The sequence below is a fragment of the Euleptes europaea genome, chromosome 16 (genome assembly GCF_029931775.1).
Source record: "Euleptes europaea isolate rEulEur1 chromosome 16, rEulEur1.hap1, whole genome shotgun sequence".
NCBI classification, from domain to species: Eukaryota; Metazoa; Chordata; class Lepidosauria; order Squamata; family Sphaerodactylidae; genus Euleptes; species Euleptes europaea.
The window spans coordinates 28989495-29099869 of record NC_079327.1 but is presented as its reverse complement, the minus strand read 5'-3'; the positions used below and the strand labels follow the sequence as shown (position 1 = coordinate 29099869).

At 42.1% G+C, this 110375-nt stretch overlaps 1 protein-coding gene across 1 annotated transcript; it reads right to left on the bottom strand.

The window, feature by feature from the left end:
• Positions 1 to 22120: 22120 nt before the first annotated feature.
• Positions 22121 to 110026, bottom strand: EDAR (ectodysplasin A receptor). The gene is made up of 12 exons (XM_056862010.1): positions 109946 to 110026; positions 42322 to 42390; positions 41784 to 41906; positions 39946 to 40127; positions 34389 to 34474; positions 28885 to 28971; positions 26971 to 27099; positions 26050 to 26124; positions 25672 to 25744; positions 24484 to 24643; positions 23234 to 23294; positions 22121 to 22493 (listed from the first exon to the last, which is right to left on the bottom strand). The coding sequence occupies exons 2-12, from the start codon at positions 42370 to 42372 to the stop codon at positions 22174 to 22176; spliced, it is 1347 nt and encodes a 448-aa protein (XP_056717988.1). The 5' UTR covers positions 42373 to 42390; positions 109946 to 110026; the 3' UTR covers positions 22121 to 22173.
• Between the last annotated feature and the right edge of the window lie 349 nt (positions 110027 to 110375).

The window sequence follows — 110375 nt, the reverse complement described above, 5'->3', positions numbered from 1 at the left end:
CATTCTCCTGTTCTTCCCTTGCAAAGCTGATCAGGGCTTCCAAATCTGACTGGGATCCTTTTCTGCAGCCCTGAGTTCAGTAGTGGGTCATCCCCTTTTATATAAGGGGATTTCTGATACGGTATGGCAAGTATGGTGAGGTTTTTGAGCCCCCTTGGCATGATTGCATCTCTCACCACACAGTTATACATTTGTGCACATGCCTACATGCATGAGTTCCTCCACCCCGCCCTGCAGAATACCCATGCCTATCCTTGCTGCAGAACCCAGAGATGTAGTCAGTTATTCAGAAGCACCCTCTAATGTAGAACTCTACGGAGCTCCAGACAACCAGGAGGACAGCCTAATGGTGCTTCTGCATGCTGTCTAGTTGGCATGGCTCTTTAGCTTCTGCTTGTCTTATCAAATCTGCAATGGGAAGGCATTCCAGAGTTTTATGCAGTGGCCCTCCATTGCATGGATGGGTGGGCTTATTGGGAAGCTAGAGGGAAACCAGAAGAGATGCTACAAAGGCAGCGTTGCTTTCCTGATACTTTTCCAGATGGGGGAAGGGGCACAAAAAACCTGGGGGGGGGGGGAGGTGTTTCGAGTTGGCTAGTGCAGTAGTAGAGAGAGCATACTTGGAAGCCTGGTTTCTGCCATTTACACTACAAGGGCTTAAACCACCTGTTTGGGAATAATATCCTCAAAGTTATATAAATAATTTTTTTTTACTGATGTAAACATTTTTACAGACACTTTTTAGTGTTTATTATGTCTTTAAGAAATAATTGCAATTATTGAAGCCAAATGAGAAAAAATTGTGCTGATTTGCTGATTTGTTCACTACAGCGTCCACCTCCGGTTCCCCCAAGCATTTTAATGTAAAATTAAAACAAAAATTAAAACCTTTTAATTATATGGTGAATATAATTCTTTGTCAGTTTTTCCCCAGTAGTTATTCTGTGTTAAGCAAATCTTTTAAAAGCCATTATTGTTGGATTCACAACCTTTTGTGTCCGTGGCTCTTTCACGTAAGCAATTGGCACGTTCAGTCGTGGTAATCCAGTGACTCACATTTAATACATCTATATTTGTTACTTATTGTACGCTGTTATTACCAGATTATACGTTTAAAAATGCAATAAGCCACATGACTAAGCTTAGCCCAGTCCTACTTGAATGCTGATTGGCAAGTGAACCTCAAAAGATCTGGGGGTGACTCCCTCCCCCCATAATGATATACGAGAACTGCGAAAGTGTAGAAATTTCTGCTACCAACTGTTTTGTATGGTGGGTGTTGGAGAACTGGCAGGATCTGTGTTTGAAACCGGTCCTGTTCCCTCATAGAAAGTTGTATATATGACTGCCAGTGGTTGGGAAGTCAGACGCCATCTGTACGAGTTAGCGTGGTTGCATACCTTTTTGAACCTCAGAGTGTGCTCTCCCCTCCTCCTTTGGGAACTCAAGAAAAATGTGGAGGCAGGCCCTAATTTGTTCCTATAATTTTATAAAGAGGCTTTTGCAGAAAGGCTACACCTGTTCACCTTGTTCCTGGAATAATTGTGCTCCTTAGAAAAATATTTTAAAATTTTAAACCCCACAGTTAATTAATGCAGTGAAGGTAGAAAATGGCACTTCTGGGGCATGATGCAAAATCCTTTTGTTTTATGACAACGAGTAGCCTGCCAACTGCCCTGCACGCACATACACACTTACACAGTGATTTTATCTTGTTGTAACTGGAACATGCTAACAAAGGGGTGTGGAGGTGTAGTAATTGTCTGACTTTCTGTTTGGCAGCAGAAGGTGCAGCTAGAGAGCCAATAAAGAAGAAGAGTTGGTTTTTTATACGCCAACTTTCTCTGCCACTTAAGGGAGAATCAAACCGGCTTACAATCACCTTCCCTTCCCCTCAACAGATACCCTGTGAGGTAGGTGGGGCTGAAAGAGCTCTAAGAGAGCTGTGACTCGCTCAAGGTCACCCAGCTGGCTTCATGTGGAGGAGTGGGGAAACAAATCCAGTTCACCAGATTAGCCTCCGCCGCTCATGTGGAGGAGTGGGGAATCCAACCCTGTTCTCCAGATCAGACTCCACTGCTCCAAACCACCACTCTTAACCACTACACCATGCTGTGGTAGAGTGTTGGACTAGGATCTGGGAAACCCAGGTCTGAATCCCCACTCTGCCATGGGCAACCTCTGGCCAGTTAGCCTAACCTACCTCAGAGGGTTGTTGTGAGGATGAAATGAAAGAGTGGGGAGAAAGATGGGGCTGTACACGGAGTAAATAAGGGGGCTGCCTACCATCATATAGTTTGGGAGTTGGTTTTCACCTTTGGGGACAGTCCTGCAGGGCTTTCCTGGCTGGCTTTCAGGATCATTAGTTTCCTCCAGAGCCTTTTACCAAAAGGAAAGCATGACATCCTAAGCTTTTCATCAGTGTGTCACTGTGGCAAGGCTGGATCACTGCCATATTTCCATTGAGAAGTAATAGCCATTCTCCACAAACGCAACTAATCACTCTACCACACAGAGGCCCTGAATTCACATCCTTAAATGAAACCTGCTTGAGGCTGGGAGCTTGCATTGTAATAATATTACAGTGGAAAACTGTGGGTGGAAAACTGTGGGTGCATACTTCAGTGTTTCATTTTTTCCATTTTATGAGCTTGCGGGTAAATCCTTTGTAACATAATTTTTTTTTCTGTGCACACACATCTACATTTTTCCATAGCCATAAATGTTATGAGACTGATCGACTTAATTACAAACACAAGTTAATCATGCCACCCACCCTGTGAAACAGAGGTGCTCTTCTATATTGTAAACATGCTATTTGGGACAAAGAACAGTAGCGCACTTAATACAATGAACAGGCTATGCATATACTTGAAACACCATGTTTAATTCCAAAAGCTCAGTTTAGCAGGTTTGTCTATCATTTTTGTATATTGGATATGGAACTGAGGACTCATGAGGAGTCTCAGGGTCGAGAGGAGATTAAGAAGCTTCTCCCACATACTGTTCTGTGATAAATAACTTCCTGTTCATGAAGAAAGTTTCTCTCGAGCGCTGACTGCTGAGATTCAGAGCTAGGTAAGTAGGGAAACACTACTGCTCTAAGCTCAAGCCTGAGCAATACAGTGATCACATGACCACATGAAACTACCTTACACTGAATCAGACCATTGGTCCATCACGGCCAGTATTGTCTACTCAGTATGACAGCAGTTCTCCAGGTTTTCCAAATAGATATATTTCATATCACTTACTGCATGATCCTTTTAACTGGAGATGCTGGGGATTGAACTGGGGACCTTCTGCATGCCATGCCAAGCAGGCACTCTACCACTGAGCCATGCCCAAACACTTCTGGCTCTGGAAGAGAACACCCTGTGCTTATTTTTGCCCTACCCATTCCCAATATACTTTAAGGTGAACAAGGGCTTTGTTGTTTTTGCAAATGAAAGAACTCTCGGCAGGATGCATTTTCCTCAGGTCCTAATGAAATTTTAACCACCAGCAGCAGCCCTTTTAACTTCAAAGCCACCAGAGTTCTTAAAAGTTGGAGCTTTGGCCAGGGAGGTTAGAGTTGGCATCCCCAATTGTGTTTCCTTCTTCTGGGGTACTGTAACCCCTTGGAGATTTGAGCAAGCCAATCACCCCGTCTGCTTCATTTTCTTCTTCCCTTCCCAAATGATGTTTGACTGCCCTCAACATTCTGTGCCTTCTAGAAGTTAGTATCTCAGTTCTCATCAGGGTGAGCTGGAGGATTATAGTTACAATATTTTCTGTACAGTTGGGGAGTTGGCTGAATATGCAGTAATTTTTTCCTGGCTGTGGTTAAGTCTATTTCACTGCTCTACCAATAAGCCTAAGGCTTCCAAACTCACTATTAGATCCAGTAAATTATTATCTGCTTGTTCATAGTTTCATGGAAGAGATCCCAATGTTAATGGCAGGAATACAAGGCTGTGTCAGTTTGCCAAGTCGGGTAAGTGTTCTTTTGGTAGGAGATACGTTCTTTTGCCCCTTCCACTCTCCATCTTGCTCCAGTCCTTTTCTTCCCTCATTAATTCCCTTGCTCCTACTCTACCAACTGTGTTCCCTGCTCAGATAGGAAATGGAGCTACCAAATGTGGGTTATACCTTACGTTGCGGGTCAGACGTTCCAGTCACCGGTAGCACTTCCCTCATGTCAGGATTAATTAAGTTTCAGTTTATTAGCCTACGTCCACTCCAAAATTGCCTCCAGGCACCAGTCCAGGGTTTCTACAGCCTCCCTGGGATAGGCTGGAAGTGCAAGAGAAGAGCTGATTGCCATCCGCATATTAATGACAACCCAGCCCAAGTTTCTGGATGATCTCACCCAGCGGTTTCACGTAGACATTGAAAAGCATAGGGGACGAGATGGAGCCTGGTGGGACCCCAAAGGCAAAGGGGCTGAGCAGCAGTCGCCCAGCACCACCTTCTGAAACCCATCCTCGAAGGACAACTGGAACCACCTCAAAACAATGTCTCTGAGACCAGATCAATGGTACTGAAAACTGCTGAGAGGCCCAGGAGATTCAACAGAGTCACGCTCCCCCTGTCCATCTCCCGGTGCAGGTCATCCACCAGGACAACCAAGGCTGTTTTCAGTCAATAACAAGGCCTGAAACTTAAACTTACTTAAATGACACTACTCATTGGACCTAATGGCCTTGAGCAGAATCATGCTAATAAAAACAATCCTAACAGCCCGAGTCCAGACTCAGACTCATTTATTTATTCATATAGAACCATAGAGTTGGAAGGGCCCAGCAGGGTCATCTAGTACAACCCCCTGCACAATGCAGGAAACTCACAACTACCTCCCACGCACACACCCAGTGCCCAGAAGATGGCCAAGATGCCCCTCCTCTCATGAACTGCCTAAGTTCATAGAATCAGCATTGCTGACAAATGGCCATCTAGCCTCTGCTTAAAAACCTCCAGGGAAGGAGCACTTACCACCTCCCGAGGAAGCCTGTTCCACTGAGGAACCGCTCTAACGGTTAGAAAATTCTTCCTAATGTCTAGATGGAAATTAAATCAAAAAATTTCTACCCGTTGGTTCTGGTCCAACCTGGGGCAACAGAAAACAACTCAGCACCATCCTCTGCATGACAGCCCTTCAAGTACTTGATGGCTATCATATCCCCTCTCAGTCTTCTCCTTTTCAGGCTAAACATACCCAGCTCCTTCAACCTTTCTTCATAGGACTTGATCTCCAGACCCCTCACCATCTTTGTTGCCCTCCTCTGGACACGTTCCAGCTTATCTACATCTTTCTTAAATTGTGGTGCCCAAAACTGAATTATTATATCTTGCTATAATTTGGAGGGGAAAACTTTGCAACACCCAAAGTGTCTTTGTGTTCAATGTCTGCAAGAGCACTCTGTTTCTTTCCAATGGGTATATTTGCCCTCCCTTAAAGAAGCAACAAAATCCATAATTCTCTTGTATTGGAATGAAACACACATTTTAAAAGTCAACGCTCCAATGTATCAATTCCCCCCGATTGACACAAACATAATCTATTCAAGCAAGAAAGCTTCTTAGAGCGACCATCCATTACCTGATAAGATATTGTGTTTAATCTGGCTAACATAAATGCTCTTCTATATCATGGAACAGTTAAATTTATTTTAAATATTCAGGAGAGACCCTTGGATATGACAAACCTACATGAAGGGGCTGGGGAGCAAACTCTACATGCTCTATCATAAGAGTTCAGGGAATCCAGTTCATACAAACAGTTCAAAATCAACAGTCAAGCAGCTTCCATCCCCAATGACCTCAGGCCGCCGATCTGAATTCCCAAAAAGGGGAGCTTAGATCCAATCACTTGTATCCAAAGACTTACATAACAGTCCTCCCAAGGTCTGAAACCATATTGGAAAGGATCCAAACAATACACTTCTTCCAGGAATGCTTGAAGTTGTCTAGCTAACAGCTGTTCAATCACTTGCTCAAGAATGGATCTGAGTCTGGTCATAGCTATTGAAATCTCCTGTGTCCAGAGTAGGCTTGAATTCCACTTGGCTATAAGATGGGGTGGTAGATCTATTCATTCCATTCTCCACATTTGGTGGTAGTGAACTGCGCAAGTTATTGTTTGTGAAGAAATCTACCTTTGATGGCCATGAATTCATGTAATGGGATTTTAAGAGATAAAAGTCTGAATTCTTTTCCCGTTCATATTTTCTGCATTACCAGCGTGGTGTAGTGGTTAAGAATGGTGGTTTGGAGCTGTGGAGTCTGATCTGGAGAACCTGGTTTGATTCCCCACTCCTTCACATGAGCAGCGGACTCTAATCTGGTGAACTGGGTTGGTTTCCCCACTCCTACGCACAAAGCCAGCTTAGTGACCTTGGGCAAGTTACAGTTCTGTTAGAGCTCTCTCAGCCCCACCCACCTCACAGGGTGTCTGTTGTGGGGAGGGGAAGGGAAGGTGATTGTGAGCCGGTTTGAGTCTCCCTTAAGTGGCAGAGAAAGTCGACATATAAAAACCAACTCTTCTTCTTCTTCTTCTTCTTCTTCTTCTTCATAATGTCCCCATCTTTTTATGCTTTTCTTTTACTGACAAGCGTTACATTTTTTATCATTTTTTATCATTTCTTCTTAGGGAAAATAGCCCATCCATTCATCCATTTTCGTTGGACTTTTCTACACCACCCTGGCCATCTTTTTGTTACCCTAACACAGAGAATAATCATGTGCTAGTTTAGGTTCTAAGTCACATTGACAATCCTATATTAGCATCCATAGGAATTACAAACCATATAACCAAAACCTTCTTTTGCAGTTTTTCCCAGTACATGCTTTCCTTTCTAGTACATTTTTAAAAAAGGCTTATCTCTAATATATGGCTAAGTGCTGCTTTAAGCATTTAGTGAAGTTTAATTTTGCTCATATTGGAGCTGTAGCAGAAATATAATTTAGGTCAATACATTTCTTCTTGGGACTGAAAGAGTTTATTCAAGAGCACAGTTCCTTTTGGAACCTGTATAGTAACAATATTCACCAGCTATTCAATGACATCCTTTCATAATTTATAGTTGCTTAGCTATTCCACTTTTAGGTATGATTTAGTTTCACTTTTTAAAAATGTTATAGAATGCATTTAACAATAAATTAATGGGAAAAGTTTTAGCAGATACATTTAACTGAAAGTTAAGAAATATGCCATAGGCAATGTTTTTTCCTCCCCGCCTTTGAGAACTTTCATTCACAGTGTGTGTCAGTGTTTCTGTATGGTTAAATTTATCAGATCAAATTAAAGAAGAGCTGTGAGCAAAACTTGTAATTTATATCTGTCACAGTGTAGCCTTTATAAGCTGAGTGGGTTTTTTCACCCTTAGGATTTGATTTGTTCAGGAAACTGGCAGTCTGATGCTGAGCCTTTCATCTTCAGCCTTCGACTGAAGAGTCTGCCTGGGCAGGTTGTTTCCAGCATTTTGATGAGTTTTTGGACCCTCCTGATGATTTCACCTCAATCTGTGGCCCAGAAGAAAATGTATATTTGGCATTCTCGTCTGATGATGGTGGTATGAAATCACTAAGGGTGGTCCTGCAGCTTGCACATATCCAAACATTTAAGAAATCTTGTAGCTACTACATTTTCCTCACTTTTATTTTTTATTTATTAAAATAGTTATACCCCACCTTTCCACTTGTCTAAAGGCGGCTTACAAATAATAATTAAAACATTATGCATGGAAACCAAATAAACCCCTCAATACCTCCCTGCCCTCCTTAGAAAATACCTGCACATACCCCCTCAAAAGCCCTGGCAAACAAGCAAGACTTGCTGGACTAAATATCTCCAACAAAGGGGCTCCCCCTAGCATCTCCCGGGAGACCATTCCACAGTGTGGGAGCCACAATGGAGAAGGCCCAGGCTCTGGTCAATGGCGCGAGGGTCACCTTGAGTGGAGGAATAGCCAGCAAATTGCAACCTGATGACCATAGTTGGCACATAGGAAATATATGGGCAGAGAAGGTCCTTCAGATATATGAGTCCTATACCTTGAAGGGCTTTAAAGTTCACAATAGGCACTCTGAGTTGAACTTGGGAGACAAACTGACACTCAATGTAGCTGTTTCAAAATGAGCAAGATATGTTCCCGTGTCCCTTGCTGACAACAAGATATGTTGTCAGCAAGAAAGCCCTGACAACAGTCGAGCAGCCATATTCTGGACCAGCTTCCAGGTTGTCTTCAAGGGCAGCCCAACATAGAGTGTGTGACAGTAGTCCAACCATGAAGTTACAAAAGCATGGATCAGTGTGGCCAGATCAGTTGAGTCTAAGAAATTAGAGAGTTGGAGAACCAGATGCAGGCGATATAAGCAACTGATCAGGGCTTGGGGCTTACCCCAAGCTGATTCTTGGCTGCAGGCCGGAGTCTGCTTGCAGTCTCTGTGAAATGAAAGCAACTGGAAGAAAAGGAAGAGCAAACAGAGTCTGTTGAGAGTTGGTTGAAGCACCTGGGTGGGGTTGCAGGATCACTCTTTCCAGGGATCTGATAGGAAGTAGTGGATCTGCTGCCCTGCAGAAGCGCTTTTGTGTCTCCATCTGTATTCTAATTGTATATTTGTAAATATACAAATACTGCAGAAACACCATAAGCCTCAGCATCACTCTCTCATCCAAAGGGATCCAACCAGGGTAAGCATCAGCCCCTGGAACTTCTCACCACTTGGAGGGTTGGGCCACTATAGACCAATGTATACTGAAGTATGTGCACCTCAGATTACCTAAACATGTTCAGTACTGACCGAAAACTTCCATAATAGATAAGAGCTTTCATTATATGTAGGAACCAACATTACTTGGCAATGCTCTGAGTATGATGAATTGCTAGGGGGAAATGGAGTTCTTCAGAAGTCAATTATCATTGATGCCTCCACATGCACTTCTTGTTAAAACTTGTTGCATGGGTTGTATAAGGAACTCTTGGTTGAGCTGATAGGTCATGTTGGAACATCAAGAAAAAGGCAGTCTCCACTGTATATGGGAATGGGATCATAAGCCAAAGAATGCCACAGGCTAATGCAAACATCAATACATCCAATTCTCAACATGGCCAAATATGTGGATACTTAAATCCGGAGAATGGAGCCAGACAAGACATCTTTTTACAAATCTGAAAAATGCCCAAGGTTTTTTTTGGGGGGGCGGGGAAATCTGAAAACTAAAAAAAAAGTACATCGGTTAAATTCCCCCAAAATGATACAAGCAGGGAAGGAGGGAAGCAGGAAAAGGGGAGAAGCTATGGGGGCTTCCAAGGAAGAGAAAGAGGAAATAGTGGAGGAGGGGACATGAGATTTCTTGTGGGTCTGCCTCTTTGTTTACATGTTTCACTAAGTATTGTCCTTTTATTTTTCTCTGTAAATGCAGGACTTTGACTTTGAGCCCCACTGGAAGTCACTGTCCAAATTCCCCAAGTTTTGGGAACATCTTGTCAGGAGCTGCAAGGGATCTACATTTGAAACCGCAGACACAGAGTTAAGTACTGTGTGAAATTAGTTATGAATTCAGCTTGTTTTGGAGTTCAGTTTGAGTCAAAGCAAAGCTGTGGTTTAATGGAAAGATGTCGCTCGGCTGCTCCCTGCAGTCCAGTGGCTGGGTCAGTGAGATTAAACGACTTTTGGAAATTTAACCGTTGTCCTTCCTGGTTAGCTCTCTGGTCAACAATTTTACAAAACTGTCCCTTGTTATTTAGTGGTTTGTTTAAGCCTTTCTTTTATTCTGTGCCTGCCAGAAATACCCCATAACAACACGACAAGAACGACAAATCTATTTTAAAATCCATTAACTTTCCTCTGTTAGACTTTCCTCCTTGGCTAATCATAGAATCATAGACTTGGAAGGGACCACCAGGGTAATCTAGTCCAACCCCCTGCACAATGTAGGAAATTCACAACTACCCCCCCACATCCCCAGTGATCCATACTCCATGCCCAGAAGATGGCCAAGATTCCCACCCTCTCATGATCTGCCTAAAATCATAGAATCAGCATTGCTGACAGATGGCCATCTAGCCTCTGCCCTCCTCTGGACACGTTCCAGCTTATCTACATCCTTCTTAAATTGCGGTGGCCAAAACTGAACACAGTACTCTAGGTGAGGTCTAACCAGAGCAAAGTAAAGCAATACCATCACTTCGCGTGATCTGGACACTATACTTCTGTTGATACAGCCCAAGATCCCATTTGCCTTTTTAGCTACCACATCACACTGCTGACTCATGTTCCCAAAATCTCTTGAGTCTGTCTTGACTATCCGATGGGTTCCCTTTGTGGGAAGTAAATAAATAATTCCAAGCCTAGGTTAGCAGCCCCCTCTTACGTCCAGGCTTCAAGTACAAAGGTTTGATCCTACAGATGCTTGTGGGAAGCAGATTGTCACTGCCTTCCCCTTTCCATAGCACCTCTTGTGATACTTGAAAAGCCAGTGCTGGGGTGGGGCGCCACAGACAAAAAGGGCGTGATGCTTGGAAGGGCTGCAGTGAAGAAGATAAACTGGGCAACACTAGCCTACCTTCTGCAGGAGGTTCAAGCTTCACTGATAGGGTTGCCAGCTCTGGGTTTGGAAATGCCTGGAGATTTTTGGGGCGAAGCCTGAGGTGGGTGGGGTTAGCGGAGGGGAGGGACTTCAATGCCATAGAGTCCAATGGCCTAAGTGGACATTTTCTCCAGGTGAACTGATCTCTATCGGCTGGAGAGCACTTGTAACAGCGGGAGATCTCCAGGTACTACCTGGAGGTTGGCAACCCTATTCACTGATCAAGGTTTATACTTGCACATGAGCTATAGTGAGGATTTTGCTCCATTCTCCATTGCAACTTCCTGCGTTGCATGCCTTTTTGTCCCCTAATATTGGTTATTGGGCTGCTGTAGCAAGAGGAAGATATATTTCCACAATTGCCTTTACCTGTAGCTTGTAGAATTGAACCTGTAATATAACACCACATGCCATTTCTTACAACAGAAGAAATTGCTTATAAGAGCCACGTATAATGTCACCATGTCATGCCTTGTTTAGCCCTTGGACAACAAAACTCAAGTATCCCCGGTAGTGAATAAAAGTTACTGGTCAAACTAAGCAGCGTGCTACTGCTTCTTAAACAACATTTAAAAGCATGACCTTCACAGGTACATACTTCATCTTCAAGGAAGACATGTCAGACAGCTAATTAGTTAAAATGGGGCAGGAGAGGGGGAGATTGATTACGGATCTCGTCTAGTTTGACTCTAATGTTCAGAAAATAGCTAGTTCTGGAAATGCATCTGATTTTGTGAGAACAATGCAAAATACTTATACTACTCTAAAGGTCAATGCTTTTACTTAGAAATAGTGTTTTAATCTAAAATAGCTTTGCAATATAATATTTTGCATTTTAAAATAGGTACTTATTTTACTTAAATAAACTGCTTCGGCATGATTCAAGAGTAATCTTGTTTATTCCATCTTCACCTCTACAGTGTTTTGTCTCAAACAACTGAGGATTAATTATGCAAAGGAAAGGGGACAGTAAAATTGGAGAGACCCTTTTTAAACATAAGGCAGGGTGCTCAGAATCTGACTAAATGCTCCTCCAGACAGAAATATTTGTATATAAAAGAGTAGCGTGGTAGAGAGAAATCAAGGTTAGAAACCTTCTTGATATTTAATTTTTGATGCACTTTTGTTTTGTTTTTTTTGCATGGAGGAGGAATCATCCATATGGGCACAAATTACCTGCAGCCTGAAGTGCAGGAACAAGGTTGCCTTTTGATTTGCTGTTTGTGAGAAAACAGGCCATAGTGAAAATAATTACTGCACTAGGATAGTCTTAGCTCTGCGATGGGAACACTCACAAATCTACTCCATGTATAAAATGCATCCAGTCCTATAGTCAGAAATATTACGATGAGGAAGCATGAACACACTGAGGGAGTAAGGACTGGAAGGTCCCCATCATCCCAATCCCTGATGCTGATTGGGCTGAGCCTGGTGATGTCATGGGTGAGGTCCAGTGATAGGGTTGCCAGGCCTGGCTTGGCAACCAGCTGGGAGTCCAGTGTGACAGGGACTTGAAGGGGTGCCGCCAGTGACAGCGCGATGTCACTTCCGGAAATAGCTGGAACTGATGATATGCCTCTCTAGGAATCACCAGAAACTTTATGGTAAACTATAGAGTTTCGGTTGATTCCTAGAGAGGCATATCACTTCTGGGTTTTCCCTGGAAGAGATATAAGCCTGACAGTGATTCGTAAATAGTCTAGTGGGATTCGTAAACGGCTAATTGAAAACCTTTCCCCATAGAAGATCTTTCCTCCTCTTTTTCAAATCATCCTTCCCAGAATCATGAACTTTTATTATTTTAACCTAACTTTGATTTTTATTCAGAGCTGATATTGTATTGAAATAAAACTTGATTGATTGATACCACTGTTTTCACTTTTCAGTGTGGTCCTAAGAGAGAAGAGAAATAAACCAGAAAGGTAAAGGGCCCAAGGAGAAAAGGTTATGGAAGAGAGCAGAGGAGAATGAATTTGATTAGAAAAGGTTAACTGACCACCTTGCGGCTTCCCCTCCCCATTCCTTTATAGATAAAACAACATGTATTTTCCCCCTTATCTCCACAATGAAAAGGGCTGGAGACTTCCTCTCTTTTTTTTTAAAAAAAGCTGGGAATTCAGACAAGAGACACACTCTATTACTGAGGGGGGCATGCCCCATATTCACTCCTGCAGCTGGGAGGCCTGAGAATAGGGTTGCCAACCTCCAGGTGGTGGCTGGAGATCTTCCACTATTACAACTGATCTCCAGGCAACAGAAATCAGTTCCCCTGGAGAAAATGGCCGCTTAGGCAATTGGACTCTATGGCATTGAACCCCCTCCCCTCTCCAAATCCCACCCTCCTCAGACTCCACCCCCAAAATCTCCAGGTATTTCCCAACCCGGAGCTGGCAACCCTACCTGAATATGTTGCATAACCCTATGGTTTCATAGTTCACAACCGACATGTTTTATTGTACCTGGAAGATAAAAAGGAAATCAGTGGCATTATGTGCTTGGTATTTCTGCGTTCTAGGAGGTGAGCTGCTATATTCAGCACCAGTTAGGGTCACCAAGAGCCACCTCATGGAGACAGCATTTGTTGTTTGTATCCTCTCTTGTTCAAGACTTTCTATTCCTTGGCTCCACCAGCAACCAAAAGGGAGACTGCAGCCAAGAAATCAGAAGGAGATTGAGACTAGGAAGGGCAGCCATGAAGGAGCTAGAAAAGATTTTGAAGTGTAAGGATGTGTCACTGGCCACCAAGACTAGATTAATTCATGCCATCGTATTTCCTATTACTATGTACGGGTGTGAAAGCTGGACATTGAAGAAAGCGGATAGGAAAAAGTAGATTCCTTTGAAATGTGGTGTTGGAGGAGAGTGTTACAGATACCGTAGACTGCCAAAAAAACAAATCAGTGGGTTATAGATCAAATCACAGCCTGAACAGACCCTAGAAGTGAAAATGACTAAACTGAGGCTATTGTATTTTGGTCACATCATGAGACCACAAGAGTCACTGGAAAAGACAGTCATGCTAGGAAAAGTTGAGGGCAGCAGGAAAAGAGGAAGGCCCAACAAGAGATGGACTGACTCAATAAAGGAAGCCACAGCCCTCAATTTGCAAGATCTGAGCAAGGCTGTCAAAGATAGGACATTTTGGAGGACTTTCATTCATAGGGTTGCCATGAGTCGGAAGCGACTTGACGGCACTTAACACACACACTCTCTCTCTCTCTCTCTGCAAGCTGCCATAATTACTTTTTTGTAGAAAAGAGAGGTATACCTTTTCAAAGCAAATAAGTGAAAGAGAAATTATAGTAGCCTAGCCATAAGGCTTCAGAGGTATGTCAAGTCATTTTAGAAGTATCGTCTTTTCAAAGGCTCAGGTGTTTCTGGCTAACACATGATTTGGATCACATGAGAGCAGATTTATCTTGTGAGAAAACATTAACTTGTAAGTTTAAAGGTGTGTGAGTGTGTGTTTGAAGGTATATATTTCTTTAAGTAAGGCCGGTAAATGTTTCAGTGGGGAAGCGAAAACCACTATGAGAGACATGAAGCTTATGAATAATGTTCAACATCGCCTTTGGTTAAAGTTTAATCTAGTAAGAGCAGATGTGCCTGCACTGAGGATGTTATGTCTACAAATATAGTGTATTCCCACACTGTGTGTGGGCTAAGATTTTGGAGGAGGGGGGGAACCCAGTCTGATGCATGGGAAATAAAAGCCATTTTGCTGTATGGAATCCATTCAAAGAAAACTGTTTGCTTCAAGCCAATGAAAGCTAATTATGGTTTCTCCTTGTTTCACAGCAGTTTTATGATTAGAGATAAGTACTTAATGGGACATACCACTGCTCAGGTAGAGGCAGCCACAGAGGAAGTGGGCTCAGCTCCCACTAGTTATTTCCTCAATAAGATAACAAGTTCTCTTTAATGATGTGAGCATGGCAACTTATTGACTGGCAAAAGAGCAGTTGATTTAATTGGAACTCTTTCTTTTTTTAATTCACCCCCTAGGAACAGCACAATGGCAATGAATTACATTAAACTGTTGAAAACCTATGGTGCCTGACGGGATGCTTATCCATTTCTCCTTATATCAAGAAACCACATACTTCCCGTGTGGCAGCGCAAATAAGTGAGTGTTTCTACTCCTGAGACAACAGGAGTCTGTCAGGGGACGTTACAGGAACGATGGAGGCAAAACATCTACGTAGCTGAAGTTTCAATTAACAAATGGGGATAATTTGCTAAACTCAAAAAAACAACTTCCTTGACATAATAGTGTGGGAATGCACAGAAAAGAAAGGAGAGATCTGCAACTGGTGTGTGCATTCTTTCTATTATGTGACAGCTCACATGCAGTGTTTTTTAAAGCAGAGTTTCTCCCCTAGAAATCAATCTTTTGTCCTAAATAAATATATATATAAAATGTGTAGACATTGTCTGACCCCTCGAACTTTTATCTGTCACTCTGTGCAGGAAGGACTCAGGACAGAAGTATGCCTCGGATGCCAGTAGTGTTTTTAAGGGGTACAAATCAAAGGATATAGTAAGAAAAAAATATTTAAATAACATAGAAAGGGCTGTCACCATCCGTCACTGTACCATGCCCTATGTAGCTGTCCAATTTGTAGCGCTGGGGAAGTGAAAAGGAAGAGTCAGATCCCTGCTCTGGTTTTTGGCCAATTCAAGACACACAGAGAAATTAGCATGGCATGCCTTTCTAAAGCCAGTGTGGTGTAGTGGTTAAGAGCGATGGCCTCTAATCTGGAGAACCGGGTTCAATTCCCCACTCCTCAGCATGAGGGGCGGACTCTAATCTAGAGAATCGGGTTGGTTTCCCCACTCCTCCACATGAAGCCTGCTAGGTGACTTTGGGCTAGTCACAGTTCTCTCCGAACTCTTTCAGCCTCACCTACCTCACAAGGTGTCTGTTGTGGGGAGAGGAAGGGAAGCTGCTTTGAGACTCCTTAAAGGTACCTGGAGGTTGGCAACTCTAGTTGCCACTACATCCAAAGATTGTTCAGAATTGGTTCTTGTAGGTTATCCGGGCTGTGTGACCGTGGTCTTGGTATTTTCTTTCCTGACGTTTTGCCAGCAGCTGTGGCAGGCATCTTCAGAGGAGTAAGACTGTCCTTCAGTGTTACTCCTCTGAAGATGCCTGCCACAGCTGCTGGCAAAACGTCAGGAAAGAAAATACCAAGACCACGGTCACACAGCCCGGATAACTTACAAGAACCGATGAACTCTGACTGTGAAAGCCTTTGACAATATTGCTCAGAATGTTCCCTAAGTGCTCGTGACAAGCAAGAGAGTGGCACAATTTATACTTTTTGTCTTTTCATTTTGGTTTCCCTTCATTGGCCTTCTCTTTCCAGTGCAGTGCATATTGGTTGCCGGTCACCTAGTCTTTAATGTGCTTCTGCAACAAGAGGCAGGATTCTTGGGAAGGTGTTAACATACAATCCAGCATATTCTGACAGTGATATATATCATTTCTCCCGCGTACTTGATGTTGATAATTATTCCTAGTGCCACAGCGTTGGTTGGCTGTGTTTTATAATACCATATACACATACTGTTTTAAAATGGCACAAGTAAACAGACATAAGAGCATAAGAAAGGCCATGCTGGATCAGACCAAGGCCCTTCTCAAGCTTTTCTGCACCTTCTCAAGCTTCTCAAGACATAGTGGTTGATACTAATGTGGTTGCTTATATGTAGGGGCTTTTTTTTTTTTACATTGCACATGCATGTGTGTGTACACATGAGTATCGCAAGATAATGTGACATCTGGAAAAGTATCACAAATGGCCAGTAGGAGCCACAGAAAAAGTACAGTGGCCGCTTGAAAACACATTTTGGAAGCTTTGTTAGGTTTTCGTGTAGAAAAAAGAAAACCAGTGGTTCATATTCCTACTTTAGTATGAAATTGTCTGCATGGACAATCTGGTCAAATTCCCTGTTTATCCCTGAGTAACATTTTTCTTTTAAAGAGTTTCAGCATTAGGCTGTGAGCTCCCCCAGCAATTTACATCTACTTCTAGTCCTCTGCTCGGCATGTCGTCATTGTGGGAGGCCAGGACAAATTTAGCAAGTATCATAGAAACATAGAGTTGGAAGGGCCTGCCAGGGTCATCTAGTCCAAACCCTTGCACAATACCTCCCCACATGTCCAGATCATGAGGAGGAGGGCAGGATGAGTTGTGTCAGTGCATGGCTCTCGTGGCCCTTTCTTACATGGCCATGGTAATGCTGATTGACACTTTGGGGCCAGGAGGCAAATTTTCCTCCAGGCCAGATTGGCCAGGGATCCTAGACGGGTTTTTGTTTTGCCATATTGTGGGCATGCAGCAGGGGTCACTTGGGGCGGGGGGAGAAGTAGTGACTGTTGCCGATTGGGTAGTCTACACTTTAGAAAGGAATTAACACCACACACATTGTATTTTATTTTATTATCTTATTTATTCATAATGTACAATAATAAGTTATATATACAGAAATACACAAGATTGTTACAATAGAAGCATTTTAACAAGAGGTGCAGAACTAGTCTGTTTTCCTACTCCTTGTGGGTGCTGCTTATGTTTGTTTGACATGATGAAAGCATAATTAGATGCTAAATGAAATAGAATTTATAGTCCTGTGTTCATAATGGCAGCACTGATTTCAAGGTCCTGACTCCTGACATTTTTCCAGGGCTCAATAAACATTTTTTCCCCAGTAAAGTTGATGATATGTTAATACTATTTTTTTTAAAAATGTAGGAGAGCATTCTTTTAATGGCAAAATAAAACTGTAAATACAAACTAGAGAAAGGATTTTTATTCAGGATGCAAAATGGGAAACCAAAATTACTACATGTTTACCACAATCCAGCAAGGCTGTTCTGCTAGCAGAAATTGATTTGTGATTGTGATTTTTTTTTCCCAGTTGGGAGCAAAGAACAGGGGAAAGGACACAGCCCAGTGCGCAGGAATGTGTATTGAGTGTTACTGCACTGTGTCTCCATCTATGCTCAGCTGTTTTCTTCCTCTGAATAATTATAAAATTAGGTTTAAAGGAAAGATCCATGAGCTATAGGAATGCAAGGATTCCTCTACAGTCAGATATCTCTGGAGAGGGGGACCGTGTCTTCAATCCAAAACTCTAAGCTGGATCAAAAATAAGGAGAGGCTGACTCCATTCACCCCAGTGCTGAGGACCACCCTATGCATACAACAGGAGATGGGCCTGTTAGATAATAGCGTTTGGGGACTGGACCATTGAACCGAAGAAACATTCACAGAATGGATCTTTGTTGAAACTTCTACAATCTCACCCATGTTCCTGTGGGTTGGGTTACTCTCATAAATAGTGTACAATAAGGTGCAATGGAACAGGATAATTGACAGAAATCACTTGCTCCCTGTCAGGGGCCAGGCAGGGTCAAGAGCAATCCAAAGTCAAAGCCAGGTTACCTGCGGAGTTTGGTCTCAAGCAGTAAACGTAGTCCAAGACAATAGTCAGTGTCCAATCCAGGGTCATAGGCACACAGAGTTCAGAAACAGGTAGCAAAACATGATCCAAGAGAATAGACAGAGTCCAGGATCATAGGCATATAGAGCTTGGAAACAGGTATAGTTGCTGTTAGCACAGGATGGTAGCACAAGTAGTTCCCACACTGGCCTGAATGCAAGTGCTTGCTGAAATAGGCCTAGGTGAACCAGCTGTTGCTTGTTCCTCTGACTCAGCATTCCCTGCTGGCTGCAGCTCATTAGCCTCATTATTGTTAACAGGGAGTGTCCTCTGGGCCTGTAGTCTAGCACTCCTTCTATGCTCGTGTAAGAATGCTCTGACCCTTTGGTGCCTCTGCTGCAGTGGCTTTGGGCTCTCTGGTAACTCTGACTGTGGCTGGCCCTCTGACCCAGGTGAGTCCCCTGACTAGGCGGTTGTAGGCATGGAGGGAGCGCATCTGTCTGTGACTGCTCAGCCTACTGCTGTTCCTCCTTTCCACTGCCTGCTGTTTCAAGGTCCTCCTCATCTGAGGAAGCCTCAGCAGGCTGCCCTATGACACTCCCTTTATGGGAGTGGAAGCTTCTTTTTGATTGTGCAGAGCAGGCTAGGATCCAGCCCAGTGACCTGCTATGGAATCTTCCTACAAAATACAGTAGGCAAAAATAGTTTTTAAAAAGTGAAATGTAATCAAATGTAGGTTTTTGCTAATTAATTATGTGAAGTACCTCATAATTGTTTAGAGCAAAGAGGACATTTCAGAGATATTAAGAGCTACTTAACTCATTGGCTATGCAAACTGCGTGCCAAAAGCAGAGATGCTAAATGACAATATTAAATATTCATCACATTGACCTTATTAGAGTAGAATCTGTTTTCTATTGTCTTTGTTTTTATTCGGGGCCAAGGAGGTGGGGGGTAGGTCTGGTTATCATTTCAAAGAACATGAGTTACAGTTTTATATCAATTTTGCTCAGTTATGCAACTTGTAATTTAAAAAAATTGCTTTTGAAGTTACGGCATTTTAAATTTTTTTAATAATAACTTACTGAAATCTGTCATCACAGTGTTTTTTGATGTACTGAACTGTAAATTAACTAACTTGCTCATTAAAACGACTACTGACTCCTGGTCTCTGCAATTAAGAGCTTACAAGAACTTCTTGCCAATAAAATGGAATAAAGATTTATTTTTTAAACCAAGGGCACGAGACATCCTACCACAGGCACAATGCAGGCGCTTGCCATAAGGATCAGCAGAGCCTGTTCTCCCTTTTCTCCTTAGTACGTCACCAAAGTAAGTCACCAGGCCTTTAGGAGCCTTTGCGTACATCCTGTTTGCGCCGTTTCAACCAGGACACATTGCAAGCTCTGTTGGGGAGGGCACTACGTCAGTTCACCTGCTGTCAGGCTAACAGTAGTTGGGTGGTCCTAAAATGAAGCTTTGATCTTTTGGCTTTTAGAAGTGGCTGCTTTGTGTTGGATACAAATAATTGAAATTGCTCTAGTCTACTTATTTTAAATACAGAAATACAATCAATATCTTCCTTATTTTTAGTAGGCCAGCTTGCTAGGATTTAAACCAGTGAGATAACATTTATGAAAGCAGTCATTGAATCATGGTCTCTTATAAAGCAACTTTCTGTGCTGGGGAACCGTTAGGGTTGCCAAGCCAGCACCCAGTGGAACACTGGCAGGGGGGCAGGAGGTAGCTGTTAGCAACACCATGCCTCTCTAGGAACTGCTGGAAACTATGGTAAAGCCATCGCATTTTTGGTGATTCCTAGAGAAGACTGACATTATTTCCGGGGGAATCCATAGGCCTGACGGCCATTTTTGTTTAATTTTTCTCCCATTGCCACTCAGAGTGGTAGTGGGAAACAAGAGCTGGGGGCAGGGGGTTCTGAGCCCCTACTTGGGGAATGGCAACACTAGCAACACTTGCCACAGTAATGCATTCGGCTGCCTGTTGTGGCTAGCTGGCTGGAGGCTCTGCTCCAAAAGGGAGCTCTTCAGGGCAAGTGTTTCTGCTCCAGCCCCTGGCCATGTGGCCTGGCACTGTAGCCCACCCCCCCTCCTCTTCAGCAGCCTATGGCTGGGCTGGGGCGGGTGGAATAACTTGACGGGCATTGGGGGTTGATGACGCAGGTGTTCCCTGCATTGCCTGCCTCCTTCACCTATTTAAGCAGGCGCAGTCTGGCCACCCGGCCTTTGCTGGCTGTGGGGAATCCCTCCCTCTGTTTTATGGTTTGTTCTCATTTCTTTTTTGTCACAGCTTAGGAGGTTTTTGGCATTAGGACGGATCCCATTTGGGGAAGATGTGCCTGAGTGCCTGCCTTCCCTGGTTTGAGGACCCCAATAAGGGGTCTTGGGATGGAGTACATGGTTAATGCCCAGTTCGGGGGCTGTTCATAGCTCCACTCCCAGGAGGCGTAGGTTTCAATCAGAGATTTATGACCTAGTGGAGCCACCTATATGTAGGGTTGCCAGGTCTTTCTTTGCCACTGGCGGGAGGATTTTGGGGTGGAGCCTGAGGAGGGCGGGGTTTGGGGAGGGGGGGCTTCAATGCCATAGAGTCCAATGGCCAAAGCGGCCATTTTCTCCAGGTGAACTGATCTCTATCGGCTGGAGATCAGTTGTAATAGCAGGAGATCTCCAGCTAGTACCTTGAGGTTGGCAACCCTACCTATACGCCACTCCGATTGTTACCCCAACAGTCAAGTTGGGGTCGTTCTAGCAATCTATTGGATGACAGGGTGGTCATTCGATGCTTGGATCCGTTTCTTCCTGTGCCTCGACAATGCTCCATCTGTTGTAATCAATAAAGCTGTGGCCTTTGTTTTCCCAATAAATCATCGTGAGTGTATTTATTTCCTTCCCTTTCCTGGCGGGGCCACTTTGCCTATGGGGCCGCAATGTCTTCTGAGCATTATTTTATGTTACTGTAATGATTGTGCGTTTTTGGACACACGTTCAGTTCAGATGAAGCATTTTCCAACTTCTGCGTCTTATTCTTTCTGCATGTAAAATGTGAATGCATTCAAGAACATTCTCAAAATTCACCTATGCTTTTATATTTTAGAGAAGAATTGTAATGGTGGTCAAACTGTTTTTCAATCATTTGTCAGCAATTATTTATCTTCTCAGTGACTACTGCCTGAATAATTTCTATCACAGTTATCTATGGAAAAAACTATTTTGGCTAAAATAGATCAGAAATGCAAGGAACAAAATGGATATGTGCCTTTGTCTTCTGTTTGAGACCATATCTTTAGGTAGCTGGAATGTTGAAATACTGTCTATAAAAAGAGCTTGGATATTAAAAAATTAAAAATGTAATAAACTTAACTGTACAAATTTATGAACAGCACTGAATCTCCTTCCTCTGCATTGACCTAAGTCCCTCACATTCCCACCTTTAGGACTGATTTATTCCTTTCTGAAGCATTAAAGACGACCACATAATTTTACTTAGTGAAGCACCATATTCATAAATAATGTCTGCTGACTTTATAATTAGCATATATTTTCATTAGTAAATGTGAATTATGTGCAGACCACACATGCCCAAGCTATATTGTATGTTGAAATGGGAAGACTTAGACTCAAATGTGGTAAAAACTGTAATTCAACTAATCTAAGTCAATATAACTTAATTCTCACGCTTGCTGACTTTTAAAAAGCAAATGCTAGGTAGGTGTAGCAAAACGGGCACGCTTCTTATCTGTCTCCTGCAGTACTATATCTGATGTTGGTAGCGACTGTTGCAGATTGAAGCAAATCAAGTCACAGCAATTAAATTGGATTTCTTCAAAGCCAACCCTGACATTGGCAGCTGATCAGTATCTGTGCTCGTGAGCCGAGCTAGAAATTAATCTCTCTTTTTCAGGCCAAGTGATTCCAATTCAGGAAGTCTTCAAGCTGAGGTCCTTCGATTTGGTTGGTGGCAACCAGTAACAAGAATTGGCTCACTTTCTTCTCAGAGCAACAGAAATGCTACTGAAACCTGAAAGCCATCCTCTGCTTTCAAGAGTCTGTCCCATTCTAGGACCCGCGGCTCCAGGGTACTGTATTTCCCACAAATCCTTTTGGAAATGAAGATCGCCAAGATGCCCGTCATGAGGCTATAACTGGATCAGGCTTAGGCATCACTTGCGCCCACTCCAAGATATCTGCACAGAGAGACTCCACAGCATCTAACCGTTCAATCTGCACTAGTTTCGTCAGCAGTTCTGGAATACTGTAGCCGGCGGTACTAATACGGTCAAAGAGCTGCATGCCGTCCGTCATGCCTCCGATTTCATCACGCTTCAGTCCAAAGCTCTCGGCAAGGTGACGCCATGTCTTCACAATGGCCTTCTCTGTGTTATAAGTAGAGCTGAGCATCCTGCTGGTCTTCTCTAGGCAGTCAAACGGAAGCTCTGTGGGACTGAGACCTGGAAAGAGAATTTATTATCAGATTCAGTACCCGCTCTTCCGAGTTGAACATTATATACAGGTGAGTTCAGTTGTGTCCTTACTGTATTGTAGTTACCAGCCTGCATAGGCCAGACTTGTCAGAGCTTGGAAGCTAAGTAGAGTTGGCCGTGGTTAGTACTTGGATGTCAGACCGCCAAGGAAAACCAGGGGTGCTATGCAGAGGAAGGCAATGGCAAACCACCTCTGTTCATCTCTTGACTTGAAAACCCTATGGGGTTGCCATAAATTGGTTGCAACTGGATGGCACTTTATCGTTATTAGTGTTACTGTTATCGCTGCAATAACCCCTTAATTTTTAGCATCTGCATTTTCCCAGTAGTGGTTATTTTTCTGATATAGTTTAAGAATCACTTGTTCCTGACGTTATATTTTTTTCAATTTCACCTTGCAATGGTACACTCTATTTAAGGCCAGTAAACAATTTTGATACAGTTACGGAACTGGGCATGATTTCAGAAAGATATTTGTCTAAAGCTCTAGGCCAGCTTTGGTACCAGAGTATATATTATTTCCTCAGTAGTTCAACCAAAGTTCTCCCAAAATTAACTTTTTAAAAAAAATCCCCTCAGAGTTGAATATATCTAAATCTATTAGTTGTGATATATTAACTGTTTTGAAGCTACAGCCTAAGAATGAAAAATGATAGTGTTATAAATTAATGTTTTTTTGCTTTATGTATTCTCTTTCCTTCACCTACCTTCTGCAACACTGCATACGTTAGTATACAAATCCAGAATCTTTTTCCTCCGGCTTTGAATCTAAGGAAAATAAAACACACACAAAAATGTTTAATTTAAAAGAGGACTTAGTTGCTTCCTTAGAGATGTGTGAAGAGATAAGCAGAGACATGTCAAGTCAGTTAAATGTATCCTTCAATTACAGAAAAGGGGTAGAGATTTAATGTTAGAAGCAGAATGCAGCTTCCTGTTAGTCTCAGGGATTTCTTTTTTTAAAGAAGTTGTCTATAATGTTTGTGACATCTGAGGAGTGGCTCCACATAATTTCTAGTGGCAAGAGAGCACAGAAGAGCTTCAGTGACCTGAGGTGTTCTGTGTGTCTTCAAATTACTAATAGAACCAGAACAACTTATACAAGATAACTGCAAGGCCATTGTTCAGAAGGTTGCAGGAATATAGTAGCCTTGAGAATAGTTTACTTACTCTTTTTTTGAATACAGTCCTGGACTAATTAGAAAGGAAAGCTCAAGAGAGGCCAAAGTTAATTGAGGGAAGAGCAGCAATAGGCCAAATAAATGTAATTGTGTTTAATCATATTTGTGGAGCTTTCGTAGGAAGCTAGTTATATCAAAAGAATAAGAATTTCTGTTCTAGAAGCCTGCCTCCATGTTGTACACTTTTGAGGCCCCGGAAAAGTCAAAATGGCAGCAATGAGAACACTGGACTTTCTAAGAAGAGTTCACATTTCTTTCGCACAAGATTATCTTCTTTGGATCAGTGGCATTGTGTAAAAAAAAATCAAGTGCACACTGTACACGGATTGTGCATGGGTTCACTGTAACTTGTGAACAGGGCTCCAGAGTGTGCTTAAAGGATAGAAGAAGCAGGGAATTAAGGTAACAAGATCCAGTGAGAAAAGAGGGTTGGGTAGATGTTTGCTGGTGGAGATGAGGGATATTGAAAGGCAAGGGAGTTGTGGGCCCAGGCCAAGTGGGGGATCCAGAGGACCGGCCCCTCCCATAGGGGTAGCCCACCCACCCCCAGCCCATTGGCCCAACATGAAAATGGTAGGGTTTCGCTCTAATAATTTTTTTAATAGTTTCATCCATTAGTCTTCAAGTGCCTCTGAGCTGAGCTTACATTCTCAAAATCTAATGTGTTGACTGATAAAACTGAGCTTTACGTTTGTCATACAGAGTCAAAAGTTCCAAAAATGGCTTGTATTGTTGGGTGTGAAAACACTTGTATTGAAAATTCAGAGGAGACTTACGCCGGTTGATTTATTGCTTGTGTAAGATTTATCCCTAGCCAAATGTACTAGAGATAACAAGCACAGCTCTGGAGTGCCTTGCTTGTCAATCGCAGCTTCTTCATCGCTGTCCATGCTACGACTTAAAAGCCGCTCATTTTCTGAAGATCCATCGTTTTCACTGAGAAGGAAAACATAAGGAAGAATTGCTTTTCTAAATGACAGCATATAGATCTCCAGCTATGCCTTTTCCTTAAAGTTTATTCTGTTATTGTGATTATTTAAGTATATGCACAATGTATACAAGAGCTATATTGAGCCCTTAGTAAAAACATCATAGTGCAATAACAGCATAGTGCAATAACAGCATCACAACAGTGCTTTTTGCATGACAAATAACTGGGCAGTAATTGGAAAAGAAGGTAGCAGAAACCTTCCACTTCAACAATTGCATCTTGTATCATGTCTTACTTTCGAAATTAAAGATGAACAAGATTTTTTTTCTAGTTATATGCCCTTATGCTGCAATCGGTTTCAGGTATAGTAATGTGGATGTGCCAAGAAAGTTTCTCCTACTTGAGTGCTGTACCCATTAATTTACTTTCAATCAAGTTTCCATTCCTTGGCAGATATAGATTGTCTCCTTCCATTTAAATTGATAGGGCTCAACCCATATGCAAACGATTCTTGTCTGTATCTAGTCATACACAAATCTGACCCAAAAACTTGTTTTAAAGCATTCAAACAATGCAATTTAACTTCTTTTAAAGAATGCTATGATGCCCACTGGAGATCCAGTGTTGTGTAGTGGTTAAGGTGACAGACCTGCGAAACCCAGGTTCGAATCCCCACTCTGCCATGGAAACTTGCTGGGTGACCTTCAGCCAGTCATACACTCTCAGCCTTGACCCTAGTGAGTATTTGGATGGGAGACCTCCAAGGAATACCAGGGTCGTACTGCAGAAGTAGGCAATGGCAAACCACCTCTGAACGTCTCTTGCCTTGAAAACCCTATGGGGGTTGCCATAAGTTAACTTTGATGGCAAAAAATAATAATAATGATGCCCACTTCTAGATTCTGCTTAGATAGATCAAGCTTATTTCTCTTGTTGTGCCATCCACTTAAATCAAGAAAATGTTTCTTTCTGATCTCTGAGGACAATTATGTTTCTTTCCTATTTTCAGCACATTTGCTTGAATATCACATACCTTTTGACAACCTTAGCTGGTGTTGCTGTCAGCTTTCCAAACTCATCTTTCTCTGAGAAAATCACAACATTTTCTGCAAATGTAAAAAAAAAAGTTATAACTGTCAAAAACATTGCATTTGTGAATACAATGGTTTCCGTTGCTTCTTGGTAAGGGCATTTCAGTACAAATCCATCAAAATGTTGGGCTGAGTTTTAATTATTCTGAAGGAATTGAGTTAAATTCTGGCCTGCACAGATGCTTTCCCACTTATTCTTCTACTAAATGGAATTTGTGTTCAAGCAATTAAAATAATAGATTTGTGCAGGACATTGCATTAGAGCAATTTAAGCCCCGTGGGATCTGGTGTGTAAAAAGGAATTATGAAACAGCTCAAACCTTGCACTTCTTTTTTTTCTTCCTGCATATTGGCCTGGGCTTCCACAGTCTTCACTGAATGGCTGGTGCAGCAAGCTGGAATATAAAGACATGTCACTGTTTAATGCTCCTTCTCAGCAGTGTTATAACAGTACAACTCTAAAACAGAGTTACCCCCTTTCTAAACCCAATGAAGTTAGGATTGTGCAGTAAATATAGCATCTCAAAACTGGAATTCTTTTATTGACTGGGCAGTAAGGGTGTGCAAAAAAACCCCAGTATATTTTGGGTTTATTGGGTGCGATTTTTTTTCGGTACACAGGAAATAAGCCAATTACCCATTCTGGTAAATGGGTATTTCGGCTTTATTTCTGGGTTTCCAAAAATTGGGTCTATTATAGTCTATGGGGATTTTTTCAAAGCTCCTGTGGGGGCATTTTTGGAGTTAGAGTCACCACATTTGCAGTATAGCTGCAAGGGTCTCTCCTTAGATGGTCACTGAAGTTTGGTGAAGGTTGGGAAAAGGGGTCCAATTTTATGTGCCTGCAAAGGGCTCACCCCATCCAGGCGAAAACCTGTTCTCTATCTGAAGGTTGCCCTGAGTAGTGGCTGTGTTTCCCCACACTGTGACCATTACTTGAAATCAGATTTTTGATGACTGTATTAAACGACAGTTCACAGGGAGACATTTGCCACCAAAAGAAATGTTTCTATCCCTTATTTTTCTTGCATTTAAGCGGTTTTCCTCAGTTTGGAAGCTAATTTGCATGGACATTATGCAAAATAGTGATTCCCAAAAGCTGAACAGATATTCGGCTTTTGGGTAGATTCCCAGGTTTTGTTATTCGGCTGAAACGAAACTCGAACATTACTGAAATGGCTAATTTTGGGTTTATTTTCAGTTTGGGTTTATTGATATGCACAGCCCTACCGGGTAGTTACCTTGAGCTGAAGTTCTGGTTTTCACAATGTAAAACATGATGATCAGGACAATAGCAATAGCCATGATGAAAATTGTAGACATAGCAATGATAAGAGCAGTAGCAAGATGTCCTTGTCCAGAAAGATCTCCTGGAGTCACAAAAGAGAGGAATTATTAATACATACACCCCTTTATGAGAAAACTGGAAAAGATTAAATAAAATGAAACCAGCACTAAACTAAGTGTCCGGATACATTCACATTTAACTGGAAGAATAAACTCTGCTGAATTCAATGTAGCTTACTTCCAAGTAAATGGGTGCAGGACTGTAATTTAAGACTTTAATCCATTGGGCAGCATAACTCCCGACTAGATATGTGTAGAATTGAGTTGGTAAGTTTACAGTTCTCTCTCTCTCACACACACACACATATTCCTTCCTCAGACCACACTCCTGCAGATAAACTGCTCATTTTAAAAAAATCATATCCTGACCATTGGTTCCCATTGAGAAATAACATCCCCAGGGCCATTTTGGGTTGGGAAAACAGCATGTAGGCAAAGGCTGAAGCTGCTCTTCCTCCTGTGCTTGGAAACTTAATTCACAGCAGCTGGCATCTGACTGAGATTATGAAAGCCAAGTTGGGGAAAACCTGACTTGTGGAAAAAGTCACATCTAGTTTGACCCTTTAAGCATCTGTCAAGGTTTGGAAGAGGTAGCTCTTCCCTCAGTTGAAGGGAAGACACAGATATAACACAGAAACAGCTGCTGAGGGGCAGACAGATAGTGTTATGAGTTGGCTGATGCATTTTGAGGTACAAATTTTACAAAAATGCCATACGCCTCCAGTGCTCTCTCCACCAAAGGAAAATAACCCAGGTAGATGCTTTCCCTGGAACTTCTCATCGCTCAGAGAACTGGAGAGCAGGTAATGATGTCTTTCTCTTTGTAGTGTTGGATTTGCTTTGTGTGTGTGCTATGCTGATTCCAAAATATTTGGCATTAGAAATTGGACCTAGAAATTGGTTTTAATTGGTCTGAGGTTATCTTAATTCAAAGGGCAGAACTGTCCCTAGCTTTGCACGTGAACAACAAAAGCCATGTTCAGCAGGAATTTGTCATGCACTTGCAGATTTAGACAGGGGCCAGGGACTCTTGCTACCACTGCGGGGTGGTGATATGTTTTTTATGTATTTGTACTCATAATAATATGTTTTAGCATAAAAAAGATAGCTCCCATGGCTGCAATGCATTTCCACATTCCAAATAAGCCTCATCGGATGCTAGAGATAAAGGAAGCTAAATTAACTTCTAGATTGAAGATATGCATCGCATTTGCAAAGTTCATCACAAATTCATCCCTGCTAAAGCACCAGTGCTCTTGGCTAAAGAAATCATTTTAATCCTCATCTAAATGCTGGCATCCAATTCCAGGGCCTGCTAGTGGCAGACCCGTAGATAAAAGAAGCTCAGACATCTAAGAAGAAGAAGAGTTGGTTTTTATATGCCGACTTTCTCTGCCACTTAAGGGAGAATCAAACCGGCTTACAATCACCTTCCCTTCCCCTCCCCACAACAGACACCCTTTCAGGTAGGTGAGGCTGAGAGAGCTGTAACAGAGCTGTAACTTGCCCAAGGTCACCCAACTGGCTTTTTGTGTAGGAGTGGGGAAACCAATCCAGTTCACCAGATTAGCGTCCGCCGCTCATGTGGAGGAGTGGGGAATCAAACCCGGTTCTCCAGATCAGACTCCACCGCTCCAAACCACCACTCTTAACCACTGCACCACACAGCTTTGAACTGTGCTCCTCCGTAGATAAGAAACCTCACAGATCTCCTAGTCAGTGCCCACTCCACCTGTGTGCCAAACATTCCACAAGCTTAGAGATGGAGATTTGCTGAAGGTAAAAGGGAAACAGACAGATTTTCTTACCTTTGTGCACATGCTGGAAAGGCGAACGAGTGCTTGTTCCAGAAGTACTTGGGAAATTGACTGACACCCCAGAAGTAACACCTGTACCTGCAATAACAAACACACACATTTTCTGGTTAACTTTGTAAAATCTGAGCTGTATATTGCCATGTTGATAAAATGACAAGAGCTTCCTTGAATAGCCTCATTCATTTTAAAGCTAACCTTACAACTGAAATCTCAACAGCTTCTGTGCAGATTTATGGTGCTTTGTTGCAAAACAAACATTTGGCATACATTTTCCTCTGATGCTTGCCAACTGAACGCTAGACTGGGAGAATTACAGTGCCTTTCTGGGCATGTTTACTCATTGATTTCAATGGGACAGTTCTGGTAAGGGTACATTGGATTCTAGTAAGTGTGCATAGGCCTTAGATGCAATAAAAAAAGAACAAAACCTGTGAATTTAGCTGTTTGTTAGGCTGAAGCTTTAGTTGGAATACATAACAAAACAAGTCTCTTTAGGGTATCCAACAAATAATCGCACTGCATCTTTTTAATGATGCAGTTCTTCACATGGCTAATATATCTTCTTTCTGTATACTTTTTATGGTTCTGTTTAGTAGAGTTAACAATTAGAGAAAAAAAACAAGGCTGACTTCCTAGCATAGATGACTTTAGAAAGGAATGAGACACACTCATGGATGGATAAGTCCATCTGTGGCTACTAGCCATGATAACTAAAGGCACCTTCCACATCCAGAGGCAGTAAACCTCTGAATATCGATGCAAGGAGGAAGCGTCAGGGGAAGGCCTTGGCCTTTATGCCCAATTTGTTGGCCCCAAAGGGCAATGGGTTGACCACTGTGTGTTCTTACATCTGAAAAAATGGCTTGTTTTTAGAGCCACTTCACTTAGCTTTTGTGTTTATTGCAGCTGCCAGTCGTTGCTATATAAAATGCATAAAGTGTGAAAGGGAGATGTACATTTCCAAACACTTGGAAATATAGAGTGCTAGTGCCCCAAGGAACTGTTGGCTGGCAAGATCTCAGTGGAGTATGTTCATTATTATGTTTTTTTGTGGGGGGAGAAGCACATCACCTTTCACACTCAAGCACTGGTATGTTACATATGAAGTGGAACATTGTCTTCAGTGCCTGTGGCAAAAGAGACGGTAGTACATACAAACTGTCACACAAACAGCCCAGTCTAGAAGAGAACATGGAGCCATTTGCTGAATGCACAACAATGATTTATCTTGATTTTCCCAACTCTGACACCTACACTTGCATTTGACTTGTTAGGTTCCCCTGAGCATAAAACGCTATATGGAATATTGAGGGGGGGGGGAATCTGAAAGGGAAGAGTCCTGCAGTATGCAAAGCAAGCCTAAGTAAAATGAGTCGAATCTTATGACTCCCTCCTCTAAGTCTTCCTTCAACAGAGAAAGACTTCCTCTAATGGAGAATTACTTCTTCTGATGGAGAAAACTCTGTCTTCGTTGAAGGAAAACTTGGTGGAGGGAAGTCATAGGATCCAACCCAATACATTTTTTGCATTGGGATCTAAAATATTGAGTTGTATGTAGCTGAATGGGTGCCTTTTCTGGATTCCATTATCCTGAATGGGTACCTTTTCTTGATTCCGTTATCCTGACAGTACTGTTCTAAGACTGGGAAATATACATATTGGTAGCACAGCTAAGTGAAAAAGAAAGCAACAGATTGTTCACTATGGAACAGAATAGCTAAATTATTAATTACTTCTAGCACCACTTCAGAGTTTGAATCCCCAGTAAAGATAGAACAATAGTTAGAAGTCTGTGGGACTGAATCATTTATTCGGATAAATTTGTGCCACATTTAAAAAAAATAAAAGCTGTTGTTTTGCAGCTCTGGAAAGTATAGAATTTTGGCCCAGCTCCACCTGACAAATTTGACAGGAAATTAAGTTCTCTAGTAGTGCATGAAAAATGCCTCATGAGTTATGAAGCAAAGAAATGTGCTTGCTCTAAATGAAATGTACCTTTTCTAATAAAATGAAAAATTATTACACAATATAAAACACCCCAGACAATGATAAAAACAAATACACTTTTTTAAACCTGGCCAACAAAGTACACAGTTCATTGATTTTGAATGAATTTTTCCTATAACTTTGGCAAAAGTACCTTCCAAGCCCTGCTAGTTCTTTGGTATAGTAAAAAGTATATGTTCTTTTATTACATACACTTTTCATTTAAAACCCAAATTGTTCCCATTTTAATGAAATGTTTTAGAGTGTTTTATTTAGCTAGCCCTTTTCAATATATACATATCATGACTGACTTCGTGCTTCAAGTTATATAAATTTGGAAGAAGGGCATGCCTGATATCTCCAGGCATTTAATACTTATATATTAAGATGATCAAATGAATCAAAGAATTGGTTCCTGCAATCCTTCTTCACCCTTTTTCTGGGAAAGCTCTTATAAATTCAACCTCTTTTTATTAGGGTTACCAGCTCTGGGCTGGGAAACACCTGGAGATGTTGGAAGTGGGGCCTATGGAGGTGGGTTTTGGGGAAGGGAGGGACTTCAATGGGGGTATAATCCCATAGAGTCCACCTTCCAAAGTGGCCATTTTCTCCAGGTGAACTGATCTCTGTTGCCTGGAGATCAGTTGCAATAGCAGGAGATCCCCAGCCACCACCTGGACGTTGGCAACCCTATGTTTTCTTCTTCCATCTGTTTAAGCAGCAGTTTAAGCAGAGGATCTCAGGGTGTGTACACTATGTTACATAATATAATCATGCAGACCACAGCCCTACCAAAGCAGGGCTGCCCCCACCACTTGGAAATGGCTTATACTCTTCTTCATATTGATATTTATGTACACAATGTATACATCCCCCCGTGTTATTAAATTCTCTGTAGATGTATTTATGTGAGAGGGAGAAAGACACAGGGAGAGAGGTAGATGTACACAGAAGTGGGCTTCTGCATTCTGATCTCTGTGAATTGGGATCCACATACACAAAAGTGTCCAGCATAAGTTAAAGACCCCATATCCTACAAACGGCTTTTCACAAGGATCCAGCTGGGGTGTGCATGGTCTTAGCAGATGTTTGGCACATTCATCTTTGGCAGTCATCCCCTTCTCCTTATATGAGGGCATGGAATCCAGGTCCCATCTCTTCCCCAGCTCCAACAGGTGCTTGGCACTGTCTAAGCTGAATGTATCAACTGTCTACTGGATGCCCATGTAGATCAAGTCCTGCCGAACCACTGTGCGTTTTAGCCCTTTGCTATACACAGCAAATACGGATTATGGGTAGGGTTGCCAGGTCCCTCTTCACCACTGGCGGGAGGTTTTTGGGGCGGAGCCTGAGGAGGGTGGCGTTTGGGGGAGGGGAGAGACTTCAATGCCTTAGATTCCAATGGCCAAAGCAGCCATTTTATCCAGGTGAACTGATCTCTATCGGCTGGAGATCAGTTGTAATAGCAGGAGATCTCCAGCTAGTACCTGGAGGTTGGCAACCCGAATTATGGCTTAAAGGGTTTAGTTTTGGGGGTTTTTACACTCGATGGTACCAGCTTCAGTTCATTACAGAAAGTAGTCATAAAATGTCTATACTTTGTAGTTTGGTATCAGCTAGGTTGATGCAAATGATATGCAAATGACAACATGCACCTAAAATGTGGACTTTAGAGAAATGGTCATCTTGTATTTTTGACAGGAGAAGTTACACATTGGTGCAATATTCCTTGCTGCAAAATAGTATCTTGTATCCTGTATCTCTTAATGCTACATTTTTCGCCTCTTACTTTCATCCAACTACCCCAAATTAATTCCTGGTTTTTGCCATTGGGTCATTCCTTGTGTCGTATTTAGTTCCAGGAGAAATGGGTAATGCTCTTAAATTATTAGTGTATAATGTAAATATAATAAAGTTACCCTGTCTTTTGAACCAGAGAGCAAGGCCAAAATGTTTATCAAATCCTCTGCTATTGAACCTGTCTTGAGCATTTTACCCACTGAGGTTTTGATCTTCATTGTTCAAAAGCATGGGAATGTTCATAATTTGGGAGTGCTTTATCCTATTAATCAGGCTTTAGCAACATCTATTTGACAGGGCACCAGGTCTGTGAAATTCCTTACAGTGCACTAGCAATGTGACTTAAGATAGCGGAGGCATCACACAGTTGTTACAAGTTGTAACAGGTCAACAACAGTCCCTGTCCTCCCTGTTCCATTGCATTTCAGTTAGCACAGGCAAAACATATGCTACATTGTGTGCTTCTAGATTATCCAACAGGCTACGGCTTGTATAATTTTCACGCAAGCTACACTATAATTTTTTTGCTATATCCATCAGTTCAAGCCTATATTAATGAAATCACCTGCTTTCTTCAATTAACTTTTTTTTTCATATATTCGAATAGGTGTACATTTTGTGTGCTAGAAAGTAACAGGGGAGTTGCTGAGACCCTATTTAGAAGACATACTTACCCTGACTTTTTCATAATGTATGTTCAAAATAAATTTGAATCAGTGCAACAAATGCATATAAAGGTGAGAGTCTGCATGTGGATAAAAAAATCTTGCATTTGAAGCTGCCTTATACTGAATCAGACCCTCGGTCCATCAAAGTCAGTATTGCCTACTCAGACCGGTAGCAGCTCTCCAGAGTCTCAGGCAGAGGTCTTTCATATCACCTACTTGCCTGGTCCCTTTAACTGGAGATGCCAGGGATTGAACCTGGGACATTCTGCATGCCAAGCAGATGCTCTACCACTGAGCCCCAGCCCCTCCATGTGTGTATAGTGGATCCACCCCACCCCCACCCCCCAAGTAGAATACTAACATGCAGTGACCACATGAAGGACTTAAACAAATACACAGTTGTTCATAATTGACAACCATATGAAAACAGGGTAATGCATATGGTTTGTCTCTGTTAAGCGCAGACACCTCCCACACTTCCCACATGATAGGGGAAGGAATAGAAGAGGATGGATGAGACTGGTGCTGCTTCTATGAAGTTGTGTGTGTACAAGCTTATATAGGAAGCTTGTGTACACGAATACTGTGCATCCATTTGTAGGAAAGTGAGTATATAGCCTTGTGTCATGGCTGCTATCTTCTGAACTGCTGATGCTAAAAATGCCAAAGCTAAATGAAAAACTGCATACAAGAGAGAAACCCTGTACAAGAGTGTATGTGCGTGTGTGTGTTAAGTGCCGTCAAGTCGCTTCCGACTCATGGCGACCCTGTGAATCAATGTCCTCCAAAGTGTCCTATCCTTAACAGCATTGCTCAGATACAGTATCACCAAAAAATCCTTCACTTTCCCCCCCTCACACAAGAAAAAAAAAAAACCTCCTCAGTGTTCTGGTTCAGAAGGGGTTGAATTGTATCACACCGATAGTGCAAAAACCTTCCATTTTTAGCTGGTGTATTGCTCATGGAAGCTTTGGGCGGTGCTTTAGAAGTTTCTCACTAAAATGTGTTAAAATAGGGGAGGGAAAAGTCAAGAGCACTTACATTCTTTTGTGTTGGGAGGCGCCAGTGAGCATGAGTAGCAAACCATGCCATAGATGTTCCTTGGCCTGTTTTCCAGCATGTAATAACTATAAAGAAAGGACAAGACAAGACAAAGCAATATAAATGGGTTCCTGGCTTTTAGGTATGGTTGAGAAATAATCAATTACTCTGCCAGATGGAATCACTACTTTAAATTTTGTATACTTCATTTAATGGCATTATCCACTTTTCTCTTGCTTGGCTAGAAAACAGCCTCTTTTCTATCCTTCGCCGCCATCATAAATGAGCTTAATCAAGCATTAAAGATGCATGACATGAGGCGATATCACCGCCTGAAACAACATACATTTGTCCACTGAACTGGCAATACAGCTCCTTGAATGCCCTTGATATTAACCTTTTTGCTCAAGGATAAAGCTGTATCCCACCTAACATTTCCACTGATGGAAGGGGGGTGATTTTCACCAGTTCTCCTCAGTGCAACCCTCTGAATTGCTTTAAATAACTTTAATACAAACAGCCTGGTGATCTTAGGTTATGTCCTCAAATTACTAGTTCCCTAACATATTTTAAGATCCCCTTGGCACAGAGTGGTAAGCTGCAGTACTGCAGTCCAAGCTCTGCTCACGACCTGAGTTCGATCTCGACAGGAGTCAGTTTCAGGTATCCAGCTCGAGGTTGACTCAGCCTCCCATTCTTCCAAGGTCGCTCAAATGAGTACCCAGCTTGCTGGGAAGATGACTGGGGAAGGCACTGGCAAACCACCCCATAAAACAAAAGTATGCCTAGTAAACGTTGGGATGTGACATCACCCCATGGGTCAGGAATGACCCTGTGCTTGCACAGGGGACCTTTACCTTTATAACATATATAAGGGAATGTGTCTAAATTATAAATTATTTCACTACAGCTGTGTCAGCACCTTACTGTGATAACTCACATGCTTCTGCTAATGCAAAAGGAAGAACCTCTTTGTATTTTGCTTTTACTTTTGTCATGCAACGCATTGGCCTGCACTGCATCCCTTCTGTATGCAAATGGCTTCTTCTCCAGGCAAAAGAATGCCTCAGTTAGTTTGAACAGTGCATACTGTTTTTAAGCATTTGTTTCAAAAGAGTGGCAGCAACCAGGCTAAAAATTAGGAATAAATATAAAATAAACTCCAAAGTCACTATATTTTTCACAAGACAAGCTTGGTCACATCCAAGTCAAAAGTCAATAGGTTAGCATGTATCCATCACAGTTTTCTGGTTCTCTGACCCAAGATAATGCACAAAAGACTGTTGAATTAGCTCATATTTCATGGGATGTGCCTTGATTCCTGGCAGTGTTGGGTTTTCAGCTGCTGGTCAGCCATATGAAGGCCAGATGGGATTCCATACAACATCCCCTCTTCTTATATTCATTCAGTCACACCTTCCTATCTTCCATATTGGCCCTAGAACCTGAGGCTTTGTGCAAGTGATCAAGATTCTGCCACTGAAAAGTGGCTGGTAAAACTAGATCCCAAGGTTTCTTGTTACTAGGAAGAGCTAATTAGAAGAAGAAGAGTTGGTTTTTATATGCCGACTTTCTCTACCACTTAAAGGAAGAATCAAACTAGCTTACATTCACCTTCCCCTCGCCTCCCCACAACAGACACCCTGTGGGGTAGGTGGGGCTGAGAGAGTGTGACTAGCCCAAGGTCACCCAGCTGGCTTCATGTGGATGAGTGGGGAATCAAACCCAGTTCTTCAGATCCAAAGGTAGGGTGCTGTGAAATAACAGCTGATTATTAGCTTGGGTTTGTGCGTGTGTGTGTTTACTACTTGACAGGGACAGGAGAGTTTCTTGGAATATCATGCAATGGGTATTTCATAATTATGTTTACAAATGGCCACCAAAAATTTACCATGTAGCAACATGAATAAGTGAGTTCTCACCAATCCTAGTTGGCCAACAATATATATATATATATCTCGAGAGAGAGTTTTCTTATGAAAATATGGGTAGTTTGGAGCCACAGTGTAGAGGCTTTTAATCTAATCAGACAGCCACACCAAGCAGAAGAAATACTTGATTTGTCATCATAACACTGTGTGACAAATAATTCTTTTGTTCGTGCAAGAGATTCAGGACAGTGCTAGAAGCTATGCCACTGCACTTTGGCTTTTCAAGAGACCTCTTCAATACACATTTAATTCAAGTGAACTTTAAAACCTGGCTTTCTGCGTGTTACCTGAGGCTGCACCTGGCATGTAAAAAATTCAGGGAGATGGTTTAGAAAATCAAAGTCTGAGTTTAAGAAAAAAATGGTGAAAGAAAAGTTGGGTGAGCGTGTCATTTTTGTAAGGCACTCTCTCAAATCTCTTTCTTTTCTTTGATATAAAGAGGGTAGCATGATGCCCTTAACATTTACATGAATTGTCTTGCAAAATAGTCTTGTGAAAGGGCCTTTGCATGGTAATGCCTTAGGCCAGGGTATTATCAAGGACAATATTAGACAGTGATTAGAGCAGATTCTCAGACTTTGGTATCTTATGGTCTACCAGTTACTCTGTCAAAGAACCTTAGCCTCAATTATAGGAACAACAACCAAAAAACACTTTTTCAGAGCTGGATATTTTACAGGCATTCTGTGACTATATATATCATTGCAGGTGAACATGGGGGTTGAGGATGAACGAGTTCTTAGTAATTATGAAAATCCTGTGTCCCATTGGCAGTACACATACCTCTGGTTGAGAACCACTGTTTTAGAGGATGTAGATTGAGACTATTATGTGATGATGGTCTTACAAGACCGTTTTACAACTTTAAATACTGTGAGCAGTCACCCTGAAATGACTTGTCCACTCTGTGGACTGGTCTTAAGAAGTTGAGGTACAAAGTGATGGAACAGGACTCATATTTCTAATGATGGAGTGATATGTTATGAAACAAATGTGTGTGTGTGGGGGAGTTCAACACAATGTTTGTTTTGTAATGTTCCTGTAAGTGGCAACTGCAGGAAGAATCAGTGGATGGTAGACATATATGCTTATACCCTTTCCTGAGCTAACTTATCTTTCCCAGCAGTAGCACCCCTGCTTTAAAACACAGAGACACTTTTTTCATGACTAGACTGTAAAGCTAGAAAAAGACTTGATGCAGAGAAAGCAGACTGCAAGTTCATTTGCAAAGGGGAAAAAAATTAAGGACGCAGTTAGGGTTAAAGAACCTCTTTTCCCCACCCACCCATTTCCCTTGCAATGCAACCCCATTCATGGTGAATAGGAGACATGTGTTTGAGCAAGTTTGTCATTAGTCCCCCTAAGGCCCAACTGCGCTTTCTACAGAAATAAATCAGTGATTCCTGACAGGGGCCATATGCCCTGAAGGTGATCTACAAATACTGGAAGGGTATTCAGAACTCTGGGAGCAAACACGGAGCATTCGGAATTTCAGCCTGCTTCTTGCAGTGGGTTTCCACAGCCAGAGGTGGTGAGTTTTATCCCGCCCTGAGGATAAAATCCTAGAACTTAAATGTCTACCCCTCCCCTAGGCACAAAGCAATTAGGAAACAACTAGAAACTGGCTAATGGCCTCCTAGTACGAGAGTCTTATTCCTACACCTGAGATATGAGTATCAAATGCACATACATGCCTGTGTTTGTGTGTATAAAGTGCCAGTAATACCTATACTCATATAATGTTTATATCTTTCCCTATGGCTGATCTGTGTCATCTGGTTATCTTTGTCCTTTAGACAACAAAGTTGATAGTGATTATCAGCAGGGTAGGAAAAGAGGGCCCACCACAAAACCAGGTAGGGGTCTTTATGTTCAGGAGACTCTTCAGGTAAGCGTTTAAGGCCTTTGTCACCTTTGAAGCTAAAGGAGCATGACTTGGGACCTGTTACCACAGTGCTCTAGCTGCAGTCCAGTAGTACTAGTACTTCCTTTTGCACAAGGCTAAATGAAAACTATCAATCTCGCGCAAATTGAAGTACCAGTGGCTGAGGAAGTGGTTCAGTCGGAGCACAGTGCATGCAGTACATGGTCAATAGGATCCAAGCCTATGGGCAAGACAGGTAGTCCATGAAGCACATCTCCCCTGATTCCAGTTTTCCCCTTCCCAAACTCTTCTATGCTGCACAGGGAGGGAGAGATAAACACACCTCGTGCTGCATGCTCAAGTTTGGTGTAGATGACCAGCTTTCTGATCTAGGCCTGAATTTCAGTATTCAGTGCTGTAGGGCAGTTAGTTAGGTGAACTGGAAGATAGCCCTAAAATTCAACAGTCCTGTGCTTATGGGCAGTCAACAGTAGTACTTATGGCTGTTCTTTATTCTGCTTTATGGAATGCCAAACTGTAGAATAATAACAGTGTATATGTGTATGAGTTTTCCATATACTGTAGGCATAGGGTTGCCAGATCCCTCTTCGCCACTAGGTTTTTGGGGCGGAGCCAGAGAAGGGCAGGGTTTGGGGAGGGGAGGGACTTCAATGCCATAGAGTCCAATTGCCAAAGCGGCCATCTTCTCCATGTGAACTGATCTCTCTCGGCTGGAGATCAGCTGTAAATAGTGGGAGATCTCCAGCTAGTACCTGGAGGTTGGCAACCCTATGTAGGCAAGATGATGTCTGGCTTTCTTCCAGGACTACAATCCTGTGATGCTATTTTGAATGAAAAAGTATAAGAAATAAAAAAAGCTACATAGAACAGTGACCCAAACCATTTTTTCTGTTCTCCCTTTCTCGGCCGTTGTTCTCTATCACTAGAGAGAGAAAACTGCTACTAATGTCAAACAAAACCTCCCCTCCACCTTAAATAACCTTCTCAAAGAGTAGTTTTTGTTATCCAGTGGAAGATCCCTAGAATTGCTATTCATAAATAGTGCTATTAAAATCTGTTTCTTGTACAGAATAGTCATGGTCCTTTGGAACTCTAGAATTCTCCAGTACATGAACAGCCAACCTTGTAAAACAAAATGTAGACATGTTTTGTCTCTACTTGGTAATATTTATTTATTTGAAACATTTCTATCCTGTCATATCTCCTCAGATTCCATGCAGTAAACAGCAATACTTTGAAATGATGTAGTGCATTTTTAAAATGTCCCAGGCATGTGTAATGCCGCTATTGAAAGAGATCTGGTAATACAGTACAGTTTAGTGCAAAAGCAAAACAGCAACCATACTGTGGCCATGTTAATTTTCTGTCAGTTACTTAAATCTGCTTCTGGTAGCCAAGAAACAATATTGATTAGATTTGGTGATTTTTATTAACAATACATAGTATTTCCACGGTGTGTTCTAAAACTCTGCACAGCTATGCTTTCTATTTGAGGGCCAAGGTTTCAACCCCTCCGTTTCCTTCCACAAGATGCTGATTTTATATTCCATTTGCTTTAATAGCATCTGTTATTTTCTTTAATTTAAAACATTGTTTGTAAGGAGTTTTTATTAGGTACACAGAGTTAATTATCATATACTTAATCAGATGCAGAAGGTAGCATGGCTAAGAGCATGAACAAACAAATATGCTTACTACTGAGAGTGAGCGAGCAAGCAACGGCATGTAACTGGTTCCTTACCCAGGAAGACAAGGCCCACATTCTGCATCATTCTCTTGATCTCCAGGGGTCATAACAGTTGCCCTGAAGAACCCCTCACAGTCCTTGTGCCGCCTACATATCTGGTACCCGCCTTTGGAAAATTTTTCAGATGGGCAAGGGACGCAGCCATAATCTTCGTCTCTGGTGCCATATCCACATGACTGTGGGAATAAGAAAGTCACTGCATTAAAACAGATGCATTTTATTAACTTTTAAGGAAAAGAAGTTACTACCCGGCTCCCCCCCCTCCACACACACACACAACTGTAGTTTCTTCATCTGATAGCGAATTTTGTGATCCATTCTCTGTTTTAATGTCAAGATTAAAGGGGAATTTTTGGGGGGATGCCTTGAATTTTTAAGGCCCCCCTCAGGTCTTTCTAGAATATATATTTTTTCAAACTTGGTAGTGAACAAAATGTCAAGCGTGTTCTCAGTCATCTGAATCGAGGCTCTGTCAAAAATTTCCCCCTTAAGCACCTCAGCTGCTGGTTCTCATACGCAAGCCAAGACAATGACAAACAGGAGTGAGCAGCTGAGATGTGAAAGCCAAAAACACTAGCAGGGTCTGTGTGGTCAATAAGGCCAGGAGGAAAGTGCTAAGGAGGCCTTTGCCTCCATCTTGGCTCTCATAGGTATGGGTGGAGCCGAACTGTTAGCCTTCAGCTTTGCTCAGTACAAAACCTGGCCCCTCTTAAAATGTAATGGTAGCTCAAGGCTACAGAGTATAGGCCAAACGATGTTTCTGATGCAATATGATTATCTGAAAGTGCCTCAGAGGGAATCACGGCTTGCCTAGATGCCTGTGCCAGCCTGCTTTAAAATTCTACTTGGAACACGATGGTGTTTTCTTATCTTGTGACTGGAATACAGCGGCCATTTTCCTAACGATGGAAAGATTTAGAATAATGATATCGTGTGCAAGCCTGAGAAATTAAATAATTTTCTTCACTGATATTGTAGAACAGGAATGTGTGTGTGTGTGTGCGCGCATGCGTGGGAGGGATCCACGAATGTACTTCAGCATGCATTCCCTTTCTTGTTGAAGCAACTGTGATTCACATTTATGTTGCATAGTAGCCAAATTTGCTTCACTCAAATCTGGCATATGGAAAAGGGGAAGTGGAAGAGTAATTTTTAAACTGAATTTCAATAAGCAGATGTAATATTGTGTGGAATCTAGTTAATAATGTCTTATGATGCATGGATTTTTAGATTGTATGTGTGTGTGTTAAGTGCCATCAAGTTGCTTCCGACTCGTGGCAACCCTATGAATCAATGTCCTCCAAAATGTCCTATCTTTGACAGCCTTGCTCAGGTCTTGCAAATTGAGGGCTGTGACTTCCTTTATTGAGTCAATCCATCTCTTGTTGGGTCTTGCTCTTTTCCTGCTGCCCTCTACTTTTCCTAGCATGACTGTCTTCTCTAGTGACTCTTGCCTTCTCATAATGTGACCAAAATACGATAGCCTCAGTTTAGTCATTTTAGCTTCTAGGGTCAGTTCAGGCTTGATTTGATCTATAACCCACTGATTTGTTTTTTTGGCAGTCCACATTATCCGTAACACTTTCCTCCAACACCACATTTCAAAGGAGTCTACTTTCTTCCTGTCAGCTTTCTTCATTGTCCAGCTTTCACATCCATACATAGTAATAGGGAATACGATGGCATGAATTAACCTAATCTTGGTGGCCAATGACACATCCTTACACTTCAGAATCTTTTCTAGCTCCTTCATGGCTGCCCTTCCCAGATTACAGGGCTGCCCTTTTAGATTACATCCCTTGAATAAAGTGTCTAAGAAAATTTCACTTTACCATATAGGGTTCTTCTCCCGGCTCACACTGTGGACATTCATGGCATGTTCCAGTTGTCTGGTTGTAGTATTCATTTTCACCACAGTTAGAATATTCAGCATTAGCAGAGTACACAAGTGATACCTGCCACCAAAGGTAAATATTGGTTATTTTCATTACCCAGTTATGTCACTGTGGATATAGAATATTTGCCAAATAAAGATACCCCAGAAAGCAGAATCACTGGTGTTTAGTAGACAAGTATTAATGGGAAGACTGCATGTACATTTTAATTCTACAAGAATGCAGAAGGAAAATATGTTATTGGACTTACAAACTGACTTCAAAGGATTGGAAAGAATAACAGGCAAATTACTTTCCAGAGAATCTCAACTTCTTCCAAATGATTAAGTGGATGGATGGAAATATTTTTATAAAAGTGTATGAATCTCAATCAGATTTACTCTGAAACAACTGGGTAGAGAATTTAAGACCAGGTTAAATGAATTTGATTTTAAAAATAACAGCCCTCTTTAATTTAGGTACTTTAAATACCTACCATGAGAAAAGGGAACATGTGAGTCCATTTACATTCTCCCAAGTGTACCATAGTATCCTGGTGATTTATCTGAAACAGAAAGATGAGTTAGTACAAGAAAAATACCACATTAATCCACAACACTATACTCTGATACTTTGATTCCTGTTCTGTCTGCAGATTCAAATTTTACAGGCATGCAGAAAAAAACCCCACACTACCCTAGCTTGTATCCCTGTTCAATAATTTCCTCTCGCATTCCTGAATCCATGTGTTTTACTATGGGATAAATAAAGATCTTTAAGGCTAAATCCCTTGCCCAAATTACATACGGCGCACCATTGAGCATAACTGGCAACATAACCATCCTGGAAAGGGTACAGTCTAAGTTTCATAAGAAAATCTTTCAGGCGCCAAATTCTATCTCAAATGCAGCTCTGAGAATTGAATCGGGGATGCTCACTCCAGGTAGTAGCTGGAGATCTCCCGCAATTACAACTGATCTCCAGCTGATAGAGATTAGTTCACCTGAAGAAAATGGCTGCTTTGGCAATTGTACTCTATGGAGTTGAAGTCCCTCCCCAAACCCCGCCCTCCTCAGGCTCTGCCCCCAAAATCTCCAGGCATTTCCCAGCCCAGAGCTGGCAACCCTAACCTCCAGGTATGGCCTAGCAATCTCCCAGAATTATACCTGACCTCCAGAGATCAGGTCTCCTGGAGGAAATGGCTGCTTTGGAGGGTGACTCTATGTCATTGTATCCCACTGAATTCCCTGTCCTCCCCAGGCTCCATCCCCATATCTCCAGGAGTTTCTCAACCCGGAGCTGACAACCCTACCCCCCTCCACTTTCCACCTGTGGCCAAGGGTGACCTGGCAACCCTAGTCCTCTAGAAATCAGTTGTAATTCCACGAGATCTCCACCCCCCACCTGGAGGTTGGCAATCCTACAACCCAGATGGCAACCCTAGGCAGTTAATAGGGTGTCAGCCCTATACTGAGACTACAACCGTATCCTCATTTATTTAGTTGTCTAGCCTGGCCATTTATTTAGTCAAGTTTATATTAAAATATATAAGGTGCTCTTAATTTCAAAGAGAGAAGAATCATGAAACACAGTCTGGCATATTTTGTTTCATTTCCACTAGAAATTAAAGACTACGCTTTAGAGTCTGTGGGGGTTACCGCACTTGTATTCCCAGCGATGTATTAAGAGTTTGAAAACGTTAAAAAAAATACTGTTCGCACTTTGTTTGGCCCCTTTAGCTGTGAAGATGTTTTCTAACCATTTATAAGCCGTAGTATCCAAAAATCCTTTTAAAGCGATGTTTTTTATAACATTTTCAAACTCTTAATACATTGCTGGGAATACAAAGTGCGGTAACTCCCAACGGCTCCAGCTTTAACAGCAAGATTCCTTGCTTATAAGAGATACAAACTGATTTCCCAAAACACAATTTTCACATCAGAAAGTAGTTGTTTAAAATCATACCATGCTTTTAGCTGTTTCATGTTTGGTTTACATGTCTAGAAAGTGGCATTATTTTTATATGGTACCTTTCTCTCCTCCCTTTCTCCTAATACAATTTTTGCCTTCTTCGTATTTATGGAGACATTCTTAACCCTCCCAGGTGGGAAAAAATGTTGGCATAAAAATCTCTACTTTCACATAAGGTATGACTGAAAACTGATTAAATTTATTAATTGGCTTTTTTAAAAGGCTGTTTGAAGAAAGAGTTAAAAATCTTGCCCTCTAGCATAACGGAAAAAATGGTGTTGCTGCTGCAACATAGAACATGCTGTAGGGATTTAGCAAATTAAATATCTCAGATGATTGAGGTGTGGCTGTAACCCATGTGGTCCTTGCAGAACACATTAGCTGCCTTTCTAAAAAATCCTTTTTCAAGTCCATGTCACTGTAAGAGCTTTTCCTGACCCTCCAGTTAAGGTACCATTGTTGTGTGTGTGATACAATGCCCAATCAAATAAAATCTCTCGCATCTCTCCCTCCCCCATTTTTAAGTTTTAAATAGTTTAAGCAATGATTATAATGCTTTATCATCAAGCAGTGAACTCATATGTTCCTTCGAGCCAGAAGGCTAGCTCAGACAAGTTGCTGTATGGAAAGTGGAAAGGCGAGAAAGCGATACAGTTTCTTTAGAACACAATTCAACCAATGTTAAGCATTTTGAGTTCCGTTCATTTCAGGGGGAGGAAATCTAGGGGATTTGTGGTGCTTAATTTGGCTGGATTGGGCCTTGGAAAACTGTGCCTCCAAAAACTGGTCTTGCAGAAATAAAAATGGGGAGTAAATTGCCCAAACACTAAGGTTATCAACCTCCAGGTGGGGCCTGGAGATCTCCCAGAATTACAACTATTATCTAGACGACCGTGATCAGTAGGGTTGCCAGCTGTGGGTTGGGAAATACCTGGATATTTGGGGGGGGTGGAGCCTGAGGAGGGTGGGGTTTGGAGAGGGGAGGAACTTCAATGTCATAGAGTCCAATTGCCAAAGCAGCCATTTTCTCCAGGGGAACTGATCACTGTCACCTGGAGATCAGTTGTAATAGCTGGAGGTTGGCAACCCTAGTGATCAGTTCTCCTGGAGGAAATGACTGCTTTGGAAGATAGACTTTATGCATTATACCTGGGGTTGCCAGCTCCAGGTTGGGAAATAACTGGAGATTTTGGGAGTGCAGTCTGAGGAGGGTGGGGTTTGGGGAGGGGAGGGAGTTCAATGGGCTATAATGCCATAGAGCCCACCTTCCAAAGCGACCATTTTCTCCAGGTGAACTGATCTGTTGCCTGGAGATCAGATGTAATAGCAGATCTCCAGCCACAACCTGGAGGTTGGCAACCCTAATTATACCAAGCTGAGCTCCCTCCCCTCCTCGAACCCTGCCCTCCACCCCAAAAATCTCCAGGACTTTCCCAACCCTGGCAACCCTACCAAACAAAGATAAGAGCAATATGAGTCATTTCTGCACCAAGAACATTCCACGATTACCAGAAAGCAGAGATGTGGTTCTACACAGCATTTAATATAATACCATATTCCCGTTAGTCAGCAATCCCTGTCTCTGCTTCATCAATTCTAAGCAAAAGTATTTGAGTTTTGATGGTCATTTTTGCGATTTCTTTAAAAAAAAAAATTACTTTGTGTACTTATACGTTTGCTTAAAAAAATGAAATGAAAATAAAGCTCCCTTTCTTTCCCTTCGGGCAAGCAGATCTGCGGCAGCTGTGTCACTTCTTGGGTGTCTCCCCCCCCCCCACTGGCATTCCTGAGCTTCTACCCATGCGGCAGATCATCGACAGCCAGGCTCTCTCCCTCCTTGGCAGTGCCAGACATACTTTGCCACAGCTGTGCTCCAAGCCTTTTCCTCCAGGGCTCCTGCCTGCTTTTCGGCTGCTCAGGGCTGATGACACTGGTGTTTATTTTTCTGCCTTAGAGTAGGGTTGCCAACTGCCAGGTAGTAGTAGGAGATCTCCTGCTAATTCAACTGATCTCCAGCCGATAGAGATCAGATCACCTGGAGAAAAATGGCCGCTTTGGCCATTGGACTCTATGGCATTGAAGTCCCTCCCCTCCCCAAACCCTGCCCTCCTCAGGCTCCGCCCCAAAAATCTCCCGCAGGTGGCGAAGAGGGACCTGGTGCAACCCTAGCCTAGAGGCAGGGGAGGGAGACACCAGGAAAAGAATGCAGCGGCATGGCTGGAAGGTGGGAAACTGATAGGGTTGCCAGCTCCAGGTTGGAAAATTCCTGGAGATTTTGGGGGTGGAGCCTGAGGAGGGCGGGGTTTGGGGAAGGGAGGGACTTCAATGGGGTATAATTCCATAGGGTTAGTGTTGCCAGCCTCCAGGTACTAGCCGGAGATCTCCTGCTATTACAACTGATCTCCAGCCGATAGAGATCCGTTCCCCTGGAGAAAATGGCCGCTTTGGCAATCAGACTCTATGGCACTGAAGTCCCTCCCCTCTCCATAAGCCACTTTGAGACTCTTTAAGGTAGAGAAAAAGTGGGGTATAAAAACCTATTCTTTCTGCTACTGCTAGCTGATCTTGCCTTAGCTAAGGATTGGCAGCAGTTAGTAGATCCATCTATGTTTTCTGCTTCTTTGGCTTTAATTGGCTACTAAATAGGGTTGCCTAGCAGCTGGAGGGAGCTTGGGGGCGGGGACATGGGGGTGCATGGCATTGTGTGTGTCATGGCATCACTTCTAAGGGAACCCAGTGCATGGAACTGACATCATGTCTCTTGAGGAATCGAAGGTGGAAGAGTGGGGAATCAAACCCGATTCTTTAGAGTCTGTTGCTCTTAACCATTACACCACACTGGTACACTGGAAACTACCCATACTTAACAATCAAAACTATGACTTCCCTCACATTGGCAAGAATACCAAATGGCCTAGTTTCGTTTGGATAAGTTAGGCAGAACACACTGTCTGTACATTTCACCTTCTGTGGGCAGTCGTAAGCCTAGATAAAGGTAAAGGTCCCCTGTGCAAGCACCGGGTCATTCCTGGCTCATGGGTGACGTCACATCCCGATGTTTCCAAGGAAGACTTTGTTTACGGGGTGGTTTGCCAGGGCCTTCCCCAGTCATCTTCCCTTTACCCCCAGCAAGCTGGGTCCTCATTTCACCGACCTCGGAAGGATGGAAGGCTGAGTCAACCTTGAGCCGGCTACCTGAAACCAACTTCTGTCAGGATCGAACTCAGGTCATGAGCAGAGCTTGGACTGCAGTACTGCAGCTTACCACCCTGTGCCACAGGGCTCCTTAAGGCCTAGATACGTCCTTTAAAAAAAAAAAAAGGAAGCTGGGAATGCAGACAAGCTAATGGGCTAAATGGGTATGGGGTGTCCTGTGAAAATTCAGGTTAAAGCTCGGCAATCCTATGTGTAAAGCACATTTCTAGCAGAGGCCTGGCATATTTATCTGGGAAAGATAGTACTTTATGCTAATGAAAGCTCTGATACTGATAGATCTACTTCAAAGGTAAATTCTTCTTGGGCGGACGGAGTCATTAGTTAATTGAAAATATCAAGTGCTTTGAAGGTTTTTTTCTTGTTTTAAATTTAGATTATGGTTGTATGCTTAATGCATTCTCTCTGATTTACTTAGCAATACTTTCATGCTTTTGTTGGTTCAATATGTATAACTTCCTTTGTGAGAAACTGTCTTAATTGTTAAGATTTTAGTATTTTAAAAATACTGTTGGTGTTGCCATTATAGGCCTTTCGCTAGGGTTGCCAGTAGGGTTGCCAGGACCCTCTTCTCTACCGGAGGTTTTGGGGGCGGAGCCTGAGGAGGGCAGGGTTTGGGGTAGGGAGGGACTCCAATGCCATAGAGTCCAATTGCCAGAGCGGCCAATTTCTCCAGGTGAACTGATCTCTATCGGCTGGAGATCTGTTGTAATAGCAGGAGATCTCCAGCTAATACCTGGAGGCTGGCAACCCTAGTTGCCAGGTCCCTCTTTGCTACTGGTGGGAGGTTTTGGGGGCGCAGCCTGAGGAGGGCAGGGTTTAGTTAGGGGAGGGACTTCAATGCCATAGCGTCCAATTGCCAAAGTGGCCAATTTCTCCAGGTGAACTGATCTCTATCGGCTGGAGATCAGTTGTAATAGAAGGAGATCTCCAGCTAGTACCTGGAGGTTGGCAACCCTAACTTTTGCACCCAAATTAGAAAAAGGTAATCATGGTGTCTACTCTTCATCCATATAGCCAATAGAAAAAATTAGTTGTGAATAGCAAAAGTCAGCGGTTTAAATGAAATTTCAGAAAGAAGTTCAAAAAGCCTATCGCAAGTTACCAGACAGAACACAAGAGCCAATAAGATCAAAAGTTTAAATGAAAATTACGCATGGCTATAGTCATCTGGATAAGTGTTGATTTTTATTTTAGACATACAGTTCTTTGAGCATGAGGCAGGTCTCTGATTGGAGCTGTAAGAGATTTCTAGGATAAACAAGAATAACTCCCTATATCTCAAGCCTCCCAGTTAGCATTTGATGGGTTGTTGGTTAGTTCTCTTAATGCGGCAGGCAGTTAAAGCACAAATTCCTTTCCTCTTAATGTTCATTTTCTTTTCTGTTATGATTTGATTCCATTGATTCCACCCTTTCTTTAGCTCTTATCTTTCCACTGCTTTTCTCTCTCCTTTTTCTCTGTGTTGTAAGAGAATCAGTATGAAGGGAAAAGACATTCTTGCTTTTATTATTTTATCATTTATGTAGTGCTTTTATTGTACAAAAGATTTATGACCTTTCTCTTTTTTTGCCCTCACTAAACCTCTGTTTAATAACGTTAGGTCTGTTTTTCATTCGAGGATATCTGGTAGGTATTTTAAAGCCCTGTGCAAATGGGATATGTTTGGTGCCTGAAAGTAATCTAGTTGCCACCTTTGTCAAGATTTTAATGAGTAATTTTTTTACAGGTTTCAGATTGCTAATCCTCTAGTAAGGGTTTATTCTCTCTGCAAGCCTTATACACATTTCTAACAGAGCTCATAGGCAGTGCATTTCTGAACAAATTGATAAACCTATATTTACAAGGCAAACTATATACCGCTAATTGTAGTTTCAGAAATTACTGAAATTATTCTTGGAAGTTTCTAACCATGGAATAGCATCAGACGAAGCTACCTAGAAGCAATGCCGCATGAGTCCGCTAATTTCCCCAGAGGAAGACATGCTGTGTATTCCGAAGCCTCCTCTCCCGCACACACAGACATACTTATCCCATTTGTTTCTGTTGTATGGTTTTGTATTGCAAGCTACTTTGGATCCCACATTGGGGAGAAAAATAGGATACTCATAATCAATCAATAAATAAAACCTGTAAACTTACCCTTTTTATATAGAGAAGGCTGCTTCATATGTATGAATGTCAAATGCTGAATGTCGGGGGAAATGTACTGTGTTTTGTGAAGTTGCTACAAGTGCTTATTTTGCACATATCAGCTTCCCAGATAGTGGAGACTCTTATCTCAGTTCAAGAAGTTCACTGCTCTGGCAAACGGGAAGTAAACCTTACAAAATCTTTTCTGAGTCTGCAAAAGCCTCCTTCCTACTGAACTCATGCCCCAGCTAGTGTGCTCAATGCTTGCCCTTTCTGGCTACTGGGAGGAAGTGGGTCTTGCCATAGGGATTGCTGGAGTTGTGACTACTGCTCAGAGAGATGACACGTAGGGTTGCCAGGTCCCTCTTCTTCACCGGCGGGAGGTTTTTGGGGTGGAGCCTAAGAAGGGCCGAGTTTGGAGAGGGGAGGGACTTCAATGCCATAGAGTCTAATTGCCAAAGCGGCCATTTTCTCCAGGGGAACTGATCTCTATTGGCTGGAGATCAGTTGTAATAGCAGGAGATCTCCTGCCACTACCTGGAGGTTGGCAACCCTAATGTCATGGTTCCCTTCAAGAGGCTTAATAGGGCAGTGCTAAACTGAATTCGAGTGTACAAACTGCAGCCTAATCTGGAAAAGATGGAAGATACTGTTGGTTAGAGGTTCAGCTAGGGTTGCCAGGTCCCTCTTCGCCACCGGCAGGATATTTTGGGGGTGGAGCCTGAGGAGGGCGGGGTTTGGGGAGGGGAGGGACTTCAATGCCATAGAGTTCAATTGCCAAACCAGCCATTTTTCTCCAGGTGATCTGATCTCTATAGGCTGGAGATCAGTTGAATTAGCAGATCTCCTGCTACTACCTGGCAGTTGGCAACCCTTGGTTCAGCTGACGTGGTTTGTGGTGTTCTGTCTTGAAGAGATTTGTATTCCTTGGAAGAATTAGGTTCACAATTTGGGGTCCTCCTGGTTATGGCCCTGATCCTGGATGGAGAAATGGCTGCTGAGACTAGGAGAGCCTTTTATCAGTTTAGAATGATATATGGGGTTGCCAGGTCCCTCTTTGCCACCGGTGGGAGGTTTTGGGGGCGGAGCCTGAGAAGGGCGGGATTTGGGGAGGGGAGGGACTTCAATGCCATAGAATCCAATGGCCAAAGCGGCCATTTTCTCCAGGGGAACTGATATATATCGGCTGGAGATCAGTTGTAATAGCAGATCTCCAGCCACTACCTGGAGGTTGGCAACCCTAATGATATACCAATTGTAAACTTTCTTGGAGGTCTGGTCTGGCCATTGTTACACATGCTGTTGTGATGTTCAGACCAGTCTAATGGAATGTGCCACACATGAGGCTGCCTTGAAATGTTCTTGGAAACTCCATCTGGTTCAAAATTCTGCTCCACAGTTGTTGTTTGGGGTGAGACACTTCTCCCATATTACACCTCTCCTGGTTGAGCTTCATTGGCTCCCTGTTTGTTTCTGGGCATAACTCAAAAGTGGTATTTTTGACCTTTTAAATACCTGAAGTACAACCTTCTTGACCCAATCCTACTCGTACACTCAAGTCATCTCTTAAGACTATGATCTGCATGCCACAGGGTTTGCCATACAAGACATTTTTGATGATGGCATAGAAATGATGAAACTTCTATCTTCTGTCCCTTCTGGCCTCCTAGGAAGTGGGGATTATGAAATAATTAGGTTGGTTTTTAATTCTTTTATTGGAATGATGTTTTTTTTTTTATCCTGTATCTTTTTATCCTGGCCCTTACCTGGATGGCCCAGGCTAGCCTGATCTTGTGAGATCTCAGAAGCTAAGCAGGGTCGGCCCTGGTGTTAGTACTTGGATGGGAGACCACCAAGGAATACCAGGGTTGTTATGCAGAGAAAGACAATGGCAAACCACATCTGTTAGTCTCTTGCCTTGAAACCCTACTGGTTCGCCATAAGTAAGCTGTAACTTGACAGTTTACACAAACACACAGCTTTTGTCATGTATTTGATGTTTCATTATCCTATTCCATTTTATTCTTGTGTTGTCCTCTGATCACTCAGTTGCATTGTTCGTGTTTTTAATTGTTCTAATATGCATTTTTTGGGGCGTAGATTTTGTTCTTATTGTAAGATGCTAGGGGGCCCCATTATTGTCTTTTCCCTCTAGCCCTACAATGCTATGCTGTTCTCTAGGTGGAAGCTATATTCTTATCCTTTCTAGAGATAAATCTGAGTATGGACAATGCAACCATGTGCTGGATGTGCCTACAAATTAATCCACACAATAATAGAAAAATAAGGCAAATTAACTAAAAGGCTGCAAATGAATGCCAAGTGTTTCTAAGCTGAGTCATTATCAGATTCCAGAAATGCAAGGTATTCTCATTATATGGGCGATTATGATTCACATACCTCCAACTACAACACTTTTTTCTGTAACTATTGCAAAAAAAATTCATTTTTGGCAGGAACATTTTGAATGAAGGCAACCCTGACATTGCCAAGATTCGCTCCATGCTGTAGTGTTTTATTCAGAAGTTAAGTACCAATGAGGGATTTTTATGTACAGGTGTAGCATGAAAAGCATTGGAGCACGCTATACCCAGTGGACTAGTTTTCCATGTTTCATTCCTTGGTATGAAACATTCTGTATCATTTCTGAATCATATGAACTGGTCTATCTAATCCAGTTGGATGGAATCCTGCTTCCAATGAAAATCAGGTGATTTTCATTCTGGAGAGAACCTTCATGAGAAGCAGATGTGGAGAAAACGATTTCTCACTAAATCATAAATAATATGGAATATTTTGACTACAAAGTACAGTCTCTTAAAATTAACTGACAAATCTTACAGTTACCAAAGCTTTTCAAATCTTACCATGTTCCTACTCTCATTAGCAACTTTGGGTGTTGAAAAGGAGAATATTTGTCTTTTGATAATACAGAATATGCAGGCTTTCATTTTCATCACTTAATTCCTTGGGGTGACCTAACACCTTGTTACTGATGTGTACATCAGTATACCTCTTATTTCTTTCTCTGTATTCTTAATCTGTCCTGCTATCCATTTTCAGACTAAACTGGAAGCCTTTTACATGTTCTTCCAGGCCTATGTGACTGAGAGTACCTTGGAGCGACTCACGGGAATGGGCAGCAGTGACTGGGTTGGGTTATTTAACTGTTGTCCCATCTGCACAGGAGCCACTCAATACAGTTGCCAATCTCCAGGTACTAGTCAAAAGCAGGCTATTAGTGCTACTGGAAAGTTTTGGCAATTCAAAATAAAAGCACCAGCAAAATTACACACATGGGTAACAATAATGACCCCAGTACAGAAACGCAAGGCGTTAAGAAATAAATAAATTAATTAATGGCAGGCAAATTGCTCAGTACTTGAGAGTTCATACACATAAAGTGCAAATGCAATAAATTAGGCAGCGGAGACCGGACGTGTAGCAATGGAGATCCGGTAAAATTCCATTTCATGCGATACTTTTTCAAGCTTTATAAGTCCTTCAACGCATTCACGCTGGGAAGGAGTATGCCTTCCTTGTATGCATGGACGGCAAAGTAAGACGACATCTTACTTTGCCGTCCATGCATACAAGGAAGGCATACTCCTTCCCAGCGTGAATGCGTTGAAGGACTTATAAAGCTTGAAAAAGTATCGCATGAAATGGAATTTTACCGGATCTCCATTGCTACACGTCCGGTCTCCGCTGCCTAATTTATTGCATTTGCACTTTATGTGTATGAACTCTCAAGTACTGAGCAATTTGCCTGCCATTAATTAATTTATTTATTTCTTAACGCCTTGCGTTTCTGTACTGGGGTCATTATTGTTACCCATGTGTGTAATTTTGCTGGTGCTTTTATTTTGAATTGCCAAAATCTCCAGGTACTAGCTGGAGATCTCTTGCTATTACAACTGATCTCCTGCTGATAGAAATCAGTTCACCTGGAGAAAATGGCCGCTTTGGCAACTGGACTCTATGCAATTGAAGTCCCTCCCTTCCCCAAACCCTGGTCTCCTCAGGCTCCGCCCCAAAAATCTCTAGGTATTTTCCAGCCAGGAGTTGGCAACCCTATTCCAGCCAGAGTCTCTCTGATCCTGGTCCAGAACACTAACCACTGCACCAAACTTAAAACTAGTGCATAAAACTAGAATTTGGCAAGTGGGACATGCTCGTTCACGTCATGGATAGTGGATAGTGCACCTAAGATATCACCTTTTTTTTTTTACTGCAGTTGCAAAAGATGGAATTAAAAAAAAGAGATAGTAGAGGTGTGCAGTAGTAGAGAAAGAAGCAACCTTGGAAGGGCTGCAGCCCTTAATCCCATTCCTGTGCCAACTCACAGGCCCCAGCAGGATCTCGAGGAATCCAAAGCCACACAGGCTGCAGGCAGAATCCGCATACGAGCTCTGAAAGCAACTGGCTGTGCTAAGAAGAATCACGTGCCCCCCTAATTGCACAAGTCAGGCAATACCCTCTCCGGCGATGCAAGCTGCTGTCGAACAGGTAGTAAATCACTGCTGGCAAAGGCTGGAGACACAGACCAGGAGGGAAAAGTCAAGCCTCACTGGCGAACAAGAATTTAGAAATCAGGCACGCCTGACCGCTCAACAGTCTTTTATTTTAAGCCAACAACTAATGCAAGGATCCTGAATGCTATTTTTATGTATAGATATTAGTGCTGCCAACCTCCAGGTACTAGCTGGAGATCTCCTGCTATTACAACTGATCGCCAGTCAATAGAGATCAGTTCCCCTGGAGAAAATGGCTGCTTTGGCAATTGGCATCGAAGTCCCTCCCCTCCCCAAACCCCACCCTTCTCAGGCTCTGCCCCAAAAACCTCCTGCTGGTGGTGAAGAGGGACCTGGCAACCCTAGTAGATATATAACCTTTAAACACTAACTCCAGGGCAGCTTAATAAATATTTTCCAGATACTCAGAGCCTAATTATTCCCGGGTATGGCAAAACTAGAGCCAATTTCACTACTAGGTGTATCTAGGCAACCTCATAGCGCAGCAGGTAATAGTGGGGGATCTCCTAGGGTTGCCAACCTCCAGGTAGCGGATGGAGATCTCCTGCTATTACAACTGATCTCCAGGCATCAGTGATTAGTTCACCTGGAGAAAATGGCTGCTTTGGAAGATGGACTCTATGGCATTATACCCCATTGAAGTCCCTCCCCTCCCCAAACCCCACCTTCCCCAGGTGCCGCCTCCAAAATCTCCAGGTATTTCCCAACCCAGAGCTGGCAACCCTAGGGTCTCCAGATGGAGGAACTATATAGGAGAGAGGCCATTACATTCGAGTCATGTTTGCGTTTATACCTCTCCAGAGCAAATGATGGTTTTGGATCCATGGGTGGGGGGTATTATCTCAGAGATTAAAATAGTCTCAGCTCCCTTCAAGGCCCAGGAAATATATTAGTGTCATATACAATCTCCTGCATTGAACAACCACAAACACTCCAAATGAAGTTTGTAGGTGCAATTGTGATAACTAGTTTTGCTAGCCAAGCGAGAGATGTTAATTTGACAGTGAAAACATCCCCCCTAAGTAGAGCTGATATATTGGCACATGGATCAATAGATTCTAAATTAGCTACAAAGCTGCAGGGAGTAATGAAGCAGGGAGGGTTTCCCCCCCTTCCTTAATATTAAATTTGTTGAGGGTCCCCCCCCAATAAGCCCTGCAGGAACTGTGAGAAGGTTTGATGTTCATCTGGAGAGTTGTCAAGATTGCTATAGCAATTTAATAGGCTGCCAACATGGGTGGTTGTTGCTCGGAGGCATTCCGATGTGGCGAGGTATCTTCCCCCCCTTTTTTTTGTCTGCAAACCAAAGATGTCTGTCAATCAAATTTTGTGTAGAACTAAATAAAAAGTGGGAAATACATACACCAAATGTTTAGAAAATCCAATACATGCTCCTTTTGCTAAATATTAAAACACATGTTCTGACTGGTGAATATATTTACTGTAATGTGAATTGTAAAGACGGGAATTATTAGTGAGAAGGGTGTGTCTCAAAACTGTGCATTAAAGTGTAGAAGAAGGACCATCCTTGTGTGTGAGGGGCTCATCCTGGTTTTGCTGGGCCTTAGAGCTCAACTAAATGTGGAGGTGGTAGGAGGATCAATGCTCTAGGCCAACAGTTCCCAAACTGTGCTGCACAGAGCACATGGTGCTCCGCGAAACATCTCCTAGTGCTCTGTGAAGAGACTGGAAAGAAAAATACTACTGTCATTTGGTTAAGTATATAGGTGCTAGGTGAAAATTAGTGCTCCCTGATGAATTTCTCTCCTGAAAAGTGCTCCATGAACCAAAACGTTTGGGAACCTCTGCTCTAGGCTGATCCTGCATTAAGTAGGGGGTTGGACTAGATGGCCTGTGTGGCCCCTTCCAACCCTATGATTCTATGAATCCAGATTACGATGATCTCCTATAAACACCACAATCCTTAGCAGAGTTACGCCCTTCTAGGTTGGTTGGCTGTAATGGACTTAGAAGGACATAACTCTTAGCATTGTGCTGAAAGTGTGGAATGCAGAGGTAAGAGAAGGTGCTAAACTCTCACCTGTACATTTATACCCAAAGATTCTTTTTTAAAAGAGTTTTTTCTCCCAGCAAAGTAGGGTTGCCAGCTGGCAACTGGCAGGAGTCGGGGGGACGGACGGCTGAGGACATTGGGGAGGGATATCAGTCAACAACACTGCGTCACTTTCAGGGAAAACCCAGAAGAGATGTCAATCCACTCTAGGAATCACCAGAAAACCTATGGTTTTACCATACTGTTTCTAATAATTCCTGGAGCAGACTGACGTCACTTCCAGATTTTTCCTGGAAACAAGATAATGCCATTGGCCAATGACAATTCTTTAAACTTTTTACCCTGCTGCCACAGCAGTGAGAACCAGGAGCTGAGGACAGGGCATCCACCCCCAGCTGGAAACTGGCAGCCCTGCAGCAATGATTACTTTTGGTCTCAGAGCCCCACTATGAGAAAAACAAAGTTTTAAAAGTGCGGGTATTTTACACCAATAAACACAGATCCTGGGGTGGCCCTGGACCCCTGTAAGGTCCTCAGTTGCTTTTTCTACACCTAGTAATTCTTTCAGTGATTAGCAGTGTTGTAAAATATTTTCCTGTAAGTATGGCCCATTGAATAGACCTGTGTACGATTCTGAATATACCTGCTTAGGATTGCTCTCTAAAATCAAAGTCATTTGCAGCCTAGTGTACTTATGGGCTACCACTCATGAAAATTTGCTTAGGGTATAGGAGAGTGCAAACTTTTATACGTTGGAACAAACCAGTTCCCAGATTTTATCACAATTTAAAAAAACTGAATGATAAACTTTAATCAATAATGAGGACAAGCCAGGCTCATATATAACAGATATTTATTATCTGGAATATATACAATTAACAGATATTTATTATCATTTTATGGGTGTAGAAAACATTTTGTGACCAAATAACACTATTGGAGAGTCAACATGCAAATTATTTCTTTTGCGGTGTATGGTATAAGCATGCTCAATATTTTTCCCATTACTTGTTTTTAACGTTGCCAAATGTATTTCAGTGGAGTAAAAAACTCTGAACCACACGTCAAGCTCTTTTTAACTGGTGAAACTGTGCAGGAGTGGAAGAGAAACCTCCTCTTCCCCCCATGCAGCCAACATAAGAACTGAGGCTTCCAATTATATCTTTAAAACATTGGAAAGATCCTATCACAGCTCTGCCAGTGAATCTGCTAGTTAGACCTTAAGGCCTGCTGAGTTTGTGCTCTTGGGAGGGCCATTGGCTGTGGCCTAGAACAGATGATGCATTGGCTAGTTTTGGGTATGCTGTGATTATTTACCATGAATGGAAGAAAAAAAGGATGGGAATAAAACCCAACCTAAAAACAAAAGTTGGGTACCCAAGGTTGGGTGAAAAGAAAATATAAGTCTATGTATAAATACTGAAAGTATAATTTATTAGAAGCGCTTTATAAAAGTTAAAATTATTTAAAAGCATTAAAATAGCACAATGGCATTTCCTGAGGTTGATAACTATAACCACATACCAAACGCGTTTTGGCCTATGGGGCCTTCATCAGTGGTTAATTAAAACCCTTTGTAAACCTGCACACATTTACACTGCTTTACTAGGTTGATACCTGCACACATAGTATTTGCGAGACTTATACTAACCAGTATTACAACAAGAACCTATTATACCAGATGTTTGAGTAATTGAGAATAGAATTTACAACATATACCCATGCCTGGTTGGGTTTGAACTGTTTGTATTTGTATTCATTAATGTATTTCTGTAAATGTGTGCAGGTTTACAAAGGGTTTTAATTAACCACTGATGAAGGCCCCATAGGCCGAAATGCGTTTGGTATGCGGTTATAGTTATCAACCTCAGGAAATGCCATTGTGCTATTTTAATGCTTTTAAATAATTTTAACTTTTATATAGCGCTTCTAATAAATTATACTTTCAGTATTATTAACCATGAACCAGCCATTTTCTTTGTGATGATTCACGCATGTATGTATGTTCACTGTAGTACAGCTGCAGCTCGGAGAGATGACTGACATGTATCAATGTGCCAATGAGACACTGCTGTCAACATTCCTCTCTAACCTCAGGTTGGTTTACCTTGGCAGGTGGCCCCACAGGAGTGCCATGGGAGTGTGAAGCGCCTCTGAAGGGTTCACGAGCAGCCATACTCACCTGACATTTGGTTTGAACCAATGCCATCGTGAGAACTGCACATGCCGCTGCTGTGATTTGAGTTGCAATGGCAGCTGCATACACAGTTTTGGCTCACACACGTAATAGTTATACATCAGCATAATGTGATTGTGTCTGCACAATCCCAAGGCACTTGCGCGGATGCTGCTGGCAAGTGTTAAGAGGTCTCCAGACTTTTCGAACGTTGACCCATTTGAAAGTGAGATTTGTTTTTCTGACTGTGGTATCTCCTTTCTTTATTTCTAGTTAGGGTCTTAACTCTGAACCCAAGAGTTTGTGCAGGATTTCTATTAAAACTCTGGTGTCAAGTGGCTTGATAAACATAATCTCATTTCTGGTTGTCGGGGGGTTTTTTTGGTTGTTTTTTTTTGCTAATTACCCTAGAAATGGAAGGCCTTTTTGGAAATCAGGATGTGCAATACCAGAAATTTGCAAGACCTTAGGGCCTAACTAGAAGAATCACTGGGAGTGCTACAATAGGATCTTTCCAGTGTCCTTAGTCAAGCTTGTGGCTCTGTAGTATTTTTAAACTTCTAAAGTGGAAGGGATCTGCTGAACTAATTCATAAATGAATTCTGTAGCTGCCTTTTCCCATCACTGGGATTAGCAAAGCTTCTATTTCTACATGCCTGGACACCAAACTCACCTAATTGTGGATGCTATTCAACTGTGTAGGTGACTGGGATGTTCAGAAGTTATAAATAACCATGTCCCCTCTTGAAGAAGCCATTTTGAAAAATTCAAGTATAAGCTTAAATCAAGCAAGACATAAATTGGGGTCTTTCCTGTCAAACACGATGCCTTGATCCACTGGTTTGGTTAAAAAGGTGTAGTGTTGTCACTGTTCTCTCTTCCCAAAAGTCCTGAGAAGAAGAAAATTATTTGTGTTTTTTGCATATAAGAAATTCTTTGTGGGCACTGGAGACATCTTTTTGCCACTTTGACAGAATCTGGCGAAACATGCACTTACAGAAGAATAGAGATTGGGGAAACATTTGGGAATTACTGGGATTCAAAGTTAATCCTTTTATTAGTGTCTTCATTTCAACAGTAAGGATTACTGCCATTGAAGCACAAGATAAAAATGTGTTGTGAATTTTTTTAAGCCATCAGGCTTTCTTGTTCTGTAAAGAGACAGAACAGCATGAATTGATTCAAAGTTCTTTGATAATACCATTTTAGGGATTTTTGGAAGATGCTGCCAAGATCTGTAATTTAGTATGAAAACCTGTAAGTAATATTCCTAAGTGCTGTTTTGTCTCTCGCTTGTGTTAATACTGAATATCTTTTGTATTGTTTCTGTTACATTCCTGGCAAGGCAGGCCCTAAATAGGTGCTGCATGCCCTGGATGGAAAAGTCTTTTCATAAACATCTCTTTTGCAGACTCAATATCACTTTTTCCTGCTTACTGTCCACTTTGAGCAGAAGTTGGGCATAAATTCTGTGGATGGGTAGAAACTTGCGTCAATTTGGGAACGCCATCTCTTCAGGATTCAGCTTTTATTGTATAACATTTAATATTTGACCTAGCGTATTTGCAGCTGTGTTTTCGATCTTACAGGGTATGATAGTCAGTGGTATATCACATTTGATTCTCAGATTATAAATATTTTAAATAAATAAATTGTGTTTGATAACCTACATATAACATTCAAAAACTTGATATTCACTATTTTATAACTGATATTCAATATCTGATATTCATTGTTTGTGTTAGTTAATGCGGCATGTGGTTTGAAACCATATAAATATTAGTTCATATTGAAAATTCATCTCTACAGTGAAAAATGCTGGGGCTCAAATATGCCTAGAAGTTTCACCTTGTATAGTTTTGCCTCTTTAGCTTTTATAGTTTCACTAAGACACTCTGGCTGTCTTCCTGAAAGTGGCAGCCGAAGCCCCTTAGGAGCCAGCGTGACCCTTCATCGGCATAGGTGCCACCATATCACAGAATAAAGTAGCACCTACGCCAGTGAGGGGGCAAATACGCTGGCGTCGGGGAGCCACAGAGCTGCACCGACCCCCTCCGCCAGTGCAGCCATGCCGGCAGGGATTTCCCAGAAGGCAAAGCCCACACAGCAATGAGGGTCATTTCCAGGATGTTCCTGGAGGCGGAGCTGCCTTTAGGCAGCTTCCTAACCCCTTTCACCCTGGGAACGCCCCCTCTCACAGCAGCGTTGCTGCACCACCTCGTTTGGTGGCGCAGCCCCATTGACTGCAACGGGGGCGTTTTCGTTTTATTTTCATTTATACTGTTTGACATTTATTTTCAGCAGCTGGGAAACCTATGAGGAGCAGTGTGGCTGCGCCACTCCCGGCTGCCGCAGATCTACCCCTCCCCTTCAGAAATGGGCTATCTCCTTCCTGCCCTCCCCCACCCCCAATCTCTGGGCACACCAGTAGGTCTCTGTAGCAGCATGCAACTAACTTCAGTGATGAAAGAGCTGTGGAAATTATGGGAGGAAAGCTGTGAAATGATGAGTAAACCACATGGCAAAGAACATGTGTAGCTCTTCTACTAGAGTAGAGTAGCTCTTCTACTCAGCAGGTAGCCTGCTTTCTAGTCAGTTTTGAATTTCTGCTATTTATAAACATGTGACCTACATAATACTCAGAGATAAATGAAAGGGGGGAAGGGAGATGTGCAGTTATGCCTGTTGATCTGGCCCAATGCCCAAGACAAATACTTTTGGGTTCCACATGACTTGATACTTTTGGCCTGATTGCAACAGTTTTGAGTAATGATCATCTGGGTCCATTTATGAACTCTAACCAACTGTGGCTTGTTTTGCTCCAGTGTTAAAAAAACCAGATTTTCAAAGCAATGTTCCAGAAATACAGAACATAACAAAAATTAATATCCCTTGCAGGTTTACTTAGAAGTAAGGCTCACCAATTTCAATAGCTCTGGGTTGAATCCAACCAGCTTTTCCACTGGTGGAAATGGTAGGAGAGGTCCATTATGAACAACAAAATGGCTACACTGGGAATCATAGGACCATCAAAGGCATCTGTGACAGAGGCTAAGAGTAAGGAGTAGCATTAGGTGAGATTGAATGAAAAACCTGGCTGGATCCAACCCGCTGTCAAGAAATCCTTAATATTCTGACTGCTTTGATCCTCTAAAGTGAAATTTATTCTTGGTTGTTTTACTGGAAATTTACTGGTTGCAGGCATTTCCTGGGTCCAATTTAAAGCACTGGTTTTAACGTTTAAAGCCCTTCATGGTCTAGGAGACACATATCTGAAGGATGGCCTTTTCCTGTGTGGACCTGTGTACCAGCTCCACTCAACCTGCCAACTTCTCCTTACGGTTCTGGTTTATAAGGAGGAAAAAAGAGCGGAGTCCCATTTTTTGAACCATGGCTGAGTGGTAGAGCACCTATTTTGCATGAAGAAGATAACAGGTTAAGACCCTGGCATCTCTAAATAAAAGAACCAGGCAGTAGATGATGTGAAAGACCTCCACCTGAAACCCCGGAGAACTGCTACCCTGGAGAACTTGGAGTAGAAAAACATTGATCTGACTCAGTATAAGGCACTTTCATGGGGCTTTCTTTGTATTAGGGCTGAAACTCTGGATGTTCTCCCAATACAACTGTGAACTGTTGCTTCTCTGTTTCCGTAGGCTGAGTAAAGTTTTCTACTTAAGTGATAAATAGGTAAATAAATGCTCCAGTTTTATTTCATGTATGCCAGAAGTGCAGAAAGCAGTATAACAAAATGCAGTACAGGGGAGAGCTGGCAGCAGTACAACCCCTGCTTGCCGTACATGTTTCACCCAAGCTGATGCCATGATTCCACACATTGGCATTGCTCAGTGGGCAGTAGAACCAGCTTGAAACAATCACCACTAGGCATACAGAAATATGATGTATATTAGCTACCCCCATAAATGTCCCATGCAGGTTTATCTTAAAACTGAAACAGATATTGAATTCAAGATGCCCAAATTTTGCCAAACTATACCAAAATAACCATGGAAATTGCAGCCTTTATTATAAAATGTCTAGCAGTGAGCCAAAGTACACTATTAGCAAACCTTGCTCTGCTGTAGTGTTTTTTGCACAAGTCCGTCTGAAGCTTTACAGGAAGGTAAAGGAAGGCTGTCATAGCCCATTAAAAAGTCACTTCTTTTTAACAGGGCTATGATATTTCTCTCTGTACAATTCACTGAACAGCAACTAGCATTAGCCCAAAGCAGCACATAGCATTAAAGGACTTCCAAAGGAATGAGAGGAGAAGAATTTGACAGATGCTGACACTGAACCATAAGTGGCAGTATTAGAATGTCCTAGGCATCCAGAGAACTACTGAATCCTGCTTCTTCACCTGGAAGAGAACCACAGAAGCTCTAGAACAAATCAATAATTGTATAAAAATATAATATTTTCATCCATTCAATGGTAAGTCATCATGTTATTGGGTCCTATTTAGATTACTATACCTGACTTTAAACCTCTGAGTTCAGGCACTTATCTCCTTTGTCAGTATTTACCTTTTTGTTCTCTTTGTTCTGGGGTGTTATTTCTATTTCACTGGGGTGTTACTTCTATTTCACATCTCCATCCTTTCTCTCTTTGTGCCCCTTTTGTATGGAACTCACTGCCTCCTCTGGGCATCCACACCTAACTTCTTCAAAACCCTTGCAACAGCATCTGAACATGGGCCTCTTCTCCTGAGCTTCTTGACCACCAATCTCTGTCTCTTCTCGCTTCTTCCTCCTCATGTGTTCTTTCCCCTTACCTCCAGGCCTTTAATTTTTTCTAAGCCTGTAGGCAAGGTTTGTTTGTTTGAACCCAGTCATTATACAGAACCTAACTTGTGAGGTGATTTATATAAATACCAAACATCACTATTTTTAGTTTTTAAAATGAAAATAATCTTTTTTATGGAGATGAAGTAGTATTTATGCATGTGTGAACCAGCCCTTCACATTTCCAGCTCAACAAAACCAGATGGTGCCCAAAGGCCCATGAGCATTACGTAAACCTGTCAAAGAGTGTTCCCCAAACTTTTGAATGCCTAGTATTTTATTGTGCAAATTAAAATTGGACCAATATCCTTCTCTCTTGATGGCTCTAACTTTTACAACAAAATAATCATAGATACATTTCCTAGAACAGTTTCCAGGAAATTGGCAATGGTGAACAGGATAGCGCAGTTAACATTAACTTCCAATAATCCTGCCCTCTTTTTGGCCTAGCAACTGCAGGCTAAGGGAAGACAAAATATTTTCTGGCAGTTATGATGTTTCTAGGATTCCCTCATACTTGTCACCTGTTGAACAGGCTGCCTTAGAGACGTCATGAGAAGCATGCCAAAGGGCACAAAGCTGATGATGAACGTAGTGGCTGAATCTTTCTAGCTCTTCTCATGGCACATCAGCATGCTCAGTACACAATTTGGAAATTAATGTTGTGGAATAACAGCCACAGCAACTCCTGGCCTTGAAGTAAACATTTCCATCTATTTGTGTGTTTTTATATCAAACCACAGCAAGCATGTGAATCTATATTACACTTTCCCTTTTTAAGGTTTTAAACTAGCAAAATTGGAATTAGAGGATTTAAGTTTTTAGAGGCACAGCAAACCACATGGATAGCTGTTTATTAACTATGTAATGAAGTTGGTACTTGCATGATTTTATATATATAAATGATTTATATATATATATAATTTAATTAAGAATGCAATAATCAAGTTAGTACTTGCATTATATATATATATATATATATATATATATATATATATATATATATATATATATATAGTACCAACTTGATTTTATATATATATATATATATATATATATATATATATATATATATATATATATATATATATATATATATATATATATATAACACAAGTATACAAATGCTCCCATTGCAACAACTTCTGAGATAAAGATTTAGATCCAATGGGATGGTTTGGTGGGTGGAAGGGTTTCCATCCACAAGGCATGACTTTCTTACCTCCCCCTTCCTGTTGCAGCCCAAAACATCCCCTGAAATTCTGCCCTTGGGGTTTTGAGCCGGAGGAGAGAAGAGAGAAAGTTGTTGTTCACGGGTAGAAATCTTTCTGCTGATGGACACTCTCCGCTTGATCCAATCCAAGAGTAAAGTGTATACTTGGCACTGAGATCTGCTTCAACAGCATCAACATTTAAAATTTAGTCTCATTGAGAAAAAATAAATTTAATCTGTGTCTCACATTACAGTATAATAGGGTTGCCAACCGTCAGGTATTAGCGGGAGATCTCCTGCTATTGCAACAGATCTCCAGCTGATATAGATCAGATCACCTGGAGAAAATGGCCACTTTGGCAATTGGACTCTATGGCATTGAAGACCCTCCCCTTCTCATACTCCACCCCAAAAACCTCCCACTGGTGGCAAAGAGGGACCTGGCAACCCTACAATATAAGCAAATTGTTGATATGTTTTATACCACTAATCTCTGGTCAGTGAAATCAATTGTATGATTCTTTAAGGTTGTAAAAGTGGGGTATGTTTATCACCCTAAATCAGTATATATTTAAATAAAAGGCAGTGGCCTGTATCCTACCACTCCACTCAACCAAATATGGAGCTTTCCTCCAACAGAAGGGCCACTTAAGTTAGAAGTCTCATTAGACTGGGCTGTGTCTGACGAAGGGAGCTTTGACTCTCGAAAACTTTTACCCTGAAATTCTTGTTGGCCTCTAAGGTGCTACTGAACTCAAATCTAATTGTTCTTCTTGAACCAGAGTAACCTCCAGCCTAGGGTTGCCAGTTTTGTAGATGAAAAGCAGGGCTATGTAGATAAAACCAGGCTTAATTCTCATGAGCTGAGATCACCTAAGGAAGGGATTAGCTTCCGTCCCACTATGCCACAAGTGCCATTTTATCCCACATAACTGAAATGTTGCCATTCACTCCCATGGTGGGAAATACATTGCTGTTCTGGAGGACAATTGTGCCCCTAACTGTAGTGGTCCTGCCCTCCTTGACTTGGACCCTGTAGATGGGTGTGATCTCTTTCTGTGCACTGTTTACAAACATGCACACCACCCAAGGATCTCTGCAAGCCTTCCCTCCACAACCTGCTTGCCATCATAATGAGAGACATTTTCTCTGATCAGATGGCATCCCCAGTAAACCCTAAGACAAGCAACTGCCGAGATGAATGCAGTTCTCTCAGTTTCACACTCAAAGGAGTATAAAGGCAACTTATGATGCAATCCTAAAGAGAGTTACTCTACTCTAAGCCCATTCATTCCAGGGATTTGTTGTGGGGCAGGGGCGGTTTGTTTCATACAAACTGTAATCTTGAGCCCAGGTATGCATACTTAGTCCCACTGCATCTTGGACTGAGTGCCAGCGGGTGTTTTGCATTTCCTTTTACTATAAAGAGAAATATGATGTGCTCCAGATGAGTATCTGGCCCCTTGAAAACAGGACTCTTACCATGTCCCCAGTCCATTAAAAGATTTATATACAGTACAAACTGGAGGCAGTACAAAAGCTGAGGATGATTGAGCAGAGGCTCTGGATGAGAAATTTATTTTAGTATAGATTTTTTTTTTGCCAACTTATGTTTATTGAGTGTTGTAGCCTTTGGGAACAATATCATAGAAACAACACACTAGAGCCATGATAAATGTGAGCAAAGGTACTCTTAAAGTCTACAAGACCTGTAATTAACTTAGCATTATGGCATCTTGGAAAAATTCTGAACAATTTTTTGTTTCTCCCTGGAGCACAGACAGACTATACATTCATGCAATGAGTAAATGGTATGTGTAGGGGGAATACTTTCTATTGGATTTAAACATCTTTTAGAGATGAAAACTGCATTCAGACATCACAGCAAACACTTATTAGCTGGAGGTTTGTCGGCATCATCCCAAATGAATGCTTCAGTCTTCTCACCTCCCTTCTCTTATTCAGAACTTCATTGAAACAAGTTGTGATCGTGTCAAATGCTGACAAAACGTCTATTTAAATAGACATTTTTGTGACGTCAAAATGCACCTTAAGGCTTCAGGCCTGCATAATTAAATTGCTTAATTGCTATGGACTTCATTGGTATATAAGCAGCCTGCATATGTGTAAACTAAAACTTTCTCAGCACTCTGTGTGTGTGTGTGTGTGAGAGAGAGAGAGAGAGAGGTGGTGGTGGTCTGCCTTCAGATATTCTTAGGTTTAGACTTTGTATTCGTGAAGAACTGAAAGTCATTGGAAGAATGAACAACACTAGTTGCCTTCATGGGAGCTTTTATAATACCAATTGTTACAAAAGAGCACAGTGTAGCAAATTTTCCAGTACATGGCTGATGGGAAGGGTATGTGGCTTTCCATGATAGGATTATTTGGACTAATCATTATACAGCTCATTTTGGGTTATTTCATTGAGCATTGCATATCATATACTTTAGTTGGAGGAAGTTTATGCAGCCTAAGGAACTTTCTTCCAACTTCAGTGGCTCTTCACTGGAGGAAGAACTTTGTTTAGTGCAGTGGTGGCATATAAGCCAAGATGTCCAGGTCTAGGGCTTTCCCCTTAATTAGTTTTGCTGGCATAGCTTTCTTTTGGACAGTTTTATTTTGTTCCAGAGATATTTCATTCTCTGACTACTCAGTGTGCTGAATTTTGTATTGGAGACTGTAATGGTTCCTCTAGGCCCTTAGCCTAGAGTCTAGGGAGAATCCACACTAGGGTTGCCAACCTCCAGGTACTAGCTGGAGATCTCCTGCTATTACAACTGATCTCCAGCCAATGGAGATCAGTTCACCTGGATAAAATGGCGGCTTTGGCAATTGGACTTTATGGCATTGAAGACCCTCCCCTCTCCAAACTCCGCCCACCTCAGGCTCCATCCCAAAACCTCACACCGGTGGTGAAGAAGGACCTGGCAACCCTAATCCACATCACACACTTAAGCTTGATTATCACTCCCCTGATAACAGCTTCTGTATGATCTCTAAAAAAGGAATGATCATAATAATGCTAACTACAGATCCTAGGGTTATATGAAATGATGTCATAAGAGTTCAACTGGTGTAAAACCAATGTAGCTTTTGCAGAACATAAGTGCCTTTTTCTTAAATATTCATTACTATTTTACTTGCCATGTGGAATGTAGTTGCCTACAGTATGTGACATGGGTAGCTTGAACAATGTAAAATTAATTGTGCCAAAGAACCTTACAATACAGTAGGCTGTCTATTCATCTTAACATTAAAATACAAACATCTCCTCCATATATTAATTTTGTACTCATATATAGGCACTGCTGATTTGCAAACTGGAACATTTTCATACATGGCGTTACTGAGGTGGCAAATTCAGTCTTTGCCAAAGTTACCCCTTCCTTTTGCTCTAAATTCTCACAGTAACTAATGAATATTCCTGGATGTCCACAATTGACCCTTGTGTCATAAACAAGCCTGTTTACTTTTGATAATTTTCAAATTTTGTGATGATGCACACATTTTCCAAGAATAACAATTGAAGATAAACATTAAAACTGAGGATAAACGTTAAAACATTAAAACATCTTACTCAAGCCAGACTACCACATGTGCCTTGGTATGTGATGGTTACAGAGAGACAGCAAGCGTGCAGGAAGTCTTCCACAGATTCACCTGCACCGAGAAATGCTCATAAGTGAACCTTGAAAGACAAGAAAGAGCTCTCTCAGCATACAATCTTGCTGCGGAGTCTTTGGTGCCTTTTAAGCTCCTCTTTACCTGTTCTTTTTTTTTCCACAGAGGAAAGCAAGAGGGTGGTAGTAAGAGTGAGCTCCAAGAGCCATAACTCTCTCCAGCACCTGTCCTCAGCTATGTCAAATGGTTGTGCCTTCTAGGATTTACTAACCACATGTTTCCCATTAACATGTCCTTATAGAAATCAGATGGTTTCTGAGTAGCTCAGGAAGTATGGAACAGAAGCTTTTACCACTCTGCGTTTGACACACAGACCATCTGATATTAGACTGAATGGTAAAAAGGCTAATAGGCCAGCATCCGTTCTCTGCAAATAACTTAGTATGTCAATCCTAGGAACCTGTCAGAGGGACAAATGCATATTTTCTGGCATTTCCTTAGGTGACATACTTCAAATTATCTTCTCCAGATATGGCACACCACAAAGCACAACTATGCAAAGGTTAGATCCAACGCAAAATTTCTGCTCACTCTACAACTCTTGTGCAAGCAGAAACACAAGAAAAAGACTGCAATAGCCACTTCTGCTAAGTCACACTTATTGTATCCCCACTTGCATTTACACATGTGCAAGGTCTTGAGCCAGAATGGTGTAGTAGGAGTAGGATCTGGGAAACCCAGGTTCGAATCCCCACTCTGCCATGGAAACTTGCTGGGTGACCATGGGCCAGTCATACACTCTCAGCCTTGACCCTGTCAGGTATTTGGTTAGGAGACCTCCAAGGAATACCAGGGGTGCGATGCGAAGGCAGGCAATGGCAAACCACCTCCGAACGTCTCTTGCCTTGAAAATCCCACCAGGGGTCTCCAAAAGTCTATTATGACTTGATGGCAAAAAAAAGTCTTGTGCAATGAATTTTCGGGCATTGTAATATGCAAGGAGGGGAGCACTAGGTGTTACACAAGTTCTTGTGCGAGCAGAACAGCAAGATGTCCATTACATTTTCCCCTTGCACGTTACTGGATCCAAGCCAAATTCTCATCTATGACAAAGTTGTTTCTCCATGTGAAATAAACAGTTTTATTTGTCTCTAGACAAACATGAAAATATTCAGTACTGGAAAATCAAGGGTCCACATTACAGTAAAAATGGGTTTAAGAGTTTATTTTGCAGTATAAAAACTGTTGCTCTAGACTGTGAAGCGGCAAACCGGGGTCCGTGGGGGGAAAAGAGACCTGAGACCATTATCAAGAAAAAACATTTTTATTCCAGCTGTTCACCCAGTGGCTTTAGCAAGCAAAATTAACTGGGCCCCGATTTTATTGGGGCGAGAACTTTTATACCATTTTCATGCTTTGACAGGACATGTAAACATTTCACACCTATCTAACTGTTTACAAAGACTGGAGCCTCTAGAGCTCAGGCAGTTATTTCCAGTTCCGGTTCTTGTTATTGTTCACAGTAACTTTCCCCTGACATTTACCCTACTAACTTAGCACACACACAGCTAGCTAGTATCCAGATAGACATTCTTCCCCTGGTAACTCAACACACACACATAGTTATCCTGCCCAGCAACAAGCTGATCCCTTGCTGTCCTAATACATTTTCAATACATTTACAGAAAGGAAAAGAGGTTATTACAAACTTATTAAATCAGACTGCTTGTGGATCCTCCACATTCAGGGGAAATCTATCTTGCTGTCTCAGCTGCAATCCTAAGAACACCTTCCTTCAAGTAAAGGTCATTGAATAAAAGAGGATAGAACTGTTTAGGATTGCTCCTTCTACAGGAATCCTAACGAGCGAGCTAGAAACCCTGATCATTGATTGCCCATCTTTGGCAGATCATTTTGATATCACTGGAAGAAGAAGAACAGTTGGTTTTTATACCCCACTTTTCTCTGTTGACAGGAGTCTCAAAGAAACTTACGATCTTGTAAGCTGGCTTCAATCAACAATGTGTCTTTGCTGAAAATGAAGCAACCATTCCAGAACATGCCGGCTGTGAGTACTTTCTAGAAAAACTGTCATGTGGCATTTCCAGAACTGTATTTTTGAAAGCAAGATGTTTGTTTCCTGCTGATTTTAATTCTAAAAGTGCTTCAAGGTAAAGACAAAAGATTGAATGGAAGTGGCAAAAGATGAATATGTTGCTTCAGTTTTTTTCAAATATATATATTGTTTCACAAATATCATGAGTTGATCTCTTGTAGATGTCAATGGTAAAGGCTATTCCTTTCATATACAGCATCTATTTTTCCGACCAGAATTTTACAGCCTCCTACAACAAATGAAGGTAATGCCTTCGAATACCCCTAAGAACTAGAACATTATGGTCATTGGGGCGCTGTAGACACTTGTATTCATCTGCTTTAATTAAACTTCAGGTAGCACAGTTTCTCTTCATTCTCTTGCTCTATAATATATAGTGAACTACCTGTGTTTAGAGAAGCATAGATTTCTGTGCTGAATTTCCTATTGGTTTGATGCAAAAATACACAGAAAAACTTGTTGTTTGTTTGGTTTTAATTGTAGGGTCTTTTCCCTATATGACTGAAGGCCCTGCTATTTTTTTTTCAAATATTTAAAATGTTCCATGCAATTCAGCACAGTGGAAAACAGCACCATCCCTTTATCTGAATCTCATTTATTGACTAATTAGTACAGGGGTCCCCAACGTGGTGCCTGTGGGAGCCAACGGCGCCCACCAACACCTTTTCTGGCACTTGCCAAGTGTTTTTAGGAAGTGGGTGGGACCAGGGAGGGCTTTTGCCCAGAAAAATCTTCTGACTGACTATTGGAGATTCAGTTGGCTGTGCAGATTTTTTAAAATGTTTCTTTGGCAGCAGCTGCCACTACAGTACAATGATCTACATGTTTTACTGAAGTTAAGTTGTGGCAATCATTTTGTGTCTGGCTCCACCTCCTGTGGCAGCCATTTTGTAGCAGCCATTTTGTTGATGTGACCACCATGCTTTGTCAGAATTCCACCCTGGGTCAGTATATTGCCCTTCCTACATTCAGAGAGTGATCGTAAGCAGGTCTATTCAGATTCCAACTCAGGTCTATTAATTGGGCGCTAACTCTCACGAAAGGGTTCTTAGGATGGAAATGTAAGGGCACCTCACAAAAAGAAAAGACAAAATCAATTAGCCAACCATTTCCAGTTGTTAAAACCACATAAATGGCATAATAGACATTTACAATGTTATAAAAAATGAATAATAAACAGGAAACTCAGATGGAAAACACTACATCATAAAATACTTCACCATCCTAATTAAAGGTTAAAAGCTTAAAAAGGCAGGTTTTACAACCTTAACGAAAGCTAGTTAGGTAAATAGATTTCCTTATAGGTAGGTGCCTTCAGTTTGCAAGTCCTGAGCAAGGCTGTTAATGATAGGACATTTTGGAGGTCATTAATTCATAGGTTCACCATAAGTCGGAAGTGACTTGTCAGTGCAAAACACATGCACAAACACGTAGGTACAGTGAGGGGGGAAAGTATTTGATCCCCTGCTGAATTTGCCCGTTTGCCCTCTGACGAAGAAATGACCAGTCCATAATTTTAATGATAGGTTTGTTGTAGCTGTGAGAGACAGAATAACAACAGGAAAACCCCCAGAAACCCAGAAGACAAAAGTCAGAGATTGACGTGCATTATAATGAGTGAAATAGGTATTTGATCCCTTTGCAAAAGATGACTTAGTACTTGGTGGCAAAACCCTTGTTGGCAATTACAGAGGTCAGACATTTCTTGTAGGTGGCCACCAGGTTTGCACACATCTCAGGAGGTATTTTGTCCCACTCCTCTTTGCAGATCCTCTCCCAGTCAGTAAGATTTCGAGGCTGATGTGTAGCTTCTCGAACCTTCAGCTCCCTCCACAGATTTTCGATGGGATTAAGGTCTGGAGACTGGCTAGGCCACTCCAGGACCTTAATGTGCTTCTTCTTGAGCCACTCCTTTGTTGCCTTGGCCGTGTGTTTTGGGTCATTGTCATGCTGGAATACCCATCCTCGACCCATTTTCAATGCCCTGGCTGAGGGAAGGAGGTGCTCACCCAAGATTGGACGATACATGGTCCCGTCCATCGTCCCTTCGATGTGGTGAAGGTATCCTGTCCCCTTAGTAGAAAAACACCCCCAAAGCATAATATGTCCCCCTCCATGTTGGACGGTGGGGATGGTGTTCTTGGGGTGGTAGGCAGCATTCCTCCTCCTCCAAACACGGCGAGTTGAGTTGATGCCAAAGAGCTTGATTTTGGTCTCATCTTACCACAACGCTTTCACCCAGTTCTCCTCTGGGTCATTCAGATATGCATTGGCAAACTGCAGACGGGCCTGTACATGTGCTGTCTTGAGCAAGGGGACCTTGTGGGCTCTGCAAGATCTCAGTCTTTCACGGCGTAGTGTGTTACCAATTGTTTTCATGGTGACTATGGTCCCAGCTGCCCTGAGATCATTGACAAGTTCCCCCCGTGTAGTTCTGGGCTGCTTCATCACCGTTCCCATGATCATTGCAACTCCACAAGATGAGATCTTGCATGGAGCCCCAGACCGAGGTTGACTGTTAAGGTTAGGGTTAGGGTTGTCACCTTCTCACCAAGCTGCTTGGCAATAGTCTTGTAGCCCAGTCCAGTCTTGTGCAGGTCTACAATCTTGTCCCTGACATCCTTGGACAGTTCTTTGGTCTTGGTCATGGTGGCTAGTTTGGAATCTGATGGATTGATAGCTTCTGTCGACAGCAGAACCCTAACCCTAACCCTAATCTGGCTGGTTGATAGGGGATCAAATACTTATTTCACTCATTATAATGCACATCAATCTCTGACTTTTGTCTTCTGGGTTTCTGGGGTTTTTCCTGTTGTTATTCTGTCTCTCACAGCTACAATAAACCTACCATTAAAATTATGGACTGGTCATTTCTTCGTCAGAGGGCAAACGGGCAAATTCAGCAGGGGATCAAATACTTTTCCCCCTCACTGTAATTCCACAAGGTGGTGCAGATTTTGAATGCTTCATTTTTCACCATCTTGGATTGCGTCCAACAGTGAAATTGAACCATCAGTAATACCTATTGGGGGAGGGGGGGTCTCAACAAATGGGAAATGACATTTTTGATAAAATTCTGGAAACTGGTTTCTATATACACACTTGCAGGTGTTTTGTTTATCTGTATGGAAGAGGACTGTATCAGCAGTCACCGTCTATTCATTGGGACATTTGTTTCCGTACAGTTCAGTGTGGTGTAGTGGTTAAGAGCGGCGGACTCTAATCTGGAGAACCGGGTTCGATTCCCCACTCCTCCATATGAAGCCTGCTGGGTGACCTTGGGCCAGTCACAGTTCCCTCAGAACCCTCTCAGCCCATGCAGAGGCAGGCAATGGCAAACCACCTCTGAACATCTCTTGCCTTGAAAACCCTATGGAGTCGCCATAAGTCAGCTGTGACTTGATGCCACACACACTCACGGTTCTGGTCTTTCCATCCCCAGCACCCATTTCTAAGCAAAAAAAACCTATTCCTTTTTGAACGCTTTTCTTTGTTTTCTGTATCTTTCATTCAATACCTTTCTTCTCCCCCTCTTCCTTTCCTCACGTACTGTGCCAGACTTCCCTTCTTCCACTTTTTCCCTACAGAGCTGTGCATCGCAGTGTCCTACATTGGTCCTTATGCAGCCTGACCAATATGGAAGTTGCATGCTGTTTGAGAGGTGCACTTCAGCATGCTTTGGGTCACTGCGGATTCCCCTTTGTTTAGCTCACTTCAGAGGGTTCACCACCAAAATTATAATCTGTCAGCCTGTCATACCGTTGGAAGCCCTTGGGATGGCTTGTAGTACTGTTTCATCACAGTATAGTCAGCACAGCAAAGTGGCCGTGGCTGAGCTCTTAAGAACACTGTCTTGGGTGTCAGCCCCACTGGTACTTACTCCTGGGCACATCTGCTTAGGATTGCGCTCTCACAGTGCCATCCTGAGCAGACCCACACCCCTCTAAGCCTATTGACTTGAACAGACACCACAGGGTATAATTCTTCTTAGGATGGCACTGCAAGAAACTAAGCTGTAATCAGAGAGTCAAAATCTTGCTTTGCCATGAACTAGTAGTTTTAGGCAAGCCCTTATTCCCTCTGCTTCAGTTTCTGATCTTTAATATGGTAACACTGATGCATCTTGTAGGGTTGTTTCAAAGATTACTGACATAACATAATATACGGCAAGCACTTTGAGCACCATAAAACACTACAGAAATGCTCGTTGTTATTTTTATGTGTGTTGTCTGGTCTTTCAGTGAGGGGACTCCTAGGATCAGGTTCAATGTTTCTTGCATTGCTGAGCGCCAGGAAAGTAGACCTTATGTTGCTGACCTTGCTCATAGTTGTTATCTAGTAATGAGGCAGCTGCTAAGACTCATTGTGCCATCTGCATTCAGACAAGATCTCCAGGACTGGGGACCATATTCCTTTTTGCCGTTGTGGCCTTTTCCTAAGCAATCTGAAATAGGCCTTGGTCTTTTAAGCATGGCTTTCACTCGCCATCACCCCACCAACGACTTTGGGTCTTTGTGTTGATTATGCACGCCGTTTCCGACCATCAGAGGTCGTCTCGCTCTTCCCCTGCCTTTCCCCGCATTTTGTCCGTGTTTTCAAGTTTGAGATAAAGTAGGTCTCTGAAAACATGGGGAAAATATGGGGAAATGCAGGGGGAGAGCGAGGCATCCTTTGACGGTCAGAAACGGCACGCATAATCAACACAAACCCACAAAGTCGTCCGAGTGGTGACAGCAAATGAAACAGCCATGCATCTTACACGAGCATGGGGCAAATGTTACATGACATTGGACAAACAATTCAGTCCCTACATAAACGAATACCGGTAAATAGATACATATCTGACACTAGTAAAAACTTCCGAAACCACTGGCTGAATGTTTTGATCTTTCAGGGCATTTTATTGCTGATCTAAAAGTCATCATTTCCCCTACAAAGGAACTTCAAAGAGACAATCAAACATGAAATAGCTGGATTAGAATTCATTAATAAATTCAGTACTGCTTCCCCCTCTGGTCTCAACAGATTTTCCCACTCTCTATTGGTGCTAAAATATTGCACATTACTGATGTTAATTAGTTCAGCAATATCTCTGTAACTTTCCATCGGATCTGCTTCCTTCATATATAGGATGTTATTTTTAGCAGGAGGGAAACAAGTCAAGCTCTGCCCTGATAAAGTGGTTGCATTGGATCCATGTCATAAGGTAACATGTACAGCGACATCAGAGTATTCTCACTGATGTTTATGGAGCATGTTGTCTTCTGAATTATGCTGTCAGTTCAAAGTCTAAAGGATCAAGGTAACTTTGATGCTTTTGCCCCAGTGAAACAGAAGAAGAAGAGTTGCATATTCTGGAAGCATCATATTTTAAAAGCCTTTTATCTGTTGTGAGCTTAAGAAGCAGCTGGCCTTGTACCTGAGCCGTTGATTCGTAGAAGAATGAAACTCTTCTCCCTGGTCTTTGAACTGACACACGTCATCAATCAAAATCACCGTGGATCTTTCCCCCCCCACACACACTTTCTATGTTGGATTTTTTCAAAGTTATTGATGCTGTTGTGATGTAAAAGAAAACAAAGACACAGTCTGACATTGGCAAAGTCCAACTGTGCTGCTTGGAGATTGTGCTCTGTGTTTATAGGCTGCAGGGCTATTTTCCCACTAATTGTTACCTACAATCAAATGTCCTGTTGATGCTTCCAATTTAATACCATCATTAAGTGAGAGAGAGGGGGAGGGAGGGGAAGGGAGAGAGAGAAATAATCTGCCCCCCAAATTTCCCAGTGGCAAAGGCATTCAGGATTTTTAAACATGTAAAATCATGAAATTGCTGCGTTCCTTTTGAAGTTGTGATCTAATTTCGCCTGAGAACGTCTCCTAAGGAAATAAACCTGTTTGTAGGCTCAGTCCTGCAAAGCGATGGGTGCCGTCAGTTCCCGTTTAAGCCGATCCGTTATGGTACCACCTTGCATATGCTAAACATGGAAACTGCAATTGTAAAATAGGTGTTTCATTTCCATAACAATGAAGCAGCCACAACAGCCTATCCCCACCCCCAACCCCGCCTGTATTCGAGCAAAGCCTTTTGATTTAAAGCCTACATTTTCTGGATTGTGGGATGGAATCCCTCAAGAGAAAGACATGAGACATGTGCAAAGCAGAGGGTGAGTGTTGGGGTCTGCGGAACGGTCCACTAATATGAAAAGACAAACAGCAATACCCCCTTCCCCCCATCCTGCTTCCTCCTGGCTCCAAGTAAAAACTGAAGGCAACATCTGGAGAAAGAAACTGCTCAGTTGCTGTCGTACGTCAAAGCATAAAGCACACATATAGGCCCTGTTGCCAAGTACAGGTGACCAGGGTGACAAGAAGGGGAGATTTCCTGCCCAGGTAATCTTTACAAGCCATTCATCCAGAACTACAGGTTGTTGTATGCAGCAAGTGGGATCCACACTGCCCTGCTTGTGAATCTCTAAAATGTCATCAGACCAACAGGTAACTGGCCTAGGGCTGGCTTGGTGGGGGTACATGTGCCAGAAGTAGAATATGTTGTGAATTACAGTGTTCAGAATATTCAACATCCCGTGATTTAGATCCCACTCTTAAAAACATCAAGCGTCCATCATAATGCTTTTTTGCACATTGGGCTCAAGTTAGTTTGCACTTAAATACGTGTTAGGCAAATCTGTGTTATATCTTAGGATACAATGTGTACAATGTATAATTTTATTTCTCAGCTGAGTTATATCTTAACGCATGTGGCACAAAAATAGCATCAGATGGCCTGGAAGAAGCTTTTAACGTTAAGTGTGATAATCATATCTGATAATAAATTTTCTACTGTACATTCTAAAATTAGCCCACCAGTAAAGAACCCCACTCAGATGAATGGAGATGGATTTTCATGAATATATTTCCAATAACAAATGATTTTGTTTTGTTTCTAACGCATGGCGCTGCCTTTTACTAGCCTTGTCTACAAGATACAGTGAACGCACATATGATCTGTGCACAGGGTATGCTTGATTTCTCTTTATATAGGTGTTGGGTAATCCTCATGGTCCATTCAGGGCATATACAGCTGACCATGTGATTTAAACCCCACATTCATCCAAGCGCAGGTCCCTGGTTGCATTTATAAAGTGAACATGCATTGGCTCTTTCTGTCAAACAGATGCACACAAGTACATGCAGGATGTACCTATGTTTACTGCAACCTATAGTGAGTCAGACAATTAGTTCATCATCGTCAATGTTGTCTGCACTGAGTAGCAGCAGCTCTCCAGGGTCTTTCACATCACCAGCAATCTTATTCTTTCAACAGGAGATGCCAGGGATTGGACTTGGGACCTTCTGCACGCCAAGCAGATGCTCTCCCGCTGAGCCACGGCCCCTCCCTAAATCCCCTGATGAAAGAGATCCATATGTACTACAGTATTACGAACGATTTAGCCCACATTTGAACTGCAGGACCACACAAAAACTTAATAGAGCTTGTGTGCACCGATGGCAGGAGTGTGTATGGAAGAAGCATTTGCAAACAAGCTCAAGAATGGATGCACATTGATCTTCAGCTGAACATGACAGCAGAGAAAGTAATTGGGACGAGGTGATGAGCTACAGCCATGAAACTGGCACCCACACTCCACGCAGATCAAAGTTTGCAACAACAAATAAAGAAGCCCGGTGAAGGCTAGTGCTTGAGGCATTACCATGATGTTCATCCACCACGTCGTTTTCACATCCCTTTAATCAAAGAGGACGATACAGGAAAAGAATATGAGATGAAACCCAATCTGAGGGGAGAACAGAGTTACTCTTCTTCCTCGGCGAGGTGCAGAAGCTGCCTGTGTTGTTAAATGTTACATCTTTGTAATAGTTTTGATCTTTCTTAATTATAGGTCAGGGAAGCTTATAGAGGCAACCTGTCTTTTTAATAAAAACAAGATTAATTGCATGGTTCCTGCATCGAATGAACCACCAACAGCAGTCTAACGACAACAACAAAAAGGTTTTCTTTAAGAAGCCCCTGGATTAAAAAAAATGAGAAGTTTTAACTGTTACAGGAAGTGGAACGGCTGCCAAATTACTATGCCTGTGAGCTTCACCCTCATTATGAATCTAAATGAACGCACACACCCCTCCACTTTCATCCTTTTCCAGGCACAAGGCAAAGAAAAGGAGAGAGAGAGAAATTACTGCACAAAGAAGCGTCTCTGAAGTTTGGAATGCACCCTGGTTGTTTGAAGACTTGATTTATACCTGACACCTTTCTCTAAGCTCATTGTTGAGACTCGCCTGTTTTCAAATCAACCGCAGACTGACTGCTCGAGGTACTTCATCTCCTGACGACCACATAAGCAAAGATAAAGCTCACAAGGAGAGGATCAGGTTAGGAAAAGGGGGAGGGCGTGAAGAATCGAATCCCTAACACGGTACATCAGCTTGTACAGTTTGGAGTCAAGATGGGTAGATAAAATGTACAAGGGAAAGAGATGCCACAGGAAGGCAAAGACAGAAGGAGGGAAGGAAGGAAAGGGATGTTCTACAAGGGGGCTGATCTGAAATGGGCTTGGCTACAGAAATTACCCATGCAGCCAATTCAGTTTTGTCTAAGTATCACATCTAAAAGTTAAGCTGGCTGTAATTAGGCATGCTTGGAACTGAAAGGAATAATAAGTCATAATAGCTATTATTATATTATTATTGTTGTTGTTATATTATTATTATATTGTTTGCTTCAGAAATTATCAACTACTATCAAAAGGCTGCTAGTATTATTATTATTATTATTATTATTATTATTATTTTGCTATTATTTGCTTCAGAAATAATCAACTACTATCAAACCACAGGGTGGCTGTTAACCCTAAGACAATTTTATCAGGCCTCTGGCAGCCTTACCCCATTTTCATCAATGTGTCAGAAAATATTTGGCTAGTTGTTTCCAAGTGGTAAGCAACGGACACATTCTATACGGCTACTAACTTTATTACAGAACCTGACTGCCTGGGAGGATGGCATTTCTGTGGCAGCACACACTTCCCCCAAAAATCATATGAACAGATGCCCTCTTTTCCCACACTCTGGACTTTTCCATAACAGGAGTGATGTAGCTCCGCTTCTTAACTGCCTGGGGGGGCCGTTCCTTTATAGGCAGTATCGTTTTTCAGTTGCTACTCTCCCAGTTTTTCTTCAAAAATTTCTTGTGTCTATAAGGGTACGGAAAGCCTAATGCAGTCAAGAACAGGGTTGCCAGCTTAGGGTTGGGAAATATCTGGAGATTTTGGGGGCAGAGCCTGAGGAGGGTGGGGTTTGGGGAGGGGAGGGACTTCAATGCCACCGAGTCCAATTGCCAAAGTGGCCATTTTCTCCAGGTGAACTGATCTCTGTCGGCTGGAGATCAGTTGTAATAGCGGGAGATCTCCCGCTAGTACCTGGAGGCTGGCAACCCTAGTCAAGAAGCAGTACTTCTGTGAACTTTCCCGCTAAATCCAGCCTGATATTTTGTAATGAAGATTAAAATGGCTAGCAATTTCCTGTACTATGTTTAATGCATTCTGTGTAATGAATGACAGCAATTCTGGAGAAAAGGTCTAAGTTGTAAGGAAACAACAACTTTAATTCTTAGTGAATTCCAAGTTTTAAAACATGACGTCTGTACAGAGAGATGAACTGCTACTGTAGAACTAAAGGAAATGATAATACTACCAGCAGACTTTATTTGTAGTCATAGACCATCACATATCCCAAAAAAGTAATTAAATATATGCATAAGTAGTTATGAACTAATAATACAAAAGATAAAGATGTAGTGGAGATTAAAAACTGGAATAAAGGGATAAAATCCTCCAAAGTATACATAAAACAGTAGAGATTCTAATTTCCTGTACAGAAATGTCCAGGAATACCCATTCCTTTCTCTTTGTAGCAAAAATTTGTTGGAACTTAGCAACGCTTCAGGGAATCATTCTGTACACTTAACGGGCTGGATAATTCAATTACAGTAAATAGTGAAGATAGCAGTGCTTCCATTAAGAGCGCGATAACCATTAATCATGTATCTACTTCCATTGGAATGCATAGAAGCAAACACTAATTAGGTTTCTAGCACATTGGGCTAAAGAGAGACCAAAAGGCAGCTGCCCTGAAAATGGGTGAGCACATTGTCTCAAAGTCTTCGCCTGTATGTCAAACAAGGTTGCCAGTCTTCAGATGGGGTTGGAGTTCTCCCAGAATTACAACTGATCTCCAGACTACACAGATCAGTTCCCCTGAACAAAATGGCTGTTTTGGAAGGTGGACTCTATGGCATTATACCCTACTGAGGTACCTCTCCTCCCCAAACCCTGCCCTGCCCAGGCTCTACCCCCCAAATCTCCAGGAATTTCCCAACTGGGAGTTGGCAACCCTACATAGGAATCCTGATTATATTATATATGAAACGCCAAAACACCCAAATCCACAGCGAGTAGGGTTGCCAACTGCCAGGTAGTAGCCGGAGATCTCCTGCTAATTCAACTGATCTCCAGCCGATAGAGATCAGATCACCAGGAGAAAAATGGCCGCTTTGGCCATTGAACTCTATGGCATTGAAGTTCCTCCCCTCCCCAAACCCCGCCCTCCTCAGGCTCCACCCCAAAAAATCTCCTGCCGGTGGCGAAGAGGGACCTGGCAACCCTAACAGCGAGGCAACAGATAGAAGGCTTTATCTGATGCCTCTGGCCCTCATAACAAAATGCCAAATTACAGGGAGCCGACCTGTGCTTCTCTGCACACCACACCTAACCCTCAAGCAAAATTTCAGAGGTGGTTTCAGCACACACTAGAGAGCTGATAACAATATCAGGTTGCACAATGCAGTTTGCTAATGGATAAATGCTTTGGAGAACACCTTCTTCGTGTGTGATGGCACACCTCTCCTTCCTCCAGGCAAAGAAAGAGACACTGTGCCCGTGCAGTTTATCAAGCTGCATCCTGCAAATGGTGGCTGTGCCTATTTAGCGTTCTTGTTATTTATACTCATCTATATACACGTCATAGAGGATCGTGTGTGGCGGAGTCTTTCTCTGAAGAGTCGCTGAAAGAGCAGGATTAATAAGGAAGTTACTATAAATACACAACGAAGCCCAAGTGAAATTTAAATACAACGTGGGGGTGGGTGGATGTAAATTATATAAAAGGCAACTGTCTTAGAACCTTCCATCAAATCTAAACATATCATTTTGTGATAGCAATAAATTGAAATGTGTATTTTCCTAAAATGTTTCACATACTGGAGTTAGGGTTTCCAACCTCAAGGTAGTAGCTGGAGATCTCCTGCTATTACAACTGATCTCCAGCCAATAGAGATCAGTTCCCCTGGAGAAAATGGCCGCTTTGGAAATTGGACTCGGTGGCATTGAAGTCCCTCCCTCCCCAAACCCCGCCCTCCTCATGCTCCGCCCCAAAAACCTCCTGCCGGTGGCGAAGAGGGACCTGACAACCCTAACTGCAGTATAAAAATGAACGTGTGTAAGAAAAAGTAGGAAGTTGAACCTCACCATTTTGATTACTAAATAATACAGAAAAGCAGTGTTAACCAGCTTCCTTGGAGAACCAAGGTTGCCAAGTGGGGTCCCACTGCCAGCCCCTCTACAGCCTGATAGCAGAGGAGAAGTAGGAAGCGGGTCCTAGTGGGCCCCTGGCATTGCCACAGCCAAATGGTTACAGGGACAGAGATCAATTCATCTTGAGAAAAAAATGGCTGCTTTGGAATGTAAACTCTAAGGCATCATACCCCATTGAAGTCCCTCCCCTCCAAAAACCCTGCCCTCCTCAGGCTCTACCCCCAAAATCTCCAGGTAATTGCCTACCTGGAGCTGGCAACTCTATTTCCAGACCATTTTGCATGCTTGTAGTCTCTGCTCAGAGAGCAGTTTGCTGTCATGGGGCAAACCCACCTGCTGGAGTTCTGCTTGTATATCTTTTACGTGTTGGGAAAGATTTATAATAGAAGCAAGATGAAATCAGTACATTTCTACAAGCCTTCCTGCATTCACAAGTAGTGGACCATGTTCCAGGTTAGCTTTCAACTGGTTTACTTTTGCTTCTAAATCATTCCCATAAATCTATTCCTTCATGCCAAGTGTATATAGCATCACATGGCATCGGCTCACGCTACAAGTGACATTTAATTACAACCATAAATATTAAATTTCTTTTAATGACCTACAGGGAACATTTTGACTATCACACTATTGTTCTGCTCAACTAATCACATCAAAGTTCGAAATGCTGATGTGCTAAGGAAGGGTGTCTTCACTGTTGTTAACAACCTGTATGGTATGTTGTTTGCATTTAGTGCCAGGAATCGTAACTGGAGATTTTTTAAAAATCCAGCTATGATGTGTATGAATGTATTCCTCCTTGTTTTCGTTCCAGGGAGGAATCAAAGTACTGCAAAAAGCGAGGCAACTGTGGAAATACTACTTGTAATTCTCAAAGTAGTGTGGATATCTAAAATTTAGCAAGTGGATGCAGTATAAGAGAATCACGAAATTGGATGGAAAGACCCTGACCTTATGTACTGAGGCAGGAATTCCACTTTGTTTTTGCAATATCTAATGTTGGAGAGTTGGTACCTCTGACGGGCAGCCTGTAATTATTCCAGGCCAGTTATAATTTTGCGCATCCAAAATTATGTCAAAGGACACCAGATATATCCCTTGACATTTTTTGCCAAGTTACCTCAGTGCTCTGCACAGAGATAAAACATGTTGTGATAAAAGTAATAAATGAATTTCCAAAGAGTAATACACACAAATGCAGAAATAATGGTTTATTTGTGCTTCCTGCCAAAAAAACAAATCAATGGGTTATAGATCAAATCAAGCCTGAACTGACCCTAGAAGCTAAAATGACTAAACTGCGGCTATTGTATTTTGGTCACGTTATGAGACGACAAGAGTCACTGGAAAAGACAGTCATGCTAGGAAACGTTGAGGGCAGCAGGAAAAGAGGAAGACCCAACAAGAGATGGATTGACTCAATAAAGGAAGCCACAGCCTTCAATTTGCAAGATCTAAGCAAGGCTGCCAAAGATTTTGGAGGACTTTCATTCATAGGGTCGCCATGAATCGGAAGTGACTTGACGGCACTTAACACACACACACACACACACACACACACACACACACACACACACACACACACACATCATTAATATCCAAAGTCACTGTGACAACAGCTATTTCCACCCAAGTTATTTAACCCAGGTCCCATGCTGTTGGGAAGCAAATTTCCCCCCCTGCTTCTGTAGGGTATGTGCAAGACTGTATTCCTGATATGGTATAGATGCCTTCTTCGGATATCTTGGTAGTACAAAGGCCCTTATAATAGGCCCCTCTGTGTCTTTCAAAGAGACTTTATTGAATAAATTCTGTGTGATATATACAATAAATTACTCTGTTTCATTATAAATCTTGCCCCTGCAGGGTACAAGCCTTCCGCTGCTGCTGTGATGCAATGCTTGAAGAATAAGATCATTTGACCCTTAGGCAGTTGAGGAGCGCACATCTTCCTGAAAGACCTTGGGATATATCTTCAGGGGGTAACCTTAATCTACGGAAGTCGGTAAGCATTTGGCAGTGACTTCAGTGAATCTGGCCATTTTACAATTGGGAACTATGCCCTCCAGAGAAACCAACATTCCTGCAAGCATAAACACAAAAGACTTGGTTGTATTTGCTCAATTTGCCAAGTAATACTAGAATCTCGAGTCACTGAATGTATGTGGCATTTTTTGATTGTGGTAGGTTGGAATGTGCCCATTTCCGTCTCAGTCATAAATACATTATCACACTTGTTGTATTCTTAATTATGCGATGGGTAGAGGGGCCAAGCTTACCCTATACTACTTTGAGTACATCCCTCATTCCGCTACATCTACAACACATAGGAGACTCTGGAAAATTCAACAACAGGTATCCTTATTACTTCCAACCATGAAACGACATTTACCAAAGGAGAACGCCAAACATACTGAGAGGCCCCAACACCAACACTAGATAAATGTGAGATCCCCTCTCTATAGGCCTTGAGGGGAAAACAGAAACTAGCTCTTGCAGATCCATACATCACAGTACTTAGTGAGACATGTGTTTTAGAGTGTAACAAGTCATTGTGTATGGTGGCCTATGTTATAAGAATAAAGGAAAGAAAATCATGCTCTGGGAATTAATTAGGGTTGCCAATCTCCAGGGCTCCCTGAATTATAACTGATTTCCAGACTACAGAAAAAACGGCTGCTTTGGAGGGTAAACTTGATGGCATTATACCTTGCTGAGGTCCCTCCCCTTCATAAAACCTGTCCTGCCAAGGCCCCCACCCAATTCTCTAGGAATTTCCCAACCTAGAGTTGGCAAGTCTAGAATAAATACCCATTGGTTTATAATCACGAATGTAGATAAGAATACCTTCTTTATCCATAAAAATACCTAAAAGACCTGAGAACAATCCTCACTTTGAACCATCCTGGGTCACCATCAGTTAAGCTCCTTATTAGACTATTTTGATCTCATACACAGAAACAAATTTCACGAGTACACTGCATCAGTGAGAGGACAATTAACATTCACAAGCACAAGAAGTTCTTTAATGTATCAAAAGAACTAATGCATAGTGGTTCTCAAACACTGTGTGGGGGGAGTGTTCCCCTTGGATTGTGTGGGAGACCTGGCAGGAGAGCATGAAGTTGCAGAGAAGGACAGGATACTGGAGTGGGTGGCACCTTCCTCTCCATTCAAGATCTGGTTGAACTGAAGGCTCCTGGTAGAGCACCGACACTGATCTACATGAGATGTGTTGGGAAGATTGTGCCGTCACTACCCCCATCATCACACTATGAGTTGAGAAGAAGGAAGCTCACAATTATCTTGTTTTGCTTTGTTCTTACAATGGTTTTGGGGAGTTGATCAGAGATACCCTCTTCTATCTCTCTCCTATTGCCTGTGTTGAGATCAGTACTCCAACCCACAGCTGTTTGCATGCCACAGCAGGCTATATATACACAGCTATGAGTAAGGATTTCTAGATACTTATCTGTGAAACAGATTGTTTGTGATGGGTCATCCAGAAAGTGAGTTTAGAAAGGAGGGAAGCACAAACGTTTTCCTTGGTACACGTTTTGTATAAATACATGTGTTATTTTATATCTAGAAAAAAAGAGATATTGGCAATATATGTGCACTATTGTTTCTATCTGCTGTCTTCTGGTTTATTAAACTGGAAACCATCTTTAGGCAAGATCACATCACCCTGCCCAGTGCAAGCCCTACTGGTTTGAATGGAATAATTAAGCTCATCATTCATAGACCCTTAGAAAAAAAGATGCAATGCATTGGAGACAGAATTCATGTTATATTCAAGTATTCTAGCCTGAATTAACATATCCCCTTCATCATAGGTACATGTATCCTTTAACATCAAGGGGGGGGGGAGACAGTTTCCTCATCCTTTTTTGAAGTTTATGGAACTGCTGAAATGATTTCACGTAGTAGTACTTAAAAAAAAACCTAAAGGATTTTAAGCCACCAGATTCAACCATTTCTACCAGATTTGTTACACCACAAGTACATACATCTTCACCTGCATTTGAAACTATGACTTGTTCACTGTTTACAGATTAGTCATCCTTGGCTGCTGTATGTAGGAAGATTAAATCAGTTTATTTCTGGCAAAATATCCTTTTTTCTTTTTTGAGAACTATTAGCAAGTATCTCAAGAATTATCAAGGTATAGCTTTCTCTTACCGTTGTGCTACTTTGCTCTCGTTGCGGTTCCATTGCAACAGGTAAATGCCTTGCTTTTGCCGTCTCAAAGATCCTACCTAGGTATAGTGTTTGATGTCAGGAAGGCGGAGCAGATACTAGGTTGGGAGAATGTGTAAGGCTGAAAGAAGTAAATCAACTTCTTAATTTATGCCAAACTTCTTTTAAAAGGAAGCCAGCCAGGATCTAAGTTAAAAAGCCTTACAGTCTAACCCTGAGATAGACAATTTATTTGGTGTTGAGACACATTGAAAAGAACATCATGGCCTGGAGGGCAGAACTAACGTAATATTTTAGATACATCTAATTATAAAATTTGCATAGTTTTTCATTAACTCCATAAGTGCCAAGCCACAGCTAATAGGCATGTATGCCTTCATCTGTGACTTTTTTTTTATTTTAGAGCTCTTATCTCCAAATGTGAAAAACCACAAATCACTGCTTCAAGAGAACGATTAGGACATAGTTAGACACACAGTGCAATTGTAAGCAGAGCTACGCCTTTCCAAACCCACTGACTTCATTGAACTTTAAGCAGTGTAACTCCAGTTAGGATTGCACTGATAGGCACCAGGAGTATCTTGACAGAAAGGTAGAATAATTTATAAGTAATCAATCTGTCTTTCTGAGCTGGTAGCACATTTGTATTCTTATCTTTGTTGTCGGGAGGGCTGACAACCCGATAACTGAGGATTCTAATAAGAGCCTCCCAAAAGGATCATGGATGCTAGATATCCTGAAAGTTTGTTTGCGGTTTTTCATTGTTAAAAATGCTGACGTTTGCTGTGTTTTTCCATACATTGAATGTGGATTGTTATTTATTTGTTATTCTTTTGTTACGAGTATGTTATACTTCCCCACATCCAAAATGATTTTCAGTTAAGGGGCTGCTGGCTTTTTCAAGTCTATTTTGTATCTAAGAAAATGTACTCCTTCCTTTCCTTTGATGTAAAATTTCTGGAAATGTTTAAGCCATGGGGGGGGGGGGGGTTTCCAGTGGAAAATGGAAATTTGGGGGGAAATATGTGCAGCACTTACATTTCTATCAAGCTTAATTTTTTTTTACTGATGATACAACATAAAATGTGGAGGATTTATGGAGTTTAGAAGTATAAATATCTTAGTTTTCTTTAAGAAAAAAATGCAATTACACCCAGGTAAAGGAAGCAGGGATCCGTTTCCCTTAGCCATTAGAATATGCTTATCACCTGTCATTTCTCCTAAATCAGTCTCTGTCCCAAACCTAAATCCTTATTGAAAAGAGTCAAGGGTACATGTGTCATCCAAGCAAACCTGGAGTTGTTCTGCCAACTCCCAGTGAACAATTTGTCCTAGAAAAGGCAGAATTGACACAGGTCTATAGATTGCTAATACTTACTTATCTGTAGAAGCTTCTTTAAATAAAGGACAGATAACTGACACTTTCAAGGGTCTTTGGGAAAAGGGGAACCCTTCAGTGAAGATACATTCACCATTTTCTGAATCAGAGGTCTCATGTTACTGTTATAAGTGAGGAAGGTGGCAGGTCTAGGGGCTATAGGTGGTTGCTTTCAAACTCCCCAGGATCTTGTCAAAATCATACAGAGAAATGAAACTGAACTGATTCAAGCAATTGCCATTATGGTGCCACAGACAACCTTAATGCCTGCTCAAAAGATTATATATATTATATATTCAGGATTTAATTCCTTTTCCATAATCTGAGGAAGGGCTTAGATAGATGCTGAGTACCTTTCTGATTTGTGTATGAAATAAAATCATGCCACGTTTCATAGAAATCTGATATTCATCGTTACCTTTGATTACTCTTAAGTTGATGTGTCAATTTTTCTGCCATAGCTATTTGCCACAGTTTGGAATACCAAGAACGTAGTGTTAAAAGTTCTGCAGTTTTCTAACTTTTGCTATTACCCTACGGGCTGCCATCAACACAAACACTGTTAATCCCTTGGATGCCGCTTTTCCATTTTGCTCCCCACAGATTGTCAACAGAGCCAATGCTGGTGTGGCATGGATGGTTTGATGTATAATATTTGTCATTTCTAGAAATATATTTTTCCAAAACTGCGACACTACAGGGCATAACCACCACATATGGATATATGCACCTTGCTGGTTACAATTTCTCCAACATTTTGTATTATTTGTTGTGCTTATTCTTGCAAGACACACTGGAGTAATATACCATCGGTGTTGTAGTTTCAAAGGATTCTCCCTAAGGAGTGCTAATATAGTTTTCCTTGTTTGAGTCATCTATAATTTATTCCATGTATGTGTGTAGAAAGGAATTCTCAGCTCAGTTTATATCTCTTTTCCCCCTCCAAAGACATTTTTTTCAATTAATCTAGATGTTCCCAGTTGCTTCCATACCTACCCATGGCTTATCAGAAGTTTCCTCCAGATATGATACCAGTCACAGTGTTCTCAACTGGTTTGCCTCATAATATTTACTTATATGAGGTTCTCCTCACCCCCTTGATCCAATCTTTTTTGTCTCAAAGTGTTTGTAAGTCATGGTCTTTTACCTTGATAAATAAAACTTTGCCATGTTGCCAAGTCTTTTGGTTCAATTGCTATGGGGAGTGTTTGAAAGCAATAGTTTAATTTTGGCCACGCTCCCATTTTTATAGCACTGGTTCTGCCCATAATTGTAAAATATATCTGGGACCATCGAGTGGTCTTCTGTTCAGTGCAGGCACGCATCCCTCCCTCCTCTCCCTGCTGTTGGCTACTGTTTGTTTTAATGCTATTCCTCCACAGCGGTGAAGGGATAACTGAGGGAGGAGCACCCTCCCCACCTCCATTACATGACCGTTTGGGCAGGACATTGCCCTGCTCATGGCTCAAGATGGAGGGGAGGAGGAGTGCTCGAAGCACTGTGAAGTGAGAGCTTCCAGGTTTGCAGAAAAATCTTAAATTGTAAAACAATAAAGGGGGTTAATTGAAACAGTTTTAAAATGCCGAGATCCCATAAGATTTCCCATTTTGGACTGCATAGCCAACTCTGTTAATCAAAAATGGCTTCTGCAGCTTCACTTCAATGCTGGAGGTGAATTGGGGAAAGAAGGAGTGGGCAGGGAGGCAAGGCAAGACAAAGCAAGAAGGAAATAGGGATGGGTGGGAGGAGGGAAAGAAAAATGGAACAAAAATAGGGAAATGAAAGCTGGAAGAAGTCAAGAAAAAAGGAAAAACAAAAGGCTGCAAGGGGGAAAGAAGGATGGGAGAGAAAGGGACAGATGGGGGGATGGAACAGGTGGCTGGGAAGGAACTGGGAAAAGGAGTGGAGCTGTGGGGGCTATGATGGGGAGGGAAGGAGAGGAAATTGACATAAACTGGGGAGGATGATCAGCTGGGGGGGGGAGTGAGGTTACCTTGTGAGGCTGTATTTCCAGAGACCTGCTCAAGGTAGCTCACAGAATCTAACATGTACACTAATATCATACAACCACAGCATTCAGTTCTTACTAGGCTTCCCCCTCCTTTAGGCTAATTTACAAAGGTGTATTCTTCAGCATACCTGGAGAGTTTCTTAAGTATGTTGAAACCCCTTCCTTATATCTATGTGGTCTGTTTTGCTACTCTTGTATTTGGCATAGGGATCAACCACTGTGATGTTTGGTACGGTGATATTCACAGCATTTATGGCAGGGGTGGGGAATGTGAGGCCCGATGGCCGTTTAAGGCCCGCAAAATCCTTTGGTCTAGCCCTTAGTGGTTCCTGGCAGATTTCTAGCTCAGAAGGATCTAAGACTGGTGATCCGCCCCCTCCCGCAGACAGGAACAGCCTCTATTCAAGGCAGATGCGAGTTTGTTTTGCCGAGAAAAGGAACCTTTCCCCCAACCTTGCAGAAGAGTCATTAGCTATGGAGCTGCTAGGACCGCCCAAGAAACTGTGTTAACTCTTTCCCACCTGGGACATGGAGAAACATATTCCCTCTGTACTACAAGAGAGCTGGGAGCAGAAGTGGTGACAATAAAGGGGTTAAAGGGGGCAGGGCCAGAATGCGCACGGGGGGGGGGGGAGTTCTTAGCCAGTGTGTCCTCATTTTATCCCTGCAGGTGGAGGTAGCAGGAGCCGGCTGTAGAATCCGGCCCTGACATTGCAGAGCAGGAGCAACTCCAGCGTGCGGCTGGATGGCTACGCCTGGCTGGTGCAATAGACCATCCTGTTCCACCAGGTGGGCGAGTGCACCGCTGATTAGATGCCTGCCTGCTTGCCCATGCTGGGGGGGTGGTCATCTGGGGCAGCTGCCTGCTTGGGGCTTGGTTGGCTATTTTTAAGTTGATAATTTTGTATGGCCTGTGAATTGTGTTATAAATATCCAAATGGCCCCTGGAGGAAAAAGGTTTTCCCACCCCTGATTTATGGTCTAATTCCAATGTTTTCTGAATAAAATAACAGCTTTGTCTTTAATCTTGGGATCAGTAATGTGTGTATGTAAAGCTCCATCAAGTCAAAGCTGACTTATGGTGACCCCGGAGTTTTCAAGCCAAGAGACTTACTGGTGGTTTGCCATTGCCTTCCCTCTGCATAGGGAGGCAGGTATTCCTTGGTGGTCTCCCATCTAAATAGTAACCAGGGCTGACCCTGCTTAGCTTCTTAGATCTGATGAGATCAGGCTAGCCTGGGCTATCCAGGTCAGGGCAGAATAGCACATAAGAATTGTGTTGCTCAAAAACAGGAAAAGACTCCTGTCCAATGCTCTGTCTTACACAATGGTCAGCCAGTTGCTTTCAAGAAGAACATTATAGCAAACGTATTGTCAGCATAATACTAATTAATTATTAATTGTAAATTTGCTATCCAAAAAGATAACGGGCTGGATTAAATGAAGGCATTTTGCAAGATATCCTTGCTTCACTGCAGAAATTATGAGAAGTAACTCTGTGGAAGCTCAGCTGCTACGGAAAAGGCATAATGCCAGTTTATACCAATTAGCTGGTGAAATAGCTGGCACTTTACTTAATTGTTCAGGTACCACAAAGTTTATTTGGTTTTCTTTTGTATATGAGCATAGATATTTTGCAATGTACTTAGATTTTGTGTACCATGTGTCACCTTTTGAGTGGCTGAGTACCAATTATATTAGCGTTGCATAGACCATATATTGATATATAACAACTCATGGATGGAGAGGCTGGATCATGCCTCTAGGGACCTGCTCGTACAAGCCTGCTGAATCTACATATGACACATAGCATATGCACACACAAGCTATACACACACAGGACTTCTTCATGAAACTGACATCCTACATGTTTATGTGCACTGTGAATTCATGTAAACTCTGAGCAGGGGTTCAGATCAATGCATGAAAGGTAAAGTGGTCACTAGACTGGTTTCCTGTGCATTGATTATACCAGTGGTCTTCAACTCCTAGTCCAGGACTCTCAGGTGGGTTGCATAGTGTTCTAGAACTCATCTAGAACTGGCCTTTCTTGCTATCTTTTGGAAAGACCTACTGGGTAGAGTAAAGGTGCCATGCCCCCTGCCTCTCTTTGCAAGCATGCTGAGAAGAGCAGCAGGACAGTGAGGCAAAGTCACTTAGTGGTGGAGTGTATTCCTCCATGGCTCTGAACCTCTGATTCTCATTGTGTGACTGAGGCACACCTTCTGGCCCTTGTTGTAAGTTTCCTGTCCCCTTACGCTTTGGGTCTGCTTCCCAAGGTGGTGGCCTTGAATTCAACACCATCGAGGTCACAATTATCCTGCTTGTATGACTCTGATATGCAGGGTTGCCAGGTCCCTCTTCGCCACCGGCGGGAGATTTTTGGGGCAGATCCTAAGGAGGGCGGGGTTTGGGGAAGGGAGGGACTTCAAGGCCACAGAGTTCAATTGCCAAAGCAGCCATTTTTCTCCAGGTAATCTGATCTCTAACGGCTGGAGATCAGTTGTATTAGCAGGAGATCTCCTGCTACTACCTGGCAGTTGGCAACCCTACTGATACCCTATGATTTTCTGTCATGTGTTTGGTAACTGAGTCATAGACTCACTGAGTTCTGGGTCTGGAAAGGTCAACACAATGGTATTAAGCTAGGAAAACAAAATAAGGAAAAGTTCCTATTTTGTGGGCTATAGTGCTCAACTTAACCCAGTTAAAAAACAAAAAACAAAAAACCCACTTTGTTTATTTGTCAAGAGCAAAGCCCTGGGCAACACAAGCATCCTCCTTTGCACACCTTCAAAGCTCTCATATAAATTTAGCATTTCATTGCTTTTAATCTCTCCCCCCCGCTTCCTTCTTCTATCAATGAATAGGCTTACAATGATCTGGGGCTGCTACAGATGGTTTCCTGTTCCTTCTGCCAAATGTGAGAAAGCTATAAAACTTGAAAAGACATTACAGCTGTCGCTGCATGAAAAATTACATTTTGGGAGTTAAAATGAAATACTAGCTTTATCCTTTAATTGCTGAACTTTAATCTTTTTTCATATATGAACTGTTTTACCCCAAACTCCATCTCAAAGTTTCCACTCACATGACCTGGAGGGCCATGTTGCAGATATGGATCCAGGTTGGTAAATGATCATGAACAATGACAACAGAAAAATCCACGTCCAGTTCAGATACAACCAAAATGTCAGCATTGCCAATTTAGAAGCGATGTTCCTTCAGCTCATCTTTATTTTTGAGCATTTTTTACTCACCTTTCTCCAGAACCAGAATCAAGGTGGGTTATAAGGATAATCAAAAGTGATATACAGTTTAAAAACATAAAAAACTAACAAGAGGAATGAACTATCATTTCAAAAACAATTAGGAGTCGGTGCTAAAAAGCCTCCTGAAGAACTCAGACAACTTGTGGGATCTCAGTAATGTGGAAGCCTTTCTGACAGTTTTAGGAAGGAGTGGCCATTGAAAGAACTCTAGATCTTAGCTGAGCTAACAACTCCACAAAGGTGTTTGTCAAAGAAACACATCTGTAGGGGTTGATACTGGGTGAGGAAGGTCCTATGACTACATGGTTCATAGGACATGAAGATTTGGACATAATCTGATAGAAAGGGTTGGGAATTCTAGCTTTATATTAGACAAACCTTTAGCCTCATGTGTTTGTAAATATCTTATGATTTTAATGAGATTTATTTGAGCAAGCTGTGATCCAGCAGATTATAAGGATACAGGCCAAATGTATGTGCAACACAAAAGTATTCCAGAAAAGCAGAATATGTGTTGAGATTATGGGAATGCTGTTTTTGATATATGTTGTGGGGGGATATGGACTTCAGTATCACTGGTTTGTATCCAACAATCTGCATGAAAGGGACACAGCTATTTCACGTGTTCCTCTCTGTTCCAGTATCCCTTCTGACCCCCAGTAAGATCATTCCTGGGACTGTAGGGATAGCCATGCAGATTGGAGGTTGAACGGATGAGGGAAATTGCATCTTCCAGTCAGCAGAGCTATAATTGCAGAAGAGGGGTGAGTGGTATCATCCTTTGTCCCTCCCTCACTCCAGCCCCTGACCTGCAAGGCTGGTCTTCCATGCAGGTCTCTTGGCCCCAAGAATGGTCTTTCTGGGGTAGGAGAGGTGATATGTAGGGTTGCCAGGTACCTCCTCACCACCGGTGGGAGGTTTTTGGGCGAAGCTTGATGGGGGGGGTTGGGGGGGAGGGACTTCAATGCCATAGAGTCCAATGGCCAAAGCGGCCATATTCTCCAGGTGAACTGATCTCTATCGGCTGGAGATCAGTTGTAATAGAAGGAGATCTCCAGCTAGTACCTGGAGGTTGGCAACCCTAGCTATAAGATTGGAGCAAAACATGGAAAAACTTCACATTTCATGCATGGATGGCTGAACACATGCTACTATCCTGATATTGTTGGGTTTATACTATTGGGTTCAACAACTCCTTTCTGCTAAATTAGATCCCGTCCACTCAGTTTTGAAAGGAAGAAGGCCTCTGATAGAAATTCTTTGTCACAGGAATTATTTTCTCCATTAGATCAAGAACAGCATTCCCGTAACAGTATTAATCTTGTGACATATATTGCTTTTCTGGAATGCTTTTTGTTGCATATAGATTTACTATATGTCCTTATTCTCATCCAGTGGATCATAGCTTAAAGTCATAATCCACAGGGAAGCTGCTTTCAGGTAATGTATGTCTTGAGCCTTTATTTTCTGTACTGTATGGAGTAGAATAATATTTTAAGCAAATAAGTTGTGAACAAAACAATGTTTGAAAAAGCATTCATTATATACAAGCCTTTGGATCTGTGTTCGTTGCTTAATGAATATGGATTTTCCATACAAATCAAATATGTACATATATGGTCTGACCTCTCCTGATGAATTTCCTGGAAAGAATTAACTGAAACAAATCATGGTTTTGATCTAAGTGCCGGTTAAGTACATCATTGGGGATTAGATCATGATTTTCCCTTTCATTTTGGCCAATTAGCTGTGCTGCTTCTCAGGTTTAGTTAAATATCACAACAAAATCTGAAGATCTCCCTCCCCTCCACACACAACACACAAAAAATGTGATATGTAGCAAAACTGTTTCACACAAAATATTCAACACCACAGTAGGCAATGCTTTAGCCAACCGGGGTCTGTATCTTCAACCTCCACTCAGCCAAGTTCAAAGCCCTCCTCAAGTCTAAGAAGGCTTCCTCCAATTTAAGAGACTCCTAGGCCAAGGAAGAGCCACTTAAATTTGAAGACGGCTCTTCAGGCTGGAAGAAGGCTTCAGACTCGGCTGAACAAGCCATTGTCATTTTACAGCAAATCATAATTTTTAAGGAAACTGAATGTCATTTTCAATGTTGTTATTTCTCCTTTTAAATCATACAGCAGGGATTCATTTCATGCATCATCGGTTGTCAGTGTGTTCCCAGAGGTACCGAAACTGACACCTGAGCACTTTTTTGAGGTTGTTAGGCCTTGTTCTTGGGATTCGATTTCTGACAACACATTTTATTTTGCAGGCGTACGCTGATAATGTTTTAGGTACCGTACTTACCATATTGGGGATGCAACAGATATGCATGTGCAAACACTTGTCTCTAAGTCATGCATTGAGTAGAAGGTTGGGATCAGCTTTGACTCTTCATTACAGTCAGTGGCAAGCCCTGGTTGACCTCGCAGGTTGGTTGCATGCAAACGGCAAACAGAATTTGCTGGCTCTAGTGTACACCTCTGGGCAGCCTGACCTCTTGCCCTGGTCATGGCAACCACACCAGAGACTCACTATACTGCCTAAGCGGCAATGCCCGTCACTTTGGCAAGCGTTCCTTTGCTTCATGCAAGCCAGACTGTCCAGGGCAAGAGACCGGGTCGCCCCTAAACAAGCCAGAGGGAAGCCATGATCCTGGTTGTCTCCTGATCCAAAGAGAAGCCATGGAGCCGAGGCGAGAGCACCACGTAGCCTTCTCCTGCATTTCCCCCCCCCCCCAACAGTTCAATCAGCAAAACATCCTTTGCAATCTACATTAGCAGTTGGAGACGATTCCCACAGCTGCCACATCCTGGAAAGCCAAGATTCGCACCTTCATGAGACATCGCCTTGGGAAACAAAGTAGCTCTGGGGCCATTTGATATCCTAGGGTTGCCAGGTCCCCCTTCACCACTGGTGAAGCCTGAGGAGGGCAGGGTTTGGGGAGTGGAGGGACTTCCATGCCATAGAGTCCAATTGCCAAAGTAGCCATTTTATCTAGGTAAACTGATCTCTATCAGCTGGAGATCAGTTGTAATAGCAGGAGATCTCTCCAGCTAGTACCTGGAAGTTTGCAAAATAAGACTTAATATGTTAAATAGATTGACCTGAGTTGCTTTGTTTTTGGTAGTACCTGGAGGTTGGCAACCCTAGGATATCCTGAGCTTTAGCTGTAATGCCTCTAAGTATGTCTTCTGGTGTACCTAGGGTTGCCAACCTCCAGGTAGTAGCTGGAGATCTCCCGCTATTACAACTGATCTCCAGCCAATAGAGATCAGTTCCCCTGGAGAAAATGGCCACTCTTGCAATTGGACTCTATGGCATTGAAGTCACTCCCCTCTCCAAACCCCACTTTCCTCCACCCCCCAAAATCTCCAGGTATTTCCCAACCCGGAGCTGGCAACCCTAGGTGTGCCTGACCTTGCTATGGCAACCAATTTAAAATGGATCGTGTGAATGTATCCTCAATCCCTTTAAAACTGTCCATGTTAAAAAAAGAACTGATTATGTTCTAATTATGTGAGTGTGGAAGGCAGTGAATGGAAGAAGCTTACATCCCACAAGGATCAGACCTTCCATTTTAATGTTGCTTCTTACAAGAATAAACAAGTGTACAGTGAGAACTCATAATAGCTCTGGAATTGTTGCATCCAAGGCAAAACATTTTTCTGCCGCCTCAAAGCATAAACTTCATTTCTATAAATAGAGTTATGTGTTTAAAAGAGGGAAGGGGCTTTTAGCAAGGAATTACAGTCTAGTGTCCACAACTATTACTTGCCTCATTATAACAGTCAGACAATATAATTCTCTCTAGCCTTGAGTAATCTGAGTTCCAATAGTTCTACAAAACATTTATAATCTCACAAAATGCTTTGACCTCTCATTTCCAGCAGTGTCTGAAAGTTGTGCACAGGAACCCCAAGTTATTTCTTATGTGATGACAGCTAGATGGGGGGTGATACATACTGCCTTCCCCCCATGTAAATGCCTATGTTGCCGATGGCGGGGGGGGGGGGGGGAGAAAATTGCTGTCAATGAATGTTCAATACTGGAAGGAGAAAAGACTTCACTTTTTATTGCAATTCTGAAACAGGCAGGATTTCTTTGAATGGTTCTCCTAGCCAAGCCAACTGGCTTGTAAAAAAAATGCACTGTCCCTTTAATAGAGACTTAATAGGATGCCATTGTCCAGGTGATGTCATTTACCTCCATGCCATGCAAAGTTTCAACTACCCATTTCCACACATCAGGGCCCTGTTAAAGGGACAGGACATCTTTCTCCAGGGCATTTGACAACCCTATACATGAAGCACATTCGTTTTAAGGGAGATAAATAACCAATTCATGGGGGCTAAATTAAAAACCTTAAATGCTTACGTGTTGGACACAATAAATATTGACTGCTTGTATATATTCAGTGGCACTTCTTTGAGTGCTGCCTTAAAAATGGCAGGTGGTGAGTCCAGAGCCTGTTCCATAAAGGTGCTAAAATTACTGAGAATGCTGCCTCGCATCCTACCTGGTAACATTTATGGATGCAGCTAAGGTAGTTCTTTTTCTAAGAGCTTTCAGAATGATTTTAACTTACTTTTAACTGCTGCTGGGTTGTTTTGCTCTGTTTTAGCTCTAATTTTTGCCTGTTTTAATAGTTCTGTATGAGTTTAGCTTGTATTTTGATCTACCGATAGATGAACTTTTTGTTAGCTTTGAAGATTTTAATCAAAAGATTAGGGTGTTTTTTCTTTAAATACATTTTATTCCTAAACATGCAATGTGTTTTGGGCTCTTCAACCTTTGCCGATAAGTATTTTCGTTCTTCAGTTCCTTTAAAGAAGAATAAGGGCTATCAGTTCTTTCTAGTGAGTGACAGCATGTAACTAGAATAACCTTTACAATCCTTTGAGAGAACCAAAGAAAGAAAATCCTCCTGTAAGAGCCTAAAATGTGTTGAACTTTTTTTTTGGGGGGGGGGGGAATAGCAACTCTGGTTTAGGTTATCCTTATTCCTTCATATCAGTTTTGTGCAGCTGTCTTATCTCTTGAAAAGAGTAAAATTTAAAAAGTGCATTAAACTTCACCTAACTACGTGTATATGCATTGGTTTAAAAAGTAATGTAGTTCAGTGGCTACAAGTGTGAGGTGCCTACCAGGAAGCCCCTGGTTTAAATCTTATCTCAGCTACAAACTCACTGTTACCTTAGGCAACTATATCTCACCCTCCATCCTACAATATGGTAGACTATCATACAGGACTATCATATATTTGGGGAGGGGCTGTGGCTCAGAGGTAGAGCCTCTGCTTAGCATGCAGAAGGTCCCAGGTTCAATCCCCGGCATCTCTATTTAAAGGGACTAGGCAAGTAGGTGATGTGAAAAATCTCAGCCTGAGTCCCTGGAGAGCCGCTGGTGGTCTGAGTAGACAGTACTGACTTTGATGGACCAAGGGTCTGATTCAGCATAAGGCAGCTTCATGTGTTCAAGCTGATAGGGTTGTTGTAAGAATTACTGAAATAATATATGTGAAGTACTTTGGACCAATGTTAAATAATGCCAAGTATTGTTAACAGTGGAGTGGACCCAAATGCAACAGGCCAATGCTGGAGATGTGGGGAAAACATTGATACTTATCTCCACATGTGGTGGAATTACAAAATTATAAATGCCTTTTGGAACAGCACGCAAAAAGGGATAAGAGGAATTACTAGGAAAAAATCTCTCTTATGCTATTTCTGTGTCTTTTGGGCTATAATACAATTACCTAAGAATCTCTGGTATTTAATAATGCATCTTTTAGCTGTGGCTAAATGTTAATAGCTAAGAACTGGAAGCAGTGCACTCTACCAGGCTCAGGCATTTGGTTGCTGAAAATATGGTTCATAATGATTATGGACAAAATTGCAATGTTGAAGCAAGACTATAAAAAAGAATGTGCATGGATCCTATTTATGGATATTTGGAACAAGAATTTTCCTATGGAATCCATAAAAAGAAAGTATTGAATTTGATGGAATGCTTTGTCTGGAAAGCTGGGGCAGCATAATCTGATAATAATAACAGGAAGGATTATATATAAGTTGGTTAAGACAGGGGAAGTTTTGTGCAGCTGTAGATGTATGAATTTTGGTGTTTTCCGTTTAATTTTTTGTTATATCTTTTTGTAAATTTATATAAAGTAAGTAGAGTGGATTCAACCATTCTCCAAGGAGCCTTTCTCTAGCATAAGGAGACTTCCTCCAATTTAAATGACTCTTATTCCAAAAGAAGAGTGAGTTAAATTGGAGGAAGGCTCCTTAGGCTAAAGAAAAGCTTCATACTTGCTCAGTGGGATGGTAGGATTCACCCCAGTATAGTGTGAACTGATTGGCATTCCTATTCTGTATGGGTGGAGGATCTCCAGAGCCCAACCTTTATGATTCTAAAGCAATGATAATATAGCTTGGTCACTGTGACATGGTGCTTTTCATTGGTTCATCTGTGTTACCTAGTTCACAGCTGATTTATTTCCAAGTGTTGAGATTCCCAGTATCTAAATTTGTTCCTGAATGAATGAGATAAAGATCAGACATTGCATGATGATCAACACATAAAGAACCAGTGACCTCTAATAAACTGCTTTTCATCAAAACAGATGTCTTTTTAAGCCTCCAAGAAAAATAACAATCACAGGGAAAAACATCGGCATTAAATTATATATTGTGGAAGCAGTATAAAAATAGAAAAATTAATGCATTAATAATTTCTTAATTTAAAAGGGTGCAGAAACTATTCATTGCTATAGAACACTATTTGGATATGTTTTTAGGGTACTTATCAGCATCGCAACTATGAATGAATTAAAACATGGTAGACATCATTTTGTAGTAAAATAGTGGATTTGCCTGCATGTGTGTGTCAAGCAAAACAACAACAACTACCGTATATACTCGCGTATAAGTCGAGTTTTTCAGCCCAAAAAAAGGGCCGAAAAAGCCGGCCTCAGCTTATACGCGGGTCAATACGGTAGAGGAGGGAGGGAGGAGGGAGGGGGGAACTTACCACCGCCGCCGCCATCACCGCCGGGCGCACCCGGCTCCCCCCAGCCAGGAGCGCCCTGGAAGGGCCTCCTTTGGCCGAGGGAAGGCCGCGCCTCCACCGCCGCCGGGCGCACCCGGCTCCCCCCGGCCAGGAGTGCCCTGGAGGGGCCTCCTGTGGCCAAGGGAAGGCCGCGCCTCCGCCACCGCCGGGCGCACCCGGCTCCCCCTGGCCAGGAGCGCCCTGGAAGGGCCTCCTGTGGCCGAGGGAAGGCCGCGCCTCCACCGGGCGCACCCGGCTCACCTTGGCCAGGAGCGCCTGCCGCCGCCTTCGCCGGGCCTGGAGCGGCCTAGGAGCGGCCTGTGGGGCCTCCTGGGCTGCGGGGGGGGGGGGGGGCGGCGGCGCCTGCCTGCGCACCTGGAAAAGGTAAGCCTGCGGGGGGGGGGAGAGGAGTTATAAGCCGACCCTCGACTTATACACGGGTCGGCTTATACACGGGTATATATGGTAAAAAGTATAGCCAATGACACTCTGTATCCTTAGGATTATGCAGTCAGTTGCAAACATTTCTAAATAAGTGAGTAACGAAAAGAAATCAACATAATATAGTTTAGTTAAAAAACAGTTTCTGCCTTCTTCAGTAAAACAAAGTTGTCAGGTACTGGGAATCAGATAGTTCTTAGAAAGTTTGGGATAGAGATAACTCCCATGAAAGTTACTTCTTTCATATTATCATACCATTTTATTTATTAAAATATTTATACCCTGCCTTTCAACTGAAACAATATACTAGGCATCTAACAAACAGTACATTATTAAACTATAACAACTTAAAATGCAAAAAATAAACATCAGCAGAATATACCATCAATATTACCAGAAATAATAATCCAAATAGACTTAAAAAACCAGAAATGTAATTAACCAATACAAACTTAATATGGTGTCCAAAAGGTCACTCAAAGAGCTTTGGTTTGAATGTAGACTGGAGTATCATCCAAGAAAGAACTAGATGAACATTCCAGGGGAAAGCTTGCATAGAAACAGAGCTGAGAAGGCCCTGTTTCTTTTGGCCACCAGTAAAATCTCAGGGCACATGGGAGAAAAGCCACCAAAGATAATGGGAGTAGGTTCATACACAATCCCTTAAGAACTGTGGTCCCATACTAAAGGGGAAAGCCATCAGTTTGTCTTGGGCCTGGAAAGTACCTGGCAGCCAATAAAACTGACAAAGAATCGCATAATATGCAATTGCATTATATGACTTTCACATCTACTTCCACTTCCTGATGCTACCTTCTGAACCAGCTGTAGATTCCAGTCACTTCAAAAACAGCCCCACCGAGCATACTTAATAATGATCTAATCTGGATGAAACCAATGCATGAATTGCTGCAGCTAGGTCGTTTTTTTCTGAGAAAGAGTACAAGCGGTAAATCTGCCCAAGCTGGAAAAAAATTTTCCTGACCACCACCACCACCACCTGAATATTCAGGTATAAGAGTAGATAAAAGAACATGCACAACTGGTGAGTCTGAGGGGAAGTGAAACCCTATCTGACACAGGTGGAACACTTATTCCCATATCAGACACATTCTCAATCAAAAGGATCTCCATCTTGTATGGATTAAGTAGCAGTTTCCTAAAACCTTCATCCACTCTTTCACTGACCCCCTGGTTCAAGACCTCTACATCCTCCCTAAAATCAGATGGAAAAGAGAAAGAGACAGATGTCATCAGTGTACTGATGCTACCACAGCTCAACTCTCTGAACACCCGTGCTCATTACATACTGTGCAATCCTGAATGGGGTGGGGGTAGGCAAAGCACCATAGGAGCAGGCGTAACCCTGGGTTGGCATCCATGCCACTTTGCACTGAGATAAAGTTGAACACACACTGGCACTGCTGCGTGGGCAGCAAAAACCCAGAAGTGGGTGCCCATGCCAACATCATGGGGTTGTTCAAAGAAGCAGAGCTGGCATCAGTAAGCTTCCAAATTTTTTTCAGACTGGGAACACCCCTCTATGCTGCAGTGTTGCAAAATAGCTGGCATAGTCCCAGGTTACTCCATGGAGGAGTTTCATAGTGTTGTTGTTTTTAATGTATTTTACACATTTATTTTTTGGCCGGGAAACCTCTGTAGAGGTGGCACAGCTGTGCCACTCCCAGCTGTTACCTATCTACCCCCCTTCAAGAACGGGCTAATACAGTATAATAGGCAATACAGAGTTTTTGGCATTCCATAATCCAAAGGCGATATAAGAGGTATATATGAGTAACAAAAATTAAAGGAAATTAAAAGCGAATGAAATAGCGTATGTACTGTCTTCCATGCTGAGCCATGGAATGTCAGGGTTTTTTTTTTTTTGCATTTATCACACACTCTATAACTGAAAAAACAAACACTGAGGTGAACACAAGCTGAAGTGTTTAAAACACTTCCAAGCTATTGAATGCAAGCACTCTGGATTCACGGTACTGAAATGAAAAGCCTTGCTTCCCCAGTTCCACTGGCAGAGCTATTCTGGTGCTGCGAAACATTCATGAACTATTGCTAAGGAGTAAAACTGGAAGCTCAGAGGGGTTACAGAAGGACAGTTTGCTGAGGACAGGAAGCAGCATTATTACAGTAGTGATGGGGTAAGAATGAGTGTTGTGTGCGAGCTGAAATGGTGTATCAACATTTTGTGAATGGGGTTTACATCGGATTAATGTGAGTGATAGGAGCCCTGTGGCGCAGAGTGGTAAGCTGCAGTACTGCAGTCCAAGCTCTGCCCACCACCTGAGTTAGATCCCAACGGAAGTTGGTTTCAGGTAGCCGGCTCAAGGTTGACTCAGCCTTCCACCCTTCCATGGTCGGTAAAATGAGTCCCCAGCTTGCTGGGGGTAAAGGGAAGATGACTGGGGAAGGCACTGGCAAACCACCCCGTAAACAAAGTCTGCCTAGTAAACGTTGGGATGTGACATCACCCCATGGGTCAGGAATGACCCGGTGCTTGCACAGGGGACCTTTACCTTTAATGTGAGTGATATGTGCACCAATGGGAGGGGCTGTGGCTCAGTTTGTAGAGCATCTGCTTGGCATGCAGAAGGTCCCAGGTTCAATCCCCGGCATTTCCAGTTCAAGGGACTAGGCAAGGAGGTGATGTGAAAGACCTTTGCCTGAGACCCTGGAGAGCCGCTGCCAGTCTGAGTAGACAATACTGACTTTGATGGACCAAGGGTCTGATCAGTAGAAGGCAGCTTCATGTGTTCAATGAGATGTGGGTACAGATAAGGTGTGGTGGAACACAGGCAGGATGGTGCTGCTGCACTCATCTTGTTTGTGGCTTTCTAGAGGCACTTGGTTGGCCACTGTGTGAACCGACTGCTGGGCTTGATGGGCCTTGGTCTGGTCCAACAGGGCCTTTCTTATGTTCTTAAGGTATTACAAACAAAAAACAGTCTAAATGTGTGTGTGTGTTGCTAACATAACTGTTAACAATAAGTCTTGTGCTGTGAATAATGAAATGCTATGTTTTTAGTTTTGCTTTTCGTAACATTCCAACTCATACCTGGGATATCTTGGAACTATTTGACCAAATTACTAATTGTGATAATAGGTATAGACAGATCTAATGATCTACATTGGACAAATTATGAAAATATGTCTGAAACTTTCTCCCATGCAGTCCAGGGCAAAGTACATGGAATAATAATGCTATCGTTAATAATTACTGATATATTCTGGATATTGAGTTATACAAGTGGGCATCAGTGGATAACAGGAACTCATCTAAAAATGTTGTGGATGTTAAACAATCTAATAATTTCAAGACATCTTAGAGAAAAGATAAAGCTGTATATCATTACTAGATCATCTACAGAGACAGGGAAACTGAAATTATGCATATAAACAAGATTATTCCAAGAAAGAATCATAAATCAAAACCAGCAACCATGCAAAAATATTGAATCAGTGAGAGTGGTTGGGACACTGGACATGTATAAAAGATTAGACATCCTAGAATTTATGCCGAAGGGGGCTAGTGTTGGCTTTTTAAAGGAAAGTACTGTCTCTTCCAATAGACTCAACAGTAGGCAGACCTGAATCTTGGCTTCCTTAATTTTTTTCTTTCTCAAAGTGTACCCCAAATGTTATAGTTGTATGATCCTGCATTCTTAATTCTAACAATAAGAAAAACAAACTGGGAATTTCTATTTGACTGAGAAGTGAGCGCCGCTACAAAATTTTGCTATTATGCACACATGACTTCTGTTTATTAAAAAGACATCATGAGTACCTAAGATTATTTTAATTTAATGCCTGTGTAGCTCACAATTTTTACGGTAGTGATAATATTGTATTTAGTACTGTTGAATGTCCATATTATAATTTGCTACCACACTTAACAGTATAATCCTAGCTCCTAAACCCAGTTACTTGCTTCTAGGTCCATTCAGCTCTGACCTGGATGGTCCAGACTAGCCTCATCAGATCTCAGAAGCTAAGCAGGGTCGGCCCTAGTTAGCACTTGGTTGGGAGACCACCATGGGAGTCCAGGGCTGCTAAGCAAAGGAGGGCATAGGCAAACCACCTGTATTAATCTCTTGCCTTGAAAACCCTGCAGGGTCACCATAAATCAGCTGCAACTTGATGACACTTTCCACCACCAAGTCAATTTGACTCAGCCTTACTTAGGATTGCAATACCAGGATCATGAAGTGCATAGGACCATTTTGATGACTATAACCTAATACTAGGTGGTGAAATGCAGCACCTCTGGAGAGCACTTTAGAAGTGAATTAGATCTGAATAGCCACAATTGCTGTACTACCTGCCATCTTCTTCTATTTCATGAGGTCTTGCAGCTATTTATCAGTGAATGTTATAAGGCTGACAAGGACCCCCTGCCTGCTGGTGCTATTGCTCACTGCTGCTATGGGCAGTGGTGTGAGAAAGTATGGGTGTGCATATCAATACGCCAATTAAAAAAAAAACCCTGAAAAATACCTTATTTTTACAATCAAAAAATGGTGGCAATAATTGGGGGCCAAATGAGTTGCACCCCAAATAATGCCGAATTTATTCAGCATTATTCGAGCCACTATGGCCTTCCCAGCATTTTTTAGCCTCTCCCCTCCCCATTTTTAGCTTCCCCCTTCCCTTACTTACCTACAGTATGCTTTGCCATGGTGGCAGATCTCCAGCTGGAGATCTGCTGCTGAGCAAAGCAGACTGGAGACAGGGCTGGCTGGTCCTTCGCTACTGCAGCTGAATTCCACATGGAGTTTCACTGCGGTGGGACACAGAACTGAAGACTGGGCTCAGAGCGAGCCCAGCCTTCAGCTCAGCGCTGTATTTTTCGGGTTTGGGGTTATTAACCTGAATTTTTCTAAACATCCGGGGAAAGCTGAATTAAGTATTCGGCTTTTTCAGCTTTTTTGAAAATTTCCAGGTCTAATAAACCTGAACCCAAAAAATACCGAATAAAAATTGGTTCACGCCCCTACGAGGTAGTTCTTAGCAAAAGTGACAAAGTGATGCTATCATGTCTGTAGTATCCATGAATTGCTGGAAATTCTATGATTTCACCATAGAGTTTTACCATAGAGTTTCTGGTCATTCCTAGAGCTACCCTTTTACTCGAAATAATGTAGCGCCACTCACAATTGCTGTGGCATCCCCATGGCCCCACCCACAACTGTCCCTCCAGGTGATGCCTGGGATCCCTACAAGGATATGGTCCGCAGCAGTAATACAATTAGTTCACTAGAAATTTTGCCAGTCAATGTGTAAACGATAATTTATGAAACAAAATTAAAATGTGAACTTTGAATGTGAACTTTTAACCCAATATTAAAATGTTAATGCCTTAGATTTGTTGTCATCCTTTTATTGTTTTGGTATTGGTAGGCTGAAGATATAAAACATCATAAGCTACTGATTTACATGTTGGCTGTCAAATGCTGCCAGATACTACAAAAAACATAAAAAAATGCATATTGTTTGTCAAACACTATACAATAAAAAGCCAATCTGTGTTAGCTATTAAATACTGTTATGTAGTTGCATATCAGGAATCAAATCGCGTTGAATATCAGTGGCTATCTGGTGAACTCTGAGCTCTTTAGACTCTTCTCAGAAGTCCCTGTATAGAACAGCTGAGCTAGTCTTTCCCACTATATTCTCAGCAATGTGGAGCCACAGGGGATTTCTTGGGTGTATTTTAGGACAGACCGGTGGTGGTGAATTACCCTACGTGAATGTTAAACATGTCCCAGCACCCTACGAGAGCATGCAATTGTTGATACACAAAGCATTTCCTCAAGACAGAAATAATTATTATTTACTTTTATGTGTCCACTATCATGGCAGTCAAACGGAAAATACCTCTACATGTCAAATACTATCTGCATGTCAAATACTATGTCAAATACATGCTGCTGCCCAGCATGGACAGGTAGCAGAACTCTGGTTTGACAACCCTAGTGTTTTTGTACTCCCAAATGACAGCAAAAACTGGATACTTATCAAGACTCTGGTGACCTACTGCATGTGGCTGGTGGATTGCATTCAGTTTTGGTGATCACAAGTTGTACAGGCTTGCGTGAGCAGTTTTGTACAGATGATGGATGAAGGTGGTTTTGGTGCCAGCTGTTTTCCATAGGAGATTTGCTTAAATTGTTGAAAGAAACAGGAATGGGGATATTTAAACCTAGAAATTTCCTCTGGAACTATGCCACTGGTATCAATGGCACCACTTTGGGATAAGCGTTTCAAGAACTGAAGATAAAAGACTGCAATTAAAATATTAAAATTCATTCCATCTGGTCCAGATCTGTAGCAAGAGGACATTTCATACAGGTATTACAAAGTAACAGTATTATTTAGTTGTCTTACAAAGCAGTTTTAAATAATTATTCTTAGAGGTGATACACAAAATATCCTGTACAAGTGGAGGAACCACCATGAGTTACAAGGGGGAATCCTACATCTATAGTAATCTCACAAGATAGAAGTACACAATTTTCTTTGCAGTTCATTGTAACATTTCAAGTAGCCCTCAGATTGTAGAACTACCCCTTTTGAAAAGTAGAAAAGACTTTTATGATTCCAATCTAACTCAAGGACCTCAATTATCCTGCCTCGGAAGGCCACATAGAGTGCTGTCTAGTCACTCTCGCCTAGATGAGTTTCAGGTGTGACGAGGATCTGGGCAAGTTGCTTGCCATATTATGCATATTATGGCTTGCCCATCATGCTTTATAACATCTAGCATAAGAAGATTATTTGGTTAGGGCCAAGGAGTAGTAAAGAAAATAGGAAGGGATAATATCAGAGGAGGCCTTCCCGAAAAAGCCTTAACCGGGCCCAAGTGACTTACAGTGCCATCCTAAGCAAAGTGCTCCCTTTTAAGTCAACTGAAGCCAATGAGCCTAGAACAGGGCGACTTGGCTTAGGATGGACCATTACGGCTAGGTAGGCTGAGGTGTGGTAGGTTAACAATAATCAGAGATCAAGAAATCATCCTGTTCTAAATGAAGCTGCATTCTTCCTGAAGGAGGAATAGCCGGAGGGCAGCGTTTGATCTATGGAGATGCAGGTCTTTCCTGAGACGTAGTGCTTTTTCTCAACTTTGGTGGGTACACCAGCTTTTCTTGAGAGGCATGACCTGGCTATAGTTATGTATGTTCTAATTACATCCACATTGGACTATTGCAATATGCTCTTTGCTCTTCTTGGGGTTACTTTTGAAGAATGCTTGTAAGCTTGAATTAGTACAAAATGCATCGGTAAGAGTGCTGGCTATCCAAGCCATTGAGAATATATCACACTGGCACTGAAAGATCTTCACTGGCCACTTATTCACTTCCAAACACAGGTCAAAGTACTGGTTATCGCCTTTCAAGCCCCATTAGGGTTGCCAACCTCCAGGTACTAGCTGGAGATCTCCTGCTATTACAACTGATCTCCAGCCGACAGAGGTCAGATCGCCTGGAGAAAATGGCTGCTTTGGCAATCGGACTCTATGGCATTGAAGTCCCTCCCCAAACCCAACCCTCCTCAGGCTCCGCCCCAAAAAACAGTGGCAAAGAGGCACCTGGCAACCCTAGGCATTTTGGCACTAAAGGACCTGTTCCTTTTATATGAGTCAGCCTGCTAGTGAAGATCATCTGCAGAGTGTTCCCCTTCCTCAGAGATGAGATGGGTGGCCACAAGCAAGAGGTCTTTTCTACAGGGGTACCTCATTTATGGAACTCCTTCCCCTTAGCTGCTGGCCTAATGCCTAGCCTCGGCAGCTTTATAAGCCAAATGAATCCCTTGAGTGACTGGTTTATATTCCTTTGTTGGTTGTGGTTGGTTATGTGTTGCAAGCCACTGTAGATGGTGGTGGTTGATTATTTTATTGTGATTTATTCTGTTTTTAGACATCTGTATGCCACCTTATAAACCTTAAGTGTTTAAGTATTTATGTGGGATATAAATCCTTTATATCAGAAAATAAAACAGAGGCTCTCCCTATCTCTACTGTTTCACCACCACCACTACCCCACCCCTGTGCCTCATGATTGCACTTACACAGCAGCTTTCACAGTTTGACGAATAGAGGACAATTGTTCATGTTGTATTTCTGGTACAGACTATTGAACCAACATGGTTGGGGCCCTCTTCTGTGTTGGCTAAAGGATTGTGCCATTAGACTCATCGATTTCATTGGAAGAGAAAGTGGGTGTATCTTCACAGTTGCAGCAATTTAAAGAAGGTCAGACTTTGGCATAGGGAATGTAATTTTGAAGCCAAAAAGACTGCCGCCAGAGGTAGTTTATCTCTTTTGCTTAGTGTTTTTGCCTGCATATTCAGAGCTGTAAAAAATGTGTCCCTGGGGGAATAATTATAAACACTAACTTTTAATAATTATTTTCTCCTTGGTGGTGTTCGTAAATGAAGTGTTTCAGAATTTCCAAACCTTAACAAGGTGACTAACGCTCACAGACTTTTAATGTGGCTTCCCTAAAAGACAGAAATGACAACAGTTCTTTATCTGGGACAGGGACCAGAAAATAGGGACTGTCCGTAGTAAATATGTATGTATGTATTTATTATATTTATACCTCGCCCTCCCCGGTACAGGGGTAGTTGAGCTTATAACCTTCTTGGGATTGCCCCTTCTGTCTCCTTGTGGTCTTGATTGCATTGGTTGACTGCAGTAGAAGGGTTGAAAGAATGGTGAGGGAAATTGTTCATTCCGTACTCTTTTATCCAATGGCGAGCTGAAGTGGCTTACAATATCACACTCCCCTTATCCATTGTATTCTCACAACAACTCTATCGGGTAAGTTAGGCTGATAGAGAGTGACTGGCCAAAAGTCACCCAATGAGCTTCCATGCAGGGGATTTGAACCAGGGGCTTCCAGGCCCTAGTCCAGCTTACATTGCTAACCATCATGCTTGACCCTTATTTTATAGGTTGTAAGACTATGATCCTTTCAACATTTCTAGCCGACTCTGCAACATGTGGAATCATGCTGTCCCCACACATACTGAAAACCGGTTGTATTCTTAGGTAGGAATGGAGGAAAGAAGTATCATTTATATTGTCAGGGCATAGATCCAGGAACTGATTCCAGGACTTGAAGAATGCAAAGCCTGTGCTCTGCTCTACCCCAGGTATCTCATATTCCATCACAGTTTGATTCTCATAAACAGGATGTCCTTATAACTTAAAACACAAACAAATTGTTCTTTTCTTTCCTCATCCGCTCACAGATTTCATTGGCAGAGTCTTGCAGTGACCACTGGTGGCCAAATTATGCTTGGACAGGTTGCTGGTTTTCACTATTCTTGCACAGGTCAAACCAAATTTGGGTTCAATTGATTACTGTCTACTTAATCTAGTTCTCTCTGCCTAATCTACCCTCTATGACTTGTCCTTTCTCCAAGAAGCTCAGACCAGTGTATGAATTTCTCCCCTCCTCCAATCTATAATCCTTCACAGTTTCACAGGTAACTGCTATAGTTTCACTTATTGACTTTGTGAAGTTACTCCAGTCTGAGACCATTGGGTTTAGACTATGGTAACTGTGCATAGGAATGCACTGTAAAAGTCCCTGTCTCCACAACTGTAAAACAGCATTCTGCTTGAACTCAGGAGTATTCCTTTGGACCTCTCCACTGTCCACTAGATAGGGTAAACGTAACATTCAAAAGTCTAGTAGAATGTGATTGTTCTCTCTTATCTATAATACTCTCGTGGCTCTTGCCTAGCAAGTTTGAGGACACTTTCCGCTGGAAACAAAACCATGCATGCTCTAAAACTTGTATTTACAGGTATGTAATTCCCCACATTCAATCAACCTCATCCCAGTGGGTGCTGAATTGCCTTGAAATAATATTCTTTGTTCTAGGCAGCGTATAAGGTATTGTAAACAGTAGGTTTTCTAGCAGTGTTCTGCATAACCCAAATGGTAAACTACAATTTCACCACACAACTAGTTTATCCCGAGATGCCAAAAATATTTAAATAGCTGTTTGCACACCATTGCAAATCTGTCCTGGGAAAATGCCCTAATTTGTCTGATAACACTTCCATTCTTGTTGCAAAGAAACACGAGAAAACTTCCTACTTTCCCCAAATGCTTCATGTGAGAATTGCACATGCTCATTTAAAATGAATGTGGAGAGGGGGGGAAACAAAGAGAAAAGCGGTATGTCACTTTTAACACTAACATAATCTCCAATGTAGTATTTTCTCAGACAAATACATAAAAATTAAATAACATATTTTAACTGCTCTTTCACTGTTATGCCACAACACTGCCATAACTTTCTCAAAGCAAATGTCTTACATTTTAAAAAAACTAACTTACCTTGTGCAGAATTAAATATTAAAGCCGATATCCAACCAGGCAATCAGTATGTCAATGCGACGTAAGCAATATCCAGTTTCAAACAACGGCCGTGCTCTTCACAGGTGCCGAGGGTCACCACACTCACAGATTCTGCTAGCCATTTGGAAGATGAGTTACCATGGATGTTTCCAGCCCCACTCCAAGAGAGGGTCAGCGTGTACCCGTACTTTGCCAGCAACTTTTTCCTGAGTTGCTTTCCTTCTTGTTTGAAAACATCTGAAAACTAGAGAGTGCATAAGGGGGCTTCTCTTCTGTGGAAACTCACCTGCACCACCTAGAGGTGTACCACAGGACTAGAAAAGTCACTGGGATAGGACATGTGCTCTTTTTTTGCCAACTCGCACTATGAAACCAGTTCACTTTACTCCACTTTAGGGCCAGTTAGTTA

Excerpts from the sequence above, each read along its gene's own strand:
- EDAR (XM_056862010.1), bottom strand. The coding sequence starts at position 42,372 with ATGGTACACTTGGGAGAATGTAAATGGACTCACATGTTCCCTTTTCTC. Across the intron at positions 40,128-41,783 it reads CGGGAGAAGAACCCTATATG|TCATGTGGATATGGCACCAG; the intron begins GTAAAGTGAAAT and ends TTATTCCCACAG. Across the intron at positions 22,494-23,233 it reads CGTATGCAGTGTTGCAGAAG|GTCTCAGTCCCACAGAGCTT; the intron begins GTAGGTGAAGGA and ends TTCTCTTTCCAG.